The sequence below is a fragment of the Quercus robur genome, chromosome 11, assembly GCF_932294415.1.
Source record: "Quercus robur chromosome 11, dhQueRobu3.1, whole genome shotgun sequence".
In the NCBI taxonomy this organism is placed as follows: domain Eukaryota; kingdom Viridiplantae; phylum Streptophyta; class Magnoliopsida; order Fagales; family Fagaceae; genus Quercus; species Quercus robur.
Genome location: NC_065544.1, coordinates 27,620,509 through 27,764,687, shown reverse-complemented (window position 1 = coordinate 27,764,687; position 144,179 = coordinate 27,620,509). Strand labels below are relative to the sequence as shown.

General features: G+C 35.6%; 8 protein-coding genes, 2 long non-coding RNA genes and 1 other non-coding gene across 23 annotated transcripts; 3 read left to right on the top strand and 8 right to left on the bottom strand.

The window, feature by feature from the left end:
- Positions 1-54,256: 54,256 nt before the first annotated feature.
- Positions 54,257-57,759, bottom strand: LOC126706126 (alcohol dehydrogenase 1-like). Its single transcript, XM_050405428.1, has 10 exons — positions 57,592-57,759; positions 56,701-56,837; positions 56,535-56,581; positions 56,066-56,391; positions 55,903-55,985; positions 55,688-55,763; positions 55,514-55,575; positions 55,328-55,423; positions 55,074-55,235; positions 54,257-54,562 (listed from the first exon to the last, which is right to left on the bottom strand). The coding sequence occupies exons 1-10, from the start codon at positions 57,629-57,631 to the stop codon at positions 54,446-54,448; spliced, it is 1,146 nt and encodes a 381-aa protein (XP_050261385.1). The 5' UTR covers positions 57,632-57,759; the 3' UTR covers positions 54,257-54,445.
- A 9,798-nt stretch (positions 57,760-67,557) lies between these two features.
- LOC126704898 (uncharacterized) lies at positions 67,558-68,109 on the bottom strand. Its single transcript, XM_050403886.1, has one exon. It carries the CDS (start codon positions 68,107-68,109, stop codon positions 67,558-67,560), a length of 552 nt encoding a protein of 183 aa, XP_050259843.1.
- Positions 68,110-71,583: 3,474 nt separating this feature from the next.
- On the bottom strand, positions 71,584-75,132 carry LOC126706125 (alcohol dehydrogenase 1-like). The gene is made up of 10 exons (XM_050405427.1): positions 74,862-75,132; positions 73,931-74,067; positions 73,756-73,802; positions 73,321-73,646; positions 73,155-73,237; positions 72,953-73,028; positions 72,791-72,852; positions 72,602-72,697; positions 72,336-72,497; positions 71,584-71,894 (listed from the first exon to the last, which is right to left on the bottom strand). The coding sequence occupies exons 1-10, from the start codon at positions 74,902-74,904 to the stop codon at positions 71,778-71,780; spliced, it is 1,149 nt and encodes a 382-aa protein (XP_050261384.1). The 5' UTR covers positions 74,905-75,132; the 3' UTR covers positions 71,584-71,777.
- A 10,280-nt stretch (positions 75,133-85,412) lies between these two features.
- Positions 85,413-86,269, top strand: LOC126705850 (uncharacterized). Its single transcript, XR_007648441.1, has 2 exons — positions 85,413-85,781; positions 86,000-86,269. It is a non-coding gene; the product is annotated as an uncharacterized LOC126705850 (long non-coding RNA).
- A 1,745-nt stretch (positions 86,270-88,014) lies between these two features.
- Positions 88,015-92,254, top strand: LOC126705759 (malate dehydrogenase, glyoxysomal). Its single transcript, XM_050404951.1, has 9 exons — positions 88,015-88,185; positions 88,651-88,866; positions 89,171-89,485; positions 90,311-90,400; positions 90,522-90,605; positions 91,452-91,487; positions 91,585-91,674; positions 91,783-91,877; positions 91,985-92,254. Exons 1-9 carry the CDS (start codon positions 88,114-88,116, stop codon positions 92,055-92,057), a joined length of 1,071 nt encoding a protein of 356 aa, XP_050260908.1. The 5' UTR covers positions 88,015-88,113; the 3' UTR covers positions 92,058-92,254.
- Positions 92,255-93,172: 918 nt separating this feature from the next.
- On the bottom strand, positions 93,173-96,098 carry LOC126705715 (uncharacterized). Its single transcript, XM_050404878.1, has 3 exons — positions 95,894-96,098; positions 95,045-95,368; positions 93,173-94,196 (listed from the first exon to the last, which is right to left on the bottom strand). The coding sequence occupies exons 1-3, from the start codon at positions 96,035-96,037 to the stop codon at positions 93,387-93,389; spliced, it is 1,278 nt and encodes a 425-aa protein (XP_050260835.1). The 5' UTR covers positions 96,038-96,098; the 3' UTR covers positions 93,173-93,386.
- Positions 96,099-96,471: 373 nt separating this feature from the next.
- Positions 96,472-96,545, bottom strand: TRNAV-AAC (transfer RNA valine (anticodon AAC)). The gene has a single exon. It is a non-coding gene; the product is annotated as a tRNA-Val (tRNA).
- A 6,504-nt stretch (positions 96,546-103,049) lies between these two features.
- LOC126705619 (pentatricopeptide repeat-containing protein At5g61990, mitochondrial) lies at positions 103,050-110,927 on the bottom strand. 8 transcript variants are annotated; one of them, XM_050404710.1, is made up of 5 exons: positions 107,430-110,927; positions 106,941-107,151; positions 106,411-106,510; positions 105,597-105,728; positions 103,050-103,704 (listed from the first exon to the last, which is right to left on the bottom strand). In XM_050404710.1, exon 1 carries the CDS (start codon positions 110,777-110,779, stop codon positions 107,657-107,659), a length of 3,123 nt encoding a protein of 1,040 aa, XP_050260667.1. In that variant the 5' UTR covers positions 110,780-110,927; the 3' UTR covers positions 103,050-103,704; positions 105,597-105,728; positions 106,411-106,510; positions 106,941-107,151; positions 107,430-107,656. The 8 variants fall into 8 exon arrangements, with proteins under 8 accessions (XP_050260667.1, XP_050260672.1, XP_050260670.1 ...); XM_050404715.1 differs by lacking the exon at positions 105,597-105,728 and having other exon boundaries at positions 103,050-103,277; positions 103,396-103,704; XM_050404713.1 differs by having other exon boundaries at positions 106,411-106,498.
- Positions 110,928-111,522: 595 nt separating this feature from the next.
- LOC126706351 (uncharacterized) lies at positions 111,523-112,279 on the bottom strand. Its single transcript, XR_007648562.1, has 4 exons — positions 112,096-112,279; positions 111,872-111,959; positions 111,693-111,767; positions 111,523-111,598 (listed from the first exon to the last, which is right to left on the bottom strand). It is a non-coding gene; the product is annotated as an uncharacterized LOC126706351 (long non-coding RNA).
- Positions 112,280-115,647: 3,368 nt separating this feature from the next.
- LOC126707039 (uncharacterized) lies at positions 115,648-120,756 on the top strand. Of its 5 annotated transcripts, XR_007648789.1 has the most exons (5): positions 115,648-115,839; positions 117,201-117,277; positions 117,768-117,922; positions 118,027-118,189; positions 119,877-120,756. XR_007648789.1 is itself a non-coding variant. In XM_050406627.1 (4 exons), exons 1-4 carry the CDS (start codon positions 115,793-115,795, stop codon positions 120,241-120,243), a joined length of 342 nt encoding a protein of 113 aa, XP_050262584.1. In that variant the 5' UTR covers positions 115,648-115,792; the 3' UTR covers positions 120,244-120,756. The 5 variants fall into 5 exon arrangements, 3 of the variants coding, with proteins under 3 accessions (XP_050262584.1, XP_050262583.1, XP_050262582.1); XR_007648790.1 differs by lacking the exon at positions 117,768-117,922; XM_050406627.1 differs by lacking the exon at positions 117,768-117,922 and having other exon boundaries at positions 118,032-118,189; positions 120,184-120,756.
- An 8,196-nt stretch (positions 120,757-128,952) lies between these two features.
- LOC126706610 (transcription factor bHLH25-like) lies at positions 128,953-131,994 on the bottom strand. 2 transcript variants are annotated; one of them, XM_050406147.1, is made up of 5 exons: positions 131,869-131,994; positions 131,669-131,747; positions 130,657-131,223; positions 129,842-130,216; positions 128,953-129,592 (listed from the first exon to the last, which is right to left on the bottom strand). In XM_050406147.1, the coding sequence occupies exons 2-5, from the start codon at positions 131,702-131,704 to the stop codon at positions 129,518-129,520; spliced, it is 1,053 nt and encodes a 350-aa protein (XP_050262104.1). In that variant the 5' UTR covers positions 131,705-131,747; positions 131,869-131,994; the 3' UTR covers positions 128,953-129,517. The 2 variants fall into 2 exon arrangements, with proteins under 2 accessions (XP_050262104.1, XP_050262105.1); XM_050406148.1 differs by having other exon boundaries at positions 130,657-131,202.
- Between the last annotated feature and the right edge of the window lie 12,185 nt (positions 131,995-144,179).

The following is a 144,179-nucleotide window of genomic DNA, read 5'->3' as shown; positions in this document are numbered from 1 at the left end:
ATTTGAGAATTAGTTCTCCCGAAACTTTATGGTAAAAAGAGTAGAGAAAATCACGGCATGGCCAATTCGGCTTCCTTTAGAAGATTCATTTTGGAAATAGTTTGTGCAATGCATGTTTTTTACAGCCTAAGTTTGAGACCATCTCAACAAGCCATTTCTTTGGGACTCCACTCCAGATAAAAATGTAGTAAAAGATAAAAATCTATTGCACACATTGCCCAAAACATTGGTTGCATTCAATAAGCAATATCCGAAATAAAATTCACATAAAGTCACTAACCCAAACACTGATATGGTCTGGGCCTTTTGGAGGATAGGCCTTGAAATCTCTCCCTCCTATCATATCTATTCAATAATTTTATGGATATTCTCCTTTAAAGGCCCATCACTGACTCATTTTGCGGGCCATACCTTTAATCTCTTAATAAAAGAACAGCTTTACTCACAGACGGTGCATTCAACTCACCAACCCCATAAACCCAACTCTCGTAACACTTGGGAGTGGTTTTTGTGGGTTTGGGTTGGTTGGGTTCTAAACTTCTTTTGAAGCTTGGGTACACCATTAGGATAGCAGCCAGGCACGGGCCTTCATGATAGGCTCTAAATGGTAGCCGACAGAATTAACAATTTAATCATTTAACTTGATCCTTGATGTGTATCAGGCAGACATGAATCAGAAGAATCAGAAGTCAGAAAATAAGAAGAAAGGAATGAAGAACAGAACGACACAGCAGCTGGAGAATGTTAAATGAATAGCCAAAGCTACAAGCAGTTTAGGCATTGTTTTCAGTAGCAGATGAGTCACACGTGTTGTTACTAATCCTTGCACGTGCTGTAACTAATTTCCTCATAATTAGGATAGTTAGTTAATTAGTTATACTCTGTTATGGACGTTTAGGTCCAGAGGTTGGGGATTACTGTATATAACTCTGTTTTGTGTACAGATTCAATTATTCAATCAATTCAGAAATTTTTATACCTCTCTCTCTCATTTTCTCTGTGATAGCTTAGCTTCTTTTCCCTTTATTCTCTTATATGGTATCAGAGCTCGAGCCCTCATCAATGGCGCCGAATACTCAAGCTACACAGACCAGTTCATCTTCCTCATCTCAGCGAGAGCTGACTCCAATGGAAGATCCACGAAGCCCATTCTTCTTGCACCATGGTGAAACACCAGGTGCGATTTTGGTTACTCAGCCACTAACTGAGGATAACTACCCTATGTGGTCCAGAGCAATGAGAATGGCTTTGGATGCCAAGAGCAAACTTGGATTTGTTGATGGCACTGTCAATGCTTCCATGGCAGTCACGCCATTAGAGAAGCATGCTTGGTCCAAGTGCAATTCAATGATCTCATCCTGGATCTTGAATTTCGTTTCTCCTCACCTTACTGCTAGTGTGATTTACAGAGACACTGCATTTGAGGTATGGAATACTCTCAAGAAACGATTCTCTCAAGCAAATGGACCAAGGATCTCTCAGCTTCAGAAGCAAATCACAACTATGTTGCAAGGTGCTGCTACTGTAACAGGATTTTTCACTGATTTTCAAGCTGCATGGGATCAATTGTTGAATTTCAAGCCTTTACCGTGTTGCTCATGTGGAAAATGCACCTGTGGAGTAAATGATAAAATTGCATCTTTTCAACATCAAGATTCTCTAATGCAATTTCTGAATGGCTTGAATGATTCTTACTCTCAGGTCAGAACTCAAATCCTTATGATGGAGCCTAGTCCTTCCATTGATAAGGCTTTTTCCTTAGTGATTCAAGAAGAAAGGCAAAGGTGTTTGGGTTTTCCTGCTATTCCTTCTGTTGAATCAACTGCTCTTGCAGTCAAGAATCAAGGATTCAACCAAGGAAATTCGTTCCAAGGGAACAACAGTAAGAACTTCAAAGGAAGTAATGCAAAAGGAAGGCATGTGTGTAGTCACTGTGGGAGGCTCGGTCACATCATGGAGAAATGCTACAAACTGGTAGGATTTCCTCCTGGCTACAAGCAAAAAGGAAGAGTAGCTATGGCAAATCAAATCTTGGTTGAAGATGATCAAACCAATTCTGGTACTCAGCAGATTAATTCTTTCCCATTCACTTCAGAGTAGTATCAACAGCTGCTTTCAATGCTCAGCTCTCAGGCATCTACATCTGGTGGTGCCAATGATGCTTTACACTCAGCAAATTCTGCTCTTTCAGGTAATGTCTGTAATACTTGGTCTGATCATGTTTCCTTAGATTTGCATCATTCAGTTTTTGCTATTAACCCTGTCAACAAAAATGCTTATGGTAATGATGTATGGATTCTTGACACTGGAGCCACAGACCACATAGTCCATTCCCTATCCTTATTTACACATATCACTAGCTCAATTTCAACCTTTGTTCAACTACCTAATGGTGAAAAGGTCACTGTCACACATATAGGAACAATTCAAGTTACTTCAACCTTGAAGCTTGAAAATGTCCTATGTGTTCCTTCATTCAATTTTAATTTGATTTCTGTGAGTCAATTAACCAAAACCTTATCCTGTTGCCTTTCTCTCAAATTTATGCTTTATCCAGGACCTTACTTGTTGGAAAACGATTGGAATGGGTGAATTACATGACAATTTGTATCTGCTGCATACAACTTCATCTTGCAAGTCTGCTTCAGAAGCTTCCTCAATTCTTGAGTCTGTTTTTCATTCCTTTGTTAATTCTGTGTCAGAGTCTATGTCCATTCCTAGTGTTACTAAGCCATACCTGTGGCATATGAGATTAGGACATGTATCTGATAATAAGCTGCATGCTTTACACAGCTATATTCCTGATGTACATGCCTTTCACAGCAATAAAAATTGTATTCTTTGTCCAATTGCTAAACAGAAAAGATTACCTTTCCCTTCTTTTAATCATATTTCAGACAATGCCTTTGATTTAATTCACTGTGATGTCTGGAGTCCTTTTGCAAAATTTACTCATGATGGTTATAGATATTTTCTTACCATTGTAGATGATGCAACTAGGTCCACTTGGGTATATCTTATGAAATCAAAGACTGATACTAGACCTCTATTGATTTCATTCTATAACATGATTAAAACACAATTTCATGTAAGTATCAAGAGCATTAGAACTGACAATGCTCATGAATTTTTCTTAAAAGATTTTTATGCCAATCATGGCATTATCCACCAACATTCATGTGTTGCCACTCCACAACAAAATTCAGTTGTGGAGAGGAAACACCAACACATTTTGGGCATTGCAAGGGCATTAAAGTTTCAATCTAATGTTCCTATCTCTTATTGGGGTGAGTGTGTCTTAACTGCTGTCCATATCATCAATAGGCTGCCTTCCAAAATTCTGAAACAACAAACTCCTTTTGCAAAGCTTTATGGTAAACCTCCTTCCTATGCTCATTTGAGAGTCTTTGGTTCCCTATGTTTTGCATCTACTCTATCTCACAACAGATCAAAATTTGACCCGAGATCCTCCTCTTGTGTTTTCCTTGGTTATCCATTTGGTGTTAAAGGTTACAAGTTGCTTGATTTAACTACCAAAAGGATTTTTATATCTAGGGATGTTCACTTTCTTGAAACAGTGTTTCCTTTTGTCTCATCTTCTCATTCTTTCTCTCCTCACACTAACATACCTTTACCTCACCTTTTCCCATCAGTGGCTCAACCATCTGCCTCTTTGTTTGATTTTCCTCTCTCCAACCCTGCTTCTTCCCTGCCACAAGTTCCTCATTCTGATACTCCACCTAATCACATTCTTCCCTTAGATAATTCATCTTCCCCTATTGAAGCTTCTGCCAATTTACCTACTCATACTTCTGCAGATTCATCAGCCCTTATTCCTTCTCACTCTATTCAGTCTTCTGCAGATTTACCTACTTTCATTTCTGCTGACTTATCAACCCATAATCCACCTCCTTCTATTTCACCTATTCCTCATTCCACCATTGTTCCATCTGCTCCTTTGAGGAAGTCTTCTCGGGTACATAAAACACCTGCTTACTTGGATGATTTTAAGTGCAGCACAATTGTCAGTGATCCTCTCACTTCTTCTGCCAACAAGTCAAGTACACACTACCCCTTATCCACTTACCTTAACTCCTCCAAACTCTCCTCCAATTATGCCCATTTTTGTTCTCTCATTTCTGTCATCCATGAGCCTACATCTTACCAAGAAGCAGTCAAGGATCCTAATTGGCAGGTTGCTATGGCATCTGAAATTGCTGCTTTGGAAGCAAATCAGACCTGGGATATTACTCCATTACCTACTAAGAAAAGGGCTATTGGGTGTAAATGGGTTTATAGGGTTAAGTACAATGCTGATGGCTCCTTGGACAGATACAAAGCTAGGCTTGTTGCCAAGGGCTTCACCCAACAATCTGGTCTGGACTTCACTGACACCTTCTCTCCTGTTGCTAAGCTCACCACTGTCAAGACTTTGCTTGCTATTTCTGCTGTGAGAGGCTGGCATTTGGTTCAACTTGATGTGAACAATGCCTTTCTAAATGGTGATCTCCATGAAGAGGTTTATATGCAATTGCCTCAAGGCTTTCACAGCAAGGGGGTGAACTTAGTTTGCAAGCTTAACAAGTCTTTGTATGGTCTCAAACAGGCATCAAGGCAATGGTACTCCAAATTCTCTTCCACCATTTTGAAGTATGGATTCAAGCAGTCTAAATCCGATTACTCCTTGTTCACTAAGAAGTATGATCAGATTTTTATAGCATTGCTGGTGTATGTTGATGATATCCTAATTGCAAGTAACAATATTCAGGCAGTAGAAGATCTCAAAAGTTCTTTGAATCATGACTTCAAGTTGAAAGATCTTGGAACTTTGAAATACTTTCTTGGTCTTGAGGTGGCTAGATCAGAAAGGGGGATTTCATTATGCCAAAGAAAGTATGCTATAGAGGTTCTTGAAGATGCTGGCATGACTGGTTGTAAACCCAGCAAAGTGCCAATGGAACAAAACTTGAAATTGAGTAAGTTTCAAGGGGATTTGTTGCCTGATCCTGGTGTCTATAGAAAACTAGTTGGGAGGCTGCTCTATCTAACTATAACAAGACCAGACATCATGTATACTGTCCACAAACTTAGTCAATTCATGGCTAAGCCTAGAAAACCACATCTTGATGTTGCCTACAAAGTATTGCAGTACATTAAAGGATGCCCTGGTCAAGGCATTCTCTTATCATCAAAATCAGATTTGCACTTAAAAGCTTACACAGATGCGGATTGGGCTTCTTGTGTAGACACTAGAAGATCTACCACAGGTTTTTGTGTGTTCTTAGGAGATTCATTGGTCTCATGGAAATCTAAGAAACAATCTATAGTTTCTAGATCCTCAGCTGAAGCTGAGTACAGGGCGATGGCTTTAACAGTGTGTGAAATGACTTGGCTACTGTCATTATTGAAGGATTTAGAAGTTGAACATCCACAACCTGGCATGCTTTTCTGTGACAACCAGGCTGCAATTTACATTGGAGAGAACCCTGTCTTTCATGAGAGGACAAAACACATAGAGGTAGATTGCCATTTGGTTAGAGATAAAGTACAAGACAAGGTGATACGTTTGTTCTTCACTCCTACACATACATAGCTAGCTGACTTGTTTACTAAAGCTATTAGTAGTCAGCAGTTGAGATTCCTAATTTCCAAGATGAATGTGTTGAACATACACAGCAGCGAGTCTCATCTTGAGGGGGAATATCAGGCAGACATGAATCAGAAGAATCAGGAGTCAGAAAATAAGAAGAAAGGAATGAAGAACAGAACGACACAGCAGCTGGAGAATGTTAAATGAATAGCCAAAGCTACAAGTAGTTTAGGCATTGTTTTCAGTAGCAGATGAGTCACACGTGTTGTTACTAATCCTTGCACGTGCTGTAACTAATTTCCTCATAATTAGGATAGTTAGTTAATTAGTTATACTCTATTATGGACGTTTAGGTCCAGAGGTTGGGGATTACTGTATATAACTCTGTTTTGTGTACAGATTCAATTATTCAATCAATTCAGAAATTTCTATACCTCTCTCTCTCATTTTCTCTGTGATAGCTTAGCTTCTTTTCCCTTTATTCTCTTATAATGTGCGACAAGTGGCCTTTGACATTAACAAAAATCTTATTCTAAAGGACCTCAACAACCTGTGGATTAAATTAGTAGGTCCTTACTATAAGGCTTTTACAACCACATGTCAAGCATTGTTATTTACTTCATGCAGACCTTTTCTGAGTCATTGTTCTGTAGAACTAGTGCAATTTAGTTATCTTTTATAATATTTTTCTGATTCCCACCCCCCCCCCCACAAAAAAAAAAAAAATCTTAGTTGATCTCATTTATAGTCATATGAATAAAAAGACCATCTTGTTACTTGTGATTTTAACCATTAATTAAATCTAGGGTCCTATCATGTCGTACATTTGGTATAACTATTTGTATGACCATATTATATATCTGTATGACCATAAATTTCACATCATATTTTTTAAGCCAACAATTTTTATTTGCAATATGCTTGTGTGACCAGCTATGTTTAGTAAGAAATAAATAAGAGGTCTATGGTGGGTTGATTGAACCAATCTTGTTTGTCGAAGTGAAAGAAGTATACAATTGTGAGAACTGCAACCAAAAACATATAAATTCAAAGGTTCGATTACATATGAAGAAGGTGGTAGACATCCCAAAAATAATTGATTTAGCCTGATCATGAACACTTTTTTTCTTCCCAATACCATTAGAGAAGGAAAACCCGGTGAGTATGGGAGAGTGAGCAATGGAATAGACATCTCATTTTGAAAAGAATTGCTGAATATGTACCCTTTTTTTTTTTTAAATCGAAGGAGAATATTGTGCATATTGTAGACCAACCTCTACTTCATGGTTTTCGTGCTTGCTTGAGGCGCTTGAAGTTTTTATCAAAGCACCTGCGTCTTTTCCAAGACATCCCATTGAGGGTATCTAGTGTGCAGCCCTTAGATCTAGGTACCTTTTCGTAGCTAGAAATCCTTGTTCATGCTTTATTATCTGTTTAAAAGATTTGTTATTGATGATGCCAGAAATTGTTAGTAAGCCACACGATACTCACGTGCTCGAGATAATACTTGCGAGACCAAAAATAAAGAAAAACCCTAGGAGAGTATTGGTATGGTTCCGGCCAAAGACCCTCAGAAGGTTAAGCCAGAAAAACCTTTTCACAACTCTAGAGTACTAGAGCTGGAGTGAATTATGCGTATCTTGTTTTCTGAGGGCTTTAGGGTTTTTATAGTAGTGTAGAGCCGACTTCCGTTTCTTGCATAGGAAGGTATTTCCTTACAGGGAAGATTATCATTAATGGGCGTATATTACGGAATCCTTCTCATGCTAGGATTCTTTTCATATTGGGATTCTATTGATTAGGGTTAATCGTGGGACACAAGTTGTTTCTATTTAGGATTCCTTGGAAATCACTTAAACCATGTGGAGGCCACGCGGCCCTTGAGATCCGTCCACCTTGCGCCTGTGCATCTTGGATCCATCCACTACTGATTTAACACCGTCAAGGGATGAGGATTTGGAGACGGTTGGGTTAGAGGATGACTCTAGTGATGGTCTAGATGGTGCTGAACCTCCAGTCCAATCCGTCATAGGTCCTGATGGACTTAGAGAGTTCATAATGCTACCCATATGGATGGTTAATGATTTTGTTTCTACAATCAAAGAATCTCACTTCAAGACACTTAGGGCGAAATACCAGGTACCCATCAACATACCCATGCGTCTACCTTACATGTCAGAGAAATGTTACTATGAGGGTGTTGAGGGCATCGAGGTCTATGAGCAGATGCTAAAGGCAGGGCTCAGATTCCCTTTAAGTTCACTTCACTGTTGCCTCCTTCAATACCTGGGTCTGGTCGTCACCCAGATCTCCCCAAACGCCTGGAAGGTCTTTCTTGGCGCGATGGTCTTATATGTGGCCATGTCCAACGGAGCACGGAGGTTAACGGTGGAAGAATTCTTTAATTGTTACCGTCCAGTTGAGATTGCTCAGTCAAAGGGCATGTATAACTTTGTGCCTAGGAGCCTATTGTTGAGGCTCATGTATGAAACCCTCGACTCCAACAGAAACTGGAAAAGTCGGTATTTTTTCTTGGAAGGTGACAAGTGGATGTGTCGTCTTGCTGACCATGAATATATGCCTGTCGACATAACATGGGGCATAATGCCCCTGTCCAGTATGCACCCGTCTATATTCAAACTTTTAATTGTTTGTTAGATGTTACTCTAACCGTCTTCTTTCTCTTTATGTTATAGTTCAAGACCGTCCACAAGTCTCACTAGAGTAGTGGAGTTTTTTGGAGAAGATTTTCAACAAAACTAAGCTAGAGGAAAGCACGTGGGCTAAATTAGTCACCCTAGACACCCTCTTTTGGTATTGTGACGGACCAAAGCCCGCAACAGCCACCCGTTGCTACAATCTTTAAATTCGCCAACGTAAGCCCGTCACCCAATATATTCATATTTTTATTTATTTTTTCAAACTCTTAACCTCCGTCCCCTTTGTGCAAAAATGGACGCTATTAGGAGAAAGACCCATATTAAGCAGCAAGCTGCTTTAAAGAAACAACAGGAGGGTCAAACCCCTAAAGGGACGGGCTTGGCCAACCCGTCTACCAAGAGGAAACAGCCAGAGAAGACTGGGCGTCTTTCAAAGAAACCCAAAACTGTCCCTGAACCCATTGTGGGTTTGCAAGCCGAGGCCAAGAAGACGGTTACTCAGCCTAGTCCAAGAAAGGGCAAAGGACTTATGACAGGTTCTATCCCCGTCGCTGAAAAACCACCTGTCCTCCTCTGTGAGGACTCTAAGTATGCGTTGGAGCAGCTCTCGTCCATCATCACGACTGATGATTGGACTTGAGTAACCACGCAACTAAGGCCATGGGGGAGACGAGGCCTTTTAGCATTGCTCAGGTAACTACGTCAGTCCACCTTCTTTTTTCTTTTTTCTTTTCTTCAACTTGCCTTGCTACTAACCCTTCCGTCTTTAGGCAATGTTAATGATGAAGGGATTGATGGGGTGTTGCCTAAACCATGAGATGGCGTTGGACCGTATAAGGGCAAAGGCGAGGTCGATGGAGGACGAACTGAATGAGTTGAAGGCCTGGAAGACGGTCTAGGAGAAGAAGCTTGCTTTATCAGAGGAAGCTAGGGATGAGTTGGAGAAGCAGACGGAGCTGTTGAAGCAGGTCTTGGAGGACAAGGAAAAAGAAATTCGTGACACCAAGAACTAGCTCCATCAGGCGAAGGAGGAAGCGATACGTGAGTATCGTGACTCCGACGCCTTTCTGGCAAAGCTTGGAGGCTCCTTTGCTGAAGGCTTTGACGACACCCTCAGTCAAGTCAAGACTTCTTATCCTGACTTGGACGTATCTCATGTTACTATTGATTCCCATGCCCAAACCTCGGTTTAGCCCATCCATTCCGAGAGTATGGATGAATTATTTGCTGATGATGCCTTTGTAGACGACCCTCGTGGTGACGAAGGGTCTGCTATTGAAAGCCAAACCAAGAACATTGAGGATAGCACCCATCAACCTGAAGATCAAGTGTTGGAAGAAAGAGACGATGACGCTCCTGTTCAACAGTAGCTTTTTTTTTTTTTTTTTTAGAATGTAAAGGTTTTGAAAAATAGCTTATGTTTTAATTTATCCGTTGCTTGTATGTAGACATCTCCTTTTATGGGCTTTAAGTAATTTTCAATTATTTTAAACTATCCATCTACTTTTATTCCTGTAGATGAATTTTTTTAGTTTATGGTTACATCCGTCCACTTCCATGGATATTAACGTTCTTATCATCCTTTGGATGAACCCGTCCTCCTTACTGACTAGTAACTTTTAATTCACCGTGTTTGTTGAACCCGTCTTCACTATGGGCTTGTAATTTTAGTTCAACGTGCTTGTTGAACTCATCCATTCTGTGGACTTAATAATTTTTTTTGTTCATCCTGATGAGGCCGTCCACTTATGGACTTGTAATTCAACGTGTCTGCTGAACCCGTTTGGATTTGTATCTGTTTATGTTATGGACTTATATCCCGTCCACTTACGAACTAATATCCGTCCACATTATGGACTATAAACTCGTTTACTTTACGGATTGACGCGTCCTTGCATGGATTTGTATCTGTCCATGTTATGGACTATAAACCTGTTTAAATTACGGATTGACACATCCTTGCATGGATTTGTTTCCATCCATGTTATGGACTTATATCCTATCCACTTACAGACTTGTATCCATCTACGTTATGGACTAATTTTCTGTTCATCTTTTCGGGCGAACCTGTCCTCTTATGGACTTGTAACTTTGATTCAACACGTGGTTGAACCCGTCCATTTTATGGACTTTATAAGGTTCTGATCATCCTCCTGGATGAACCCGTCCTCTTATGGACTTTATCACGAATCTGTCCACTTGTGGACTTGATAATACCCCTATGGGATAAAATCTACTTATGGACGGACTTGTGAATCCGTCCACTTGTGGACTTTAATTAATCGGTCTGCTTGTAGACTTTTCATTTAAAACATCCTTGTAGTGGACTCGATCATGGATCCGTCCACTTGCGATATTAATTTATCCTCATGGGATGAACCCATCCATTTGTGGACCTGATCATGAATCCGTCCCCTTAAGGACTAATATTAACTCATCCTTATGAACTAGTCCATTTCTAGACTTAATCTTGAATCTGTCCACTTGTGGATGAGCTCGTCTACTTGTGGATTTTTTAATTAAAGCATCCATATAGGATGATGGACTCGTCCACTCGTGGACTTGATAATTTCAAAGCATTCTTATAAGATGAACTTGTCCACTTGTGGACTTGATAACGAAAGTAGTTTAGTAGAGAAAATATACACTGCTTGTATCTGAATAACTCCTCTTATTTTTGGTAAATGCATGCATAAGTAAAAGATTGTTCTTAAAAGGATAAAAAACTTGCCCTTTGGGCTTAAAAAGTACTGTAAGCAAAAATTTAACTAAAAGAAATAAACCGTAAGTGAAGACTGTCGCTCTTCATGCTATCTTCTACTTGTAGTACTTTTGGAGATGCTCGGTGTTCCATGGATGGCGCAACTTTTGTTCGTCCAACATCTCCAAGTGGTAGGTGTCTTTCCTCTGCCAAGAAGTAATTCTGTAGGGCCCTTCCCAGTTAGGTCCAAGCTTTCCTTGTGTGGAATCTCTGGTGGCACCCATTACCTTCCTTAAGACGAGGTCTCCAACCTTGAAGTCTCTGTGCGTAACTCGGGAGTTGTGATGCCTAGCCATGAGGTCCTGGTATTAAGCGAGCCTTTGTTTAGCTGTCGCCCTGACTTCATCTATTAGGTCAAGCTATAGACACATTGCCTCATCGTTCTTCCCATCATTGTGATTACCTACCCTATAGCTTGTGAGTCCGACCTTTGCTGGGATGACTGTCTTGCTTTCATATGCTAATTGAAACGGTGTCTCTCCTGTTGGTGTTCTGGCCGTTGTTCTATACGCCCATAGTATGCTTGGTAACTCTTTTGGCCATACACCCTTTGCCCCCTCCCCCCCCCCCCCCCCCCCCCCGAGCCGAGTCTTGATGATTTTAAGCAAGGATCGGTTCGTGACTTCGACCTGCCCGTTGGCTTGGGGGTGGGCGGGGGAGGAGTAGTGGTTCTTGATTCCTAGCTACGAGCAAAAATCTTTTAAGGAGTCGTTGTCAAACTGTTTCCCGTTATCTGATACCAAGACTCTGGGGATTCCATACTTATAGATGATGTTTCTCCAAATGAAGCTTCTCACATTCTTTTCCGTAATTGTGGCCAAGGCTTCTGCTTCTACCCATTTGGTAAAATAGTCTATACCTACTACAAGGAACTTTAGCTGTCATATTGCTATCAGGAACGGACCCATGATGTCGAGCCCCTATTGAGCGAATGGCCATGGGGCTGTCATCGAGGTCAATTCCTCCGTCGGCTGTCTGATGACATTACTAAACCTTTGACATTTGTCACATGCTTTGACATAAGTTAGGGCATCCTTTTGCATAGTAGGCTAGTAGTATCCGGCTCTAATCAGTTTATGAACCAGTGACCGCGATCCTGAATGGTTGTTGCAGATCCCTTCGTGTACTTCTCTCATGACATAATCCGCTTCTTCGAGACTTAAACATCTCAGGTACAGTCGGGAGAAGTCCCTCCTGTACAAGACGTCTTTTATCATGATAAATCATGCTGCCTGAACCTTCAGCTTTCTTGCGGCCCCCTTTCCGTTTGGTAGTGTGCTGTCTTTCAAATAGGAAACTATTAGCATAGTCCAATTGCTTTCCGAGTTCACTTCCTGCACGCCGGCGTCATCTATCAAGGGTAAAATTTGAACAAAGGAAAGTACTTTTCCGGGGAGAAGCATGTATTCAGCTAACGCAGCTTTGGCAAGGCGATCAGCTTGCTCGTTTTCCTCTCTTGGTATTTGGAAGAACTTGGCTTGCAATTTGTTGACACGTTTCCGCACTTGATCCAGATACTTCTTCATCCTTTCTCCTTTGCACTCGTAGTCGCCATTTACCTGACTGATGACTACCTGAGAGTCGCAGTATACGATCACACTTGTCGCTCTTGCAGCTTTGGCGAGGCCTAGTCCTACTACTAAGGCTTCATACTCTACCTCATTGTTTGTTATGGGAAAGTCAAGTCGAACCATGCATTCGATCTCATCTCCCTCTAGTGAGCGGAGCACTACACCGATTTCGCTAGCTTGCTTGTTAGATGACCCATTTGTGTGGACGCTCCAGTGAGGAGGTTCTTCTACCCCCTGTCCTTCCATATTGGTGAACTCCGCAACTACATAACTAATTAAATTATTCCATGAACAGTGTAAAGCCAAAAACCCAACTCTTCCATCGCTTTTATATCATAAGAAAGTACATGATATCTGTCTTAATTGATGTTAAACCTTCTAATTCGCAAAATAAAATATAGAACCCAGAATTCAAAATCATACTGTTGGTTTTTTGGGACAGTGAGAAACCAACCAGCAAGTGGAAAAATAAGATTAATAAGAAAGAAGCAAAATTAAGATGAAGCCACACCCTATGCGTTCAACTGGGTTTGGTTTACTGCAAATGCATATTATATAACAAAAATCAAATGAAAATAGTATTTAAAAAAATCAAAAAAGAGAAGAACGAACAATCTATGGAAGAGTATAAAAGAGAAGAAAAAGAATCTGTCCCATACCAGAACAATCTCATAGACAAAACATTTGACTCCATGCTTCATCCGGTTGTGTCAGATCAGCAATTGATGCAGCAATCTCTTCACCAGTATCAGAAGGGACTAGTCTAACAGTAGTGAAGGACCTCCCATAGATCTTTCTCTCCTACTCTCTTTGCACAACACATTCATTAAAGAAAAAAAGAAATCAAAATTAAATTGCTGAAAACTATAACAGAACAAAAGGGCTCGATACAAAATTGGAACAGAATATTAATAATTCTGTTGATCAGTGATTACCCAAAACTGTTGATAAGGCTTATTATACATTAAATTGAGTAGACAAACATTTCGAGAGAAAACCAAAAGCCCAAAATAGAACTGAATCTACACAAATACCTAAACTTAAACAAATCCATCAAAAATACCCAAAACTGAGTTGTACTTAATACCCAAGTATTAAAAAGTTTCTCTCTCTGTGTTTGCCTACGGTTCCAACAGTCTAAGGCTAGTGTTGTAGTGAAAACTGATGGTCATGGTGACCCTTCGATATTTCTTCCAAATTGTCTCTCAGTTTCTCTATTCACACCTTTCAAATTGTCTCTCAATCTCTCTCTTATCTAAATTCATTCGTGTGTTTTTTAAACCATATACATTTATTAAGAAACCTTTAAACGGCTTTGAAATTTAAAAAATGTATTAGCATTCCCAGAACCGATGTAGCCTTTCGCATTTAAAAAGTACATGTGTGTGATTGAAGAGTGTATAAAGAGAAAGAAACGGTGTAATATTTGTAACTACCGAATGAACCCTAAATCAAAATCAAGCCAATTGAAATACCAAAAGCCAAAATCATATTTAATTGGCAAGTAAAAAAAAAAAAAATTGGACACTTTACTGGTAAAGCTTCTGGAGAAAGACCGGTCTAATCACAGTAAACCTGTTCTTGACGTTGAATTGTAAGGTAGTGACTCTGAAAAGACGGTAGTAGGACGTTATACAATGAGAGGAAAGCTTTTTGTGAGAAGTTGGGCTGATTTTTAGGGACCTAAGAAGTTCTTCATCGTTGTAGAGAGAAGGATTTGGTAAATTAGAGAAAAGAGAGGGGGAAACAGCTTTGGTGAGGGTAGCAAATTGATGAATGGAGGCAGTGACAGGGGAGGGTTGGGGAAAACGATGGAGACTATATTGGGAGTCAGAGGTTGAGAAAAGGCAAAGAAATTGTTTTTGAAAAAGAGTAAAATAAGAGAGGCTTTTATAAAAAATATAAATAAATAAGTGAGGTTTTGGTGAGAAATTCATAATTACTAAGTGAATTGGTGCAACCAAACCCCAAACAGTAGCAACTAAAATGGTTTTCTTTAGCGGTCCTAACGACTAGACACATCTTTATGTGTTTTAAAATATATAGACGTGGCACAAATTTATGTAGCCATATGACGCAATAAGGAGTGGTCAACAAAGTCAAATGTTTCGACTATTAGTTATTATTGGTCGCTAACCCGTGCGATACACGGGAAAGTTCTTAGAAATGCTAAATATTTTTTTAATCAAATTAAATGCATTTTTAGTTGGGTTGAGAGTGAAAACTTTTGCGGAAGCAATATAAAACAAAAAAAATTATATTTTCATTTAAAGATCGTTGTACCACACAACCATGGATTCTAAATAGAACAAATTGCGTACCTCTCTTAGCAACCCAAGCGTGTTGCCTCCCAAGGTATTCACCTCTCTCTCTATATTTCTTTTTGAGTTTTCAGAAGACTGCAGTATCACACAGTAGTTCTGATGGCCAACCAATTAAATATGATATTATAAAATCTTATTTTATTTAAGACTTCTAAAACCCTAGAGAGAGATTGGACGTGGGATCCTTAGGGATCCTAATCTTCAACCGTAGGATTTATCAATAATTTTTTGAATGTTATTGACTTATCTTGAAACTCTTTCAAAATTATTTCTTAATTTTCTCAACCATATCAAGAAAATATCTGAACTTCTACAGATTGCAATAATGTCCATCAACACATTGCAATTGACCCCTGAAGATTAGAGAATTATAAATGAGGTCCCATTTCATACAATTTTATATCTATGTCCTTCCACCATACTATATTCCTACAAGCCACTAGGACTGGATAAATATCACTGTCATGTCCCTAGCTTATGTGACCCTTAATTTCTTGATTTCATAATTTCTATTGGACTCCAAAATATCTTTAAAAACTCTTTAAATATATATATATATATATATATACACAATATTATATATATGAAAAACATTTTTGAAAAATGTCACCGGCGGGTTTTGTTTTGAGTCCAACTTCAATATGAAAATCAATTGAATATACTATCTTCTTTAGAGACTGGTGGATTCATTGTTGAGCATTTATATATTTTACTCATTACACACATAACCCAACATGTCTGTATATAGCCTTTAAAATTGGCATCACCAGTTGGCATTGTCAAAGTTATGTGCATAATAAATAAAATATACACAAATCCCTCATGTTTGAGGACAATAGAAAAATTGTGATAGAACAACCTTTTAATTAACAATGATCACTCCATAAGGTGTCCTTGATCGGATCCAATTCAGTGTATGTACTTGTTACATTACACCCACTTGTTTGCTTAAAGTCACTACTTCAATGATGGAGTAAATCATCCTATCATATAGCAGCACAACAAGTGTAGGCTTCAGTGGTAATATTCAATTAATATCCACAACCTAGAACAATTTAATAATTTATGAAAAATCATTACTCCCTGTCTTTGGTTCCTTAACCATTAACATGATTTTTCCTACAAAGGTGACATCACATGCCACATTTAAACAATGAAATATACCTATAAAAGTTATGAATATGAAAATAAAATTTTATCATCAAATAAAAATGCATAGTATTGGTTTTGAGGGCACATAATTCTAACAATCTCCCACCTGCACTCAAAACCAATCATACATGTATTTAATACCCATTGGTTCCAAATGTTTCTCAAACACCTTTTGAGACAATGCCTTTGTGAGTGGATCTGCAACATTATTGGCAGAGGCAATCTTTGTTATTGCTACATCACCTCTTTGTATAATATCATGTATCAAGTGATATTTACGTGCAATATGTTTTGTCCTTTGATGAGCCCTTGGTTCTACTGCATTTGCAACAACCCCACTATTGTCACAATAGATAGTAATGGGTGACTCAATAGAAGGAACAACTTCAAGTTCTTGAATGAACTTGCGAATCCACACAGCTTCCTTTGCAGCTTCACTTGCAGCTATATACTCTGCTTCTGTAGTAGAGTTTGCAGTAGTATCTTGCTTGCAACTTTTCCAACTTATTGCTCCCTTGCCAAGAGTGAACACAAATCCAGAAATTGATTTTCTATCATCAATATCAGATTGAAAATCAGAATTTGTATACCCTTGGACAGTCAAATCCTCACCACCAAACACCAAGAAATAATGTTTGGTCCTTTTTAAATATTTGAGGATATGTTTCACTGCTGTCCAATGCTCAGAACCTGGATTGGATTGATATCTACTCACAATGCTCACTGCATAACAAATGTCTGGCTAGTGCAAAGCATTGCGTACATGAGACTTCCTACAGCCGAAGCATAAGGACAGTTTCTCATTGTCTCTCTCTCTTCTTGTGTTTTAGGACACATTTGATTAGAGAGATGAACTCCATGTCTAAAAGGTGAACCCTTTCTTGGAATCTTGCATGCTAAACCTAGCCAATATCTTGTCAATATAATTGACTTGTGAAAGTCCCAATAACCTTTTCTTTTGGTCTCTAAACAATTTGATTCCGAGCATATAGGACACTTCACCAAGATCTTTCATTGCAAAGTGACTAGATAACCATACTTTTATAGATGACATTGCTCCTACATCATTGCCAATGAGTAGTATGTCATCTACATAAAGAACTAAAAATGTAATAGTGCTCCCACTAACCTTTTTGTAAACACAAGGTTCATCCATATTTTGTGATAAACCAAACGATTTGATTGCCTCATCAAAACGGATGTTCCAACTGCGTGATGCTTGCTTTAGGCCGTATATAGATCTCATCAACTTGCACACTTTTGATTCTTGACCATGAGATATGAAACCTTTTGGCTGGTCCACAAAATTTCTTCTCGAATGTGTCCATTCAAGAAAGCTATTTAAACATCCATTTGCCATATCTCATAATCATAATGTGCAACAATTGACAATAGAATTCTTATGGACTTTAGCATGGCTACTGGCAAAAAAGTTTCCTCATAATCAATTCCAGCCTTTTGATTATACCATTTTGCCACTAGCCTAGCTTTATAGGTATCCACCTTACCATTAGGTCCTATCTTCCTTTTGTAGACCCACTTACAACCAATAGGCTTAATACCTTCTGGTTTGTCTACTAAGGTCCAGACCTGGTTGGTATACATTGAGTCCATCTCTGATTCCATGGCCCTTTTCCAATTCTCAACGTCCTTATCAGTCATTGCTTCTTGATAAGTAAAAGGATCATTATCATGCTCCTCTAACTCCATTAAATAAATCTCATTTAACAAAGTGAGTCTAACTGGAGGCCTAATAGTCTTTTTACTACGTCGAGTCTCTTGTATTTTGCTTGGTTCAGTAGGCACTATTACTTGCTCTTCATTATTCTCATTCAACTCAGCCATTGGGTTATCAGTTTGTTCATCAAGAGAAACTTTTGCTCTACTTTCATTTAAGCTATAATCTTCCTCAAGAAAAATAGCATTCCTGCTCACAAACACTTTTTGCTCACTAGGATTGTAAAAATAGAAACCAGTAGACATCTTGGGATAGCCAACAAATAAACATCTATCACTCCTAAGTCCTAGCTTATCCATATTAGACTTTCTAACATGTGCTGGACAACCCCATATCTTTAAGTGATTTAGACTTGGTTTCTTACCAGTCTATAACTCATATGGGGTATTAGGAACTGAGTTGGTAGGGACTCTATTTAATAAATAAACAAAAATCTCCAAAGCATAACCCCAAAATGAAATTGGCAACTCTGACACGCTCATCATAGAACAAACCATATATAATAAGGTTATATTTCTTCTTTCAGCTACACCATTATGTTGAGGTGTGGCAGGGGGAGTCAATTGAGAAATAATCCCATTTTCTTTTAGATATTCCTTAAATTGATCCAAGAGGTATTCTCCTCCTCTATCAGAGCGAAGAACTTTTATGCATTTTCCAACTTGTTTCTCAACCTCATTATGAAATTCTTTGAACTTTTCAAAGGATTCAGATTTATGTTTCATTAGGTACAAATAACCATACCTAGAATAATCATCAATAAAAGTAATGAAGTAATAGAAACCACCTCTTGCCATGTGATTCATAGGACCACAAACATCAGTGTGTATTAATCTACATCAGTGGCTCTAGCTCCCTTTTCTGTAAAGGGACTTTTGGTCATTTTCCCTTGTAAGCAAGGCTCACAAATTGGATAAGGCTCTACCTTCAAAAGATTCAATGGCCCATCCCTTACCAATCTATTGATTCAGTCAATATTGATATGACCAAGCCTTAAGTGCCACAAATAGGTAGGATTAACATCTCTTTTTCTTTTAAGAGATAACACACTAGCAGCAATATCATTCTCAACACAATTAATAGAATTATTAATAGAACTCAAAAAATAAAGACCATCTTGTAAAATGCTAGAAGTTACAAATTTATTATTAACTGTAAGGTTGAATTTAATCAACTATTTTGTTGGCTTTATTTCGTGCCAAATTTGCTTGTATTTCAGCATTTAGTAACCCTGTATTTAGGTGGGTTTGTTGTAGGGTAGTGAGTGAGATAGAGTGTTGAATGCTTAAGAGTGTGCAAGAAAACAAAGTCTCGCTGTTGGATCTCGCGGGTGACTCGCGGCTGCAAGCCGCCAGATGCAGCACACGTGCCAAGTATGTCAGAAGGTGAACAGTCATGCTAGCTGGAGTACTACAGGACAAAATAGGACAACTGGCCATTCGGTTATCTCACGACTGGATCTCGCAACTCAGTCGACTCAGTCAAGTCGCGAGGCCAAGTCGCAAGCCAGCCCTGTTTTGAAAAACCTGACGTTTCACATTCCTCTCTCACCCTAGTATATATACCTCTTATACCCACAAAAGAAAGAGAGCTTCCAGAGAGAATTTTGAGAGAGAAACCCTAGAGTAAAACAAGATTGATTAATCTACAATCTTTATATAAGAGTCTCTTCAAATTCCTCAACTCTCTTCCTCTCCACTGTCAAACCCTTGAGAGGCATTTTACCAAAACCTTGTTCTCACCGTATTCATTACTGTGAGAGGGCTGTTTGGTGTTCTGGGAAGCAGTTAGGAAGGAACCAATCTACATTGGTTGATGCTATGGTCAAGTAGCGGAATCCGAGAAGCTAGAAAAGAAAAATGTTCGGCGCAACCTCGATGGAGCAAGAAGCTTGGAGGCCTTAAGTGCACTGGGTAGATTAGGCTTGGAGGGTCTATTGCTGTCCATGTATCCCAACTACATTTTCTAGTGGATTGTTTACCGCTTGGAGGGCGGCGGAGAGGTTTTACGCCGAGGGCTTCAGTTTCCTCTTCGATAACACATCGCGTGTTGTCCTTGTGTTTGCATCTTCCTTCCCTTTTATCTTTGCCTTTTATTATCTGCTGTGGGTTGTGATTTTAATTTGGCTTAGATAGTTTTCCAATTCTATTTTATAGCTTTTGTTCATTTTCCGCACACTAGTTGTTTGACATAAAACTTGAATTGGTTAATTTGTAAATTGGGGGTCTAAACGTTCAATGGTGTTTTTACATTATTTGAACTTTCATAAACTTAACAACAAGTTTAGAAGTAAAAAGAAATGAATATCCTGAACAACCAAGTTTTGAAACTGAAACTAAATTTCTTCACACTTCTGGCACATATAAGCAATCTTCTAAGACAAGAGTTCTACTAGAAGATAATTCTAAATAAAAGGTTCCAATGGCAATGGCTGCAATAGTTGCACCAGTCCCCATCTTTAGGATCACCTCCCCTTCATTTAGCCTTTGGGTCTCCTTGAACCCCTGCAACACATTGCAAATGTGTGAGATTGTACCAGAATCTACACACCAAGAATCAAATGGACCATCCATTAAATTTGTTTCAATAACGAGCAAATTAGGCATACCTTCTGCAGGTTTGTCATTCTTCAGAGAAGCCAAATAATAGCGACAATTTCTCTTCCAATGACCAGGCTTACCACAATGGAAACAATTTCCTTTTGCTTTCTTTTTCTTAGTGTCCTTATTCACTTTGTTACCTTGAGCCTTATTGAATGACTAAGACCCTTTTCTCTTAAAGTTCTTACCCTTAGGCTTCAACTTAAGAGAAGTATCAGATTTTTCAGCCAACATTACAGTAGGCTTTTCTTTCTTGATGAGATCCTCAGCTACTTTCAACATATTGAGCAGCTTTGACAATGTCACTACCATCTTATTCATGTTATAGTTCGTGATAAACTGATTAAAAGAATCAGGTAAAGATGCTAGGATCGCATCAACTTGGGTCTCACTATCAATTTCTGCACCGAGCATATCCAGTTCATTGATGAAAGAAATCATCTTCAGGACATGTTCCCGAATTGGAGTTCCTTCCACCATTTTGGTGGACATGAGATTTTTCATAGCAGTTTGCTGTGCACTTCTGCTTTGTTCTCCAAACATCTCTTTGAGGTGCAGCATCATATCTTGTGCTGTAACTAGGCATTGGCATTGTTTTTGCAACACATTGGTCATAGAGGCCATTATGTAGCATTTAGCCATTTCATCAACCTCGTGCCACTTATTAAATGCATCTCTTTGCATCTTAGTGGCATCAGCTAAAGCAAGTTCTGGTGCCTCAGTATTAAGGACATGAGCTATCTTATCAGTAGTGAGAACAATGATTAGGTTCCTTTTCCAATCTACATAGTTTGGTTCAGACAATCGATTTTCATCCAAAATCTTAGCTAAGGGATTAAAATTGGTCATAATGAATCTGCAAAATAATATAAAATAATAATTTCACATACATATATCCATCATATTCAGGTTTTTGAATAAATAATGGTACCTCACACAAGAACAAAATATCATAGATTCCCAGAACAGAATATAACAATTATATTCATAAATAGTTTGAAGTGGGCATCGAGAACCCTTACCTTGCATGCTCCAATAATTTCTTTTGAAATATACTGTGCACACCATATAAAGGCAAATAGATACTATTCATCATAATTTCATCTCATGTTTCTAATATTATTTAATTTATCTATGACTCCCGATTTACTTTTGGCCTCCAAATCAAACATGTTTTACACTATTTTAGTGGTCATGTTTATTTGGATAAGTGCAAACCATTATCTGAGTGTGATATATGTACTAGTATGATTATGTTGCTATTTTAGCCACACTCCCACCAGTCATACACACACTTGTCTTCCTAAGAAGTAAACAAAAGGAACTACTAAACCAAAATCAAGTCTATCCTTTTGGCTTCGACATAATTTTAATTTAATAGAACCTATATTCACTGACAATGGAGGGCCATAGGAATTATTCTATAAAATAATCCTATTTAGCACTTAATATATATTACTACTGGGACTATCTAAATATTATTCTTTATGTATCTGATACAACTCCCACTAATTGAGATTCAACACCTCAATTCGGTAATACTCAAGATTTTATCAACATAAAAAGGAGAGTCAATGAACCAATATATATCAATATGGGTTACACAGATAAGCACATATACATGAAACCATAATAGACAATCTATAAAGCATTTATAGGCTTATAGCACTACGACGCACAACTCAAGATTAGATGCAAGAGACATGCCACTTCTCCGAATATCAATTATAGCACTATGAAAACGAATCAGAACCAAACAATCAACATATCATTATATATCAATCACAGCACAGATTTTTATTGTTCTCCACTTCTCCGAATAAATAAAAAAACAATTAACATATCACATATATCAATCACGACATATAGGAAATAAATCTCAACACACATACTGATATGAATAATGATTCAGAATCCATGATTAATTGTGGTTTGCTCTGATACCACTGAAAACTTTTGCGGAAGCAATATAAAACAAAAAAAAAATTATATTTTCATTTAAAGATCGTTGTACCACACAACTATGGATTCTAAATAGAACAAATTGCGTACCTCTCTTAGCAACCCAAGCGTGTTGCCTCCTAAGGTATTCATGTCTCTCTCTCTCTATTTCTTTTTGAGTTTTCAGAAGACTGCAGTATCACATAGTAGTTCTTATGGCCAACCACTAAAATATGATATTATAAAATCTTATTTTATTTAAGACTTCTAAAACCCTAGAGAGAGATTGGACGTGGGATCCTTAGGGATCCTAATCTTCAGCCATAGGATTTATCAATAACTTTTTGAACGTTATTGACTTATCTTGAAACTCTTTCAAAATTATTTCTTAATTTTCTCAACTATATCAAGAAAATATCTAAACTTCTACAGATTGCAATAATGTCCATCAAAACATTGCAATTGACCCCTGAAGATTAGAGAATTACAAAATGAGGTCCCATTTCATACAATTTTATATCTATGTCCTTCTACCATACTATATTCCCACAAGCCACTAGGACTGGATAAATATCACTGTCATGTCCCTAGCTTATGTGACCCTTAATTTCTTGATTTCATAATTTCTATTGGACTCCAAAATATCTTTAAAAAACTCTTTAAATATATATATACAATATTATATATATGAAAAACATTTTTGAAAAATGTCACCGGCCGGTTTTGTTTTGAGTCCAACTTCAATATGAAAATCAACTGAATATACTATCTTCTTTAGAGACTGGTGGATTCATTGTTGAGCATTTATATATTTTACTCATTACACACATAACCCAACGTGTCTGCATATAGCCTTTAAAATTGGCATCACCAGTTGGCATTGTCAAAGTTATGTGCATAATAAATAAATATACACAAACCCCTCATGTTTGAGGACAATAGAAAAATTGTGATAGAACAACCTTTTAATTAACAATGATCACTCCATAAGGTGTCCTTGATCGGATCCAATTCAGTGTATGTACTTGTTACATTACACCCACTTGTTTGCTTAAAGTCACTACTTCAATGATGGAGTAAATCATCCTATCATATAGCAGCACAACAAGTGTAGGCTTCAGTGGTAATATTCAATTAATATCCACAGCCTAGAACAATTTAATAATTTATGAAAAATCATTACTCCCTGTCTTTGGTTCCTTAACCATTAACATGATTTTTCCTACAGAAGTGACATCACATGCCACATTTAAACAATGAAATATACCTATAAAAGTTATGAATGTGAAAATAAAATTTTATCATCAAATAAAAATGTATAGTATTGTTTTTTAGGGTACATAATTCTAATAGAGAGAAATTTAGTTAACTTAAATGAACCTTTTCGCTTTGGATTGTAAGGAATAACTCACACAAAAAGGAATATACAAATTTCATTAGGATTTGAGCTGGTCAACCAAGGTATGTATGTGTGTGTCTATATATATATATATATATATATATATATATATATATATATATATATATTTCTTAATCTGCCAACAAAGCAAATTATTGCCCATTTCAAGCAATTTACAATGTTTATTCTAGACAGAAGCTTACATACTTTTTGTTGTTGTGATTTACAATTTGAGTAGATGAAAAATAATATGATGTTCTATCACTAGTTATTGCCTTCACAACAAAAAGGGTAAAATTTCAAATCAAAAGATTACATATCACATTTAAAAGAAACACTAACAGAAAGTAAAATATATGACATGCACTAATAACAAATGATCATAATATTCAAAAAGTTTTGTAAATCAACAACAAAATCTTATTAAATTTCTTGGAGCAGCTTCGCTAACTATATTTTATCAATAAAAATAACCTTCTTCATAAGACTTGTTTAAGTTATCATATTAAATATGAGAGAACAGGTGCAAGCATATTGTTGTTGACTCTACACTGTATCAGAAAGTGTCTCTCTTGGATTGCTTCATTCTTCTCTCTGCTTTACAACTAAAGCCCCCCCATCATAAGCTTCTTGCCTTGCAAAACTATCAACCATCAATAACACACCCAAAATGATAAAAATCTAAATAGATTAAAATGTTAGATTTAGAAAGAACTTAACTGTTTATTTATAACTGCCAAAAATGTTTAAGGATTTCCAAAACTACTGAAGTTTGTCAAGGTTAACAAATTTTATACACCTATGGGAATCTAATTCTTTTCAATCTAGTCAAAGAATTAGATAAACAAACAAAAAGAATAGAAAGATATAATACATGTTTTCAAAGTTTTCAATGGCTTTAACTAATTCCTCATACTTATATTCCTTTATCTCCACCTCTACCTCTACTTTCTCCACCATTCCTGCACCTTTTTAAAATGCCAAAATAACCCAACAACGTCGTTTAATGCAATATCTTTTAAATTAAAGCATGGACACAATAAAAATGAGTGAAAAAGATCATAAATTTATGTAAACATTCAAAAATTTGGGAATTTAGATTCAAATTCTGTAATAAGAACAAAATTGTCGGATATATTATCTTAAAGGTGCTGTCTAACATAGAACAGATTGGGTTGCCGAGCTATTTGGTTTTTCCTTTATAGATGATTGTTGATACCTATTTTCGCGACACATTTTCTATGAGCTCAATTCAACCAAACTACCTTGTGGGCTCAATTCATGTATTATATTTTATTTTATTATTCTAAGCATGGCCCAAGCCCATCGACTTGTTTGGGGAAATTGAGGAAGTGTGGTTTGGAGGGTATGGGTCAGTTCCTTTCGGACCTTTTGCATGAGCCCAGCCCATGCGTGCTACCAAGTGGGCAAGGGACATTGGTAGCACCTCAGGCTCATGGAGGAGGTCTTGTATCCAAAAATTTCACCCCAAAACAGCTTTTATGCTCTGGGTGACTGTAGCCTAACTTTTCTGCTTTACCTTTTTTTTTGCCTAAAACACATAGCTGGCCCTAAGTGGCTGGCCTGGTCTGCTGCAACAACCAAATGCAGACTCCAAGGGCTTGCCATGTCTAGGAAACATCAACCCATGAAATTAGGTCACTCCATTTCCCAAATTATGTAAAAAGCAAGCCAACTCTCTTACCCAATTAAAGCAAATCTGACCATAACCTCTTTGATTGAGACCTTGGGGTTCAAAGTCTCTTCTATTGACCAAAAACCAGTCACTTAAAGCACTCCAAACTTAGTACAAAAGGCGAGAATCAGATTCAAAAGGAACAAACCACGTTCTAGCTAGAGACCTGAAACTTCAAAGCAAAAGCCCATTCAGCCAGTCAACAATCTCACAATTCCGAAGCTTGGGGGTAGAAATATGGGTACAGGGAAACCTTCCCTCTCTTCCTCACGACCTCTCTCAATTTCCTCTTCTGTGTGACTGCGGCTTGAAGTTTCAGACCTGTTAAACCACGTTTTCCCTATAGAGCTGAAACTTGAGAGCAAAAACCCACTGAGCCAAGAGACATTCTCACAATTCTGAACCTTAGGGTTGGGAATGTGGGTACGGGGGAACCTTCCCTCTCTTCCTCACGACCTTCCTCAATTTCTTCTTCTGTGTGACTGTGGGTCGAAGTTTCAGACCTGTTATGTTTTTATATTTTTTTTGCACTTCTGTTGTTAGCATTTTGATTCTCTCTTGTCAAAGCACCATTAGCCTTTGTTTTTTTTTTTTATACATTGTGAATTTTGGGCTTGATTCTCCATAAACAAACACTTCTAAAGAACCCAAGGGGAGATTTGGGTCGTTTTCGCATTTTCGGCCCTTGTCGCAAAAAACATCCCCGACATTTTAGCGACTCCGCTGGGGAGTCAAGCAGCTGACACAAGAGAAATGGTGCCTCCAAAGGTGTGGAGCCAGCAAAGAGATGGTGTTTCTCACACCAACTTGTCGTTCTAAGAGAAATCGTATGATACTTTGCTGCACAAGAAGAGCATGGTGAAGTTGAGCTGAAATGAGTTCTATCCTTAACTCATTGAGCTGCTAGAGATGCTCCAAATCATGTGACGAAATCGCTCCAACCTACAGAAACCACCCAAGAAGTGAAGGATGGAGGGAGAATCAACTTTCTTATTCAAGGAAAAAAAAAAAAAAAATTCTTCCACTCATCTATATTATTTCTGTTTTAGCTATCATTCTTATGGATGAATCATCATATATCTCCTACTTTACATGATATTTGTGAAAATTTTTGTTGTAGCTTGAAAATGCAAAAATGGCAAGCCACAAATCCAACCTCGAAGGGAATGACGGTTCCAACTAATAATCAACAATGCAAAGCTCTAAATATCAATTTCAAAACCAAGAACCTCTTACACGCTGAGCATATGGGAGCTGCGGGTGATTGACTCATTTTGACGCAACAATAATTGCTGCTGTGTGCGACCCTTCGCAACTAAACATTTTTGGCGTCATCACTAAATGAAGCTTCACCAAATAGCTAAAGGCCGTAGCTAAATGGCTCACCGCAAGGCGCTAGATATTCCATACACCAAGCCTTGAGGTAAACATTTTTGGCGTCACCGCTAAATGAAGTCTTCACCAAAGAGCTAAATGCCATAGCTAAATGGCCCACCGCAAGGCGCTAGACGTTCCATGCACCAAGCCTTGAGCTAAACATTTTTTGGCGTCACCGCTAAATGGAGTCTTCACCAAAGAGCTAAAGGCCATAGCTAAATGGCCCACCACAAGGCGCTAGACGTTCCATGCACCAAGCCTTGAGCTAAACATTTTTTGGCGTCACCGCTAAATGGAGTCTTCACCAAAGAGCTAAAGGCCATGGCTAAATGGCCCACCGCAAGACACTAGACATTCCATGCACCAAGCATTGAGCTAAACATTTTTTGGCGTCATCGCTAAATGGAGTCTTCACCAAAAAGCTAAAGGCCATAGCTAAATGGCCTACTGCAAGGCGCTAGACGTTCCATGCACCAAACCTTGAGGTTACGACGCACCATACATCAAGTCTTTAAGAAGTGACATTTCTTAAGCCAAGTTTTGAAGTCATACGAGCGATATACTATCGTTTAAAGCATGCTTAAGCTAAGACTCTCGAGCACTCTCTTCACTAATTCATTTTCTTTTATACATATCGTTTAAACCATTTTAATCTTTCAAATTTTAATCAAAATATTTTCTATAAGTTGTTTATGCTACTTTGCTTGGCCATGACTATCGCTTACTAATATAAATCAAATTTGCACTTAGGGTGAAATGGAAACCTTCTCGTAGTACCCAACAACAAAGAAAATCCAAACTCAATTCCCTCTTACTGAAGCCATGACACGCTCATGAACGCTAAGCTATGACGAGCTCACACATCCAAAATCATGGTTGATCCGCACAAGCCAAGCCATGGCATGTTCATATATCTCAAGTCATGACAAGCACATGCATTCTAAGCCATGACAACGCCTTAATCCTTCTTGAATTTGAGATTATACATGAAGAGGGAAGTTAATGTCACCATCCTCAAGAAAATTGCTCTTGGCACGCAACTTTGAAGAATGCTTTTCTAGAGCTCGCTCTAAATATTGATGCCAAACAGCTTGAAAATCGCAAGCTAATTGCTGAAAATCCATTCCAAAAGATTTTCGAGTGAAATCTTAGTACAATGTGGAAACTTGGAATAAGCGGCATAGAGGCTAACGATAGAATTTTTTGTGATAGAGATGCTACATCCCTACACCTACGTCTCTAATGTTTAGCCTATCATTATCTTAAAGTTAGAAGTCAAGCAAACCAAGTATGGAGCTGTTGTTTGCGATACCATGTATCTTCAACAAAGAGGCTAACCAAAGCGTGAAAAAAAAATTGTTGTGTTGGGAATGAAGCAACCCTATATCGACATCTCCGATGCTTAGCCGATCAGCATCCCAACGATAGAAGCCAAGTTAGCAAAGTATGGAGACGCTGTCTGTGGCACAACAAATCTTCGACAAAGAGGAATTATATTATGCCCTCTATATAGCAAATGAGGAACCCCATTTTTGGAATTCATCTTGAAGAAATATGGTGAGTACTAAGGGAGGAATAAATCCTACCAACAACTCTTGGCGATGGGATACCATTGGTTTGGCATAACCAAATTCGCTAAAGTCACCACACTTTCAAGTGCATTCCAAGCTTATATGCACACACCATATAGGCCTTCAAGATGTGAGCGCTCCATAGCCTTTTATACTCGGGGGCTTGAACTCATCGGACCTATCCATGCACCCTTGAATGAGTATATTCGGGTCTTTACTGCCACTAAATAGTTCACTAAGTAGGCAGAAGCAATTTGACTCAAGAAAAGCAATGGGAATGGTTGTAGCCAAACTTATCAAGAAGCATATCATTTGTTGCTTTGACATCTCATTCACAAACGACAACAATACGTCTTGCTTATACCAATTTTCAGAGGCAAGCCCTATGAAGTACTAGGAAGCCAACGAACTATCATGTTATCCAAGCATAGTGAGATCCCTACATGCGAAGGTGCAATGCCTTCAATAAGGTAGGGAAAGCCAACACTTTCTTCTAATGAGAAACCTTGCAAAACGGCAAGAAAACCAACAAATTACTCATACGGCAAAGCCTCTACATGTGAGGGTAAAAAAATGCTCTCAATAAGGTAGGGAAAGCCAAACATATACTCTCTCAATGGTAAGCCCTATCAAATGGCTAGGAAGGCAATGAGATGTTTTATTATGGCGATACCCCTACTTGTGAGGGCACGACTAGCCCTCAACAAGGTAGGGAAGCCAATGTGTCCTCAAAGGAAATCCCTACCAAATGATTAGGAAGCCAATGAGATGTCATATCATTCATATATGGCAATACCCCTACTTGCGAGGATGCAATACCCTCGACAAAGTAGGGAAAGCAAAAAATTTCTTAACGGCAAGCCTTACAAAGCGGTAGGGAAGCCAACATAATATCTTAAAATTCAAGCACGGTGATCCACTACATGCGGGGACATAGCTAGCCCTCAAAAGGATGAGAAAGCCGATGCATAAACCTTATAAAGCAGCAAGGAAGTTAATGAACTATTACCCCATTGCCAAATGGTAATTCGCTATGTGCAAGGATAAAACTCCTCAAGAGAATGGCAAAATTGTGCATTCTATAAGGCGTTATATCCAAGAATGCGATATCTTCAAAAATTGATAGCAATACAAGCTTTATTCAAGCCGCTGACTGTGAGAACACAATCAGCCTCTATGAAACGGTAACAAACAAGTGCACCATGAGTCGCAGCATGCGCAAACGTAGCCCATATGTAGGGGCTTCTTGAAACTAACAAAATATCAACCTAATATATGTCGAGAATAAGTCGACTACCAAACGGCGAGCCAAGCTTCAATATATATGAGGTGCTATCTGTGAAACCAAATCTGCCTGTCAGAAGAGCGCTGAAAAATGGTGCACAGGCAGCGAGACTTGCGCTTAGCCAAAACCTTTTCGCAAAAGCGTGACAACCAAGCAACATGCCTACTAACTTGTCCTTGCGAAGGCAAAGCCATATTCACAAATTATCCAATCAACCACAAGTCATTTTCAAGAGACTAAGTGCATATAATCTATCAAAATTATGCCTACTTCATCGCAAGGTGCACTTGACCCTTCCAAGCAAGCTTTTCTCAATATATTCAAATGGTCACAGCCATACAAGAGTTGTTTTCGCAACAAAAACATGTTCATAGCTTATTGAAGAAAGGTAGAAACTCATTCTCAAGGTACAAAATACAAACAATTCACATCCTTGAGGTACAAATCATTCTTTTCATTCCAAAATTCAAATTACATGTTGAGACATCGTATATTTGTTTCTTTGTACAAAATACAAATTGTGTCTACTAACCATGATAGTAGAAACTCAAAGTGACACCAATATAACTAGACAGAAGCTGCTCTATACATAAGTGGGCTGTCCACAAGGGTGAAATACAAGAGAAAATGTTTCCAAGATAGCAACCCATATTACACACTTCAACTAATTTGAAATTTCAAAGCTTAGGGCTCAATACAAGACAATTAGATAAAAAAAGAAGAAGGGGGAAAGCAAGAAAGGAGGCAAAGGAAAAAGTTGAAGCAATGTCGTAGTCCATTCCAACATCACCATCTTCGGGGCATTGGCTTACAATCACTCTCTTCTTTACTTTAAAGCCGCAAGAGAGAAATAGACTAAAAATGGCCCAAAGTTATTAGCGGCAGCCATGGTACCATCTATTGCAGCTTTATGTTGTTGTTCGTAGCGGCTTTAACCTCAGAAAATGATGATTTGGCAATGGGATTGGCCTCGGGAATGAAAGTCTCAACGACAGCATCACAATTGTCTAAGCCAAAGTCATCCTACAAGAAATCATAGTACAACTCACTCAATATACTATTATATGCAATAAAAAAAAAATGAAGAAGATGTGTGACTTACCAAGTGAGTTCCAAAGTTCCCGCTCAATAATGTCTCATTTCCCAAAGTACACTTAGTCTATGCAAGATGGCAATGCAGCGCACTCAACAATCCCTATTGGAATGAAAAGGGGTTGGTAGCGAGTTTTGACTTGCCACAACAAATTTTAACTTGCCAGAGAAATTTCGGCTTCATCTTCAAAATGGAGCTGCTGTCTATGCAAAGTGTCGAGGCTGTCGACAATTACATTGAAGGAATAGTGGCTGCGACATGGAATCACCAACTTTGGCTCCACCAATTCATGTTAATAATCAAGCTATGCAACACATGGCTTACTCTCGATGGCATTGCTGGGGCTAAAGGCTTACTCAACCGCTATGCGCCCCTGCACTAGAAATTCAAGTTTCATTTCTACACTTTCATTTCAAGCTTGCTGAATCGAGAGGCGACTACCACTCGGTGACTATCACTCTCACTTGCGGTCATCGCAAGAATACGATACAGGGGGTTGCCAACCAATGTAGTAGCTATGTCACACCCTTATACTACGTTGCCAAGTGATATCTTCGCTCCATTCTATCTCAAATAAGCTATCCCAAGACAGTCAGTAGTATCGCTCATGGCTATGACTTCATCGAAATTAATCTTGGCAAACACGATCTCACCAAATTGGCCAACAATAAAGCTACTAAAAAATTGAATCATCCTCAATGTGTTGTTTCATCATCATCTCCTCACATGGACCCAATTCACTCATTCAAATTTACAACAAACAATGGGGACAATTTACTTCCAAGTCAAGCATAGCCACATTGCAAACTAATTTCCATGACTATTGGAATCAATGGGAATCAGCTTCGACATGAGTTTCGGTTTCAATGAGAACAATGGCTCAACCTCATGAATCGGCGCAATGAGACTATCATTTTTCCAAGGAAAAGACACCCTACAAATTGAATTGAACAGCACGTTTAACATATCAACAAGCACAACCAAGGCATAGCGAAAAAAAAAAAAAATCAACTCACCAAGGTGGGCATCATGCATTCGCATTTATTAAGTTTGCTCAAAGTACGAATTCAACACCTTGTCGTGATGTTTGGCATCATCCTCCAACAACAAAACTTTGTTCCTCACTGACGAGGGTACCTTTCTCTTCGTTGTTGACATTGCTTAGCCAAGATTGGTGCAAATGAATCCCACAGCCATTGGCAGCGAGTTGTTGCAAACTTCCATTGTCATCACTGACAGAACAACCTTGCTCCTTCACGATGGATTGCCCCTTTTCTTCGACGACAACACTTTGTCCCATCTAAATCTCAACTATATGGATGGTGGGTGGCACCAAGCTCTTTAAATTCTTTTATGTTGGAACTCCTTTGCTTCTCAACCATAAGGATCTCCACCATCGCAGTACCCTCCTTGAGTTTTGACGATATGGGTGGAGAATTGAAGATGGGTGTTGCAAGATTTGATCAAGGTTGAGGGTTTCAAAAAAAAAGAGGAGGAAGAATGAGAAACATGTTTGAGATCAAAGAAAGGAGTTTAAAGATCTTTACTACAAGTCTTGAATCCTTGCTCCCAAAAGACACTTGAAGCAAATCTAGAGAAAAAGGAGAGCAAAGTGGTGTGAAAGATATTGAGGCCAAAAAAAAAATGACAATGGCCAAAGAAGAGACTAAAGTGGCGTGTAATATGCTGAGAGGAATAAAGCTACAATTGTAAACTAAAAAGCAAGTTTTTGGAAGAAAAGTCAAAGCCAAAATATAGATTGCAAGGCAATTGACGTGGTGGCTTAAAGTCACATACCATCCAATTGAAAGGGATGCTAAAATCACCATGGTGGTCATGAAAGTCATCAAGGAAAAGATTCTAAAGTTACATGTGAGCATGGAAGTCAAGCCTTATGCCTTTCCTTGAGGTGTTTTGAATCATATTACACAGAAGGTGTTACATATATCGACCAATTGATGTTCGTTAGTGGAATCAATAACCATCAAGTGCCCATGTTTGTGATCACAAAATTTTTACAAGTGAGCTCCTTTGAATTGAGAGTTTTCTACAAGTGGTCTCCACGAGCCACAATATATCTACAAACAGGCTTCATCAACCTATATCTTCTCAACAAAAAATGAAGCATTTGGAAGGACTAATTCCCAAACCCGCAACCTATATAAGCAGTGGGAAACATCAACTACTCACATGCATGCCACAAGCGCCATGTGTGCTCGGGGGGCTAATGTTGATACCCATTTTCGCGACACATTTTCTATGAGATCGATTCAACCAAGCCTAACTACCTTGTGGGCTCAATTCATGTATTATATTTTATTTTATTATTCTAAGCATGGCCCAAGCCCATGTGACTTATTTGGGGAAATTGAGGAAGTGTGGTTTGGAGGGTATGGGTCGGTTCCTTTCGGACCTTTTGCATGAGCCCAGCCCATGCGTGCTACCAAGTGGGCAAGGGACACTGGTAGCACCTCAGGCTCATGGAGGAGGTCTTGTATCCAAAATTTTCACCCCAAAATAGCTTTTATGCTCTGGGTGACTGTAGCCTAACTTTTATGCTTTACCTTTTTTTTTGCCTAAAACACATAGCTGACCCTAAGTGGCTGGCCTGGTCTGCTGCAACAACCAAATGTAGACTCCAAGGGCTTGCCATGTCTAGAAAACATCAACCCATGAATTTAGGTCACTCCATTTCCCAAATTATGTAAAAAGCAAGCCAACTCTCTTACCCAATTAAAGCAAATCTAACCATAACCTCTTTGATTGAGACCTTGGGGTTCAAAGCCTCTTCTATTGACCAAAAACCAGTCACTTAAAGCACCCCAAACTTGGTACAAAAGGCGAGAATCAGATTCAAAAGGAACAAACCACGTTCTAGCTAGAGACCTGAAACTTCAAAGCAAAAGCCCATTCAACTAGTCAATAATCTCACAATTCCGAAGCTTGGGGGTGGAAATATGGGTACAGGGAAACCTTCCCTCTCTTCCTCATGACCTCTCTCAATTTTCTCTTCTGTGTGACTGCGGGTCGTAGTTTCAGACCTGTTAAACCACGTTTTCCCTATAGAGCTGAAATTTGAGAGCAAAAACCCACTGAGCCAAGAGACATTCTCACAATTCTGAACCTTAGGGTTGGGAATATGGGTATAGGGGAACCTTCCCTCTCTTCCTCACGACCTTCCTCAATTTCTTCTTCTGTGTGACTGTGGGTTGAAGTTTCAGACCTGTTATGTTTTTATGCTTTTTCTGCACTTCTGTTGTTAGCATTTTGATTCTCTCTTGTCAAAGCACCATTAGCCTTTGTTTTTTTTATACATTGTGAATTTTGGGCTTGATTCTCCATAAACAAACACTTCTAAAGAACCCAAGGGGAGATTTGGGTCGTTTTCGCATTTTCAGCCCTTGTCGCAAAAAACGTCCCCGACAATGATGTACGGTAGCTGTTTTTCCTTTCTTTCCCACTAACGAAAGTAATATTGTTTATGAGAAAAGTTTGAGTTGAAGCCAAGAGAAGAATTTTTATAGATACAAAATATTCAAGGGCAGGTTGTATGATTGAAAACAAATATTTTACCTTCCAACTATTTAAAAGAAATATTTTACCTTCTCACAATGAATTATTGGAAAAACAACTAAAAACAATTATAATGAGTATAACAATCGCAATAAACAATATGTTCCAACGTTTAAAAGAAATATTTCTTTTATTTTGTATAACAACTCAGCTGAGTTAACTAAACTTTTTTAAAAATTTTAAAATGAAAATAGTCTAAAAACAAAAGTCATTTTTTTCTTCTCTTTTTTCTTTTATTTAGCAAGTAAAAGAATAGTGAACAAATATAGATTCCATAAGCAAAACTATCTACATCAGACAAATAGTGCAATACGTGTATTAGTAGCAAAGCAGTAAATGATCTGATTAATGGTTTTATATTGACTATTTATATATAACTTTTATGCAACAGGAACTTTTTTTAAAATTTTTTTACAGAAATTGTTAACAAACCTTGAGTCGATGCAGTTAAGTATGCAAAATAAGTATTTTTTTAATTAAAATAATTTGTAAAAAACAGAATAACAAAGATCAATAATAGTGCAGTAAATGACCACCTAAATCAAGTTAATACCTACCCACAAAAATAACAGCGAGAGAATTAACTCCTACATCCTTTGCAACTCCAAGCACGCAAAAAAGAGAGTGACATAATATATATTTCTAAACCTAGACATGGATCAATGTTTATCTGTCGGTGTCTAGTACCAAAATGTTCAGTTTCTCAGAGAAAATGTGCAAGATCTGGAAGACAGCATCGAAAACAGGTCATTCTAAGCTTTAGTAGTTGGAAGTAAATTCACATGCTCAATAGCTAATATGATATTAGAACTAAAATCAAAAGTCATATCAATAGAGAAACAAAAAAGAAAAAAACAGTTCTTGACAATATCTGAGGATCTTAAACAATCATATATTATGAACATTCTCTATTAACAAAATGAATTTTTCTTTCAAAAAATCACGTGCCCAAACATAAGCCTAAATTTTTGATAAATCCAAACATAAGCCTAAATTAAAACAAATTCAAATAAAGAACGATATTAAAAACTCTAGCAACCCGAAACTGAAACAAACCCCAGCAGCAACGTAAAACTAAAACAAACCCCCAACAACCGCAGGAACCAAGCCCAACAAATAGACATGCTAACTATAAACTATTGACTCCTTGAGAAATATGCCAGAGTTCCAAAGATTGGTCATTTAGTTGCATCAATGATTCAGATTTAAAAATTAAAAAAAAAAAAGAAAAAAAAAAGAAAAGAGAAGAAAAAGAATCTGTCCAATACCAGAACAATCTCATAGACAAAACATTTGGCTCCATGCTTCATCCGGTTATGTCAGATTTGCAATTAATGCAACAATCTCTTCATCAATATCAAAGGGGACCGGTCTGACAGTAGTGAAGGGCCTCCCGTAGATCTCTCTCTCCAACTCTTTCTACACAATACATTCATTATAGGAAAAAATGAAATCAAGAGGTAAATAAATCAACCGTGCCTAAAATTATTATTAAACCCCATAACTCTCACTAACACACAGCCCATGCATATCACTGAATTAATTTTTCAGCCAAAATAAATTAATCATCAGGCTAACTCTTAGGCCTTTCAAAAAAACAGAAACAAAAAACCATTAAATTGATACTATCTCCACTATGAAACCCATCAATATTTATAATATTTTCTTACAAAACCCGCAGAATTTGAAATCCCTAAATCGATAGAAAACCTAATTGAAGACATATAATTAAAATATAACTTTGAGGCTCAATTCCATTTTAACCAATTTCAATCTGAATTTTAACCCATATCAATCAAATAAAATTGAAACTTGAAAAAGATCAAATTAGAATTCTTCATACTGAAAAATCGTCCAACATCCGAAATGAAAAAGGATCCAAATTCGTCCAACATCAAAAACGGAAAAGGATCCAAATTCTTCAAGTTAGTCCTGAAAATCAAATGCCCAGAAAGGGGGCCAAAAAAAAATCAATGCCCAGATGATAAAAACTCAAGAACAAAATAACCATGAATCAAAATTGACATCAGCCAGAGGAGTTATGGCTGAGAAAAGAAGGAGGGAGCTGCATTAAATGAGAGAGTTAAAGAAGAAGAAGGAGAAGGGAGTGAGTTTGAAATAGAGAGAGTTTGATCGAGGGTTTTGTTAGGGCTGAGTTTGCGTTTGAGAGATAGTTTTGAGATAGTTGCGGCTGATTTCTGCTTTTAGGCTCCTCTTGTAGTTGGGTTTTAATAAGAATCGGGTTTGTAATCTATATTTGATGGGAAAAAAAAGATTTATTATTATTTTGGGTTTGTAATTTGTATTTGATAGAAAAAAAATATTTATTATTATTTATATAAGTATTGTTGACGTGGAAAATTGTGGAAGCTCCAAAAGTTTCAGTTATATATATATACTAGTCGCTAACCCGTGCGATGCACGGGAAAACTATTAGAAAATAATAAAGCATGCATATATTAAAAGACAATTTAAGTTCATGTGTGCTTGCAAGGGATACATACCTAAATAGTTCTTGCGGTAGAAATAAAAGCCTTATCTTTAAGATAAAGAACTGATGTAAACAAACTAACCTTACATAAAACAAATTAAAAAAAAAAAAAAAAAAAAACATAAAACTGATGTCACGGGAAATTCAGCCACATAGTAGTAATATATAAATCTCTTAAAACCTAAACCTAAACATAAGGACTAAATATATAAACAAACTAACCTTACAAAAGCTGAACTTTATAAGCTAAAATCTATACCGTGCATTGTAGATCTTGAATGCTTTAGGGCTTCCTACGTCTGGAGAGAGAGAGTTTGCAGAAATCGTGGCTTTATATTTCTTAACTTGAGAGAGGGGTAAGGTTGCTAGGGTTTTGTAGATCTTGAATGCTTTAGGGCTTCCTACGTCTGGAGAAAGAGAGAGTTTGCAGAAACCGACATAAAACAAATTAAAAAAAAAAAAAAAACATAAAACTGATGTCACGGGAAATTCAGCCACATAGTAGTAATATATAAATCTCTTAAAAGCTAAACCTAAACATAAGGACTAAATATATAAACAAACTAACCTTACAAAAGCTGAACTTTATAAGCTAAAATCTATACCGTGCATTGTAGATCTTGAATGCTTTAGGGCTTCCTATGTCTGGAGAGAGAGAGTTTGCAGAAACTGTGGCTTTATATTTCTTAACTTGAGAGAGGGGTAAGGTTGCTAGGGTTTTGTAGATCTTGAATGCTTTAGGGCTTCCTACGTCTGGAGAAAGAGAGAGTTTGCAGAAACCGTGGCTTTATATTTCTTAATTTGAGAGAGGGGTAAGGTTGCTAGGGTTTTTAGGAGTTATAATTTTTATTTATTTTTTATTTTTTATGCTGACGTGGAAAATTGTGGTGCCAGCTTATTTATTTTTTATTTTTTATGCTGACGTGGAAAATTATGGTGCCAGCAAAGGCTTCGGTTTTATATATATATATATATATATATATATACTAGTCCTAAAATAATGTTATTTATTTATTTTTAAGAATGTTAAAAAATACATGAGTAATTATAGAAGTTCAAATCCCTATAAAAAGCTCAAATCGCTTAAAATAGTACACCAAAATGAGAAATTTGATTGCTTTGTTCTACCCACGTACAAAGTTAAAAACAACCTCTAACTTTGTATAACTTATTTGTACCTTTAGTTAATAATCTTGAACTACTGTGCAGGGAGGACTTCCTCTTGCATGCTTTTGTGAGAAGAGACCTTTGTTTCTTGAAAACCAAAAAAGAAAGAAAATTTTGAAATAAAGAAAACATGAAAAACATATTGGAAGCAAAAGTTACTACTCACAATACCACTTGAGAATACACTTTGATCGTATATATAATTATTTAAGACATACATTTAGAGAAAGATTATGAATCAACCTCATGCAACTCATCTAAAAGTAAAGAAAATTAATCATACAAGAATACATATCTGACATCAAGATTAGACTCAACTTCTACTTAAAATTGAAACTTAAAACAAATCCTAGTCTCAAAACTTTTGGAATCTCATAACGTAAGATCAAAAACCAATTAAAGAAACAAATGGATTGTAGAGAACCAAATTTAAGGTAAATAAACTATCCTACAGTTGTATTATGACTATTTGATAATCCTTTCTGATTTTTAATGAGGCTCCTAATTCTCTATTTTATCAAATATGGGAATGATAGATAAGTTGAACAAAAAATAAATTTTAGGTCATATGTTTGCTTAAGTTTCAAATTAATTTTTCAATCTCTCTATTAATTCACTTGTAGAAAGTTTTGTAGACGAACTTCGTAAACAAAACTGACAGAACATCATACAAAAATATAAAGGCAAGGCAAACAATGGTTTCTATGACTTTAATTAAATAAAACTGTATCTTACCAAAGTTCAATCTGTTTCTTGAAAGAAAAAAAAAAATACTCTTTTTAATAAGCAAACTTAAGTTGTCATTAAGACTCTTGCTACAACAATTTCTTTATATTTTTTTTTCATATAAATAAAAAATATGCCACCTCCTTATCTTATGCCACTTTGTTGATTACTAAAAATATTTGTTTTCTACGTTAAAGCATAAGAACCTATGCCATAACCATGTAAACAGAACCTATAAAAATAAATATGTTTAGATCCCACGAGGAAAAGATAAAATTATACCTTCCAGATGCAAGCCTTGTCTTAAGAAATCTTTAAAATTAACTTTTCTTGAAGCTTCAAGCAAAGCTGAAACAGCAACGTAGAAAACATAAATAACCATAACTTCCATGTGTCAAAAAATTTGTTCAAGCATTACAACACAACAATTGATTTAACAAAAAGGATTAAAGTTAATTACCTCAATTGTTTCGAAATGTAGCACAAGAGTGCCCTAATTGGAAAAGCCATTCCTAAACTGTCATAGGCATAAAACCATACATATTAATTCAATTGACATCTGTAAGGTACAATGTACGTCTTCTTAGATGAATTAATTAGTATCAATATGAGGAGCATATAGGTTCTGATCAATAAAATCTATAAACATTTCCCCAAACCCTTCTTTTTTCTTAAAGGGAACAAATATGACAAAGAAATTGGACCCAAATAAAACAGGACACATAATTTTTTAAAATCAATTAAATTTCTTAATCAATTTTGATGCTGCATTACATGTCACTAAAACTATCAAAGTTCATATTTTAATGCATTACTTAATGGGAGATTAGGAGAAAGAGAAACAATACCTGCAGTTGTGTTAAGACGTATATCATTAATTGAAGCCATCCTCATTTGCTTTGCTCCAGAATTCATAGTCTTAATAATTGGGAATTGACATGCAAAAGCAAAATCTCCTTTAAATCTAGCATTTCTTCAACTCAAATATTTGAAGGGGAGATAATACATGCCTCTGACTTCTGAAAAAGGAGATCGTTAAAAACTTAAAATAGGTAGAGATTTATAGGAAATTCACCCGAGAAGGGTTAGGGAGAAAAATTCAAAAGGTAAAAAAATAAAAAATAATAAAAAAGAAGGAAAATATGAAACGCAATAAACAACATAAATTCAAAGAACAAAGAAAGAACATAAGTTTAGAGAAAAGCGAGCGTACCTCGAAGAACAATAACAAACCCACCACATTGGCAAACAAAGAAGATCAATGGTTGAAGTTGTGACTACTGATTAATCTTATGATTCTTGCAAATGGGCAGTTGGATTTTATAGGTCGTTTGGGATAGAGACTGGAGTGAGAGAGAAAGGTCGCAATTGAAGAGCAAAGTTTTATGCGTGCAGCCGTGGGTTCGTAGGATTTTCAGTTTGGGGGGCTTTTCAAAAATGCTTGTATGGAGAAATTCTCCTCAAAGAGTGTACATACAGATTACAAAGTAATAAAAAAGAAGTGGTTTTTTTTTTTTTGAAAGAAATATATAAGCGTTCAAATTTCATAACTACCCCTGTTAGCAGGATGGTGCAATATGTTGCTAATCAGCAACATATATTGAGAGGGGTGCCCAGGGTGAAGAATCAGAAGTTTTTGATTTTTTTTTAAGAGATATAAACTGAAACTTATTAGGAAAGGTGTAAAATTTATAACAACCCTCTGGAACAGTGCAATTGAACACAACGGTAGCAAAAAATAGTACTGAAACGTTACTCTTATTTCACTAAATGAAAAGGCACAATATTTTGGTGTTTTTAAATGTAAATGTGGTAGTAATTTGTGTAACCACGTGGCGCAATGAGGTGTGGTCAACAAAAAGTCAAACATTTTGACTATTAGTTATTATATAGATATAGATTAGTTTTTGGCTAGCTAAACATCAGATTACCCAAGTTCTAGCCATGATTTTAACTCATGATTGACCACAATATTGAAGTTTATTTCTGTTTATGGTAGTCCAAAACTTATGGTCCAATTGAAAGCAAAAGAAAATATCCCAATTTAGGGGAGGACTGGTATGATATAGATGACAGAAGTAAACGAAACAATAATTCAATATTAAATAAAATATCCCAACACAGTAAATGCAGGCAAGGCAAGAACTTAGCAAATAAAATCAAATAAAATAACACTACAGCAACATTACATTAATAAACACAATATCATTTCTAAAATTATCAAATTTATCAAGAAGAATGTCATCAAACTTTCAAAATTTCTTAAAACTTTTCAATAATATGGATCCAATTAAACACTAAATCATCAACTTTAACAAACCCTAACATCAACAATTTAATTTAACAAAGATCCAGTTAACAAACCCTAACATCATCATTGTAGTACAATGGGTTTAGCCCTTTCCCAGCATAATGCATAGTTCAAGATAGAAATTTGAAATTTGCCTGATATCAACAATTCAACCCATGAACAAAAAAAAGCGCAAAAAAAGATTAGCATTTAAGAAACGGATTACCTAGCGTGGGTTTTAGTAAGGGTGACTCTGTGGAACAGGAATTTGGTGGAGGACTAGGATTTGACACAATGAGAGTGAGGAATTGAGAGTGTCTCTGTGTCTCTGAGGAATTGAGAGTGAGGAATTGACAGGATGAGAGTGGAGGTGCGTGAGAGTGGAGACCGAGTGAGAGTGGAAAGGGTGCGTGAGAGTGGAGATTGAGTGAGAGTGGAGAGGGTGAGTAAGAGTGGAGGTGTGTGAGAGTGGTTTGGTGTCTGTGACTTATGAATTTCAAATAAACCCTTTATGAAATTGAGTCTCTAAGGATCGCTTTCCAGGTGGCTTCCACATGGATAAACCACGTCATTCTCAGAACACAAAAATTGACGCTCAAAGGGTCGAGATATAACTCGAGTCTCTAATACTCGAGTTCCAGGTGGATGCCACATGGAAAAATGCCAAATCAGAACATAGAAACCGAGTCTTTAAGACTCAATTTTCAAGCCCTAAATCGAGTCTTTTAAACTCAAGATGTTAGTTAAAAATATAGTTTTGAAATGTTGCCTACTAACTATATAGATTGCCAATTGGAGTTAATTGCCAATTTTGCTTGTTTTTATTTCTATTTTTTTTCCATTTTTTTATTTAGTTAAAATTGATAAATTAATTTTTTATATTTAAAAGATGACGTGGCATTTTTAAAATGCTAAATAAAAAATTTTATTATTATTTTAATGTTGATGTCAGCATTTAGTGTGTCAGTGTTGCACTCCGTTTGCCACGTAGACTATTTTTGTTAGTGAGATAATTATAGGGATCAAAATGAGATTGCTTTTTGATTTTAGGGACAAAATGCGGTAAAATTAAAAATTAGGAACCAAAGTGGGAATGAAGTGAAAATGTAGGGAAGAAAATAGTATTTTGGCCCAAAAAAAAAATAAGGAAAAAAAATGAATTGGACATGGGTATTTTTATCCAATAAGCAACCTCATTTTCTCCCTTCAGTTTTCTCTCCATTTTAAGGAAAAAACTTTTTGCTGGGCCTGGGGAGAAAACACCTAGGCCCTACTATTTATTTACCTTCCTCCCCACACAACCAAACACACTAAAAAAAAATTTTCTTCCCAGTTTCTCTCCAAAGTTTCTCGTCCACTCTATTTCACCTCCAAACAAACACACCCTAAATGTTCATCTTGGGCAGTTTTAATTTTTCATATAATTTTACCTTTACATATTCATCTATTTTAATTATATTTTTTCTATAAAAGAAATTTTAATTTAAATATTTATAAGTAAACAATAAAATAATGATTCGTGAATAATCAAAAAAAAAAAAAAAATTATCTATACATATTTATCTTGTGCGGTTGTAACTTTACATATAATTTTGTATTTATTAACTCATCTACATTAATTTAGATGTTTATAACTAAATAATGAAATCTATAAACAAGGTAATTAAAACAATCATATTTCTACACTTCAAAAAGTCACCATTTCTTTTTTCAAAAAACGACATTTTACATTTCCTTGGAATTGTTTTTTTTTATACCACTAACCTAACCATTTCTTACATTAAAAAAAAAAAAAAAAAATTAAGGCGACTAAGACCAAACTAGAGAAATACCTTTCATATTTCTTTGAAAATTCATTAGGTAAAAAAAAAAAAAAAAAACCTTTAACATGCCACTAACGTGACTACATCTATAACTATTTAAGTCATCCATGATATCTATTTCTTACTGATAACCATAAAAATTACAATTAGCGAAGGAACATACAAAGTAATAAATAATAAATGAAGGAAGAAAAAAAAGAAATGAAATCGAACGCCAATTAGTAACCGTTATTTGGAAAATAAAAAAGTGGTCAAGGGGAGTAAGAAATAAAATATAGATGACTATACAAAGGACATTGAAAACTTTATAGTGCAATAAAATCAACCATTACATTCACTTAATTAAATCAATAATCAACAATAAAATATAATAATATAATTTTAAACTTAAAACTAATCAAACTCTAACTAAGGAAATTATATTTCCTATCATAACTAAAAATGAGATGTTCTTCAGTAATTTAGAAATTATATTAGAAATAAAGTTGGAAAATTTTATAACTAACCTTTTATATATATATATATATATATATATATATATATATATATATATATATAATCTTCATATACCATGACTTGAAAAAATCTAATGAACAACTCTACCTCTTATTTAATGTCTGTGTTATGCAAATCATCAATCAGTAAATATATTATAATGGTAAGAAACGTTATAGACAAGATTATGAAAAATATGATAAAACTTTTTTTTTAAACTCTTTATAAAGTTTAGGGACTAAAATAGTATTTTACCTAAAAAATTATCACGCGCACGGGCATTGAATGCTACAAAAATCACTCATGTTAAAGCGACCATCTATCTCAAGATATAAACTACAAGAAACTTTCCTATTCAAAGCAAAATAAGTACCGCACATTCCTTTTGAAGGATATTTGAAACTCTAGATGCCAATTACCAAATGTTGAAACTCTGGTGACCTCTACTCTTGGTGAAATAGCAGGTTGAGAGGGACCAAAGAAACCAAAGCTGTAAAGATATAATCATAAAACTAAGAGAAGTGTTATTTTCATAACATTTTCACAACAAATCATATGTGGTAAGTTATTATTGGTCCTAATTTAAATACACAACTTAAATTACTTTTTTGCCCACCATTAATAACGAATAACAACCTATCACTTAAGATTTATTGTGAAAGTATTCTAAAAATGTTATGGACATAGCATTTTTCTAAAAGTAATTATACAACAAAAATAGTATTGTTGAGGACAAATTCAAGTCTAAAGAGGCAATATTGTAATAAATTTATTATCTATTCATATAGTCAAGTGCCTTATATATCAATTGGTTAACATCTTATCATGTTTTTAATGGAGATTTCCAGAGTTCAAATCCCTCCACCTCAACTATCAAAAAAAAAAAAAAAAAACACCTATCTATTCATATGATGATTGCAACGCCATTCACCAAAAGCACAATCAAATAGCATATTACTAGCAGGTTTTAACTTTTGAAGAGAAGGAACCATGTCAATAAGCATAGATGATAGTTTTAACTCCAAGGTTGAATTAAGTTAGAAGTACTATAACGCAAAGGACACACAGTCTAGCAGAAGGCAACCCTAAGCTTAGCCATCTGTGTTCAACATGTAAATTTGCGTATAAGAAATGCACACTTAAAACAGAGAAAAAAAAAACAAAAGAAAAAAAAATATATATTTATATATATATATATATATATATATATATATATATCAATAAGATTCACTACATTTTAAGCCTTCAACTATCAATCATCAAATGTAATTTAGTTAACTTCACTGATTCACATTGAGAAATTTCTCAAACTCAAGGATGGAAACAATTAAAACCTTTTTCACCATCAAAACTATTTAGTTTCCAAAATAAATCAAATCAATATATATATATATATATATATATATATAACCAAATACCTCATGCAGGAAAGCATGAGGTTCTGTCATATGACACACTATATGAAAAGAATTAAAATATTCTTAAGTCATATTAAAGATAAGAATAAATTTAAAAATAGAGACTCTTTTTGCTATGTCTGCAGCACACGTGGAAGAGGGAACAAGTGATGCAACTGAAGTTGGACTCTAGAAGTGGCCAAAGATAAAGCAGAGCAGCTGAAGATAAATGCCTCAAGTGTCGTATTTGAATTAATTGATAGTTTCGTATTTGAATTAGGATGTTGTCATTAGTTGTTGTTATCAATAAACTTCCTGGAGATAGGACTCATCCTATTATCTTGGATAGACTTAGCTATTAGGTTGGTTGTTATCTTTTTAATTGTGGTTATCCTTTTATTTGAGTTAGTCCTGGTTGATGTATTTAAACTAAGAGTTATGGAATAAGAGGCAAGCTGATAATATTTACAGAATTCCTTTCTTTTCTATTTGTTCTTGGAGGGTTGTCGCCTCGAATACGACTAGTTATTTCTATTCATTCAATCGGGTCACAGCATTTGGTATCAGAGCTAGATGACTTCCAACCCACCACCATCCACACGATCAACTACCAATGATGATCAATTGTCTGCTCTAGAAGTCAGTAGCCATTCACTTCGAAGGCAAGTCGATGGCCATAAGGAAGAGTTGACAGCAATACGTGAAGGTATAGATGCCCTCTCCAATGCTGTAGCAAAGATGGGACGACAACTCGAAGCAAGGGGGGATCGGAGTAATGAAACCAGCCAGAATGACAATCATGGGGATGGCTCCATCAATCGAAATTGTGGAAAAGGAAATGGAGGACCTACGGGAGGCATACAAACTTGAATCTCTTGGTTAGACTTTCCTCACTTCAACAGGGAAGACCCAACCGAGTGGATTTACAAGGCTGAACAATTTTTTCATTATCAGAGGACAGCAAGGGAGGAGAGAGTGGTGCTAGCTTCATTCCACTTACAAGATGATGCCCTGCAATGGTATCAATGGTATGAGAAGACGCAGCCTAATGTGTAGTGGGAGGAATTTACGCAAGCTTTATGTGTCCGTTTTGGGCCTTCCTACTACGAAGATTTTGATGAAGCACTTGCCAAAGTGCGACAAACAAGAACTGTACTTGAATATCAAACGTTGTTTGAACGATTAGCTGCAAGGGTACAAGATTGGCCTTAACGGGCTTTGGTTGGAAGTTACATCGACGGCCTTAAGGAGGAAATTTGTTCAGAAGTCAATCTTTTCCGACTGACCACCCTTCTCCACGCCACCAATTTAGCCCGTTTGCAGGAAGACAAGTTACAAAGGCTTAAACGTGTGTCATTCCCTTCCAAATCTGCACCACTACCGACAACCCAGCCAGCTCTTTTACCGAGTCCCCCATCTAGATGGAGCAAGGCAGGGACATCATCGTCCTCTAGTTCACGAACTTAAAGCAGCCCTTCATTCAAAAAGCTTTCTTGGACAAAGATGCAAGCACGAAGGGATAAGGGATTATGTTACAACTGTGATGAAAAGTTTGGACCGGGACATAGGTGCAAGACACAACAAATGTTTATTTTGGAGACAGTAGCAGATGCAGAGGAATTCGCTGAAGTGGAGGAAGCAAGTAACGGGGAAGAAGAATCAGCTACTACTTTGGAGATCTCGCTTCATGCTCTGTCTGGTATAGCCACTCCCCAAACTATGCAAGTGACAGGTTTAATAAAAGGGAGGCGCTTGCACATTCTCATTGATAGCGGAAGCACTCACAACTTTGTTGGACGGAAGTTTGCCAAACGAATGGAATGTTGCAAGGCACCGGCAGAAACTTTTCAAGTGATGGTAGCCAATGGAGAAAGGCTACAATGTGAAGAAGTCTATCAAGCAGTACCTGTGGAAATTCAAGGCTTCCAATTTTCAACCAACATGTACCCGTTGGATTTGCAAGGATCAAATCTTGTCTTGGGAATGCAATGGTTACAAGGCCTTGGAAAAGTTTTGCATGATTAGAGTAATCTCACTATGTAGTTTTGGAGTAAAGACAAGAAGTATGTTTTACAAGGGGAGAAAACAGGTAAAGTGACACATGGCTCTATTCAATCTATCCAAAAGCTTCTAGCCAATGGGGTGGAGAGCTATGTCCTGACTATCAACAAATCCACTAAAAACACTGAGGTTGAATCGGCCCAAGTGCAAACAAGGGAACTAACGGAGTTGCTGCAAAAGTACCAGCCCATATTTCATATTCCCAACACATTGCCTCCCTCACGAGCTCATGACCATAGAATTATTTTGGAGCATAATAGTGGGCCTGCCAATGTTCGGCCATACCGTTATCCCCACATTCAAAAGAATGAGATTGAAAGGGCCATCAAGGAGATGCTTTCCACTGGAATAATACAGCCCAGTTCTAGCCCATTTTCTTCTCCGGTTCTACTAGTAAAGAAGAAGGATGGTTCCTGGCGTTTTTGTGTCGACTATAGAGCTTTGAATCGTGTGACTATGAAAGATCGATACCCAATTCCTACCATAGATGAGTTGCTAGATGAATTGCATGGCGCATCATATTTCACCAAATTGGATCTCAAATCCGGATATCATCATATTCGAGTACAACCAGAGGATGTTCATAAGACTGCATTTCGCACTCATGATGATCACTACGAATTTTTGGTCATGCCATTTGGGCTCACCAATGCCCCTACCACGTTCCAATCATTGATGAACGACATATTTCGAACCTTACTACGGAGGCATGTGTCAGTATTCTATGATGACATCTTAGTTTATAGTAGAACTTGGATAGAACATTTATCTCATCTTGAGAAAGTTTTTTCAATCTTGTTGAGCAACCAATTGTATGTCAATCAATCTAAGTGCCTAATCGGAAAAGGAGAAGTGGAGTATCTAGGCCATATCATTAGTGAAGCAAGGGTCTCAGCAGATCCTAAGAAAATTTGTAGTATGGAAGCTTGGCCTGTTCCGACCAACGCCACTGCTCTTTGCGGATTCCTTGGGTTAGCCGGTTATTACCGGAAATTTATTCAAGGATACGGTGCCATTGTAGCCCCTCTTACCAAGCTCTTGAAGAAAAATGGTTTCTAATGGTCGAAACAAGCAGAAGAATCTTGTCATAATCTCAAGCGAGCCATGACACAAGCACCGGTACTCTCATTGCCAGATTTCTCTAAACAATTTGTTGTGGAAGTAGATGCGTCAGGGAATGGTTTAGGCGCTGTCCTCATGCAAGAAGCCAAACCTCTGGCTTACTACAGCAAGGCCATCACGGGTAGGGCCTTGGGCCGATCTACGTATGAAAAGGAACTCATGGCAATTGTTCATTTAGTTCATCAATGGCGTAACTATTTGTTGGGGCGCCGCTTTCGTATTCGAACTAATCATAGCAGCCTGAAATATCTCTTGGAGCAGCGAATTACAACCATGGACCAGCAGAGATGGATTGTAAAACTTATGGGGTATGATTATGAGATCGAATATCGACTGGGGCGAGAAAATAAGGCAATAGATGCTCTCTCCAGGTTATATGGGGAGCTAAGTGCGGTCACCTATCAACAACCAGCGTGGTTAGAGGAGATCCGCAATGAAGCACGCCACGACCCCAAATTATCAAGCATTAAGGAAGCTTTAAAAAATGGATCTCACAATACCCACGGGTTGGTGGAAAGAGATGGGTTATTATGGAACAAAGACCGTTTGGTTTTACCACCTAACTCTCCTCACAAAGAAGCAGTGATACATGAGTTCCATAACACACCTATGGGAGGACACTCTGGTATGTTCAGAACTTACAAGAGAATTGCCTCTAGTTTTTATTGGGTCGGCATGAAAAAAGATATTCAGGATTATATTCGGCATTGACACTTGTCAACGGAATAAGAGTGACACACTAACCCCTGCTGGGTTGTTGCAGCCATTGCCAATACCTAACCGTGTTTGGGAAGATGTTTCGATGGACTTCCGATGTCCAATGGGTTCTCTATTATTCTTGTGGTGGTGGACAGGTTGTCTAAATATGGGTACTTCATCGCCTTGAAGCATCCTTACTTGGCAAAAACAATAGCTGAAGTCTTTGTGAAGGAGGTAGTGCGCCTTCATGGCATGCCATGATTAATCGTGTCAGATAGAGACCCGGTCTTTACAAGTCAATTTTGGTCGGAGTATTTTCGGTTACAGGGATCTAAATTGAGCATGAGTTCTGCATACCATCCCCAAACCAATGGGCAAACAGAGGTACTTAACCGCTACCTTGAAACTTATCTGCATTGTTTTGCAGGTTCTAAGCAGAAACAGTGGCTAAAATGGCTTCCATGGGCTGAGTATTGGTACAATACCTCCTATCACACTACCACTCGCATAACTCCATTTGAAGTAGTTTATGGTCGAGCACCTACCACAGTACACAATTATGAACACGGGGCCATTGCAGTAGTGTAGGTTGAACAATCCTTGAAGGAGCGAGATGAGATGTTGAAGCTTCTGAAGGAAAACTTGGTGACAGCACAAAATCGGATGAAGATTAGTAAGGATCGACACCGATGTGAGCTGGAGTTTGAACCAGGTGATTTTGTCTATCTCAAATTGCAACCATTTCGGCAGCTCACTATTCGTACCAGAGGCAACATGAAGCCTTCATCTCGTTTCTATAGGCCTTATTTGGTGTTGGAGCGTCTTAGGAAGGTAGCTTATCGACTGGAATTGCCACAGCAGTCGAAGATACATCCTGTTTTTCATGTATCACAGCTGAAGAAGAAATTGGGCAGTCTTGATCACGTTGCGCCAGAGTTACCTCCAGTTAAGGAAGATGGTATGGTGCTGCTTGAACCTAAAAGAATTGTGAATTTTCGTTGGACTAAGTTAGGCAAGAAGGTTTTTGCAAGAAGCACTGGTACAATGGACTGGTCTTGCAGAAGAGGATGCCACCTGGGAACCTTTCGAGGATTTGCAACGTCAATTCTCTTATCTGAATCTTGAGGACAAGATTCATCTTCTAGGGGAAGGGAATGCTATGTCTGCAGCATACGTGGAAGAGGGAACAAGTGATGCAACTGAAGTTGGACTCTAGAAGTGGCCGAAGAAAAAGCAGAGCAGCTGAAGATAAATGCCTCAAGTGTCGTATTTGAATTTATTGATAGTTTCGTATTTGAATTAGGATGTTGTCATTAGTTGTTGTTATCAATAAACTTCCTGGAGATAGGACTCATCCTATTATCTTGGATAGACTTAGCTATTAGGTTGGCTGTTATCTTTTTAATTGTGGTTATCCTTTTATTTGAGTTAGTCGTGGTTGATGTATTTAAACTAAGAGTTATGGAATAAAAGGAAAGCTGATAATATTTACAGAATTCCTTTCTTTTCTATTTGTTCTTGGAGGGTTGTCGCCTAGAATACAACTAGTTATTTCTATTCATTCAATCGGGTCACAGCACTTTATTTCCTTTGGTTCAATGTTTCAAAACTACTTTTTGTTACATTTTTTATTCAATGTTTAAAGACTACTATTTGTTTCATTTGGTTCAATGTTTCAAGACTTTTCTTTTCTCTCACACACAAAAAACTCTTTGCATTTCCAATTACCATTTCCACTTTTACTCTTTTATATACACATGCCTATAACCCTTCATGCTATCCCATCTTAAATACACTCAAACAAAAAACGATATCATTTACTTTCAACCTTTCAATAACACCTATGTAACTCCGACATTGTGGTACCATTTAATTCTAACCCGTATGAGTAGGCTGTGACAAAGGAAGGGAGCTTGCATTTTTTATTCAGTGATGATAGCTTACGATTTGATGTTGAAGTCAGACATTTTGGGTGTCTGGGATTTTGGTTTGGGAAAGTCATAAATGTATTTTATTTTGGAATTAAAGAAAAAGAAACATTCTAATTGATTATTTATAAAGTTTGCTATTAAAAAAAAAAAATGTATTAGAACTCATAATTTGTAGGTTTCTTTGTAGGTTTTTTTTTTACTGCTATTTTATGCAATATGAGCCATAGTGATAAAAATAAAAATTGATGATGATTTCAAATTATTCTCAGTTTTTTTAAAGGGTACGGAAGCCCAAATAAAAACTATTAAATTTTGATAAATGGATGTGTTTTTAGCCAATTTTTCTTTCTTTAATCATTTTTTTTTTTTTTTATGTTAATACATACAAATAATTTCTTTAATTTCATTGAGACAATGAGTTGGGTGTTTGCGATTGGGGTCTCCATATTTGGTTGTGAGAATAGAGTGGTTGAAAAAGTGTTTGGGAGGTTGTGTAAATTTGTGCAATTTTAGAATATAAAAGTATTTTATGCTCTAAATTATTATTTATAGATTTCAAAATTATTTAATTGGTTTAAACAATAAATCTACTTTTAACGGTAAATATTATAGTATGTTATAGTCTTATAGTGTTATATAATTTTTTAAAATAAAATATGAATTAAGAAAATATAATTTTAAAGTATTCAAAAATATTGTGGCCAAACATAAATATTATACAACAAAATAAGTATTATATGATGGTCTTAATATACATAAAAATGATTTCAAGTGAAATTGTAAAATAAGTAGTTTATTCCTAACAATATGAAGAAAGGAGTGAGGAAGCTACTTTAGCTCTTGAATTAACAACAATAAGCCTATAAAAACAAGAGCAAATTACACTTTTTCACACTAAACTATTATCTTGATTACACTTAACCCATTGAACTATTAGAAATTGAGTTTTATCAATGATTTCTTTGTTTTCTTTGGTCTCTTTCTGTTTAGAATGACAAAGATTGACAGATACTTCAAATTGAATTGATTTCATAAATTTGATACTTTAATTGACAAAATTAAAAACTCATATTTAATTTCTCCAAAGAATTTTGTTTCCTTCTCAAGGAACGTGTTACATGACAGAACCATAGGCTACCATAACTGAATGAATGTAAATAAAAGTGTGTGGATCATTATGAAAATCCTACTTTCTTCCATAAATAAAGGTACAGTTTTCATCCTGTGGTCCAAAATTGGATACTAATAAATATACATTTGGATTTGGGAAACCATGTTCTATACTACAGTAATTTTGAGAGGGTCACCATAAAAATTTCAAGAATTAACCTATTGACAAAGGCCAAATACCAAATTTTGTCATTTCTTTTGAAGCACAATCTAGTTGTGTCATTAGGTACATAGACAGAGGAAGGTCTATAAGAGATTGGAGGTTGGAAAGCTGAGACTTAAGGATTGGTATGAGAAAGTTTTTGGGAATCTGTTGCAGTAAGTTGAGAATGCTGGAGGAAAAGTAGAGGTTGTTCAAAACAAGGTGCTGAGTTTCAATTTTATCTGGCATGACAGCAAATGCTGCTAAGAGTGAAGTTTCCACTTTTGGGTGGATCAACAAACAAAATAACAGATTCAAGATCTTTTAAAGTTCAATCATTTAAATAACTGGTACCTAGCTGCCTTATAAATATTATAAGCCTTTGATTGAGAAAATCACAACTCGTATAAACTCATGAACTACCAAGAATCTCTCTATTGTTGGGAGACTCCGACTTATTCAATCTATTCTATTCAGGGTTCAAGGGTACAAGCCTGGGATTTTTATTCTCCCTAAAAAAGTTATTAGGAGCTTGGACAGTAAGTTTAACAGTTTCATAGGAAGGGAAAGAAGGGGGCTTGAGGTTAAAAAACTTGAGGATTGATATAAAGTTGTCATAATGAAGCATATTTGAAATCTTTTTTTCCTGACCGGATAAATTTGGGTGGCTTGGGTTAAAAGCTTTTGGGTTGTTAAAACTTAAAGCTCCAGAGAAAATTAATCTTGGGGTTGGAGGAAGATTTCAAAGCAAAGGGAAGATTAGGGACTACATTTTCTTTGATTGCTCCATAACTAGAAGGATTTGGCATCAAGTCAGAGTTTAGAGTTTGATGGAGGACTCTAGTTATGACTGGGGTTAGGTGCTTCAATGGAGTAACATCACTTGAAGAATAAAAGATTTTAAAGTGCTCTGTCAGCAGGCTTGTGTTATCTGCTGCAGTGTACCACATCTGGTTACGGAGAAACACTATATATTTTTAGGTAAATTATAAAATTGGTGCCTAATCTCAATTTGGTCCTTAATCTTTTTGTTGTGTCGGTTTGGTTTCTAATCTTTTGATTTTGTGTTAAAATGGTCTCTGTTGTTAAGTGATAGATTGAAAATGTTATATGTCTAACTGGTAAAAATAAAATATTATTTTCATTTACATAAATGGTCATGTGTACTGCCACGTCAACAATAAAATGAAATTAAAAAAAAAAAAAAAAAAAATCATCAATGCCCTCTGTGCTCACAGTAACCCATCACCCACACTTCCAAAATCCATGAGATTAAACGCCACAAGTCTCAGCTTGTCATATCCTTTCCTTGATTAACACAATGACCAAACACGAAAAACCCATCAAAGATATTCCTTTGCCAAACGAAAACCGAAGCGCACACAATGAACCACAATAAAATGCGTTGAAAACAATGCTACCAATATCCCTTAGTAATGCAACAGGTGTGAATATTTCTTTGATTTTGATTGTATGATCATGGCTACTGCTCAGTGCCCAGTATAATGGTGGGCTCAGTTTAGTTTTGAGGGAAACAATGAGAACGGGAGAGTCAGAGACAATACAATTATACATCTAGAGGAATAGCTCTTCGTTGGTCTAACATTTTCTCTTTTTATTTTTTTCTTTGTATAATCATTCCAATTTTTTAAGATCTTTGTTTTTACTTGTTTCCTTTCGGGTTTTAATCTTGTTTACATTGTTTGCTAATTTGGGCTTTTTAGTTTTACAGTATTGATTTTTTTTTAAGAATCTATAACAGTATTGATCTCAAGTGGGTATTTGATTTCGGGGTGCATTTGTATTTGTCTTCTTGGCTTCATTTCTTCTTAAAATAATCTTACAAAAAACTTGTGCTTTACTCCATTTTGTAACATTAAATTTAGAGTTAGGTTCCGCATGACAGCGAAGAATTCTATAATCAACAGGGTGATTTGCGTAATTGGAGTGTTGTAGTCTAGCTGCCGTTCGGCTTAGTTTTTTCTTTTGGCTTGTTAGTAACCTTGGCTGCTTTGTGTAGTGTCTGTACCAGGCTTTCTTTTATTGTGCAGTTCTTTTGGACTGCTGGAGCTGTAGAATTTCTGTACTTTTTTGCTTATAACAAAATCTCTCACATTTATCTAAAACAGAGAATTTGAGGTTGCATGAAACATTGATGAGAATACTGAATGAGAGAGGGTGATAAGAATTGTTTTGCTTTAGTGGAGAATTGTTTTGGTGAGTAGCAACCATAAGCACTGCGCTGCTTAGGGGATATATATAATCTTCAGCCCGCCAAGAATCTTAAAATCAATCATTTCATATATTTTGTAACTATAAATTAACCTATGTCTGCACTCTGCACTAAATGTATCATTTTATTAGATGAATAATAAGTGTATCATTTGGTAACTCGAAGAGACAAGAAAACATGCTAAAATACTCACCGAGTATTTTGATTTAAATGATCTGGAAAATAGAAATTTCAATTCTTTTACAGCAAACTAAAGCGAGACACAAGACTTCGCTCCAAACTATCCTACCAGAAGCTAATTTCATTTGTGAGTAAAAGTTCATTTTCTTCAATTACACTCAGAAATAATCATCATTTCAATCCTGCTCTATGCATCCATGCGGATAATGCATCTAAGGCCTTCACCTCTAAGCATGTACTCAAAGGCCTTGTTGATTTCCGAGAAAGAGACTTCATGGGTGATGAACTTCTCTAGCTCAAGCTCCTGCCACAATATAGAACAATTAGGCTGACAAAACTAACCAAAAAAACAAAGAAAAGAGGGTGAAGCGGAATAAATTACTTGGATTTCTAAATAGCAAATACAAGCCATGTAAAGGTAATTCTTGATAAATAATGAAAGAGAAGACCTTGAAAGCAAGAACAATCAGACAAGAAGGAAGAATTAAAGGGAAAAAAATATATGGTCTTATTCCCTTTTGGAGTTTAAGCATAATTTCTCAGGACTTTTTGGATTTATATTTTTATCATTTGTTTATTCCTCAACTCTTGTCAGATCTTGAGGAAGGATTAAAGCATTCAAATGAGTACTTAATTAAGTTATACCATGGAGGCCACTAAAGTCTTCTAGTGGCCATTAGATCATTTTCTTGATTAAAATTGCTGTCAGTCACGTGTACAGAAACTAGCATTCTAAGTAAAAGAAGTAATCCTATATGCGGATTGCAAAGTGATCTAATCTATACATTCTATTTTCAATAAGAAATACAGCTTACCTTATTCATGTACTTTTCAACCACCGAAGGCAAGTCAGACCGTGGTTTGTAGTTGCCAAAGAAGGTACCCTTGATAGTCCTCTCATTCAAGATATTCATTGGGTGGGTTTTAAATGCATCATCTTTGTTTGGGACACCAACGAGTACAGCAACACCCCATCCCTGCAAAGAAACATACCATATGACAGATTTTAGAACAATGGATTCGAGATAAAATTTATCCATTACATGAGCAGGAGCTTGTGGGAAATTACATCATGAACACATTCAAATGCAGAAATCATGGCATTGATACTTCCAGTGCACTCGATACTTCGATCAACTCCACCATTGGTCATTTCAGCAAGCACCTAAAGAAGTCAAAGAAAGTTAGAAAAGCTGTGAAAGATGTTTGCTCCTTCACCATGGAAAAAATTTATAGCATTCTAAAGTAAACCAACCTCATGAACAGGCTTGTCATGGTCTTTTGGGTTCACAAACTCGGTGACACCAAATTTCTTGGCTGTTGACAAGAACAAGGAAAATGAACATAAAAGACTAATAAATGAAAATCCAGCAACTCAAGCATTCCATACTATATCATCAGATTTTGATAGCACCAAGTATCACAATACCTTCATCAAATCTCTTTGCATTTAGATCAACACCGATAATCCTTGAAGCACCCGCAATTCTAGCCCCTTCAGCAGCCTAATCACATAAAACCATAAAATCATGTGTGTGTGTATATATATATCTTTACTAGAAACAGTAATAATGCTGCAGTAGTAATTCCAAAAAAGAGATATATCAAATAAGCCATCTGCATTAGAAGATAGGAGAGACTCACAGCTAGTCCAACAGCCCCGAGTCCAAAAACAGCCACTGTCGATCCTTTTTTGGGTTTTGCAACATTCAAGGTAGCACCAAGGCCTACAGAACTCAATTCTCAACAATAAGATAAATGAACAAATAACTATCATGCAAATAAATTCAAACGGTTTTTAACGGACCTGTTGAGATTCCACAGCTGAGAACACACACTTTGTCCAGAGGAGCAGCAGGATTAATTTTGGCAACACTACCAACATGTAGCACAGTGTATTCACTAAATGTAGAAGTCCCAACAAAATGGTAAATGGGTTGTCCATTAATAGAAAATCTTGACTTGCCGTCATTGAGCATCACGCCTCGGTCAGTGTTTATCCTCAGGAGGTCACACATGTTGCTCTCCTCTGACTTGCAATGCCGACACTCCTTGCACTCCCCAGTGAAGACAGGAAGAGCATGGTCACCAGGTTTGAGGTCTGTCACACCCTCACCAACGCTCTCAACAATCCTAAAATACCATAATGACCAGAAAGACAACTATATATTTAGATAAATGTATTCAATTGTATATGAAAGGAAATGAAACACAATTAAAACTATTTGATTGTAACTAGTATGTTCTAAATCTTTCATTTCTTGAAATGTCCATACCCGCCAGCTTCATGACCAAATATGCGAGGAAACAATGGGGTCTGTCCCTGCATTTTCAAAAATCAATCGGTTTAAGAATATCTAGCACAGAAAAAAAGTATTCACCAGAATAATGCATTTCTATACACGCATAAATCATAAATATATATGATTAAAATGTGATTACCTTGGCTTCCCAGAAGTAAACATCTGTGTGGCAGAGGGAGGTGAAGAGGATCTTGAGACGAACCTCCATGGCCTGTGGTGGTGCCACTTCCACTTCTTCTATCACTAGTGGCTTTCCAGCTTCCCATGCCACAGCAGCTGCAATGCACATTCATCAAATAATTAATTGGCAAAGAAAAAAACAACATAAACATAAATAGGATGCAGCTTTAACACTGCTAAAACATAAAACTGCCTGCTTGGGGAAAGCTAAAAAGTATGACTACTGTTAAGAACAAAGAAGGAATGCCCTCAAATTTATACTAAAACATTGGACAAACCTGGCTTGTTTGGACTTCATACTGAAATTGCAATGTAAATCCTAAACTTAGAGAAACTTTATTTACAAACTACAAATGTACCATCCTAAACAAGACGTAAATAGAAAATGGATGTTCACATTCAGTCAATTCCGGTACCTGCTTCAAACTTCTTAAGTAGCCCTGTTCCTAAAGGCAACTGTTTTTCCTTGTTATTATCTTGTGTCAAACACACAGGAGTTCAATTTGTATGCGACAATCAAAAGCAAAACATGTTGCTGTATTGATTATTATTTTTGGTACACAAATAGTATTATCCTATTTCAAACAATTCTAGTTTTTGGGAATGACAAAAGATCATGGCGCATCCTAAAACTAGAAACAGCTCAAGATTTAGCAATTAAACAGAGCCCTTAAAACAAAGAAAAAGTGACAACCCAACAAGGGACAAAGAGTTGAGATCATCATAACAAATGGTATATTAAAACAACAAAGAAATGGAAAGAAACCCATTGAACAATCACATGACTGAAACAAGGAAACAACAACAAGATCAACAACAAAGAATGTCAGAAAAAATGAAAAGGAAGTACCTTTGCAACGTATGACTTGACCAGCAGTGGTTGAAGACATGTTTTTTTACTTTTCTTCACTCTTTCTTGACTTTGATTTTTTTTATCACAGATTGCTTTGAATTCGTTGTGGAGAGATGGGTATGCTCTATGAGGGTATATATAGCGTTTAGAACACAGAGGGTTCCCATATTTGCCTTCCAGTAAGGTTCCAAATCTGGGATTCAAAACCATGATGTGGTACCGCTGGTTTTCAAAAGCCAGCAACCAACAGCTCCTTTCTTTGTTTACTTTTCTTTATAAACTTGTTTATTACTTTCTAGCATCCGGTTTTTCTTGATTCCCAGCATCTGCCGCATCTGGTTTTCTAAAACACATGGCAAAACGGGTCAGAGAATTTTCTGACGCGATACGATCCAACTCAATCCGAAAAATAACTGACTTGAATCCAATTTTTTTGATCCGAAGTAAAAACAGGTTGACCAATGACCCGACCCGACCCGATTCGAACCATTTTTTAAAACGTTTGTAAAAAAAAAAAAAAACAATATTAGTTTAATTGTTTGTTGTGAGTTTTAAGGAAATAATTGAGACATTTATATAACTATATGCAAATTAATTGAAAGATGAATGATTGAGCATTCTGTAATAAGTAAAGATTTTTAGATATCAAATAGCAAAGTACATACCAACATAATCTGGTGACAGTATAGTTAAAATCATAGATTTAAAATTGTAAACATGTATGAAAAACAGTCACAAATGTGTAAATAGTAAAGCCAAAGTTTCAAATTAACATAAATTATGAATGCTTAGACCTATTTTTTAACAATTTATGTCCAAAATAAGCGGCTTTTCAAAATAAATTATGATATTTCCTAAAATTTGTGTTGCTTAACAATAATATGGTATTCATAAAAGAGACCATGTATAAATAAGTAAACAATCAAACTTTAATATATATCTCAAATTGAAATAAAGTGCCAACCACAATTAACAATAGATTATAAAATTAATTTTCAAGATTGTAAATTTCGTATATGTTTTTATTCTTTGTCAAATGAATTATCCAATAAGTCATTTCTAATTTTGTTTTATATTTTTAGATGTTGATATTGTGTAGAAATAAAACTTGTGTATTTTTTTTACTTATCTTTGTGTTATTTTGTTTTAGATAGCAATGTTAGGATTTGTATAATTTTAAAATTATTGAATAAGTATTAATAAGTGTAATTCATTCTTAATATAAGTGGTGAATTCAAAGTAATGCATTTTACATCAAGTAATCTGTTGCATGACTTTCTAAATGACAAATACATGTTGTTTTCTTAAAAAAAAAAATTAAAAATTTAAAAAAATAAAATAAAATAAAATTCATGTGAGAAATACAGGTCAACCTGACCCGACCTACAACCCGATTGACCCGAACCCCTTTTTAACTCGCTTAAAATGACCTGATTGACCTGCAACCCGTTTGACTTACAACCCGACCCACCCGTTTTGTCATGTCTAGTTTTCACTACAACATGCACTGATTGGTACTTCTCTTGAGTCAAAGAGTCTAGACAAATAAATAGTACTAAAGAATTATGTATAAACCAGAGATAGATGCAGGATTTTAAGCTAGTGGGTGGCAGAGTATAAAAGAAAAAAAAATTCAAATAAGTCCATATAGTATTAAAAAATTATAAATTGTTTCTAAATAAATTAAAATACAATTATTTACCAATAAAAACAAAAACAATTTTTTTTTTTAAATACTAGGCTGGCTAGGATTTTTTTTTTGGTTGTTGTTGAAGTTAGAGCATTCATAGTGGTATTGCTAAAAATTCACCTTAAAAAGCTACTTTATTTATTTTACTACCTTATTTTACAATAGAATCAATATCAAATGTTCTATTTTTTTTTTTTATCACTTCATTTAAAATAATATAAACAACTCATTAAAATAATAAAAGAAGAGAGAGAATTTGAGTTTTTTAATTGAAGGAAGAGATATAATCTTAATAAAATATTGTATTTTATTTTTAACAACTTACTATAGTCAATTGGTATTTATACAAAATTACTATAGTTGCAAAAAAATTAGCTTTAGCTTGTCCAATAATACATGAATTTTTGGTTCTTTGTGGTAAAATAGCTGTTTTTTTGCTAAAATACAATCACCATTGTGAATGCTTTTATAGTTTTTGTTAAGTTTTTGGGTTGGATAATTGTTATTTGAGTAAGACTAGCTAGACTTATTGAGAAGAAAATGGGCCTAAAGTTTTGTAAGAGGGTTCAACTACGAAATAAAATATATAGTAACTATAAAAATTTGGACCCACGAGGGCCGGGCCCCACCTAATTTCGTCCTTGGTATAAACCCCATTGTTTAAAAGTGTTACAGATTAAATAATATCATTTTAAAGTAGGTCTATCTATCATCTTATCTACGTGGATTATTCAGCCCAAAAATAAATAAAGAAAATTTGCAAGTCTATATGGATTACAAACTATTTTGAAAGTTTAGGATTAAATCAAAGGACAAAATTTAGCTACAAAACCAGTTGTAGCTTAAGGTTACAAACTATTCTAATAAAGTGAAATGTGTAAAAAATAACATGTGCACTGCACATGATTAATTAACTAAACTTAACCCAATAAACCCTAGTTAACCACACCACCTATTAAAAAAAAAAAAAAAACCTATAGCGTATATCTCTCTCTCATTGAGATCTCAGTAACCCAACCCCACCAATCACCCAAGCTCTCTTCTCCCTCCACCGGTCACCCCAAAACTCCCCTCTGTCTCCACCACCACCACCAACAGTTGTAGCTTAAGGCTACAAACTATTCTAATAAAGTGACACGTGTAAAAAATAGCATGTGCACTACACAAGATTAATTAACTAAACTTAACCCAATAAACCCTAGTTAACCACACCACCTATTAAAAAAATTAAAATTAAAAATAAACCTATAGCGTATATCTCTCTCTCATTGAGATCTCAATAACCTAACCTTACCAATGACCGAAGCTTTCTTCTCCCTCCATCGATCACCCCAAAACTCTCTTCTGTCTCCACCACCAGTCACCCTCAAAGGCTTAAACCCTCCTCTATCTCCATCGCCTGCACCCTCAAACCCTCCTCTGTCTACACTTTAGGTTGAATTTATTTGAGCTATTGTGAGTGATAAAGTTTGTGGTTCAAAATGCTACCACTTGTTCTGCAGTTGTTGTGTACCATATCACTAAAATTTGTTTAGCAAGCTTTGGGCCTAACGATGTCAAACTAGCTAGTTTACATTTGACGAAGATAGAAATTTATTTTACGAAAACCAAACCAATGGTACAAGAAAAAACACTAAGACCTGGGTAAAACATCCAGGTAATTAAGACCTCAAAGGCTAGAGCCACCCATGAAGCTCAAGCTAGTACATGACAAAACAAACTAGAAGGAACAAAAGGACAAAACCAAAGTCTAATCAAGAGTTTCTTTGAGATAGAGGAGGGTTTGAGGGTGGGCTAGCGGTGCAGATAGATGAGGGTTTGAGGGTGACTGATGGTGGAGACAAAGGAGAGTTTGAGGGTGACCGGTGGAGCTGAATTACAAACTTGCAATCTTACAGAGATGTCGATGAGAGAAAGAGAGAGAGAGAGAGAGAGAATATGTATTCGTATAGGTTTTATTTATTTATTTATTTATTTATTATTATTATTATTTTTTAATAGGTGGTGTGGTTAACTAGGGTTTGTTGGGTTAAATTTAGTTAAGTAATCATGTGCAGCGCACATACTATTTTTTACACCTATCAGTTTATTAGAGTAGTTTGTAACCTTAGGCTATAACCAATTTTGTAGCTAAACTTTGTTCATTGCGTTACTGATTATTTTATACTTTGGGATGAACAAAGTTTAGTTACAAAATTGATTGTAATTTAAGACTACAACCTTACTCAATATTTTTTTTTTTATTAGAGGTGAATTTTGAAAAACCCACCATTAGATTACATCTTCTTATATTCTCCATACTTGCAAAATTTTTAGAAAATTAGAGATTAATAGATATGTCATCACTCATCAGTGAATTGTTTAAATTGTAACTTTTTGTAGTTTAAAATTATGCATAAAATATAAACTTATAGATCATATAGTAAATAATATTTGATTGGCACAAAATTTGATGTATATTAAGAGAGTAAAAAATATTCAATTCAACGATTAGATTCTCAAAATAAGTAGTAATATTTATTTTATTGAGTAAGGTTGTAGCCTTAGGCTACAACCAATTTTATAGTTAAACTTTGTCCTAACTTAGGAGAGCATACATTCATTGGTTGTGTAAAAGACATAAGCTGAAAATTAGTTCTCCCAAAAATCAATATTATATATATATATATATATATATATATATATATATATATATAAATATAACCAAAGACCTGGAAAAGCAAGAAGTTTTGCCAAGTAGCATGTTCTATGTGAAGAGAATTGAAATATTCTCAAGTGCCACATCAGAGTTAAGAACAAATTAAATATTGACTTTTTGTTTCATTTGATTCAATATTTCAAGACTTTTCTAATTTAAAAATAAATATTTTTTGTATTCTTTGGTTCAATGTTTCAAGACTTTTCATCCCTCATATATACACACAAAACTCTTTGCTTTTTTATTCACCATTTTCACATCTTGCACTTTTACCCCTTTATATGTACCTACCCATAGCTCTTCATGTCATTCCATGTCAAATACACAGACAAAAAATGATGTTATTTACGTTCAATTTTTTGACGACACCTATTTAGCTCTAACATTATTGTTTCATCTAATTCTAACCCGTATGAGTTTGGCTACAACCAAGAAAGAGGGACTTGCATTTTATATTGAGTGACAATGGCAATTACGATTTTGATATTAAGGTTGGACATTGTGGATTTGTGGGTTTTATAAATAATGTAATTGATTGTGGGTGTTTGGGATATGTATTTTGTTTTAGAATTAAGGAGAAAGAGAAAGCCACATTCAATATCAACTTTTATTCTATAATATTCCGCCAAAGTTTTTTTTTTTTCTTCACATTACTTCAATTCAATAATTATATTGGATATGTATGTGTAATTTATAATTGTTGTTTTTACGATGAACTCATTACTAATAAAATTCTATACCAATTATGCTATAATACATATACAATATTCTCTCAAACCATCTTACATAAAATATTACAACATTATCCATGTATCGCACAAGTAACTTACTAGTTTATGGTAAAAAGAGTAGAAAAAAAACCACGGCATGGCCAATTTGGCTTCAGGCTTTTAGAAGATTTATTTTGGAAATAGTTTGTGACCTGTCAGTATGATTGGCCCTTTTTTGGCCTTGGCAAAGCCACCCTCATCCAGTTTCCATCCATTATATATGGAATGCATGTTTTATACAGCCTAAGTTCAAGACCACCTCAACAAGCCATTTCTTTGGGCTCAACTCCAAATAAAAATAAAAAGAGAAAAATCTATTGCACACATTGCCCAAAACATTGGTCTCGTGTATTTACACACAATGTATGAAATAAACACGCCCAAAGTAAAATTCACATAAAGTCACCAACCCAAATAATGATGTTGCTTAGGCCTTTTGGGAGATAGGTCTTGAAAACTCTCCCCTCTTATCTATTCAATAATTATATTGGCCCACATCGTGATTCCCTATTAAAGGCTCATCACAGCTCTGACTCCACTGTTTTGTAGGCCAGGTCTTTAATCTCTTAATAAAAAATGGCATTACTCACGGATTGTGCATTAAACTCACCAACCCAATAAACCCAACTCTCCTAACACTTAGGAGTGGTTTTTGTGGGTTGATGTAACTGGGTTGGGTTCTAAAATTCTTTTAGAACTTGGGTATACCATTAGGATAGCAGTTGGGCACGAACCTTCATGATAGGCTCTAAATGGTTGCCTACCTTAGAATTAACAATTTAATCGTTTAACTTAATCCTTGATGTGCAACAAGTACCCTTTGACATTAAGACTTTGCTTGGGAGGAGAGAATGGAATGAAATGGAAAGGAATGAAAAGAATCATTTTAGAATATTCTTCCATTCCCTTATTTGGGAGTTTTAATGGAGGGAATGGAAAGTCCATTCTCTTGTTTGGGAGTTTAAGTAGGAGGGAATGGAATGGATAGGAGAGAACACTCATTCCTCTCTATTCCCTTAAAATCTCAAATTTTCATTCCCCCCGAAATTGGGAGGAACTGGAGGGAATGGAATTAGATTTAATGATTTTTTTACTAAAACTCCCAAAATACCCCTGTATATTTAACTCTTTATTTTAAAATAGGGGTCTAATAGTAATATTGTCATAAAATGATTCTGCTCCATTCCCTCCATGTTGTTCTTAAACAAGATTACTTACTTTTTTTCTTTTTCTTTTTTGGTAAATGGGATTAAAAACAAAGAAACTACAAAAGCAACAGATCAGTAGGACAACGCCTACTTACATACAACCCAGACTGGTCATGGTTAAAAGCAGGGAGTAACTCCATTGGAGGAACATCAAAAGTGCAGAAATCTTCATTTTGTTTCACACCTTTTCTGGCAAGGTAGTCAGCGCATCTATTAGTTTCACGATAGCAGTGGCTGAAACGAATGCGAGGAATCTGAGCTGCTAACTGCTTGCAGTCATCCAGAAAGGGAGAAAAGATGGGATTTGTCCAATTGGGATTACATCTATTATAGCTTTTGCATCCAACTCTCCTTCAACAGATTGGAAGTTCTTGTTCACACAGATGGTTAGGCCATCCCTTAACGCCCATAACTCCGCATCAAAACTCGAAGTAACACCAATCTTTCTTGAAAAGCCTACCACCCAATTACCAGCCTCTTCTATAATCACACCTCCTCCAACAACTAATCCCGGGTTGCCCAAAGAGAAGCCATCCATGTTTAGCTTCCTCCAACCACTACTTGGCCTCTCCCAACTAATATTCTTCATAGTGAAAATGTTGGCTTTCTTCCACTCTGTAGCACACCAGTAAAAATCACTTGACTGATAATATGAGCAGCCAAATTTGGGTTGGGATCTCTATTCTGAAAAATTACACTATTCCTTTGCTTCCGTAGCATCCAAATGGCAAAAAGGAACACAATATGCCAGGGGGGTTTGTTGTGACAATTAAGTTGCTCTTTCCTAGCATTCACGGTCAGCCATGTATGAAGATCACATGTAAAAAAGTTCCTGTCCATCTCAAAGATGCCTAATTGCTTCCAAAGATCTTTGCCATCCCCACAATCCCGCAACAAGTGGATAATAGTTTCCAGTTCGTCTCTGCACCGAGGGCAAAAAGGGTCAGAATTGATTCCTCTTGAAGCTAGGCAACCTTTTACACCAATACTATTGTGAAAACATTTCCAAACAAAGAATTGGATTCTTGGAAGGATTTTAATTTTCCAAATCCAATACCCCTCAAACTCAAGGTTGTCACTTCTTGAAGTTGCCAATTTATACACACTATTTAGATCAAAATTCCCATGGGAGTTGGCTGCCCACGACAACCTATCCTCACTTCTAGCTGCTATAGCGTAGGGAGTAGCCTGAATTTCCAGCTTTATATTCAAGGGAAGCTCAAACGAAATTGTTGACCAATTCCACCCATTTGCTGATACCACTTCCCTGACTTCCATATTACTTTCGCGCCTAATAGGACCTTGAGAAGACCAATTATCCACCCAAAACCGAAGATTGCTGTCTCTCCCAATGACCCATTTTGTGCCAGCAACAAAAACATCCTGACCTTTTTTCATACCTTTCCATACTCTGGAACAAGGAAGTTTGTCGCTGTTGGCCAAGCTTGTTCTCCGACGAGTGCAGTATTTGTTCCTAAGAACTCTGGCCCATAAAGAATCTTTTTCTGAATGAAACCTCCAATTAAGCTTTGCCAACAAGGAAGTATTCCTTCCTTTTGCAGATTGTAATCCCAGGCCACCCTCCTTCCTAGGCCTTGTCACCTTATGCCAACCCACCCAATGCATCTTTTTTGAGGTATACGTAGAGCCCCACAAAAAATTCTTACTGATCCTATCTATACCATCTAGTACTTTGCTCGGGAGGTAAGCACACTGCATGTTGTAATTAGGAGTAGTAGACAAGGAAGATTGGATAAGCACTATTCTGCCCGCCATAGACAAGAGGTTTACCTTCCACCCTGAGAGTTTTTGCTTTATTCTATCCAAAATAAAATCAAAATCATGATTCGATTACCCTCGATGCTTAATAGGGATTCCCAAATATTTCCCAATAGAGGAAGTAGATTTGAACTCGAGCAGACTACACATTTCCTCCCTACTCTCAATATCAACATTAGGCGAAAAAAACACCCTTGACTTGGACTGACTAACACTTTGGCCAGATTTTTCACAGAAGATATCAATCACCTCTTTGATGGCAATGCATTTTGCTTGATTAGCTTTAGCAAAAAGCACCAGGTCATCTGCAAAGAAAAGATAAGTGAAGCTCGGACCACTTTTGGAAGCTCTAACTAGATTCCATAATTTTTCACTGCACTTCTTATCAATAAGCTGACCTAGGAACTCCATACACAAAATGAAAATGTAAGGGGACAGTGGATCTCCTTGTTTGATACCTCTAGAGGGTTTAATAGGCTCCAACATACCACCGTTGAACAAAATAGAGGTTGAGACTATGGAAATACAGCTCATGATGATCTCCACCATATCCATAGGGAAGTTGAAGCTAAGAAGCCTTTCCCTAATGAAGTCCCACTCTAACTTATCATAAGCTTTTTCGAGATCGATCTTTATAGCCATGAATCCCTCATTGCCTTTGGCTTTACTAATGGAGTGAATAAGTTCTTGGATGACAATTGCATTATCAATACCCTTTCTTCTTGGCACAAAAGCGGTTTGAAGAAGGGAAACGAGCTTTTCCAAAAATGGTCTAATCCGAGCCACTATAATCTTCGTGATGACTTTATAGACAATATTACATAAGCTGATAGGGCGGTAGTTGCCTAAAGTTTCAGGACCTTGAATCTTAGGAATAAGAGCAATGAGGGTTCTGTTGAGATAATCTGGAATTTTCTTCCTTGTAAAAATTTCCTTGATTTCATTAACCATGGATTTCCCAACCACAGCCCAGAAGCGCTGATAAAACCCTGCATGAAGCCCATCAGGACTAGGCGCTTTAAAAGGCTTCATCGACCAAAGAGCAGCTTTTATTTCCTCTTCCGTGACTTCAATACTAAGGGATTCACCTTCTTCCTCTGAGAGATAGGCTTGCCCCTGAGACAAAAGCAGGGGATTTCTCTCTGATAAGATTAGGGAAGAGCAGAAAAGACCCTCAAAACCCCTTCTAATATGCTCCATAATATCTCTCTCCACAAAGAGCCACTCCCCAACACTGTTCTTAATAGCTGAAATCCGATTCCTACTTCTTCTAACTAGAGTGGACATGTGATAGAAAGCAGTGTTCCTATCTCCTAGAATCATCCAGTTCACTCTTGATTTAATAGCCCAAATGTCTCTTTCCTGATCTAAAATAGTTTCTAGCTTTCTTTGAAGGTGCTTCTCTAACTCCAAGAGATTAGATGAAGGTCTTGAAGAAATAGCCTTCTGAATACCACTGAGATGGGCCATAATCCTTTTTTTCTTACTGAAAATATTCATAAAATGATCCTTATTCCAACGCTTCACTTCAATTACAAAGTTATTTGTGGCTCCTTGAAAAGAGCGGGCCTGGTTCAAGGTAGTCGAGACCACTGAGGGAAAAGACGGGTCAGACCACCAGCAACTTTGGAACCTAAAAGGTCTAGGAAGTTGAAGCTGGTTGTGAGGAGTGGATTCTAGAAGTACAGGGCAGTGATCAGAGTGACAGCGTGTGAGATGGGTGACTCTTGCCTTTGAAAATTTCGAGTACCAACCAGGATTCTCGAAAAATCTATCGATTCTCTCTTGAATTAAAGCCGACAATTCTCTACCATTAGACTAGGTGAACCTCGGCCCCGAGAACCCCAAATCAACCATGTTGCATTTATCAAGAACTTCTTTGAATTGCAGTGATCTGTTCACACTAACAACTCTGCTACCAAATTTATCATTGTCCACCAAAGGTTCATTAAAATCCCCAGCAATAACCCAAGCCATACCATGAAGCTCAGCCAAAGCAGAGAGATTATTCCAAAGAATGGACCTTTCTTCAAACCTAGGACTAGCATACACAGCAAAAAATAACCAAGAGAGATCAGAGTTACATACCTTAACTGTGGCATGAATTTCCTGCTCAGTCTTCGAAATCAACGACACCTCCACCCTATCTGAATTCCAAAGCAACCACAAGCCCCTAGAATAGCCAATGGTCTCAGAATGAATCGCCCTATCAAATGGCAATCTATCAATAATCTCTTTTGCTCGATCACCACTTATTTTTGTTTCCATTACCACCAAAATCGCAGGATTGTGGTTGTGAGCAAGTTCACCAACATAACTTTGAAAATTGGGTTTCAGAGAACCCCTACTATTCCAAATAATGATATTCATAACTAACAAACTGAGTTGGGAAGAGTCACGAATCAAATCGCAGAGGCAGCTTCACCCCATCCATCAAAATCCATCCTATCTTCCTCCATCACTACCTTATTGTGTCCTTTCCTGGTAGTGTGGTCCCCAACTTGGACTGAAGCACCCACAAAATCTTGTGCTGAGCCCCCATCACCCTTCTCACTCACTATATCTTCCATGGGTTCTGGGCTAACGGAATTTCGGACAGTGACTCCCAATTTCTTGATTACTCCTTTACCAACCTCAGAAGAGAGATTTGAGCTAACCCCCATGGAATCGGACTCATCTGCCTTGTTGGAGCTACCCAAGCTCGATGGCCCAATCTTGCACACATTTCTGTCCATTGAAGGTTGGTGCTCCAAAATTATTTTAGGCCCATATTAAAAGGGCTCGCTTCTTGTTGATTCAAACTTAGAGAGTTAATATTCCTCTTCCCGTCGACCTTATCCCACTGAGGCCCAATGCTTGTTTGAGACATTAAGCTCTTCCTTTTAATTTACTTTCATGCATGTGCTCCTTGTTGTCATTCCTATTAAAGGTGGCACCAGGAGGTCCTTGTCCTTCCTCAAGGTAACGGCTTGTACGTGGAATGTTGCTATTTCTGCTAGATTTGTACCCACTTTTTCTATGTGTCACAACCATCCAAGGACCGTAGAGATTGTCCTCATTCGTACTAGCGCCTAATTGGTGGTCCTCAGCTAACTCAGCAGCATGCCTTTCGCATGGACTCCCCTTAGCCTTATCCACTTCCTCTGCTTCCTCCCTAGACGGCAGATGAACTGGTCAGATAGTATGAGGACAAACTTCCCTTCGGTGTCCAATCTGACCACATGAAAAACACATTTTCTGAATTCCTTCATAGATAACAGGCTGTTCAAAATTCCCAATAAGAAGCGTAGTGATCAGAGGCTTCTCCACATCAATTTGCACACATATTCGGGCATACCGACCCCTAGCTTCCAATGCAGTATAAGTGTCAATCCTCAGGACCTTATCAATGGTGCTGCCAATCTCCTTTAAGGCTTCCACATGGTAATACTCAATGAGAAGTTCATTGAGCCTTACCCAAACTACTATGGACAAAACATCAGCAAATTTTGGTCTAAAATTAGGAACCCAAGGTCTTATAGAGAGGAAATGCTCTCCGATGAACTAGGGGCCTTTATCTAGAACTAAATCAAAATCCGCCAAAAATCTGACTAAGGAAAAGTCTCTACTTAGGTCCACACAATCAAGTCTTCCCTTTGGTTTCCAAAGCACAGCAATTTTTTGTTGTAGAAAGTTTAATCCCACTGTTCTCCCATAAACCTTCACAATCAGTGCTCTTGACCATAGGGCCCTTATTTTTTGCTTTAATTCATCGAATAATCTTACTGCAATGAGACCTTTTCCCAGGGAGGAGCTTTCCGGTTCAATCCTAGAGGATGTTTCCATTTGATCCAAAAGATCAAAAGCTTGTCGATATGCCCCTAGTATCTTACCAACGAGTTTATCCTTAAAGGATGTTTGATGACTACCATGGCCCTTCCTCCACAGATGCTCTTTCTCTACATTGACAGTGTCTTCCATAAAGTTTGCATGATTTATATCTTTAACTTTCTTGTTACTTCTGGTCAGTTCAGCTTCTTCCTCAGTGGAGAGGCCCCTAGATGTTCCCCTAGAGCTCATTCTACGCAAGTTGCTTATTCTTACTTACATTCCATTCATTTTCATTCCTTTCCATTCCTTTATTTTAAAACATCCAATCAAGGTTACTTAATTCCATTCCATTCCATTCTTTTCCATTCCTTTCCCCTACTTAAATACATTTCATTCCACTTCATTCCTTTCCATTCCCTTATTATTATTCCATTCCATTCCATTCTCTTCCCTTAAATTAGCAGGTCATTACTGCAGGGGTTTTAAAATCACATGTCAAGTATTGTTACAAAGAAGCTAATGGGTGTGCTATTAGCACACATGCAAAGAGACCAACCCCTACTCTCCCTCCCCCCCCCCCCCCCCTTTTTTTTTTTTCTTTTGACAGTAGATGAATGTGTTAGTTTACTTCATGCATACCTTTTATGAGTCATTATACTATAAAATTAGTGCAATTTAGTTATGTTTTATAATATTTTATGATACCCCCCACCCCAACAAAAAAAAAAAAAAAAAAAAAACATTAGTCAATCTCATTTATAAATTTAATCATATGAATAAAAAGACCATCTTGTTACATGTTGTGATTTTAAGCATTAATTAAATCTAGGGTCCTATCATGTCGTACATTATGTAACTATTTGTTAATTTCACATCATATTTTTTTAGCCAACATTTTTTTTTATTTGACCAGCTATGTTTAGTAAATAAGAGGACTATGGTGGGTTGATTGAACCAAACTTGTTTGCTGGAGAAGTGAAAAAAGTATACAATTGTGAGAACTGCAACAAAAACACATAAATTCAAAGGTTCAATTACATATGAAGAAGGTGGTAGACATCCCAGAACACTAATTTTCTTTTTCCCAATACCATTGGAGGAGGAAAACCAGGTGAGTATGGGAAAGTGAGCAATGGACTAGACATCTCTCATTTTGAATAGAATTGCTGAATATGTACTTTTGCGGCATCTTTTTTTATTATCAAAGGAGAATATTGTGCATATTGGAGATCAACTTGATTTCTCTCTACTTATGGTTTTCGTGCTTGCTTGAGGCACTTGAAGTTTTTATCAAAGCACCTGCATCTTTTCCAAGACATCCCAATGAGGGTATCTAGTGTGCAGCCCTTAGATCCACCTACCTTTTCATTGCTGGAAATCCTTGTTCATGCTTTATTATCTTTGTTTAAAAGATTTGTTTTTTGTTTTGTTTTGTTTTTTTTTTTTTTGAGGAAAAAGAGATTTGTTATTTGATTAAAGAAGTTATAATTTTCGCTTGGCTCATAAAATTCTATCAAGCTTTATGAACACTTACCCCATGATATCGTGCATGCATTAAGTGAGATGCTATTAGTGGTTTTAATTTTTTAGGATTAAGGGAAAACAAAATGTGATCCGTATTTAAAAAACGGAGAGTTTGACAGTAATTACCCTTTTATTTTATTAACTATCATTAGATCACATTGCCTAGTTTTTTTTTTTTTTGGCTGAGTAGATCACATTGCCCAGTTCTTTTTTTTTTTAGAAATAATTACAACATGTTGCTGACCTAGCAGCTCGAACCCTTACCCCCTTAAACCCCAAAGCACTATGTGCATGGGGAGGTGTCAATTCAGCTACAAGGTTTTTGGCACATTGCCTAGTTCAGAGCAATGTAGTTTGTCCTCTAATGATGGCCGGGTCCATTTGAAACAAGTGTACATGGTTATGTAATCTTCATCTATCCAGACCAGAGGTACATAAACCAAACAAATTCATATTCACAAAATTAAGTCATCTTGCATTTTAATGAAAACATGAATGAAGTCATGAAGAGACAACAACAGAAAATTTGCTGAAATTCATTACAGAATTGTGAAATTACATTATTATACAAGTTAATGGGGATTTTGATTCTTTTAAACAAAAAGCAAATGAGAGGACATAAGAATTAACCAATTTTCCTACAAGAAGCACTAAGGTTATTTTTTTTAGATACACTCAAAAGTGCTTATCATCTCAATTATTTTCTATGCATCCATGCGGATGATACATCGGAGACCATCACCTTTTAGCATGAACTCAAAGGCCTTGTTGATCTCTGAGAAAGGGACTTCATGCGTAATGAACTTCTCCAGCTCAAGCTCCTGTTTAAATTAGAAATTGTAAGAGTTACAGCGTCGACAAAATACTGGGTCCTTTTGAGCAGAACCCAAAAAAAGGATTTTTTGAATTTGACTTTACATACTGACTTCAAAAATCAAGTCATGTAGTCTGCATGTGACTCTTAGATGAATTGAGTAAATAAAAAAATCTAAAGACTAGAACAAAAATAAATATGCTGGTGTTTTTTAAGAGTGTAAACAGATCCACTTCAAAGCACAGATAGATTGGAATAAACAAAGCATAGTTGAAAGTTACATATCATTCTACTGGTCATTATAATGTCCTTTTCCAATTTAATATTGTGCGCAGTGATGCTTATTGGAATCATACTTATCACTCCAAAATGAATTTCTACATGTATTAATTAGTATGAAGAATGATCCAATAAATCACTCAATCCTTTAATAGGAAGATCAGCTTACCTTGTTCATGTACCTTTCAACCACAGAAGGTAGGTCAGATCTTGGTTTGTAATTGCCAAAAAAGGCACCCTTCAGAGTCCTCTCATTTAAGATATTCATTGGATGCGTTTTGAATGCATCATCTTTGTTTGGGACGCCAACAAGTACAGCAATACCCCATCCCTGCAAAGAAACAAGAATTATGTCATAACTTAGAAGCATTAAATTATACCATAATTACCATAAATTTCATCAAATAACTAGAAAAAAAGTTCATAGGGAATTACATCATGAACACATTCGAATGCAGATATCATAGCATTGATACTACCAGTACACTCAACACTTCGGTCAACTCCCCCACCAGTCATTTCAGCAATCACCTAAAGACAAGAAGAAATGTTATCAAAATAGTGAAATTTATATTTGTTTACTCATTACAGAACCAACTTTGAAAATATATAAGGAAAACAAACCTCTTGAACAGGCTTGTCATGGTCTTTTGGGTTCACAAACTCAGTGACACCGAATTTCTTGGCTGTAGTGTTGACAAGAACAAGTAAAATGAGCATATAACAAGAAACAGCAAACAACATTCCATACTAACACATTGCATGTTAATCTTGGGTCTCACTAACCTTCATCAAAACGCTTAGCATTCAGATCAACCCCAATAATCCTTGAAGCACCAGCGATTCTAGCCCCTTCAGCAGCCTAATCATGTAAAACAACAAAAGCAGCCTCCTCATTAGCACAAGCAAAAGAGAATTCCAAAAAAGGTACACCAAAAGAGCTTTAATCCAAAAATTGATAACGTTGTACAAGAGAGGAGAGACTCACAGCTAGACCAACAGCCCCCAATCCAAAAATTGCTACTGTTGACCCTTTTTTTGGTTTTGCAACATTCAAGGTAGCTCCAAGACCTACAGAACTCAATTTGATCTAATAAGAAAATGAAATGCATAAAAATGTTACATAAAGTAGTTGCAATGCTTCTTTTGCTGACCTGTTGAGATTCCACAGCTGAGAACACAAACTTTATCCAGAGGAGCAGCTGGATTAATTTTGGCAACACAACCAACATGTAGCACAGTGTATTCACTAAAGGTAGAAGTCCCAACAAAATGGTAAATGGGTTGTCCATTAATAGAAAATCTCGACTTGCCATCATTGAGCATTACGCCTCGGTCAGTATTTATCCTCAGGAGGTCACACATGTTGCTCTCCTCTGACTTGCAATGCCGACACTCCTTGCATTCCCCAGTGAAGACAGGAAGCACATGGTCACCAGGTTTGAGGTCTGTCACACCCTCACCGACGCTCTCAACAATCCTAAAATACCAAAATGACCAGAAAGACGACTACATAGTAAGATAAATGTACCCAATTGTACATGAAAGGAACTAAAACACAATTAAAACTAATGGCTATTTGTCCATACCCGCCAGCTTCATGACCAAATATGCGAGGAAACAATGGGGTCTGTCCCTGCATATTCAAAAACCAACTGGTTTAGTTTCTCAAAAAAGAAAAAGCACATAAAATAAGTCTTCACAAGAATAATGCATTTCTATACACACATGCTTAAGTTATAGATATGATTGAAATGTGGTTACCTTGGCTTCCCAAAAGTAAACATCTGTGTGGCAGAGGGAGGTGAAGAGGATCTTGAGACGAACCTCCATCGTCTTTGGTGGTGCCACTTCCACTTCTTCTATCACCAGTGGCTTTCCGGCTTCCCATGCCACCGCAGCTGCAATGCATTTCCATCCATCAATTAATTGACCCCCGAAAAAAAAAACCATAAACATAAATACGACATAGCTCTAAAGCAGCTAAAAACATAATACTGTTTGCTTAGGGAATGCTTAAAGGTATGAATACTCTTTATACAATGAGACAAGGGAGATTTGAATCATGGCTCTCCTCTTATAGGAGAGTAGACAATACTCTTCTAAGAACAAAGAAATAATACCCTCAAATTTCCTACTAAAGATTCGACAAAGTAGGCTTGTTTAAATTTCATACAGAAATTGCAATGTAAAGCCTAAATCTAAGGAAACACTATTCACAAACTCTAAATGTATCATCCTAAACAAGTAAGAAAAAAAATTAGAAAAACGGTCAGATTCAGTCAACTCTGGTTACTACTTCAAACTTCTTAACTAGCCCTGTTCCTATGGCAAGTGTATTTCCTCATTACAATGTGTAAAACACACAAGTCACAAAAGTTCAATTTGTATGAGACAGTCAAAAGAAAATCATCTCTTTGCATTGATTAACACTTTTGGTGCACAAATAGTTCATCCCCGTCCAAAATTTTATATATATATATATATATATATATTTTTTTTTTTTAAGTGACAACAAAACAAGGGAACGCGTTGAGAATTGAAATCATCAAAACAAATATAGTATTAAACAATGACACAAAAAAAATGGAAAGAAACCCATCAAACAATCATCTGACTAAAACCCAGAAGCCATAACAAAGAATGTAAGAAGAAAAATCAAAAGAGTGGAGTGGTATTGTATTGTGTTGTGTACCTTTGCAACGTATGACTTGACCAGCAGTGTTTGAAGAAGACATCTTTTTGGCTTTTTGTCTACTGTTACTTGACTTTGACGTTTGAAGAACACAGATTGCTTGAAATCGTTGTGGAGAGATGGGTATGCTCTGAGAGGGTATTTATGGCGTTTGGAACACGGGGCTCTCATATTTGCCATCATCAGTAAGGTTGTACCTACGGGAGGCAAAACCATTTGGTACCGCTGGTTTTCAAGAGGCTGCAACCAACCAACAGCGCATTTGTTTGTTTTCCTAATTCCCAGCATCTGGTTTTCTTAGCAACTTGTATGTTTTTTTAATTCCCACCATTTTGTTTCCTATAAACTTTAGTTTTGGTTTTGACTTCCTGCACATTGGGACTCGTGAGAAAAACTAACTGAATGAAAATGACCTCTCAAATATTACCTCACTTCCAAGAAGAAATCATTATTATTTTTAAAAAAATCCTATATCCCCTATTCAAGTGTTACAATTTTTTTTTTTCAATTTTAAGAAATTCAATGATGTTAAAAAAATGACAAAGTTTCTCTCCAAACTAGTTTAGAAAGAAACTATTTAAACTTCTCATATATTTCTTTTTTGGATAAGAATTTTGAAAATCTAACCGTTAAATTTCATGTTCTTTATGTTCTTAAAATGCATATCAAATTTCGTTCAAATGGGATATTATTTACTATTTGACCAATTAACTTATTTTTTATATAAAAACTTTAGATACAATAACTTGAAATTATAATATTTATTTGATGACATAGCAATTGATCTTTAATTTTCTTGAAATTTTGTAAGCATTAAGAATATAATAAGAATATGCAATCTAATGGTTATATTTTCAAAATTCACACTCAAATATAAATATATATGATAAGTTTGTAGGATTTCTCTTCAAACTAGTTTGGAGAGAAACTTTGTTCTTAAAAAAATTAGTGTAAATCACATACATGCTTGGAGGTATTTTTCTCAAACTTATTATGTGTTGATTAAATAGGCCATTGATGTAAGACTGGATTTTTTTTGGATAGAGTGAGTGTCTAACACCATCTCACTATGTAACTTAGTACTCTAATCTAGAATTTTTGTTCAAAGATCATTGTTTTATCTTTTTTTATTATTATTTAATTTTGGTAGAATGTATTTAGGACCAAAACTTTATATTTTCATTAGAATGTATTTAGGACCAAAGCAATATAAATCTTTTATCAATTATAAAAATTTTTATGCAATATAAAATATTCAATGAATTCCAAAATAACCCACATTAGAAAAATAGTGTGAGTTAAAGAGGTTTAAAGTCTGTGTTGTGTATCAAAGAGTTAGGCCCTTTTGGATATACACTACTGTAAGTTTCTTTAAAAAATCTTCTCCCCTCTCCCCGTGTGTGTGTTAAAAATACTTAGTATTCTAAAAAAAAAAAAGAATTTCAAAATAACCCACAAAATAAAATTTTAATTTAATTTTTCTTAATTTTTTGAAATTAAAAAAATAAGTGACTACTCCACAAAATAACCTAACCCAAAGAGATTCCACGAATCCTCTTTTGATAGTAATTCCGGTTCCAATCTCTCACAAGTAATTCACATTTATATAGTTGGAGTATGTCCCAACTCCACTATATTCTAAGTCCTCAAATGACAAACAAACAAAGTCTACGTAAAACATTTACTTCAATTTCACTACTCTCGAAGAATGGTCAAATATCATTTCTATACAATAAGCAGCGTACAATATTTTTTTATACCTTTGAGTTCTAAAAAAAAAATCTAAAAATTTATAGTTTGATTATCACTAAATGAATGTTAAAAGAATGAAGTGAATTAATTGTTACAAAAATATCTTCCAAAAAATACATTGATACTTTTACATTCCAAACACTTTATTTTTTCTTGGGCATGAGAATCACATATCAAGTGACTTGGAGACACATTGCATGGAAAAATTCCAAAATGAATTATTTCAATCCAAGTAACCCATAATTCCAATCTCATTCCATAAAATAATTCCAAACCTTTAATTTCCCTATGAATGAAATGTGATCAAAATGAAAAGAATCCATTAACATAAAGAGACCAAACAATCAAAATAGCAATCTGGATACTTTTGATTTGGTAATCTATATCTATATCTATATATGATATCTAAAAGTTTAAACGTAATATTTATTGTTGCTACACTCCAGTTGAACTACATCAGTATCCATACTATTATCTTTTTCTTTCCAATTTTCTTATAATTATTTTTAACATTTACTCTTTTTATTATTATTTAATATTTACACTTTCTCCCTCCTTTACATTTTCATCTCCCCACTACTCTCTACATTAATAGCATTCTTTCTCTTTCCCTTCATCTTTCTTTATTTTGTCTCTTCTTATTCATAATCTCTTACTATAAATTTGTCACTATCTTTTCCATTATATGCGCGCATAGTTTTCCCTCACAAAAAAAATGTTATTTCTCTCTCTCTCTCTCTCTCTCTCTCTCAATTTTTTGGTGGATTTTTTTTTCTTGCATTTTTACTTTAGGTTGACAAATTTTTGTGTTTTTTAGAACTCTACTTTGGATTAATGCAATTAATTTTTGTGTTTTGAGTTGTTGTTGTTGTTTTTTTTATTTATTTATTTAATTTTGTGTTCTTTTTTATTGTTAAATGTTATTCTATTACGTTATAAAAATATAATATTATTCTATTACATAATATGATTTAGAGAATTTGGTATTTATTGTTATATCTTTTATTTTTACTTTTTTTTTTCCTTCTCATTTTATGTTGTTCAACATTGAAATTTTAGTTACATTTTTCATATCATTAAATTACTTATATTTTCTCTTCTTTAAAAAAAAAAAAAAACATAGAATATTTTATTTAAAGTAAATTAAAATGTCTTAAAAAAATAGTACTCATTTTTTTACATTTACAATTTGTCCAACCTTTCTCATTCTCTTTATCTTTTCATCTCCCCACTACCCTCTACCTTAATATCACCCTTTCTTTTTCCCTTTATCTTCCTTTATTTTGTTTCTTTTTAATCTTGTCATCTTAATATAAATTTGTCATTCTCTATTCCATTCTATATATAATTTTATCTCACAAAAAAAAGTTATTTCTCTCTCAATTTTTTGGTGGATTTTTTTTTCTTGCATCTTTGCTTTAGGGTGATAAATTTGTGTGTTCTTTAGAACTCTATTTTGGGTTGATGCTATTTAGTTTTGTGTTTTTAATTTTTTTTCTTTGATTGTTAAATGTTATCCTATTGTATTATAAAGAATTAAAGATATTATATAATAATATAATAATATTCTATTACATAGCATGATATGGATAAATTTGTGTTTATTGTTATATCTTCTATTTTCACCTTTTCTTCTTCTCATCTTCTTTTATTCAACATTTAAATTCAGCCACATCTTTCATATCATTAAACTATTTATATTTTTCTCTACTTTTTATTTTAAAAAAAAATTAAATTTTAATATTTTACTTAAATTCAATAAATATAATTGTCCTCATAAAGTGGAGTAATGCTAGAGACACATTCATTCTCAAAACCAATACATCGAAGGAAAAATGTAATACAAAACAAATGTCAATTGAGAAACACTAAATTAAAAATAATAATAATAATATTGAGGATATCAACATTGAAATATAACATAAAGAAACTAATAGTTCTGAATATACTAACTTAAGGGTAGCAAAATTAAAGGAAAAAAAATTGCTACAATGCATATTTAATGCAATAAAATCATCATCAAATTTTGGAAAATAATAGGTTGCTAATGGAGAGGGGGGGAGGGGGAAGAAAGGGAAAAATAAAAATCACATCAAAGTCAAACTACTTCTTCCGAATATGTAAAACATTTTAAACGTGATGTGATTAAGCCAAATATCCAATGCATAATCAAATTCATAAATCTTAATAAGGTTTTGATGTGAAGCAATAGAAATATGTCACTATTCCCAAGAAAAAAAGTGTTGGTTATAACTTTATATATAATGATTGTAACCAAGAGTACAAAGGGGAGAATTTTAGAGAATTTTTTTTGAAAAAATAAGAAGTATTGTGTTAATACTATCATAATCTAATCTAACACATCTAATCCAACATATGGAAAATGAATAGAAAAATTAATAATTTAAACACAAAATTGAATTTGTTTTCTTAATAATATCAAAGAATACACAAATGAGATGAGGAATATGAGTAATTCAAAAAATTTGTAAATGCTTAAAACAATTACTCGAGCATCTAAAAATATCATATAATAAAGACATAACAATTTACTGCTAAAACTATATTAAAACTATTAAGGAAATATATAAAAATGAAGACAGAACAACAGTATAAAGAAGTTTTCCAATAATGAAATATATAAAAAATGAACTGCGTAATCGAATGAAAGATCAGTGAATAAATGATTGTTTGGCTATGTACATTGAAAAAGAAATATAGCTTGCAACGTTGATAAAGAGACTATCATATAACAATTTCAAAATATGAAAACTCTTAAAAGAAAACTATAAAAATTTATGTATTTGCATTTTTTTTTGGGGTTAATGTAAGTCTTTTTATTAGATTTTTTTTTAATTAAAATTTTTTTAAGGACCACCTAGAAAAATATTCCTAAAACTGTAATTGGTTTCGAGTGACTATGAACAATTAGATCTTAGCTTCTGAGATCATAGTTATAATTAGTGAAAGTTGTACCATTTGATTATATTATTTAGAATTAGTAAATAACAGTCTCCACTAAATAAAACCCTATTCTTTTTTCTTTTTTTTCTTTTTCTTTTTTTGGCTAAGTAATGAAACCCTGCTAGCCTATTCTAGTTGTATACAAAGTACAAAAACTTCTTAAATAAGCAAATCCAAATTTTAACAGTGGTTTATATGCAGGCTTCCCCCCCCCCCCCCCTCTCCCCCTAGTTGTACACAAGAAAAGCTTCTTCTAAACAATCAATGACATTTCCAAATTCACTTTTTTTTTTTTTTTTTTTTTTTTCAAGTTGGATCTTGATATATATATATATATATATATATATATATATAAATTGGGTCTTGATATTTGGAATTGAAAGACAAAGATTGTTACTTTTTAATTTTATTTTTATTTTTATAAACAACAAAGATTATTACTTAATGAAGATAACATAAATTGTTATTGAATACATGTCAAGGAAGGGCACATCTGAGAAATAAATGTAAAATATAGGGGTAAAATGGGGAAAAAAACTATGTAACAGAGAGTTGTTAGTTTTGAATGATACTTAAAAAAATCCATCTGCTCTGTTTTGGTCTCTCCAACTCAGAGATGGACAATGCAGCCCCAACTCTCAACTAGCCTTTGCATTTACAATTTGTGATTTAATTTCCTCTCCTCTCCACTCAAGAACCCTATACATTACATTAAAATGTTTTTTTAATTAACATAAATACACTCATATTTGGGGTTGGGCTATAGCAACGTTTTACAAACGCCACTATAGTCCCTTGCAAGAAAAAGGGCCTATAGTGGCATTTATTAAACGCTGCTATGGGTCCCTCAATTCTTTTTTTTTTTTTTTTTTCTTTTTTTGGGATGGACTATAGCAGAAAAGGCTTATGGTGGCGTTTATTAAACACTGCTATAAGTCCCTTTTTAAATATTTTGTTTTTCTCGATTGGCTTTTAAAAAAAAAAAATTAAATGGACCTATAATGGTGTTTTTAAAACGCTGCTATAGGCCCCTTGAAATGCTACTATAGGTTCAAAGTTTAAAAACCTCACTATAGAGCCCCTGAATGTGGCTATAGATATGCCTATAGCAGCATTTTTTGAAAACGCCACTATAGGGTACCTATAGTGGCGTTTTTTGTGAATGCCACTAAAAAAACATTGCCATCGGCAACTTTCTTTTTTTGTAGTTCTTCCCAAATACAAACTAGCTATTAGTTTTGAGAGTTTGGCTTTTGAATGCTTTGCTCCCTATTTTTGTTATCTCCGACTTATAGACAAAGAGACTTGACTGACTAAAACCCAACGCAAACCCAACTTTCTCAAATCAACTAGCCGTTACTTTTAGTGTTTGGGTTTTGAATTATGAATCACTCTCAGACTTGGAGATGGAGAGACCGACTCTCTATAGGTCCCTCACTTTTTTTTTTTAAATGTTGGGCTATAGCAGCGTTTTACAAACGCCACTATAGGCCCTTGTAAGGCAAAGGGCCTATAGTGGCATTTATTAAACGTTTCTATAGGTCCCTCAATTTTTTTGGGGAGTTGAGCTATAGTAGTGTTTAACAAATGCCATTGTAGGTCCTAAGACAAGGACCTATAGTAGGCCTCTTATTTTATTTTATTTTTTGGGTTCGGCTATAGTATCGTTTTACAAACGCCACTATAGGCCCTAGTAAGACAAGGGGCCTATAGTGGTGTTTATTAAACACTGCTATAGGTCCTTTTTAAATATTTTGTTTTTCTCGGTTGGCTTTTAAATTTTTTTTTTTTTAAATGGACCTATAGTGGCATTTTTAAAACGTTGTTATAGGACCTTTGAAATGCTGCTAAAGGCTTAGTATTTTAAAACGCCACTTTAGGGCCCTCTGAACATGGCTATAGATATGCCTATCAAAGCGTTTTTTCAAACGCCACTATAGGGTACCTATAATGGCATTTTTTTTTTTGTGAATGCCACTAAAAAAACACTGCTATAGGCAACTTTTTTTTTTGTAGTGCTTCCCAAATACAAACTAGCCATTGGTTTTGAGGGTTTGGGTTTTGAATGCTCTACTCTCTATTTTTGTTATCTCCGACTCAGAGATATAGAGACTTGATTGACTTAAACCCAATGCAACCCCAACTCTCTTAAATCAACTAGCCGTTACTTTTAGTGTTTGGGTTTTGAATTATGAATCACTCTCAGACTCAGAGACGGAGAGACCGACTCTCTTTTTGTTCTCAAACTCAAAGACAAAGAGGCTTACTTGAACCCAAAGCAACCCCAACTCTCTCAACAATTTGTGATTTACTCTAACTCTACTCCACCCCACAATCTTATACATTACATTACAACGTTTTTAATTAAAATAAAATAACTACATAAATTTATCACTATCACACTCATATTTCCATAACCAACAATAAACCTTCTCTTTCTCTGTGTCTAGTTTTATCTCTTAAACTCACAGAGAATTCATCAAACCAAAAACCCACTTTGTAGCCCACAATTGCTTTCTGTTTCTGAGTGGAGAAACATAAATTAAGAAATCTTAGAGGCCAATTCAACTTAATCCAATGACAAGAATTGAATATTTTGGGTCTCTCTCGTCTCTACTTTTTGTTTGATGTTTTATCTATGTAACTCACAGAGAAGTGATCAAGAAAGAAGATCAAAATGACAGTGACTAGTCCCGGTTCGCGTCCTTCTACCCCTTGTGAGTGTGAATCATTCAATGCATTGAAAAAAGAGTGCACCAAAGATTTAGTAGAGAATGGAAAACAAGTGGTGGACTTGGACTTGCTCACTCTATGTGTCTTGAAGGACTTGAATCAATTCCTCGCTAAAAAACCTTCTCTGCCACTGCCTTCAGAAGAGAAGAACCTCCATTATTGTTTCAAACCCCTTGGGGCTCCTCCTATAGAAAAAGATTGAATCTTGGCTCGTCTAAGTCTCATTCCCATTCCCAATTGCCAAATTTCAACGTCAAAAGGAAGAGGTTTTCTCAACCCATTGGCACTGTGGATTCAGAATTGAATGCTTTGCCACTACAAGAACCAAAACCAGAGGGTTGTACTACACCAAAGATCATACTAAGCCTCAAAATAATCCCACCCAAGAAATCCCATTTGGGAATCTCTGCTACTTCATCCATTGTTGTTCCCAACCACTCTGAATCTACACTTCTATCTATGGAAAAGTCTCCTAAACCCACACCTAGAGTAATTGATGGCCTCAATTGTCAAGATTTTGTTGGTAAACATGGTTTTGCATCTCATACAAAAATACGCAGTGGAAATAAATGGATCTACTTCATTCATGTGAGATAACATGGAACATCTATATTTTAGAAACAAGAATAGGAAGACGTACCTTGATGCAGTGAAATTCAAAACAAACAAAGATTGAACTTGGGAAGAATTTCAGTCTTCACCCCAATTCCACATGTGCCTAAGATGTATGGTCTCTCAATCAGTTCTATATGTACTTGTTCAAGAGAATAAGAGAGTATCTTGAGAAATCTTTATGTTTCTCTTTTAATCATACGTATATCTCTTTAAATAAATAACTGATTATCTAATTGGGTTAGCCTTTTGGGCTAGCCCAATTAGGCTTTAGTGTGTGGCTCAAAGTGAGACTAAAAGGGACAAATAAAGCTCTAACTCCAATGTGCTTTAGGCTTATCTGTCAACTCTTGACAAGCCTAAAGTTACCATTAATTATATTTAATACCACTATATAATTATAATTTCACTCTATGCTTAATTAATAAATTATATCCTAAGATTTTATTATCTAAACATTTAACCCCTTCATGAAAATATTTAAAGTAATAAAAAATCATAATATATAACTGTTACTTTAAATGTTACTACCTCTTGATCCTTGAGTATCCAGTTTAATCCTTTAAGTTATTCATATATGTTTATGAAAAGCAAGGTCATAAAATATAAACTTTAGTAACTCTTTACTAAAGTTGTTAGGCCTAACACTCTAAATAACCAAACTCATTAAACTTATCTCAAGAGAATATTTTATATCTCTATAAAGAGATTATGAATTCCATCTTGGGAATAATGTGTTCCTTCAGCACTATGTGTGGTTACCCAACATACTGAGATTTTGACCGTTAGATTAGATCACACTCCTAATATATCAAAGTAACCTACATTTCATGATCGGTTTATCTATTCTCTTAGGATTGAGAGTTTATGTAAATAAAAGTCATGAGATTTATTATTCATTGGACAATCATTAATAGAATAATAAATCTCACAGTGGTCCAGTTCAATATGTCTTATACACTTAAAACATATTAACATATTAACTAGAAGCCTTCACTTCCATGATCGAGACAAATCATCTTAGTTGACATGTTATATAGTCTTTGCAAATGAAATGCCCAATTTCATCACCGACTACAAACTAAGATTCCGAGTTTACAAAGAACTTGTGATTTACATCTTCTATGACAAAATCACATATTATGCATCTCAAGGACTATATGATAATGTTCAAATATTCATGTCGCTATCATTTTAGATGATAAAACAACTTTATTACTTATAACATAATGTCATACATAGCATTATACAATAGGATTTTAGGGCACCAATCCTAATAGGTTTGAAGCTTGTTAGCCAGAAGCAAAGAAAAGCCACCAATGAAGCCCAAATTGAACCCAACCCATCCACTCTCAAACCCATCACCAAAACTACATCAAAATCTCCAAAATATCATTGACATAATGGGTGTAACCCAACTGGTTTTGGTCATACAAAAACCTCTCACTAAGACTGACCTAAACTGACATAACAGTCAGTTGTCCATGCCTTTAAGCCAAATCAATGGTAGTTTCTTGAGAGAGGCAGAAAGAGAATATCTGGATCAACAACAAGCAATGGAAGTCCCCTTCATGGAACCCTCCAGTAAGGTAAATTAGATCGTTTTAAGGAAATGGGACATGCCCAAGGAGTCAAGAAAGAAATGCTCGTGCTATATGCTAATAAAATCTTGGAATAAGGTGGTGAAAAAAAATAATCTTGGCAAAAAGCTTAACCAAGTGATCCAAATTTGGTCTTTTAAAGTAGGTAATGAAGATCAACTCTGGCTAGCTCTTGTTGTGGTCAACAAAGGAGGTAATAAATGTAGTAGCAGTGGCAATGATAGAGCAAGTAGCAGTAGCCAAGGAAGAGAAGGGGTATATAGTATTGTTAGTAGCAGAGTTAGAGATGCTAAAAATATAGATATGAAATCAACTCCTTAGAGTCCCATCAAAATGACACTAATTTTTGCCTTTTCATTTGATCATTTTACTTTAAATTAGATATTTTGTTTAGAATTTATTAGAGAGCATGTCAATATGTTATTTCTCATGACCTATTGTTTATTTTTTAAATTTTTGGATGGGGATCTATTGTCAATTAATGTAAAAGTCTATTCATTGAAATTTTGGTTAATGAAGTTCCTAGAATGAAACTGAACCACATTTTGATACACAATTAATGAGAGTTGAAAGCTGAAGAATACGACTGATTGACAAAAGACATATATTAAAAACTATAGTTGTGCCAAACCCACAATAGTTTTAACAATTTGGGGTTTAGTTTGTCATCATATATTTTAAGAGAAATTACACTTTGCTACTCTAAACTATACACCAAATTATACTTTGCACCCTAAACTATTCGAATGCACACTTTGCATCCTAAACTATCACACCCATCACACTTTGCACCTTGGTGTTATTTTTGCCATGATGATTAATGGACTCTTACTGCATGCGACAAACACATGCTTCGAGCTTAGGTGGAACAAACTTAAAAGACCGAACACCCTTCCTCAAAATCAATTAAAACAAAAGCCAATTTTTTTCACATCTCTCTCCCTATCTCTTGTGTGTGCAGCCTCTCCCACAAATCTAGATTTTTATAAACCCTAAATCCCTAATTCGAAAATTGCTTTGGCTCCACCATCCCTCCACCACCGCATGGAAACTGATGAGATATCACTTTATGGGGAAGGTAACATCATCTACACATCTCCTCTTCCAATCAAAGCTCCTCTGTTTCTTTGTTTTACATCTTCACCACTCTCTTTCTCGCTCTCTACACCTCTCTTTTCTTACCCTTCTTTCTATGGAGAACACAAGTATGCCCTCCCAACCCATCGTTCCACTTGCTCTTCCTATGTCTTCTTCACAGGTATGTACTACCCTACCCTCCATTTTTTCCTTGAATTTTTGCATTCAATGATTGTAGTTTTTGTTTTGGGGTAATGAGTTTTGTTTTGATTTTTTTTTTTTCCTATCAGTTGAATCTGTTTGAATTGTGCTCAATTCATGGAACACAATTCATAGAAAAAAATCTATTTTTTCTTGATATAACTGATACAAGTCTGTTTGAATTGTGTTCAAATTCAGATCAAGTTGAGATGGAAAACTGTAATGGAGTAGTTGTAGTCTCAACAATCTTCAATCACCAAGACAAAAGAGGGTACTTTTTGAAGAAGGCTGAAAGTGCTACTTGTTTTTGTTTTATTTTATTTGTCCCATATATGGGTGTTATGTGCAAATGAAGGACTTGATGATATTGTTGGAAGTGCATACTATGTTGCACCTGAAGTCCTATATACGTTGTATAGTCTACAAGCAAGAAAATAGAGATATGGAATCAACTCCTTATTAGAGTCTCATCAACATGACACTAATTTTGGCCTTTTTATTTGACCATTTTTCTTTTAATTAGATATATTGTTTAGAGTTTATTAGAGAACATGTCAATATGTTATAACTCATGACCTATAGTTTATTATTAATTTTTTTTTTGGATAGGGATCTATTGTCAATTAATGTTAAGAGTATGTTCATTGAAATTTTGATTAATGAGACTGGGCCACTTTTTTTTTTTTTTTTCGATAACTTGAGCCACATTTTGATACACAATGAATGAGTGTTGTATGTTAAAAACTATAGTTTTAACAATTAGGGATTCAACAATTATCAAGTAAATTGTTGCCTTCGAGTAAATACTAATCTGAGGTATGTGTGTAAGTGGGTTTGCAATTGGACCAAGTACTGGACTTGGAATTCTAAAGAAATTTCAACAAATTGGCTTTTAATTTTCGTAAGAGAAAATTTATATGCCCAGACCAATAATGAGTTGTACTAGCTGACCTTGTTTTTTGTTTCTCAAAAAAAAGAAAAGGTGACCTGATTTGTCAAAAAATATTTAAAATTTAAAATTTCGGCTCAGCTTGGCTAAGACCAGCCCATTTAATTAAAGAGAACATCAATTTTCACTCCCAGCCCATCAGTTTGTTATCATATATTTTAAACAATTACCAAATCAATTGTTGCCTTGGAGTAAATACTATACATAGGATTCAGCTAAATTTTTGCAGTACTAATTTGAGGTATATGTGTAAGTGGGTTTGCAATTGAACCAATTACTGGGTTTGGAATGCTAAAGAAATTTCAACAAATTGGGCTTGTAATTTTTGTAAGAGAAAATTTATAGGCCCAGCCCAGATCATTGTGGTGTGGTACTGTGCAAGAAAAGGCCTAATATATTATTTTTATAAGAAAAACTGAAAAGGCCTACTTTTTTTTTATAAGAAAAAAAAAAGGCCTAATTAATTGGCCACAGTGTCGATTGTTGTTGAGCCCCTACTTATTTAACATTTTTAATCTTGACATTCTTGTTCGTAAGTTCTAAATGTTAAAAATTCAAAATCACTCAAGTTGGGTTTTGGATACTTGAATTTGGATTTTGAATCAATGAATTTGAAATGTCTTGATTCCAAATCTTTATATTTGAAAATTCCTTATTTGAATGCAATTTATACTAATGAGGATTTTTATTTATTTAATTTTTTTTTTTATAATTTGATAATAGTGGTCAGGAGATTTAAACTTTGAATGTCTTTATTAAAAATACACAAGATGTCAATTAAAATACATGATTCTTGGCTATACATAGAAGGATTTGAAGTTATAAAATTTAAAATCTATTGAAATATAATTTCAGATCCTTTATTAGGCATCTAATTTTCTAAAATCTAAGTCCTTTGATTCTTTAAACTATCCAAACAAAGTATTTAGATTTTAATCACCTAAATCCAAATTTATAAGATCAAACAAATAAGAAATGACTGGGAATGTGTCCCTTTCTCCACCTTGACACATACAATGTCACTGTCTCACTGACATAACTAAGAGACATATTGGTTAACAATCAACATAGGAAAGAAACAAAGATGAGATGTAGATGAGTTCTTTGTAAAAAATTTCTGTGAGCCACAAGCATTTGAGGTCTTGGATAAGATAAGGAACCCGAAAATTAGTTTCCACTCAAAAAACTGAATTTTAAAAAGTTTTGGACATATATGTCAAGTTCTTGCCTCCCACTCTCCATTTACCATTTTTTCTCATTTATCTCTTTCTTTTCTTTTATAATTAAATTTATTTATACCTTTCACGTATTTTGTCATACTAATACACTTCAACACACACACACTCTCAAAAAGAGCATACAGATGGAGGCAAGTGCAGAGGTTAATCAGCGCATTGCTAGGATCACAGCTCATCTCCACCCTTCTAATCTTCAGGTCTGTCTTGGTGGTGTTACACTTAAAGAAGTCTTACTTGTGTAACTAAGCCATGGTGATCATCAAAGTTGCATGAGATTATTCTTTTCATCCACCATGTTATTATGATTTTGGCTAATGCCAAGGTTGCATCAAGTACTTGATAATAAACGAGAAGCCTCTATTGATTAAATTATATCTAAATAGAAATGCTCTCAATCTAATGAGCCCTTCAATTCAAATAATTGCTCTTCCTTACTATTGTGTATACTGATAGCCACCAAGGCTCATAACGAAAATCATCTCTGATAATTTTCTTCTTGCTGACCTCATTTGTTGTGCATTCATTTCTACGTACTTTCTGTATCAAAATCTAGTTATCTATATGATACATAATCTTCAACAAATTGAAATTGTGTCTCCTTTCATGCCTTCTGATGTTTGGAAATGAAATTGATGTGTTATGTGGATTATATGTAACAAAAGATGGAGGAAAATTCTAGTTTGAGGGCAGCAAATTGCCGAGCAAAAGGTGGGGCACCTGGGTTCAAAGTTGCAATCTTGGGTGCTGCTGGGGGCATTGGCCAACCTCTTGCTATGTTGATGAAGATAAATCCTCTAGTCTCGGTTCTTCATCTCTATGATGTTGTCAACTCGCCTGGTGTCACAGCTGATATTAGTCACATGGACACTGGTGCTGTGGTAATATTTCTTTATCATTGCTATTAAATATTCTTCTTCTTTTATATTGTTTCCCCTCCCTCTTATGCTGCAACTTTTTGTTACAATCAATAGTAAAATTGATTATTTTCTTGAAACTTTGATATTTACCTGATATTAAAACAATGAAATTTAGATTTCAACCATTTTTTTAAACTCTATTTCTAAGTTGGGGTTTTCAATCAAGGATCAATCGCATGAAAAATCTGGTGCTTATTTAAAATGCAGAACTAGAAAGTGTTGATCTATATGGACTTGGAAAGTAAATGTTATCTCTGGGTTCTAGGTGCGTGGTTTCTTAGGACAGCCACAGCTTGAGAGTGCTCTTACTGGCATGGACCTTGTAATCGTACCTGCTGGTGTGCCAAGGAAGCCTGGAATGACAAGGGATGACCTTTTCAACATCAATGCTGGAATTGTCAAGACCCTCTGTGAAGGCATTGCAAAGTGCTGCCCCAATGCTATTGTCAACTTGATCAGCAATCCAGTGAATTCCACTGTTCCAATTGCAGCTGAGGTTTTCAAGAAATCTGGCACTTACGACCCAAAGCGACTTCTGGGAGTTACAACGCTCGATGTTGTGCGAGCAAATACTTTTGTGGTATGTAACAATAGCTAGATATTTTTTATTTGTGCTCTACACAGTAAGGATTCTGTTAATTCTCATTTGACTTTAATATCTCGATTTGTTGTTCGTTAATAAAAATGACAATTGTCCAACAATAAATATCCTTCAATTGCAAATATTAGGCAAACATCAGGTAGTTTTATGAAGTAGTCAAATAAAAGACTGCTCCAAATGTGCAACACATATGCATAAAGTAATATATAAGTTAAGTATATCATGGATCCAATATGCAATGCTATTGAATATTGATTCTCTCTTCTTCGTCCCCTCTAGTGACAAGATGATCCATAGCATTACCTCTGCATTCCCATGCAAGATAATTGTCCATATTATTGTGGTGCTTGTTTTGAAATGTTGAGTAAATTCTAATTGTGGATCCTCCAATACGTTGCTCATGATTTTCTATTCTTAAATATCAAGTACAGAATCTCTTCTTAAATGATCAGTCATAAATAATCATATCAGAGTTCTCAGTCTTTCTTGTGATTCACTCTCATAGTTTTATTTTCATATTGATAACATAAGAATACATTTCCTTAGTAATCATTTGCAATTGATTGTATGACATAAGAAAATCCCTACATCATTTAATGCACATCTTCAACAATGGATTGCGAGATTTAAATATATAAAAAAAAAAAAAGAAAAAAAAAAGGATGAATTCTGCCAGAGCATGATAAATAATGGTAGTGCACTAGTGCTTACAGAGTGCCAAGTAAAAGCATATATGTTTAATTGATTTATGCTTTATTTTTGGATAATAAGCAGTATTTTATGCCATCCAATGATCTTTTACAGGCAGAGGTGCTGGGGCTTGATCCTAGGGAAGTTGATGTTCCAGTTGTTGGAGGTCATTCAGGAGTGACAATTTTGCCCCTTCTGTCACAGGTCTTATAGAAATGAATTTTCAACTTCATCAATTTCAGATTTGTTAATCCAGCCATCTAAGTAATGCATGTTATAATGTAATCAAAATTGTGAAATTAAAAAAGTAAACAAAAATTTTCAGGTTAAGCCTCCCTGCACTTTAACCAAAGAAGAATCTGAATACCTTACAAATCGCATTCAAAATGGTGGGACAGAAGTTGTTGAGGTAATGTCACTCAGTGCCTTTCATATAATGCGAATCAAATTGGAAAATGAAATATGATCAGATTATCATTGTAGATTCAAATGTTTTCTTGTATTCCTTGCTCACGTATCCATTGGCTAATGTCTTCTTTAATGCAACTGGAAAGGCAAAGTTTTGGCATACAATTTCATGCAAGCATGTACCTCTATCAACTTGGTTATTTATCAGGCCCAAGCAATACATATGCAAAATCATCACTCACATTTTAATAGGATGTTTTGAAATGTTGGTGGAAGCTTATTGCTCTCAAGTGAATTAAGTTCAGAGAGGAAGAGGAAATAGGTAATACTTATAACTGGGGCTTGGGGGGAAGAGCAAATGGTGATGAATTCATAGAGCTACCTATTGCAGACTGTCTTTTATACTTTATTGATGAAATCTTTGACTTTAACCCAGACAGAGTTAGAAGCTTCAAAACTTCTGTACCATAAAATATCTTTATGGGTTATGGTTACAAGATTTTGGACAATTTCCTACAAAATAATTAATATTTCTTCATTTGGCTAGCAATGAGACTGTAATCTTGACGTATGTTTTTATCTAATTCCTTCTCTAGTTAGCTGGTATGGTTGCTTCAGTCATCTGATACACTGATACACCTATTGACCAGAGGCAAGATGCCTAGACAAATTGCAACATAGGACCAAAAACCAACCTAGTTTGCACTTTTCTGATACCAGATTTTCTCAAGAAAATTGTACTCTCTCTCTCTAGGTTAATTATGCTTTAAACTATTTTCACTACTTCTGCATTTGCTAATATCAATTAATTAAATCATAGTTTTTATGGTTTTTTCATGTTACTTAGGCGAAAGCTGGGGCTGGTTCTGCAACGCTGTCAATGGTAATATTTTGTTCATTTTGTGACCTTCTAGACATAGAGCTTCAAATATTTATTCAAGCAAATAAGGAAAACTAATATCAGCAAGTACATTGTATAGGCATATGCGGCCGTTAAATTTGCAGATGCATGCCTTCGAGGTTTGAGAGGAGATGCAGGTGTCGTGGAATGTGCCTTTGTAGCTTCTCAGGTGCCTTGTTCAAGCTGATTTTTTCTTTATTAAGGATCTTGGATTTTTATTTGAATTCCAAAACTCATTTATAAAGCATGCCTTTTTTTGCCAAAATGTTGATAATAGGTGACAGAACTTCCTTTCTTTGCATCCAAGGTACGACTTGGTCGTATTGGAGCTGAAGAGATTTACCAACTGGGACCTCTAAATGAGTATGAGAGGTATGATGATATGCATTTATTACCACTACATGATTATTTTCTCTATTGGAAACTAAGTATAAAGCAAGACAAAATATAATCTACTTTCCTCATGATTCTTTTGACAGAGTTGGATTGGAGAAAGCAAAGAAAGAGTTAGCCGGAAGCATCCAAAAGGGCATTTCCTTTATTTGGAAATAACTGCTGAGAAGATGCTAATCACAATCTTATCATCTCCTTAAAGGCTCTGTATATTTTTGTTTACTATCTTAAATTCCCTCAGTCTTAGTAATCTCCTATTGTATCCCGAACCAGTTGGAAATTTCCCTCAAACTATCTTTCGATCCCCAATCTCTTGGGTTGAGTTGCAGCAATTTAACAAAGGGATGTTCAGGGCATTTAATGGACTCTGCATAGATTTGGTTGCCTTAACATGCAAACAATGCAATTCCATCTGATAATCTTTCTTGCGGAACTAGAATGTGCTTACTTTAGAAAAGTATAGAAAACAAATAATGTGTAGTCATCCAAAAGACATTACGGGTGTGGTTCCCAGAACACCCTCAAACAAATAAGGTATGAGAGCAAGAGCAATATCATTTGTCAAAAATATGAAGACATTACAATACAAGGTATTGTTCTGTTAGTGAGGACAACTCTTTATTTTCAATAATATGGAAAGGATTCTATTATAGAGCGTACGTTTTTGGTATATTATACGGAGTAATAGTTATTAAAATGTAATAAGAATTGTTTTCAAAAAAAAAAAAAAAATGTAATAAGAATTAGTATTACAAGTGATACAAAGAGCTAGAATGACAACTATTTCTATTCATTCTTTTGGTAATAACTAATAACACAGGAATAGAAAACTGAATCAATGTTAAGATAGTGGAATCACATCATATTTTAGTCAAATTTCTTAAAATACCGTTTTAAAATAAAAAATAGATTTACACTTTTATAGTGAGTTTTGCTTAAAATATCAAGTACAAATTGAAAAAAAAAATTATATAACTAGTATTATTTTTATAACTAAACAACTCCTAAGAAATAACTATTCCATAACAAGGTTCATTACTGTCATTATTGCGTATTAAACCTGCTTTTTTTTTCTTTTTTTTTGGGTCCTCCCTCTACTCCTAAGTCGTGTTGTCAAATGCTACCGTGCGTCTTATTGTTGCATTAATTTCATGAATTGACAGAAGTGTTATTAGGACCATAACAAAATGAAGATTGCAACAATATATAATTCTCAAGAAAAAAGAGCCGATGTTCTGCCATCCTGAAAAGGATATGGAAAAGTCACACAATCATAAGGCAAGTAGATAGTCTTTATTACGAGAATTTGTACAGTTAATAATAGCACCGCTTTTTAACTCATCAAATATAACCCAAAAAAAAAAAAAAAATGCAAAAGAAAACGAGGATTTCTTCTGTACACTTTGCGCTGGTAACCTTTTTTTTTTTTTTTTTGATAGGTACACTTTGCTCTGGTAACTTTAATCAAAATTAAATCCCTTCAACAATTTACAAGGTGAGGGGGTTGGAGGGAGGGTGAATAATAGGGGCCTTAGACATTGTCACATTCCCCGCAGCCACATTTGGTGCCACCGTGTCCTCCACAATAACAGGGTTAACTTGCATGACTCTCTCTGGCACAATCTTCTCACCATCGACCTTTGCCAAAACTTCAAAATGCATTCTCACATTCTCTGGCTTTGTCCTCCACGCAGGAAAACCCTCAAAATCAATCCCATCTCCTTCTTTCAACTTCTTCTCAACCCCAAAACCTATCTTTAGAAATGTCTGAGCTGACACGTCTGCCTTCAACAACTTGAAGGAACCTTTCTTGTTAGCCTTAGGACCCAGCACCGAAGAGAGCAGTGTCTCAAAACCAAGCAAGTTTGAGTTTGAGCCATTGACTGAAGGAAGAGGCCACATTGTGGTGAACTGACTTGGCGTCAAGAGTGTGGTGGCATCTTCTTGAAGATCAATAGTGGAGAGGGCCTTTGATGTTGAGGATAACTCCACAAGCCCTGGTGCAAGGCGCTTAAGCTTCAGCCTGTTGGTGGAAGAGGGTGAAGATGAGGTGGGGGCTGTGAGGGAGGTAGGACCAACAATGCGAAGTGAGAGGAGTGAAGCACCTTGAGTACGGGAAGCATGGCGGAGCTGTTCAGCCAGGGTTAATAGACCAGATGCAAATCCATTTTGGGATCGGTTTAAGGGGAGTGGGAATTCAAGTGGGTGGCGTAGGCTAACTGATCTGGCACCCTTGACAGTAACAACGGCACCATCTGCTAACATCACTTTCTTCAAGACACCAGCATCCACATCATGCTGCACAATCAAGATAACAACAAAATGAATGACGAAATTTCAAAGATCACAGCAGTGGCCCTCTTATCAGATCCTAAAATGAACACGCAGTGGGTTTGTTACCCTATGACCATGGTGTTAAAGGAAAACCACATATAAACAACTGGATGTCAACCTAAAGAAACCAACTCAAAACCAGTATGTTTTCCCTTTGATAATCGTTTTTCCATTCTTTTTTTTTTTCATCTGAAAATTGTAATATCGTGTGTAAACAGTATATACAGTTTCCCAAGTATTAGAAGATTTCAAAGGTTTTGCTCCGTGAAATCATTAATATCCAAAATCTCAAACAATAGACATTACAATCCCCTAGACAATATACATGCCAGCAACTCAGAAAATCTTGGATGGAAATTAGATTCATATAGCAAATACTCACAACTGGTATGAATTTCTACACACCAACACACAACACTGTTTCAAATCCATCTTCTTGGGTATATCAAACCCACTTGCAAGACTCAAAATATGAACTGAACAAGTTTGAGCAAACGTTCGATTTACATTTGTGGACACAAAATCTCTACATTATCCACAAACTCTAAACAAAGATAAAGCTTATTAGTTACTAGTTACTACTATCCCATTCCACCCACATGTTTATATAATCCATTGGATTGCCTCAAGGCCATAAATATCGAATCCTTTAACACCAAATTTTCATATAGATTCAAAAAATTCACCAAATTCCACGCCCAAAAAACCTACAAACCATCCCAAATATGATTCATCTAATTCTAGCAAACAACAAATGCACAGATTGAGACAAAATATAATAGGAAATAAAAAAATAAAAATAAAAAACTCACTGGAAGAGAGATGCGCATATCTTTGGCATCCTGAATCCAAAGCTCCATGGGTCCAGCCAACTGAAACGGAGCTAGAACCGGCAAGCTGGGATCCGATTTGCCCTTCTCAACCAACCCATTGTCCACTCGGAAAATAGGCAAATCCACATATTCCCAGCGGTTAACATCCTCCAAAAGCTTGAAGGGAAGGACCTTATTGTCGATTTCCACATCGAATTCATACGCCACTGAATGCCCCACTTGGGCATCCCTCAGATCAAACCCTGATACCTTGAAATCATCCGCTTGAAACCCTAATCCTTTCACTATCGCTTCCTTCAGATCCTATACATTAAAAATTTACAATAATCAATCTTCCCTGTTGGTTAGCTGAGTTTTTTTTTTTTTTTTTGGGGGGGGGGGGGTTTTCAATCGAGTTCTTCACAGTTAACAGCGTTTGGTTAACGAGAAAACGAAGAAAAATAAATTTTAAATGTAACAATTGAAACCAGATCATTCCCTAGAAACCCCAAATCATGAACCAGAAATTTTTATTCCCAAAATTTCTTCTGCTAACAAAAATACAATAATCAATATCTTATTTCATTAAAATTGTCAAACTCAGGATTTTGAAGCTTCCCTGATTGCTAGATGAAGGTTTTGAATCGAATGCTGACCGCGTTTAGTTAACGAGAAAAAAAAAATAAAAATAAAAAAAACTAATCATGAATCAGAAAAAAATATAATTTTCCCAAATTTGATTTTCCTCTTAATTTTCTGAGCAACCAAACAGGAAAACCAAAACCCTAAGGAAAAAAAAAAAAAAAAAAAAAAAAACTGAATTTGCAATAGAATAAGTAAGAAACTTACAGAGATGGCTTTGGGGTAGGGAGGATTGAAATCTGAGGAAGAAGAAGAGGAAAACAGAGGCGTAGACGACGACGTTTGGATCGCGATGAGGAAAAATAATAAGAACACGGATTTGCATTGCAGAGAGACAGGTTTCAGAGCCATTGGGTTGATTTTGATTTTGATTTTGGATTATGGATTTTGATTTGTACAATACAGAATAAAAGAGGTTGTTTTTAATGTGTGGGCTGTTATAAAAAGAGCGGTTGGGGTTAATTTGGGAAAGTTTGGTATAAAAAAAAAAAAAAATGAGTGGTGGAGGAAAATTCTGGGAGTGGTGACTTGGAGGGTTTGGACCAATGGGAGAGGAGAAAGTGATCTGGAGAGGAATTTGATTGGTTGGGATTTGTTGGCGTTAACAGATTTGTGACGTGGAAGCAAGTCAATGCGGTCTCGGTGCTTGAATATAGGGAAGAAGATAAAATAGGATATAAATAATAATTTTTAAAAATAAAAAATAAAAACGTCGCCGTTTGGAGTTTTGATTTTTGTAAGGGAAATTTTAAAAAACTTTTTGTTTTGGATTGAAATAAAATCAATGGCGTCGCCCGGGTTCGAACCGGAGACCTTCAGTGTGTTAGACTGACGTGATAACCAACTACACCACGACACCACTTTTGTTTCTTTGGCTGAAATAAAATAATTTCTTCGTGTTATTTCCACACAATTAGGAATGTATATTATCATCATGTTATCGGCTTTGCTAAAAAAAAAGTTTATATTATGTTATCTCAAAAAGAGATAAGTGTATATTATGCTTTTTTTTTTTTTTTTTCACCATCAATTATGCATTTCTCTCTTCAATCAATAGAAACTCAATAAGGCTTTCCTACATAGATCGGGTGAAAATATTATTTTTTTGAAAAAGTAGTACAAATCATTTTCACTGGACAATCTGGACCAAATGGACTGGATCGAAAGAATAACTAGCATAATTGCTTTCCTATTGAGTCTCTAAACACCAGAGAAAGTAAACATTCATTTTATTATTATTATTATTATTATTATTATTATTAATAACTTTGTAGAAATTTGTGTTTCTATAGTCATTGTAATGCTTTTCTCATGATAATCCAACTGATGGACATCATGCAACACATCCAACCCCTTTCCCACACAATGAGCAGAACACTAAATCCTCTGATCCAACCACACCCTATGTGCCACTCCCAAATAGCCAACCTCTCATCCCACCTCCTGATTCTACTCTGCAACCAGAATTGGATCATACAAATTTGAACTCAGCTATCCACTCCCTCTCTTTAGGGAACAATCCAACCCCACCCATGCTCGTTAACTCCCCTACCTCATCCACTGAGTAACCCCAAAACAGAGGTACATGACCTATTTTGACTGTAGAGTAGAATTTGCATGCTTCGCAAATACATCCTCAGGAGCATGAGGATACCTCCACTTTCACCATGCAACCCCCGGGGCAGCGGCAGACAATTCTTCACTTCAATGGACATGGCTTGACGGACATGGACCTTTTCTTACGATAGGTGAATTGAGAAATAGTACAAGGCCTGATATGGACACAGAAAGTGATTCTAAAACAGCGCCATCATGTTCAATCTGGATAAGTTAAATCAGGATCGACCTGAGTGGGTATGTAGCATTACATGGCATGGAAGACAAATCCTAGACTCTACAGCCTCAATGGGAGATTCTGTGGTCCACGGTTTTGATAAAGATGGAATGAGGTTTGAATTGGGCAGCTCTAGTTCTGGGCCTAGGTTCCAAAGATCACAAGATGTGGACCAAGGTCAGTCAAAGGCTTTGCATGTCACAGATTTGTTGGTGATAGAAGCCTAAAGTCATACTGTTAACCTAGACACTGGTTTGGATAATTTTATCACCTTGGACCTGTGGGCCCAGGCCCAGGCCCACCATCCTCAATCTTAGCAAGTTCAGACCCAGGGTATATGCCTAGCTTATATTGCAATGAGTGGTTAGAGACTAAATGCAGTACATCAAGGAAGAGGCTTGGATCAGAATTAGGAAGGCTAGGCAGGAACATACGACAAAGGCTACTCTGTGGATTTTGTCCAAAGGAAGGTAACAATATATTCTCCCTTTACTATTGCATACAGGATGAGAATTTTTATCATAACAATCTCCTGGAAAATCCAATTGGGTGTTGGGAAGCTGGCCCTATTTAGCTTCCCTAACAGTCATGAGGATCCTAAGTTGGAACTGTAGAGGTTTGGGCAAGTCCTCTGTAGTTCTGCAATGTAAAAAAAAAAAGCCCAAGAACTCAAACCAGATATTATGTTCCTGATGGAAACTAAGTTAGCTGTAAATAAAGGGGAAAATGTGGGGGTAAAATGTGGTTTTTCTGATGGATGGGAAGTCCCAAGGGTAGGCTTGAGTGGTGGTCTTATTTTGGCATGGATGCCCAAGCAAAATCTTAGGGTGATCCATAGTTCTGAGCACCTCATTCACACTGATCTTTTAGATAATAAAGGTTGTCCCTTGTCTGTTACTTTTGTATATGGCCATCCTGAACATTCAAAGGGAGAAGCAGTTTGGCATCAACTAAAATCTCTTAAGTGTTGTGCTTATCCGAATTGGCTTTGTATTGGGGACTTTAACCAAGTCCTTAAGCAGGTTGAAAAATTTTCTTTTCATCAAGGTAGTCTTGTTGGTGATCCCCTTTCCAGTAGGTGATAGATGAATTAAAATTATGTGATCTTGCAGCTACTGGACAAAGGTTCACATGGATGAATAATAAGGAGGATGGGGATTTTGTCATGGAAAGACTTGACAGGGCTTTTGCTAGTGTATACTGGGTTAATAGTTACCCTTTATATTCTCTTAGAAATCTTCCTATAATTCGCTCTGATCATGGTCCAATCATTCTAGATTTGGAAGTTCAAGGCCCATTCAGGAAAAGACCCTTTAGATTTGAACAAATGTGGCTTACACATCCTAGGTGCAGAGAAATGGTTCAACAGGCTTGGGATGTGCAATCTCATGGCCCTAGGGCTATTAGGTTGAGAAACAATATTCTAAATGTGAAAAGGATAGCTTTGTAGTGGAATAGGGAGGTGTTTGGAAAGGTAGAGAATGGCATCAGGTTGAAACAAACTATCTTACAACAAATTCAAAATTCAATCAAATCTATGGATGATGTTCAGAAGGAGAAAAATCTTAGAGAGGAAATTAAGGTGTTGCTTGACAGGGAAGAATTTATGTGGGCTCAAAAGGCAAGGACCAAGTGGATTCTACAAAGGGATAGGAATACTAGATTTTTTCAAATTGTGGTCAAACAAAGAAGGGCTAGGAGTAGAATCTTTCAAATTAAGAATGATCAAGGCCTTCTTACTGACATACTAGAGGAGATTGAAAACATCCTCACTTCTCATTTTAGGAAAAGCTATGAGAACTATAACAATACCAGTGTAGATGATATCATCCATGAGCTTGAAAATCTACCTATTCTTCCCTTATCTGAGCAACAATGCAGCATGCTCAATAGGCCAATTTCTAATATAGAAATTGAGGAGACAGTTTTCTAATTAGGGCCTCATAAGGCCCCTGGACCTGATGGCATTCCTGCTTTTTTCTATCAGGAATTCTGGAGGTCAAGATTGATGTCATTAACACTGTTCAATCCTTCTTCCATTCAAGTTCTCTTTTTAAACCCCTTAACCATACTTTTATCACCCTTATTCCCAAAGTTGCATACCCTGATGAGGTTACACATTTCAGGCCTATTAGTCTTTGCAATGTGATTTATAAAGCCATATCTAAACTTCTAGTCAATAGATTCCCAAAGTTGCATACCCTGATGAGGTTACACATTTCAGGCCTATTAGTCTTTGCAATGTGATTTATAAAGCCATATCAAAACTTCTAGTCAATAGACTAAAGCCTATCATGGATGGCCTAATAACACCCTATCAAAATGCTTTCATTCAAGGAAGAAATATTTCAGATAATATTCTCTTAGCTCATGAAATTTTGAATGTCCTTAGGGAAAAAAAAGGAAGAAAATTCAGTTTTGATGCTTTAAAGATAGACATGAGTAAAGCCTATGATAGGGTAAATTGGAATTTTCTAAAAGCAGTGCTATCTGTGATGAAGTTTGAGTCAAAATGGATTAATTGGATTATGAAATGTGTGTCCTCTGTGTCATATACTTTACTTGTAAATGGGAACCTAACAACCCCTTTCATACCTGCACAAGGATTGAGGCAGGGGGACCCTTTATCCCCTTATCTTTTTCTTATGTGTGCAAACATCCTTTCCATTTTCTTTCTCCAAGCAGAAAGTTTAAATAGGATAAAAGGGGTAAAATTAGGGAGGAATGGGGTGTCTTTTACTCACTTGTTGTTTGTTGATGATTTCTTTTTATTCTTTAGGAAGGACAAGCACTCCTTAGAAAATATAATGAAAATCCTTGATTGGTATTGTAAGCTGTTGGGTCAGAAAATTAACTTGTCTAAATCTGACCTACATTGTTCTCCCAATATGCATGAGTTTGATCAGAATTCCTTAGCTAGAGTGCTACAAGTGAATCTTATCCAAAATCCTAGCAAATATCTTGGATTGGATTTCAAGCTAAGAGGGAATAGAGTTGCTGATTTCTAGTTTCTTATTCATAAACTCAACTCTAAATTGCAAGGATGGAAAGCAAAACTTCTATCTCAAGCAGGCAGAACAACCCTCATTTCATCAGTTTTACAATCCCTCCCTCTTTATACTTTCTCTTGTTTTAGGGTGCTTGAAAGTATATGCAACAAAATGGATTCCATTGTTAGGGCTTTTTGGTGGGGGCATGAGCCTGGAGAACATAAATTTCATCTTATCAAATGAGATCAACTCTGTCAGCCAAAGAGAAATGGTGGCTTAGGACTTAAGAAGTTTAGTCTAATGAATCGAGCTATGTTAGCCAAACAATATTGGAGAATCACTCAAAACTCTAATTCTCTTATAGCTAGAACTTTCAAAGCTAAGTATTTTCCTAGAGGGTCAGTGCAAGAGTGCAGTCCTAAGCCTCACCACTCCTAAATTTGGAAGAACATCATCAAATCTAACAACCCAAAGTTGAGGGAAGGGAAATGGAGGGTTGGAAGAGGATTTGATATTCCCCTCAACCATCAAAACTGGTTTGCCCAACAAAACACACAGTTAAACCATCCAGGCTTAGCTACATGAACTATTGGTGATTTAATTGATCATAGTTCACATTCTTGGAAGTGTGATTTAGTAAGATCCTTATATACCCTTGCTCAAGCTTCAAAAATTTTGCAAATTCCCTTATCCAGAATTGATGCTGTCCAAGACAAGCTTTGTTGGAAATACTCAAATGAAGGGCATTATGAGGTCAAATCTGCTTATCAGATTTTGGTTAAGGACTGCCCTGTCACACAAGGACCAACCTTGCAGCAAAAAGGGGTGTGGAATCTAATTTGGGGTGTGAAAGTCCCGCTGAAAATTAGTACTTTTGTGTGGAAGCTTATGCTTGACAGATTGCCAACCATGCTGAGCTTATTTAGTAGAGGGATTTCATCCCTAAATTTATGTCCTTTCTGCAATGAAGAGAGTGAGTCCACCACACACCTTTTTCTTTTATGTCCTCTCACAAGAGCTTGCTGGCATGGTTCAAGTTTGGCTGTTCATTCCTCTGACTTCACTAGCATAACTGTTCAACAATGGCTAACCTCCCTTCTGCTCAGACATAAAAAGAAGGAAGCACACTCAACGGAATATTTGCAAGCTGTTTTTACATATCTGTGGTCAATCTGGACTTATAGAAACAGGGTGGTTCATGAAGGAACAGATCCTAATCCTATGGATGTGATACTAACAGCACAAGCTTTATCTTGCAGGTACAAAGAGGCTTTCAATGACCAATCTCTCTACAACAGGAACTCAGGAAGACTAAAACCAGTGCAACAACCCGTAGCAAGTCCATGGCAGATCATTTTGAAAATAACAAGAGCAAGATGTAATAGGACTAAAAGATGCTCTTTTGCCTGTGAAGTAGTAAATATGCAGGGAGTTAGTGTGTTTTTCGGAGTTGCTTGTAGTGCAACCAAATCAAAAGGTGGGGCTATGTTTGAAGCAATGGTGGATACTGCCATCAGAGCAAAGCACCACGGATTTCAGTATATTTTGTTTTTGGGTGATGATAGGAAGGTTGTCCAAGCTTTTAAAGAGAAAAGATCAACTGATTGGTTAGACAATACTAGATTAGCTGATCTTAATACCCTTGCTCAATCTAGGCTCTTTTGTAACATGCTTTTTGTGCCCCCACTTTATAGTCAAACATGTCTGGTCTGTAGCAAAGATAGCAACTCAGGTGCCTTTGAACTATTGCTGGTACAACCCAGCACTTGTATAACTTTTGTGTATATCTCCCTTTTGAATGGTATCCAAAAAGAAAGTCATTGTAATAGATATACCAATTATATGTACGGTGGTCCGTCTGCTTTACCAGCCAGAGTGATTTTGATTGTGATCAAAATAAATCCCCTATAATAATCATTTACGTGAATCTAGAGGTTTGCAACAATACAAGGGCAGTATGAGAAAAGAGAACCCAATTGATTTGCTCAAAAGGATTTGTAAGTGCCAATTGTGGTGCACCTGAACTTAGAAAAATTATGCAATCCTAATAGTGGATCATGTTACTTATCCATCATTCTACTAAAAGACTTTCCCCTGTTTAAAATTGAGTCGGTTGTTGATAATAATAAAAATTTCTTGAACCTCAGTATTCTTATGTGCATTTAATGCTCTGGTGTTCATCATAAACTTGGTGTACAAATATCAAAGGTAAGCTGTCCAGGCTTGTATTGAGCATTATCTCATTCAATGTTGCGAAAATATTTATTCATGTTCACAGTAGTTGGTTCTAAATTAAAGCCTGAGGCTAGGCATTAGGAACTTTGATGCGTGTGGCTCAAAATCTCATTCAGAGTCTCCATGTAAAATAATATTTTATTAAAGACACCGAAGGACCCTGCAACTTACAGTATTTTGATGTGTAAAATGACAGGACTGAAAACAATAGGTTAGCAAATAAAATGAAAGGAGAATAGATTTAAAGAGGAAAATTAGAATAATAATGAGAGTGAGATAGAGACATAACAGAACCAGTGAAGACGAGAGAATATCAAGCAATCTGAATATAACTATAAGCTATGAATTCCGAATAATCTCATTACCCTTTAAAAATCCTAGACGAGAGAATTGTTGTCAAAACCTTGAACAAGATCAAAAATAAGGCCTATGATATAATAGAATCATAGGCCTTTGATTCTATTATAAGAAATTTCACTGAAATGTCTAACAAGTCCATAGTTGCAGCAGCTTCATATATATGTTTGTATGTCTGTATGAATAAAAACGCAAGTAATCAACCATCCTTTGAAGTTTCGAGTAGGTGAGACATATTCCCTTCAAATTTAGCAAGTAAAAGATACCTAAGAAAACCCCTGACTGAGCATTACCTCTTTCTGACTTTTAGCTAGTTCCATCTCCAGGATTGCAATTGCTTTTTCTGATGCCTGGTAACACTGCACTTCCTCAGCAATTCTTTGGCGGATGCTATTCAATTTTTCAACCATTAGAGACAGTTCCTTCTCAGCATTTGCTACAGCTTCTCCCGACACACTGGCAACTGGAATAGATGTTCCCATTTTGCCACCATGAGGCTTACTTCCTCCACCACTCATTGTACCAGATGTTTCAAAAAGAGCACCATCAAGTGTTACCACACGTCGAAATTCTTTGTTTCCACTGTATGCAATACGTGTTGCCTGAAAATGAAAAATAGAAGCTATTTAAAAATTTGCCAGACCCAAGATCTACTTGCACCAATATGGCAATATTGGTTATTTTACTCTCAATAAGATGGAAACCACCCACAGACTGAACTTGAGGATTTAACCTCATCATGAGACCAATGCAAATTAGGCATTAATGATAATTCCTTTTGGTATAAACAGATTTACGTTTCTGATAAAATGTATGGCAGGGCTAAGATGCCCAAGGCCTTAAAAAATGATTTCTTATCTCTTAGAATATGTTTGCTTACATTGTGACATATTCCACTTAAGATTCTATCAGCAGTAAAACATCTAAAATTTCCTTCTCATTTGTCTTTGATTCCAGTTGAAAAGGATCTGTCACAAGGTAGATTGCGCAAAATTTTCTTTAGGAAAGTGCGCACGAGGTAATAAGAAATTAAAAAGTTATAAGCTGACAACTTTAGTTACTCCAATGCAACTAATCCAGATCAACCAAGCACAAGCAGCTAAAACCAACTTATTAGCCACAATGCCAAATTATCAAAACACCAGCTTGCTTTTAGAAACAAGTGAGCAAACTTAACACTGCATTTTTTTTTTACAATTTTGAATCAGAAGAATAATCCAATGATTTAGAAAGAAACTGGAAACTGCCCAATCAAGATCCTTAACTACAACAGTGTTTCCCAGTGCTGCAAAGAAAGCAAGTTTCATTCTTTCATCCTGAACTTTAATTAAATCAAAAGATGTGGAACTCCCTCTAGAGTGCTTATCTTCTCCTTCAACTTGGGTAAAAATTAAACTTGCTTCTCTTGCAAGGGGAATTTAAAATTATAAAATAAAAAATAAAGTAGTCATAGTTTTATGAGTCCTCTTCAATTAATGGGAGTCTACCATATATGAAGGAAAGAGATTTATACACACACACACTACTGTATGGCATTAAATATCAAGGTGGCCACCAAATCTGAATTATCGTTTTCTAAATTTATTGACTCCTCCATCCTGTTAAGTAAGTTGTGATATTAAATGCTTAATTCAGATTTTACCTATCATTAAAAAAATAATAATAATAATAATTAAAAATTAAAAAAAAAAAAAGAAAAAAAGAAAAAAAAAAGAGTTGTGATATTAACATTTCAAAACCACTTTGACTGCTGCAAGTTTTGGTTGCACATGACCAAAATGTTGACCAAATACTTTTGCAACCCAAACCCAAATGAGCAACCCCATAAATCCTACAATATGTAAAGATTTTCTTTGTTATCTACATTGTCTCTCCTTACTATTTCAAACCAGCTAGTAGATTCAATGGGAACAATCTATACTATCATAATTTTAAACTAGAGGATCTACAAACTGGAGATATCAAACCTGCTCTCTTTAAGATATTATAGCCTTAGACACAAGGAAAAGAACATTAACAGGTGTCAAAAATTTGACAAAATGCTATTTTGGGGAATGAACAAAAAATATTTATTTCAATAAAGTGAAGCACAAAGTGACAACATATTTGATGGTAGCAGGGAGTATCAAAGATGTAGCAATAGGAAAGCAAGTTTTTTGGCAAGTAACAGGAAAGTAAATTCATATAATAAAAATAAAAATAAAAGCCCCAGATTGGTAATGACAGCATCAGCTGGAAGGATACATGTTCTCATCTTAATGAAGGACACTGAGCTATTTTAGAGGCCGGCTCCCCATAAATAGCCCATTTGCAAGTTATACCTTCCATCCTTAACTTTCAATTTTTCAGCTAACTAACAAGAATTATGCCTCCAATCAGCATTAGCACTAACACAAGTAATAGACAAAGTGCATCATTAAAAATAGGATATTGATGTAGCAAGCAGGAATAAGAGGGTAAACTTTCACTAAGATAAGACGCAAACTGTACTCACTGCTTAGATGCTTCATCAAATTTTTCGACATATTTGTTGGTGCCAATTATATCCTCAAGAAAACCTTCATCATGGGGTCCCTGAGCTTTTGGCTTCATAAGTAAAATCTGCTCAACTTAATGTGTCTTTCCCCTTCACAAGTGTATATTTAGTTCAGTTTTCTGGTTGAGGGCTAAATAGAAGAAATTACTGTATCTGCCCAGTGGAGTTTGCTGGGCTCAATAATTTCTCCCAATATAGGCTATACTAGTCAGGAAGTTTGGATATTATAGCAGTAAATTATATTATTTTGTATATAGTTCAGGTTTTATATATTTGCAAGGATAGAGAGATTCATCTCAATCATGGTAGCTTGAAAATGTGCAAGGTGGTACTTTGAGTCATAACATCATAAGATAAAACTTTTCTTTTGTTTGGGAGCCACTAAAACTTCATCATGAATCATGACCAATGATGTTGATTGGTTACAGTAGTTGTAGATTAATATGGTGTAAAGATGACTAAAAGTTCTTACTGTATACCACTGTGCAAAGACTCAAGAATCAAGAGGAATATTCTTCAAACTTAGAATGTACACACACATTAACACAAGAAAAAAAAAACTATTAACCAAAATATAAAAAAAGAGTTTCTCCAATAGTTTGGATCATTTCACTAACAAAGTATGAACTAGGAGCATTGTATTGTGCCTAATATTTTTAGTGATTCCAATTCATTCAACACAGAAAGACATAGTTTATCCAGCCAAAGAAGAAGGCAAGGATTAGAAGAAATGGACACCATGAGAGTGCTGAGCTGGAACAAAAAAATATACCACTAGCCTTGAATGTAGAGAAAATCAACTCCTGCCCTAAAGGGCTGTTGCATGCACTGGTTAAATTAGATACCACCACTCCTGCAGACTGTCAGATTCACTACATAAAATGAAAGAGAACGACAGTATGCCACTTCATAGCAGCAATAGTTACAAGAAGAAACTTCATATTAAAGAAAAATCAATAGCAATTTCAGTTCTCTCTCATGGTTAAAATGATCAGCATGCATGTTCAATAAGGTTTTTTCGCTAAAAGGAAGGAAAAACCAGCTCAATCCAGTACATAAAATGAAAGAGAATGAAAGTATGCCACTTCACAGCAGCAATAGTTACAAGAAAAAACTACATAACGAAGAATAATCGATAGTAATTTCAGTTCTCTCACTGTTAAAATGACCAGCATAAAAACCAGCTGAATTCAGTACATTTAATGAAAGAGAACAGTATGCCACTTCATAGCAGCCGTAGTTACTAGAAAAAACTACATAACAAAGAATAATCAATGGTAATTTCAGTTGTCTTTCATTTACCTATAAAAAAAATTTTCAGTTGTCTCTCATGGTTAAACTGGCCAGCAGGCATGTCCAATAAGGTTTTCTTACTAAAAGGAAGGAAAATCAGCCCTTGATTTTTGCTGGTACTCTTGCAACTTCTTCAGCCACATATTATTCAGCCCTTGATTTTGGCTGGCACCAGCCTACTGCGCCATTTTTTCATTTTTCATCTTTTAGTCTGTCCCAACTACAACAGCCATTTCAACAAATTAGCAATATATACAAGTTGTCAGGAGAAGTGGACCAGAAATTTCAAATATAGATGACATACATAGTAACATAGTAAACAAGCAAAGTGAGGGGGGAAAAAAACATAGGGATGGTTGGTTCTAGTGAACAACATTGACCACCTAGTTGCTTTCGCAAACATATAGAATGGTACATCAACCTTGCCCTATTCTATAAAAGAAATTGTTATCACAGGAAGGATTTCATCTAACAAAAGAGGATGCAAAATAGTGTTACCTTTCCAAGTGTTGATTCCAAAAATTTGGTTGGAAGAATCCACAATAACTGGTTAAGAAAAAAGAAGTTGCACATTGTTGCTACCGAGAGCTGTCACCTCAAACTACTATACCCAATTTAGGGTTAATTCACTTTAGCACCCTGCTAAGGCCAGAACCTGAATTTGCAACCATGAAGCCATAGACAGGAAGCACTGGGAGCAGAAGTTCCAGTTCTCTGCTGAGTAATTAAGGTTCTGCCTGACAAGCAACTCCAGATATTTCTTGCTTTGAGATATTAACAGATTTCTCAGAGTTTGCAACACTTTGGCCTTCATTGATTAAGCCACTTATATTGGATGCTGGAACCCATCCAAATCTAATCATACTTTCCAGAGCCTTTGCTGCATTGTCCATATTTCCCACCTTGGAAAAACCACGGATTAGAGCTCTACATGTAGGAAGATTTAGTGTAAGTCCTTGCTCTCCAGCTCCATCAAGTAACTTCAACACTTTAGAAAAATTTTCCTTTTTGCATAGGGAATCTATTAGTGCATCATATATTTCACTGTCCAAGATCATACCCTTGACTAATACATCATCTACCAACTTTAAGGTTTTCATCAAATCACCTTCCTTGCAGTAAGCATCACCTATCAAGCCATATGTCATTTCATTGGGCTCAATTCCCCTTGCCACCATCTCCTCAAAAAGAGCAAACATCTTATTTCTTTTCCCCATGTTGTTGTAACCACAGAAAAGTGAAGTGTAAGTCACAATATTTGGCATGATATTCTTTTTCTGCATCTCCAGAAAGTGCTGCTCAGCTTCCTTCACTAATCCTGCCTTGCAGTAAGAATCAATCAGAATTGTGTAGGTCACATGATCTGGGGTCACATCCTTATCGATCATGTATTCAAACAACTGGTTAGCTTCCACCAATTTCCCAGACTTGCAGAAGCTATCAATCAAAGCATTGAAAGAAGACGTGGAAGCAAAGCCCTTCTGCACCATCTCATGAGATAAGGAAAGGGCCTTCTCCATGTCTCCTGCTTTGCAGCACCCATTAACAAGGGCAGAATAGATGAAACAATCAGGTGGAACCCCCTTTGATGGCATATCATCCAATAATCGAAACGCCTCCATTAAATTTCCAGATTTGCAGTACCCATCTATAATTGTAGCATAGGTCACACCATTAGGAGCCAAACCCTTTCCTGAGATTCCATCAAACAGTTCCCTAGCTCTCTCAATAGCACCCAACTTGCAAAGTCCGTTAATCAAGGTATTATAAGTAACAATGTTTGGAGTAATGCCTTTCTGGCACATCTCTTCATGGACTTTAAAAGCTCTGTCTAAATCACCTTGCTTACAGAAGCTGGAAATGAGAGAGCTGTAAGTAAAAACATCAGGCACCAGAGACTTGTCAAGGAGTTCAGAGAAAACCTCCATTGCTTCCTGAGTTTTTCCGTTCTTACAGAGACCATGGATGAGGACACTATAACTTTGGACATCAGGAATGACCCCTTGTTCAAGCATACATCTAAATGCTGAAAAGGCTTCTGTTATGTTACCCTCTTTACAGTGCCCATCAATCAGGGCTGTATAGATTACATCATTAGGCACTATTCCACAATCTAGCATTTCCCTGAAATACCTGTCTGCTAATTGCATTTCCCCTGCCTTACAATATCCATTGATGAAAGCCCCATAAGTATATTCATTAGGCTTCAATCCCCTCTCAATCATTTCGACTAAGAAAGTCTTTGCATCTTCCATCCTTTTGGCCTTGCAAAGCCCAATTATAAGAGAATTATAGCAAAAAGCATCAGGCAGAACTCCATTTTCCCTCATTCCTTTCAATATCCATATTGCCTCATCAAATCTACTTTCTTGGACGTGACCTTTAATTAGAGTTGAGTACAAAACCGCATTTGGTTTCAAACCCCCAGCAATCATTTGCTCCAGAACACTATTAGCCCGTTGCAGATCACCACAACGGCATAGACCATTTATTATAACACCATAAGTGGATATAGTGGGTTCCAATTTCCTCTTCTTCATCTCAAGAAGTAGGTCATAAACCTGTACCAATTTTTTCTCTTGATAATACCTATCAATTAGAGGGGTAAAAGTCTGGGTATCAGGTGTTATCCCAATTGCAATCATCTCCTTCAAGATAGTTCTGGCCTTCTCCACGTCACCAACCTTACAGAACCCACTAACAAGCACATTATATGTCACCAAGTTTAACTTTATTCCATGGGCAACCATCTCGTCCTTGATTCTCAAAGCCTCTTCTACTTTACCTTCTTTCATGAAACCATTAACCAAAGCAGTGTAGGTAAAAAGATCAGGACGTAGACCCACATTGAACATCTCTTCCAATACCAACTTTGCTTCCTCCAACCTTTTCTGTCTGCATAACCCATCAACAAGTGTGGAGTAAGTATACTTATCCGGGAACAACCCCTTTCCTGCCATCGACTTCTTCAGCTCAAAAGCTTCGTCAACAGCCCCACTTCTGCACAAACCTCCAATCACTACATTGTAGGTAACCACATTAGGACGACAACCCTTCTCCTCCATCTCAAAAAGCACCCTTTTAGCCCCCTCCACATTCCTAACTTTAAAAAGCGCATTGATCACATTAGAGTAAGTATAAACGTCAGGACTTATCTTAGCTTCTAACATCCCATCATAAACCTTCCAAAACAACTCCATCCCATTACACTTAACTAAATCCTTCAACAAAGAATTACAACACAACAAACGAGGCAGAAAGCCACCATTTTTAGCTTCCAAAAACACAGTAACAGCCTCATTCAAAAAACCCATCTTCCTATAAACATCAACCAAAATCTCAATCACCATAACATCACAATTAGACCCGCCACAGTCTACACGACACCTAAGAATAGAATCAAGAATTTCCAAAACTGGCTTCTGGGTCATCACCATTCGCTCTAAAACGCCACTAGCATGTGCATAAAGCCTCAAATTACACAGAGAAACAGCCAGAATCGAAAAAGAATACAAATTCTGAGGACCACCACCCATTTGAGAAGTGGACCAATCAAAGAAATGAAGGAGGCGTTTGGGGTTAGATACCTTGTTCTGAAGAAGAACGGAGCGAACAACTTCTGGGTTCAGCTTCTTTGGTATGTCCGAGGATTCGATGAGGCACTGCCAGTTCATTTGCTTGAGCATGGCCGAGATTTCGTTGACGGTGTCTTCGTTTTGTTTTGTTGAGGTCTGTGACTGTGAGTGTGAGAAAGTGCAGAAGTTTAAGGATTTTGGATAAAAAACATGATGTTTTCGTTTTGCTTTTGCGAGAACATGTCGATTTCGGAGTGCGAATGTTAAACCCATTGTTTTTCGTTTCCGATCAGAGAGAGACAGAGAGACAAGAGTGTGAAACAAACACAGCTATAACTTATATAGCGTAGAGTGTGGACGTATATTAAAGAGCTTCACTTCTAAAGGGGTATTTTTCTTTTCTTTTTTTTTGAGAAGAAGGTACTCATTTGGTCAGCCAAAATGTCAAATGCAAAATTATTTCTTGATAACTAGAATTTTTTTTTTTTTAATGAAATACTTAAATTTGTAGTTGCAAGTTGCAATCATGGTTGTCAAGTGTAAATGTTTTCAATTTTTGGGAAATTAAAAAAAAAAAAAAAAAAACACTAATGTTATTAGTGTAAAGTGTCAAGCTCCCATACTATCTACATTTTAAATAACTATATCTTCTTTTACTTTTTTTTTCTTTTATAATTGAGATAATATTATAGAGGCAAGTTGCAATCATGGTTGTCATGTGTAAATGTTTTCAATTTTCGGGAAATTAAAAAAAAAAAAAAAAAAAACACTAATGTTATTTAGTGTAAAGTGTCAAGCTCCCATACTATCTACATTTTAAATAACTATATCTTCTTCTACTTTTTTTTTTTTTTTTTTTAATCGAGATAACATTATAGAGCATCACAGCAGATGTTCTATAAAAAATGTTATTTTGACACATTAAAAGCCTACTTTATTATTTTACCACATCATTTTACAACATCTCATTTATCATATGTTTTTTCACAGATTGCAAAACTACCTAAATTAATTGTAATGCTCTTAGTGCAATTATCAGTTTTGTAGATCCCAACAAGTCAATCGGCCAATTCAAACACGTTGTTTCGAAGACTGCAGGTGGCATAAAAGATAAGAACACCAAGATCAGTATAAGTAAATATATCAGTAACTAGCAATAAACCCGAGGGAGCATTAATCAACCTACCTTATGATTATAAACTGGGCATCCTTTGTTCGGTCCTTCACATAATGCCCCCCACAATCGAAACATTTTTGAAGTCTGCACACCATATGGACTAATGTAAGTGAATGAAGATCAAAAGAAAAAGATGACGAAACAATTTAAGAGGGGTGGGGATTATAATCGAGGATTCAGGTAAGTACCCAGTGCAGCATCAATTTCATCCATTACATAAAGGGAGGTTGGCTTGTAGTGATGAAGTGCGAAAACAAGAGCTAAAGAACTCAAGGTCTGAAAGCAGTAAAAGGAACAACATTATAGGTTACACAACTGTCAACATAATTCAGGGATTCTATAGACAGGCATGCTTATTGTTCAGATAATGGATTCTATAGAAGGGTTAAAGTCAGCAATGTTCAAAGATAACCTTTTCACCACCCGATAAATTTGCAATATTCTTCCAGCTCTTCTTTGGTGGTCGGACACTGAAAACAACACCTTCAGAGAAAGGATCCAAACAGTCCACTAGCTCAAGTTCTGCATCACCTCCAAGTGTGATCATCTATGGCAAGTCCATTAGAAGGGCAAAAGTACAATCATTACTTGTAAATGCATATAATACAAGAAAAAAAGGAAAGAAGCATGAAAGATGAAAAAAGAAGCATCAAATATGGAAAGCCCCAACTAATTGCAAATGAAGGAGCATAGAAAAGAATTTTGCTAATCGAAAGTGGAGTTCTTCAATGGCAGATCCGTGACTCTTCTCAATATCCAAAATAGACTTAAGTTCTTCAACCTTCTGTCTTGCAGCTTGTTCAATAGGAACAGTGCATCTTGTTCTTTGATGCATTCCTGCAATAAGGGTCAAGTACTATCATCATATTTCCTAATGGCAAAGCAACAAGTGAACTTGAAATTCAAATTAATTACAATGAAAACACAAACTTGTTCCACTTTACGAGCTCTCAATACTTCAAGCTTCTTCTTATCTATGTCAATTTGAATATCTGCAATGCTTGCAGTTTTTGTTTTTAATTTTCCCAATATAACATCCACTTGTTTTTGTGCATCTTTAAACGCTGCATGACCAGCTTCATGCTGAAAGAGCAACCATTACTTTCAGCCAACTATATTTTAATCTCTGCTACACAATTCATATTATAGGACCTTTTACTACTCACAATGTCAATCAACACAAGAAATGAATTGCTTAACAAATAATGTAGTGCTTAAAACAAATTTTTCCATTTATATGTGAGAAAGCAAAATAAGTGGACACTAACAAGTAGCTAATGCTCTCATCCCTTAGAATTAATTAAAAAGATACTATCAAAGTACCAAAACCCACTTTTCACTCAAAAGCTTGCTTTCAGTACATGTAACTTCAAGTTTTCCCTTATGTTCAATCAGTTGCTTTCCCCAAGGTTCTAGTTTAGCACGAATTTTGCAAGCTCAGCACGATATCTCAGTGTCAACTGCTTATTGACCAATCAAGGGTAAGTAACATTTCCAAAAATTAGCTACACATGCCCATGTCTGCTAGAGGTGAGACAGTATTACACTAATTATTTTGAAAGGGGATTACCTCTTCAACAAAATGGTATCAATTTCCCAACCAACAAAAAGATTACATACAATACCAAGAATAAACAAAATAAACATAAGCATGCATCCACACCAATGTCACAAAAGAAACTTCTTGGTTTCTCATTGGTTCTCCCCATGGAATTGGGTGATTTTTCTTTACAGTGTTTTTTTTTTTAAACCACAACAACATGAACCCAAAAACACAAAACAAAACAAACAAACCCAATGCAGTTTCGATCATAGCTCTAAAGTATCCATGTCACAGTCAAAAGCCAAAATCTTACATAATTTTCATTAACAAAAGCAGGAGCTTTATTTACTCACCTCTCTGCGCATTTAAACCACTACAACAGAAACCCCCAAACACAAAACAAATAAACCCAATGCACTGCCTATCATAGCTATACAAGTATCCCATCCATGTCACAATTTATAGCCAAAATGTTACATAATTATCATTAACAAAAGCATCAAAAACTCATGAAAATGTGGCTCAGTCTCATTAATCAAAAAATTTCTAGGAACTTCATTAATCAAAAATTTCAATGAACAGACTCTTTACATTAATTGACAATAGATCCCTATCTATAAAAAAAAAAAATACTAATAAACAATATGTCATGAGTCATAACATATTCTCTCTAATAAACTCTAAACAAAATAACTAATTACAAGAAAATTGCTCAATTGAATACGCCAAAATTAGTATCAATCCATATCTCTTCCTTGCCTGCTGCTACTTGCTCCTTCATCGTTCTCCCCTGTGTTGACCACAACAAAAGCCAGGCAGAGTTGATCTTCATTACCAAGTCTAAAAGACCAAATTTGGATCACTTGGTTAAGCTTTCTGCCAAGATCATTTTTTTCCACCACCTCATTCCAAGATTTTATCAGCATATAGCATGAGCTTTTCTTCCCTGACTCCTTAGGCATGTCCCATTGCCTCAAAACAATTTGTTTTACCTTACCGGAGGCCTCCATGAATGGGACTTCCATTGCTTGTTGTTGATCCAGACATTCTCTTTCTGCCTCCCTCAAGAAACTGCCATTGATTTGGCTTAAAGGCATGGACAGCCGAGCGTTATGTCGGTTTAGGTCAGTCTTAGTGAGAGGTTTCTGTATGACCAAAACCAGTTGGGTTCCACCCATTGTGTCAATGATATTCTGGAAAGTTTGAGGCAGTTTTGGTGATGGGTTTGACAGTGGAAGGGTTGGGTTCAATTTGGGCTTCTTTGGTGGCTTTTCTTCAATCTGGTCTTCCTTGGTGGCTTTTCTTCGCTTCTGGGTAACAAGCTTCAAACCCTGACAGTTGAGGCCATCAAATACTCTGGGTGGCGTGGGTTTGGGAGATTCAGAGTAGTTGGGAACAACAATGGATGAAGCAGCAGAGATTCCCAAATGGGGTTTCTTGGGTGGGATTATTTTGAGGCGTGTGATGATCTTGGGGGAAGCACAAGCAAAACCCTCTGGTGGTAGCGAAGCTTTCCATTCCGGATCTGCAATGCCAGTGGGTTGAGAAAACCTCTTCCTTTTGACGTTCAAATTTTGCAATTGGTAAAGGGTATGAGGCTTGGAAGAACCAAGATTCGATCTTTTTCTTTGGAAGGAGCCCCAGGTGGGTTTGAAACGATATTGTAGTCTCTTCTCTTCTGAAGTCAGTGGCAGAGACGGTTTTTTAGGGTGGAATAGAATCAAGTCCTCCAAAACCCTAAGAGTGAGCAAGTCCAAGTCCAGTTGTTCATCTCTGGTGCACTCTCTTTTGAGTTCATTAAATGACTCACACTCACAAAGTGAACCGGGAGTCACCATGGTTTTGATGATCAATTCTCTGTGAGTTACAGAGAGATAGAACAACAAGCAAAAAACAGAGACGAGAAAGAGACTCCAAATTCAATTCCTAAGTAGAATTGGCCTCCAAGAATCTTAATTTCTGTTTCTACACTCAGAAAAGGGAAGCAATTGTGGGTTACAAAGTGGGTTTTCTCTGTGAGTTTCAGAGATAAAACCAGAAACAGAGAGAGAGGGTTTGTTCTTGGGTATGGAAATATGAGTGTATTTTTTTATTTTATTTTTTTGTTGAGCAATGAGTGCATTTATATTAATTAAAAACATTGTAATATATCCTTCTCTGAGTGGGAGAATAAAAGCAGAGTCGGTCTCTCCGTCTCAGTCTCCGACTCTGAGTCGGAGAGACCAAAACAGAGGAGGGGTTTGTATTTGTATCATTCAAAAATAACGGCTAGTTGGGATTTCTTTGTTCCCTATTTTACCCCTATCTTTTTACATTTATTTCTCATACCTACCCCTCCCTGGTCAACCAAAAAAAGCCACGCAATTCAACCTACCAACACAAAGCAAATGACAAGTTTGCCCTCAAACCCCCGCACCGCCAGCCACTTTCTACCACTACGGAATATTTATTTTATTTTGTAAGATGGAAGATCATTTTTTTTCCTTTCCTGTTAGTTACTATCTTTGATTAAATATTCATATTTTGGAATGTGTTTTGCTTGCAATTTTACTTACTCGGCAATGGCATGGGGAGACTGGAGAGTAAGGATTGGGGGTTACACACTGCATTGAGGTATATATTTGTATTAGTGGGTTGATAATCTTTTTATTATTAGCTTTAATGTTCTCTAAAAATTTGCAAGTCCATGAGTAAATTTCCACACTTCATATTTTGAAAATGAAAGCTTTTGGAATCGTGTCTTCCATCTTGGACAACCTTAAATTTTTTCAGGTTTTTTTAATTTTCATCTGTTCACACTTCGCACTGATGTGAAATTCTTAGTAGCTGTACTACAAATATTGTTTTTTTTTTTTTTTTCAAAAAGTTTTCATAAATGCTAGAAAAACAGGTCAGAACTACTTGAACATGCAAGAAAACCGGAGATTGATGATATTGCTATAGTGGGACCAGCAGGTTCTGCAGAAAATTTTTCTTCATGGAAAAATTGATTACAAGGATTAAGTTTGGTATCTTTTTTTTTTTTTTTTAATGCTAGCTCTCCCACTAGGAACTACTTGGACACAAACCCATCTCGTAGCAATTTTGAGATTGTACATGAATTTGCTGAAATCTGTCTTTTGGCTACCAAAAAGCCTTTTTTGCACAGTACAATTTCCAGAGGTTTGAAATCTAGCCTGTCTTTGATACTGAGAACTTCTCAAGAACATAAATTTGGTTAATGAATGGAAAGATGATAAAAAGTAGAGTGAAATTCATTGGTGCAATTAATTGGTTGGGTTTGGATGATTTCATGGTAATGAATATATATATATATATATATATATATATATATATATATATGTGTGTGTGGGTGTGTGTATAAACTGTTAGTGACAATAATGGCACCTCAGAAAAACACATCAATCCATAGTTTAAAAAAAAAAAAAAATTCAATGGGCTTGTAAAAACTGTTAATTGCATAAAATTTTATTTATCAAGAAAAAATAATGATTGTCTTAGGGTTGATTCTTATTTGGCAAATGCTACTCATAAATGCATAAAAAACTCAAGGTCATATTGGTCAGCTGCTTGCTCAGAACCCAGAAAGTCGTATGACATGCTTCTTATTCAATGTTTCAGGTGAATATTGAGTATAGAATTGTTACAATGGCTTGACATTGCCAATGGTTACGTTACTTGTTTTGTTTAACCCTAAATTCAATTTAAATTATATATACTTCCATTCATGTGTACCTTCTCTTCTTCTGTCATCTGATTAGTTATTTGGCTTTTTGCCCATCATAACTGCTACCCCTGTCCATCTAAATCTATGTTTCATTTTATTTTATGCTGAGATGTGTTTATTTGATTTTGATCCACTCAGTCGTCTAAGTTATGTAATATAATTTTGTTGTGAACTTGGTTCTTCAAAAACAATTAGTTTTATATCTCAAATGTGACTTACCCGTCTATACTGTAACTTCTTTGTGTAGTGATGCCAGAGAAATTTATGCAAAAAAAACTTACCAACTTCATTGGAAAGCGACTCAAGTCAGAAAGGGCTGCTTCTGTAAGCTTCAACCATATGCACAATTGTAATGTTTACAAATTTTGGTTTTTACTCTGAAGCAATACTTGTATGTTGATTCTTTGTTTATAGAACCATAGAGGATCTTACCCACTTTTCCTTCCCTTTGCTCAATAAACCTCCAAATAATCTACTTTCATCTCTAACTCCTAACAGCTGATAAATTTAGGAATGTAAGTATGATTTGGTTAGCATTTTGGAATAGTTTTCTTGCTTTAAGAAACAAATTGGTAATTATTGTTCCAAGATATTAACCACGCAGTAATATAACTGTTGAGGCCTTGGGGAAGCTTTATTCGTACACTTTTGGCTTCAATGTCTATGATAGGTGACAATATCTGGACCATATAGTCTCGGGTTTGAATGAGTAAATGTATTAAACTATTACTTAAAAAATGAAATATGTCTATTAATTTTTTACTATTTATACTTAACTAAGTGCTAGTTTCTTTTTGGCTTTGTTGTGGTTTAGATTTGGACAAGCATATTGCAACGAACTATTGAAATGGCCAGAAATTTAGAAATAGTTTGTTAAGTGATGTTGTAGAGACTTATGGCTTGAAATGGCTAAAAGATTTAGGTCCTACATATTTTGGAATAAACGTAACAAAAGTATGATTTAACTTAGTAAGCACTCTCTACCTCTACGGAATATTTATTTATTTTATTTTGTTGCACATAATTAATTCCCTCCTTGTTGATAATCTTAATCTCCCATTCTGACAAAAAAGGACAGGGAAGCCATTTAGACCTGGAACCCTGAGGGTTTGCATGGACTTGATGTTATCGACCACCTTTTCTGCAATAGAAAGTAGTCAGCTCAACATTCTCAATCTCATCATTGCACTGCTGAAAGAAACCTTCAAATCCTCTAGCCAAGAAGGATTGGATGAGGTAAATAGCTCTCTAAAATTGGCTAAGAAGTATTCCTCAATCTCTTTGGATCATTTATCCACTAGTTATCCAAGTTTATTGTATCAATGTTGTCGGACTTTCTTTGAATAATTGTGAATAAATGTAATTTTTTTTTGTATTTCTGTCACCTTCTTGAAGCCAAAGTTCTCTAGATTTTTGTGTTGATTCTCAATCATAACTTCATTCTCTGGAGTAGAATCATTAGCTTGGTAGAGTTCTAGAAGCCGGAGCAATTCTTGTTTTTTAGATTGACACCACCCAAAGCAACTTTGTTCCACTTCCTATGAATTTACACTTAACTAGTCCAACTTTCTCATAAATTGAAAATATATTGATCCATTGACACTCACATCCCACAAACTTCTAATTACATCATCACTCCTTTCATCTCTCAACCAAGTAGCCTGGTCTTGATCTTCTCCCTAATTTTATATTAGAATTTAGTATAATTGGGTTGTGGTCATTTTGTGGTTGACAAGAGCATCATCCTCCCTGGTAACACACTGCCTTATATAGCCTCTATCTTATGCTGGAAATTTCTCCCTTTTATTACACCAAGTATGCCTAATTCCAATAAAACCCAAATTTATTCTTACATGAACTCTCTGAGACCTCTTCTTGAGAAAGAGCCAGCCTTGCATCCAAACTTTTTCTTCTCTTACAAGACAGTTGAAATCCCCACAGCAAACTCAAGGGCCTTAAATGCATTCACTGAGCTTGAAACGATCTTCCAGAATCTCTATTTCTTGGCAAAATAGGAAGCCCATAGCTGCGTACAAACAACCAATCCCTACAACCTGATTAAGAGATTACACCACTTACTTGCTAGGCAGATGCATCCACAACTTTTAAATCAACTTCCTTTTTCCATAAAAAGCTAGACCACCATCTCCACACCAGCTCTACCACTGGTACACAATGAGAATCCACATAATCTAAGGTCATCGATTTTATTAATCTTATCCTTTTCCACCATAGTCTCAAATAAGAAAATAATTTATGGGTCATGGTCCCTCATGAAGACTCTAACCATCACCATCTAGGCATTACCAATTCTTTAACAACTCCACATGAATGCTTGCATTGCACATACTCTAAAACACTAAGAAAAAACTAGGAGGAAAATAAAGAGTCACCTGCTGACTCTGATCAATCAAATCCCCACTAAGAATGAAATCTTGTAGCTATCATACCTTAGTTTAGATTGAAACAAAAGCATGAGCTGGTAAGGTAGTTGGGCAGTGATCAAGCAATGCCAGGTGGAGAATGACAATAGAAACATACTAATGACCAGTTCTAGGAGAACAAGCTTGAGTCGCATCTAGACACATGAGGCAGAGGAGGAATCCAAATAACTGGGTGGGGATCAAAGCATTTTGCAGAGTGGAGCTTGTGATCAGCTTGGGAAAAGCTCAGTGCACTATAGCAGGAGGAAGTTATCATGTGTCTTAAGGGAATGACATGGGAAAGCTGCCCCCTTTCGTTAGTTGCTTTGGTTTACAACTTTAAGTTTCCTTGAAGGCTTGAAGCACTTTTTTGTACATTCAACTGTTTGAAAGAAATCTATTCGTTATAGTTTTAATTTTTTTTTGTTTTATATATTCATTTTACAATTGTATGAAGATTTGCAAATTTTAGTAGAATCTGTAGACAACTTCATATGCAGGTATTTGGTGCATGCCAATGGAATCTATGCCAGCTATTCCCTTCTTTCAACCATCATTGTAGCCATGCCTCACCCCACTCCACGATTGTTTTCAAAACCTTAACTAATTGTACTTAGAATCATCATAAAAGCAAGAATTAAATCTTTAATTCTGGCTGCTGGAGACACAACCATTACTTGAAGTGCAGCTTGTGGGTCTTTAGGTGCATTTTGTCACGAGGCCATAACATTTTATAGCCCCGAAATTTGTTGTAGTGGCTTGCTATGCAGTGCTGTGAATCATTTCCTTATATGAACTTTTCAGCAGATATGTTCACCTGTGGCTAACTCCAGCAAGGACATTGACAATTCTGCCTTCCAAGGCTGACCACAATTGTGTTCTTACAGTATATGTATCTAACGTGACGTCCTGCTCATACCATATATACATATATATGCTTGATGGCCATTAGTGGTGCTGTTTGTAATCTTGCTAGTTTTGTGTATGATTTATGTTACTTGTTTTTGCTACTCATATGTAAGAAGTTTTCATTTTCAGGTTCCAGATATTTATAGTTTTGATAATTATCATTGCTATAGAATTCACTCTTTTGAAGAGAAAGCAATGGTCAAATATTGTACTTTAGGACCTGCATTAGCATTACCAAACCGGTGCAAGTTCATCTAGTCCTGAGTGATTTTTAGTACAGGTTAATCAGAAGCCACTATTACATTTTACCGTCATTGGTTCCCTGAAAGCATGAGACAAGCCCAATCACGAGAGTATTTCTGTCATGGTGATGCAAGTGTAATGTAATATAATGAACAGGTAAAGTTGGCCAACCAATAACCATATTTGATTATCATATGAAATGGACAGCTACCAGTGAACCTTAAGTTACTTACGAAAGTTTTAGCCAAATTGTAGTGTATCTTTGCTGTTGGTCATCAACAAATTATTGATCATCCAAAAAATTAAAAAAAGTTTATTGTGAGAACATAAATAAAAAAACATTAAGACTTCAACACTTTGTTTGGAAGTTTATAAAGGAATGAAAATATTGTGTTTGGAAGAAAGGACACAAATAGTTTACTTCTAAATTAAAAAATAACAAGACAAATACAATTAGTATGTGTTTGGTAAAGATTAAAAAGTCAGCTTATTTTACTATTTAGCTTATTTTTGCTACTATTTATGGGCTCCACCACACTTTTTGGTACTATTCATAGATTTCACTGTATTATTTTAGCTAATTTTTACCTTTATCTATAGTACTTTCAATAAATAAAAAATTTCAATTTTAGCAAAATAAATAGACTCTTAATCTTTCTCTTTTTTCCTTTGTTTTTTTGGAAGATGAACCCAACAGTTTCCTTAAATACAGACATGAATATTTAACATATTTCCAGCCTTCCTCCACTTATAATCACTGGCTTTTATTTGATATTCATCCAATAGATGATAAAGAAATACTTTGTTGTCAACTAATTAGACCTTGATTAAGGTTCACTCTACATGTCAAATTTCCACTCCATGAAAACTGGAAAGGTCGGTAGCTAGTAATTGAAGATTCTGAACCTGACAACACACTTTGCTTTCTTAAAGTCTTAATCAATTAAAACTAAAAAATCTACATCACCGACCACAACTATGGCCAGATAATTAAGTTCAAGCAGCCAAATAAAGTCAAAAAAAATAGGTGAGTGGTGGAATTTTATTTCAAGCTTATTTGCGATTGAATGCAAGACTGAAGGAGTGAGACAGACTTTTCTTTTCTTTTTTTCCTTTTTTTGAGAAAATGAGACAGACTTGGGATTGATGTTTATGTCTATTACTCCTTATTTTTTTAGATCCAAATTTTAGAATATGGTTTCACATAATTAAATCACTGGAGTTCTACAGACTATTTGGTGTGAGAAGATTACTCCACAACCTTTTGATTTAAGTCTCCTACAATTCTTCGTTGTGCAGTAATATTGGTTTTATAGTACTAATTGGAGGTAAATTTTTTTACTAATCCCTCTTTCAAATTAATTTGTGCATTGGTTTTGGGTAGAAACTACAATTTAACAAAACTGGACTTAAACCCAATACATTTAAATTTTTGGATTAAGTCAAATATAAAAAAAAAAAAAAAAAAAAAAAAAAAAAAAATGGTAGAAGGGCGACTTGAGTTGGCGTCTTCCACCTGAGCGTGACTATAGTGACACTCTACTTGCTAAACCTGAGCCTATACTTTCCTAATTTAACATTAAGAGTGCGTTTGGGAAGCGCGTTTTGCGCTTCCCAGATGCACGTTTACGTTTCAGAAATTTTTTTTTTTTTTTTTTTGTCAAGCCGTAACTTTTTGACTTTTCTTTTGTGAATAGTGTTTTTATGTACTGTTTATGGGTCCCACAAAATACATTTTTCAGCAACTTTTTCATTAAAAATAGGTCCCACAATACTATTCACATATTTAAAAATTATTTTGCTACAGTGTTTTTCAGTTTTCAGTTTCAACTTTCAGTTTTCAGCTGTATCTAAACAGACCCTAAGTAATGTTCCTATATATTATTTTAACCTCTCAATAATATTCTTCCTAAGGTTTTATTTCCCCAATAAATTATAATAGCAAGTGTTCATTAGTGGATTCGAATATTAACGTGTGAAAGATATGATTAGTTTTCCCACATTGGATAATGACTACAAAAGTAATGAAAATAAAAAATGACCTAAATAGAAATACGTAAGGTTATATTAGGAGTTATAATAAAAATTATAGGATTAAAACAGTGATTAATGTGTGTCTATATATATATATATATTTTTTTTTTTTTTTCTTTTTTTTAATCATTATTATTATTTGGAATCATACACCATCATAATAAAATTTCATTAGATATTGTCAAAATCCAACCAGTATAATGTTACAAATAAATAACCGATATAAGATATTAACTAAGTAATTTCATATATTGATTCTTAAAAAAAGTAATTTCTTCAATGTTTTGTTTGTATTTAAAGCATGGATAAACAAAATACAAGATATATATATATATATATATATTCTAATATTATTATAATATGAATTTGGTTAATTTTTTCTTTCTATTTAAAATATTTTATATACACAAAACAGTCATATTTTTTCTTTGCAACACATTTACTTGACATGGAGACCTAATCATCTGGTTCATGGTAAAATGTTTAAAAGTCAGAAAAAAAAAATACAAGAATTTATGTATATTAGACTTTAGAATTGTGGGCTAATTTTATGCCATGTGTCCACTTAATTTTTTAATCTTTGAGTTAAGTGAGTTAATGAGTGCAAAATACTAAGAGTCTAATATTAATAAACTATAAAATAAAAATAAAAAACCAATCATATCCACTCAATAAAAATCACCAAAAAAACAAATATCACTACACGTTCTATTTTATTAAAATTAGAAGAAAAAAAGAAGAAGAAGATCATAAGTAGTATTAAATTTAGACAAGAATTTTAACATGTGACTAATTACATTTAATTTTTTAAAATTTATGATTTGATTAATTATTTATATTTTTATGATAAAAAATATGTTTAATTTTAAATGCATCTATGCATATGCATGAGTTACGTGCTAGTATAATATGTATAATTGTGATCAATATTGGATTAGCCCACTATCCACCCTCATCCCTCTACTATAAAAATTTGTTTAGTACTTCCAAAGTATAATAACGTGTTATGCAATCCTCTCCTGTGAATGGTAGATTAAACTAAGAAGTTAATATATAAATAGAACCCTCAATTATGTGAAAGAGATTAAGAGTGTACCACGTCACTGTAATTCACTCCTCTATTATTTCACTCCTCTATTATGTGAAAGAGATTAAGAGTGTAGGTACGGACTAATTAAGCCACAATACGATTTCACATCTATGATTGCAAAGCTTTATACGGTACAGCCACATTTTATTGAATGCTTGTTTGATTTTTTTGGCCTTGTGGACGGAGACCCTAAAGAGCATAATTTAAATGAGAGGATCCAAACTTTTTGTCCCAGCTTCTAGATGGCCGCCCTACAATATTACAGTCGGTGCTAGCATCCATGCCAATGTTTCTCTCTTTCTTCTTTGTTAGTTGAATGTATTATCCAGTATTATTATTGTATTTCTACTTTACTTGAGCCTCTCTAATTGTCCTCTACATGCTTGTTAATAATTTTCAAATAATTTGGCACCCATTTCTTTTGTTTTGAAAATAACAATTTTTTTGGCGCCACCTGAAAGGGATGCCTCCATGTAATAATTTGGTGTGTGTGGGATGGAAGGTGATGCAGGACAACCAGAATAAAACTGAAACAACAATAAAATAAAGGGATATGACCTAGGAGTCACCACCAAGTGGGAAAACCACTAGGAGTCAGTATCTAGGATAAACCTGGAGACAGCACCAAACCAAGAAAGACCAAACGGCCATTTTTTTTATTCATCAAAATATCATCTCTTCAAAGAGTACAATGGGTTGCTTATAAAAGATTACTAAACCCTAGTTCTAATTGGCTAGGAAACCCTAATTGCCTCATTACAAAAATAACCTTACTTCCCAAATTAAAATATTAATAGCCCAATAAACTACTAGGACCTAAAACATAAAAATACAATTGACTTGCAAACATAAATAATATTAAATAATAATCTTCTTACATCTCCTGCATCATTCTTCTCTGGTTGGAAGAAATTTGACCTTGAGTTTTAAAGCATTGAAAGATTAGGATGCTGACAAAAAACACTTGCTTCAAGTTTGAAATCATCTTAGGGAGCACAGGGAAAAGAAGAACCTTGAATTCGATCACATCAAACTCATTTGGAATAACAAAATCAATGTGTGAAATTAATATAATCTCTTCTTGAACCTTATGAACCACAGGAAGCACTGTGGTTTTAACCTCTTCGACTTCACCAAGATGTAGATCTTCAAGGACTGTGGAGGGTTGATCAGAAGTATGTTCAACAACTTCAACTTTCACATCATGTGCACCCTCTAACATAATACTCTCTTTAGGCACCATCTCTTCACCTTGTTGCTTTTCAATAGATTCATTTCCTTGCACGTATGCTAAAGCAACACTTGTCGAAGCATGTACGTCTATGTCAACATTAGGCTTTGATGTTGCTGGAGAATTCTCCACGACCAAGATATCATCATCAATGTTGTCTTCTATTGGGGCAACAATAAGTTCATTATGATCTTGTATCCTTAGTTTCCCAATTGAATCGGTTTAAGTCTTTTTTTGCTTCATCTGAGCAATCCTGTCTTGAACATTTTTCATGAGCTTTACAGATATTTCCTTTAATTCTTTGGTAGATAATTCATTGGTAGATTGTTCAAAAGTGCACTGAGGACATCAAATGGGATGACATCTTGAAAAGTACCACACTGAGATTAGGGTAGATACTTAGATCGATAGTATGGTGACAAATACTCATCACAAAAATTTTCTTTCATATCTTCCCATACACTGATGGCAAGTTTATACCTTATATAGTAGAAATATTCAAGATTCTCCCAAAACCTTTGTGCTTTATCTCTTAACTGCAACTTGGCATATCTAACCTTTTTGTTATCTGCAAAATTTGCTTGCTCAAAGAATTGCTCTATCCCATTCATCCAGTTGACAAAATCTCGTGGATAAGTATTACAACCATCAAAATAAGGTGCTTCTAATATTACCATAGCTCACTGGGCAAAAAGATTTTTGCCAACTTGACTTATTAATTACAGCCTACTAAAGAAGGTATTGCCATGACACTAATCAACACCAAGCAGGGAAATTTTTAGGAGTTAGCACCTAGGGTAGACCTGGAGTCAACGCCAGACCAGGAAAGACCAAATGACCATTTTTTTCATTCATCAAAATATCAACCATCTCCTCAAGGAGTACAATAGGTTGCTTATAAAGGATTGCTAAACACTAGTTCTAATTGGCTAGGAAACCCTAATTGCCTTATTACAAAAATAACCTTGCTTCCCAAATTAAAATACTAATAGCCCAATAAACTACTAGGACCTAAAACATAAAAATACAATTGACTTGCAAATATAAATAATATTAAATAATAATCTTCTTGCATCTCCCACATCAGAAGGACTACACACATTCGAGGGAATAGTCAAATTCGAGAAAAAATTTGGACATCCTCGTTTGTTAAAAAAATAAAATAACCGTTTTGTAAATTTTTAGTCCTCCTGAGTCTTGAGACCACTTGCGAAGCTAAATATTTTAATTCCCCTCTACAAGTGGAGGAATTTGGAGAGAAATGAAATATGAGGGTTGGAGAATCTTTCCAATTTCCAGCTTTGTATTTAAAGAGATTGTGTAGTATATTACTTTATTCTTATAAGATTTGGCAGGTATAGAATACATAAAATAAAAAATAATAAGTGTGTACCATAAAATGACCCATAGTATTATAAGTACCAAAACCCAATTGGCTAGGAAACCCTAATTGCTAAACCCTAATTATAATTGGCTAGGAAACCCTAATTGCCTTATTACAAAAATAACCTTGCTTCCCAAATTAAAATACTAATAGCCCAATAAACTACTAGGACGTAAAACATAAAAATACAATTGACTTGCAAATACAAATAATATTAAATAATAATCTTCTTGCATCTCCCGCATCAGAAGGACTACACACATTCGGGGGAATAGTCAAATTCGAGAAAAAATTTGGACATCCTCGTTTGTTAAAAAAATAAAATAACCGTTTTGTAAATTTTTAGTCCTCCTAAGTCTTGAGACCACTTGTGAAGCTAAATATTTTAATTCCCCTCTACAAGTGGAGGAATTTGGAGAGAAATGAAATATGAGGGTTGGAGAATCTTTCCAATTTCCAGCTTTGTATTTAAAGAGATTGTGTAGTATATTACTTTAGTCTTATAAGATTTGGCAGGTATAGAATACATAAAATAAAAAATAATAAGTGTGTGCCATAAAATGACCCATAGTATTATAAATACCAAAACCCAATTTCTTAACTGTTATTTCCCACCCAAAAGTAAAAGAAGATATAAGAAATTTTTTTATTTTTTTTGGGTGAAAAAGATATAAGAAAGTTTAATCACTTGAACAGACAGATATTTTATACTATATTATCTCTTAAATACTTCTATTTTTGTCACTTATCTAATTGGTTTTGTCCTCATGTTATGACAGCTTTTGCTGCTTACCCTATACAGTATTAGTCAAACAAAGAAAATGATCTTGAGAACCAATGACATGTAATTTAGGTGTAACATCGAATTTCATATTTTCAATGCTAAAGTCTCTTACTTGGATATCAATTTAGAAAGCACCAATGCACTTACAAAATTGAATTAATTCTTAAAACAATCCAGTCCACTTGTGTTTTAATATTTGATAGAAATTAAAATGACCATTATCCTTAGTATTTTAATAAAGAAGATATCTATTAGTGCAACAAGCCGGCCAAGATTGTAGAATTAAAAAGAAAAAAAGTATCCTAGGAAGATGATAAATATAAAAATGAACACAGTAAAAACATAGCAGCTTACTGCTTATGTGCATTATTAAGAAGCTAGCAAATCCCCATTGGTCAAAGTTTTATTTTATTTTATTTATGGGAGAAGTTAACCAATGACATTGGTTTATGATATATTTTTATAAAACTTTTATAAAAAAAGAAAAAAGTAATTGATTTTTTTGATAGTATTTTATATTTTCTTTGAAAGTGGTATTAGAAATTTTCTAAAATAATCTATTAACGAATGTCTTTAAAACACAGATTAACTTTCTAGGTAACTAATGAACACCTCCATATCAAATCAACTAGTTAAGGAATCTATATCATTGTACGTCCTAGTGTTTCCCTATATGTCCAAAAACAAATTCTCACTCATAGGGAACAAGCTAGCAACATCAAGTTTTTCCAACTTGATTATCTGTAATGTTTTGTTTTATGTTTTTTGTTTTTGTATTTATTTTCGAGAGAATCTCAATGTTGTCCAACTAAGGAGGAGAATTCCACTTATATCAAAGTCATTGCAAAGATTGTTATCTTTAGGTGGGGACTCTAAGATGATATGAAATGCCTTTCTTAATGCAATTGATACTGCTTAAACATTGTATATTAAATAAGAACTCTAATGACACCAAATTCTCTCATTGTCATACCCTTATGATATTACATCTTTTCAAGACTATCAAGTATTTTAGTCATGATCAAATACCAACTCAATTATATTTTTGCTCAACACGGTTGTGACCCTAGTTCTCAATTTAATGTAGTTGATTATTAGTGGTATTAGCATTGGTCTATAAGGTAGGGTGCAACTGTTGCCTCTGTGAGTATTAGAATATTAATCATTTGTTTAGAGTTAGCCAGAGTAACGTACACACTACGACAGCCATATTAGAAAAACAAGTGAAAAATTAAATAATTGCATAGACATTTTGGCACGAAGGCATCTTTTAGCATATCGGACAAGAATGTCAATTACTTGATTTCAAGGGCTAACTTATTTTAATTCTTAAATGTCCTAGGTTATGTTGTAGGCACTTTGACTAAACTCAAAATTGTTCTAAAATTTTTATTTTGTCCTTATGCTACAGTGGAGCAAAAAAAACCTTACTCTCATTTCATTACTTCCCAAATATACAATACGGTGTGGCTGATACCAAATTAATTGAATTAATTGCTTTTTATTTTTTCAAGTTTTTTAGTAACCAATACTCTTGTACCTCTCAATTGTGAAATGGGCTTTCTCCTAATTACTTCACATTATTTTCCTTAGTTACTCCTAATCTAAAAGTAGTTAGATGTCAGAAATTCCCTTGTCACAATTTGTCACTGGTCACACATATCAGCTTCATGAACCATCATCATCAATGAGTGCTGAGATTTAAATGCTCCCCAAAACTATACAACAATTTGAAGGAGGAGGAGGTGGAGAATGCAGTTGCCTGTGAATTATAGTTCAGATTTGACCATTAAAAACCTAGGTAGCAGTGAAATCTTGAAACCAGATTCAGGTACATTTTGATTCCATAATGGCTATTGCATACTTAATGCAAGTTTGTGTGTGACATGAGTGAGTGCATATTTCAAAAATACATGTAGAATATGGAAAAGTTACAATTATTGTCAAGCAAACTGTTGCAAAGTTTAATAGTAATACATTGGGAAAGAGGCACCAGAATTTTCAAGATGCCTCTAAAACAGGACAAAGAAACTACTAAAACAAGGTCTGTTGTCTACACACCTAAAAAAGCATATTCCCTCTTCAAATACTTCAGGAAAGAAAGGGTCATAACACTGGTTCAGTTGAATGCTTCAACATCCATCACTCAAAAAAAGCTCAAGCAAGCTGTCAGATCACTATTTTGAAACAGGTTGGGAATCAAACATGGCCAAGAAGTTAACCATGCAAAAATTGGACTAAAAAAACCCACCTGTAAAATGGACCTCACAGCAAACAAGCTTAATATGATGATCTAAGATGGTAGAGCATAACAGGCCTTGTAAGCAGTAACTTTTGAAAAAAGATAGACTTGGACTGATTGTATATTGAAGGTTTATTCCTAGTATTCTGAAGCTTCCAGCAGCAGCATAGAACTTGGAAAGATATTCTTCTATATATAGAGAGAGCTGAAATTGCAACTTCTTTTCACATGAACAATTTGAAAGCTGAGCGTAGATTCCTCACAAGATCCTTCACTGTCATGCAAAATTCTTCATCCATCTGACAATATGAAGAAGGCTTTAATAGGAAGAACTTCAAATATACATTCCGCAAGAAGAAAATATTGTGCATGTGTGTCAGTTGGGCTTCTTTTATTAAAATTATTTCATAGAAAACACATAAGGAGACAAGTCACACACATAAAAATAGTATTGAATTTACATTTTAGAGAAGTTGATATACTTTCTAGATTCTCAATCAAGGTTCAAAAGTCCTAGATTTATTTCATAAAGGAAATAAAGAAACAACCTGAGCGATAATAGTGATATCAAGAGCAGAACTCCCAAATGTCATGACACTGCTATTGATGACTGTTAGGTGGAGCTTTTCAATTTCAGTGACTGATTTCTCTAGCAGTCCTTTCCTTTTCTCACAGTGAATTCTTATAAGGACATTTTTGTCACAGAATCTTGCTTCAATTTCTGGCAGTGGCTCATCAAGGGGGTCACTGGAGGAGTTTTTATCTGAAGTAGAGTTGTCACCATCAGTGAAGAGTTGGGATTTCTTTACGAAGACCACTGATTCCATGTTTTTCTTTTTAGTCTGTTCCTCGAGTGTCTTCACTCTCTCTTGCAGTTGTTTCAAGTACTTAATAGCATCTCCAAGAACAGAAGCCTTGTCCATCTGTCAATGGCATAAAGTATGATTGCAGATTGAAAATTATTTAACGGAAAACACATGCTTGAATAATGTACCAGTCTTTCACCTTTCTTGATACTCTATAAACTATGAATTGCTTGAACACAAATACAATTAAAACTGAGACCAGCGAAAAATAGGATTAGTAAGATTTAACAAAAATATAAGAATGTGTGAGAGAGGTTAGTACAAAGAAATATTAAAGATAATACAAGTGTTTCAAAAAGGACCACAAATAATTTAGTGAATAAAGATAATGAGGAGGGTGCAATTTAAGAGATAGTATACTAGTATAGTTCATTTTCAGCTTAGTAGAGCACTCATATTTTTTATAGAAAGCTAAGGCAAAAACAAAATAACGGATCATAAACAAAAAGCCTTATGATCCTGTAATAAGAAAATGTGATTGCAATATAATTTGATACCTTCTTAAGGCCAGGAACTATAGCAGACAAAGCTATGAACCGCTGGCTGAGCTTCTCTCGCCTCTTCCTTTCTGCTATAATGTGATCTTGTGTTTGAGAAAGTCTAGTGCTTGTGCTTAACCTCTTAGCTCCCTGGCAGGCCTTATAGACATAATTTTGGTTCCCAAAGGAACCTTGAGCAGTCAAAATTTCAGTAGGAATGGTATCCATGCTTTGGGGACATGCTGCCTCCTCTTTAGGCCTTAAAATATTCATTTGATTCATGTAGTTTGCATTGGCAAAGGATAGAAAGTTTGGAGAAGAAGCAACTTGCAGAGTTGAAGCATGATCAAGTTTGGATGGTGAACTCCAGCTGTTGGCTTTGTGCTGTTTCATGGGTCTATCAATTTCACTATGTGAAGTTTCCATGGCATTTTTATAGTTGAAGTTTGGGTGTGCGAAAGAGCGTTGTAAATTCTCTCCAAATGTGGCTGCTATTGGCAGCATGCCGAGCTCATCAAGAGAGTTCATTTGCCATTGATTGATGAGCCTAGGATCCTCCACACTCTGCAATTTTGATAGTTTCATCTGTCAATGTCTTATGTAAGCAAATGCTCAAATCACAAACCATACATTTCATAAATCAAGAAGAACAATGATATTGTTCCAAATAAAATCTAGTAACAACATCCTTCTTCACAGCATAAAGCTCTCATCAGTTTCAGTTGTCCTAATATTTCATCATGCTCTTATCAATTATCACCATGTGTGAAATTCAAAAATTATGTGCTAGTGATTTTATACAGTTTTAGATTATCACCATCCAAAGCCAGTGAACTCTATCTCAATTTGCATCTCTCCTCTCTTGTAAGTGTTTGGTGGAGGGTGAGGTTGTGTGTTCAAGGCCCACTGGGTGCATGTGTAACTTACCAAGAAAAATAAATCACTATCTGAGATAATACCACAAAATATATATACTAATCTTTGTCTTGAGGACAATCATGGTTGCTGAAGTATATTAATTACCACCTACCAGTTCAGATAACCCTCTTATGGATGAAATCTCCATCAGAACTCCTTTATTGATCAAAAGAGCTCAAGGGAGGAGGATCCTGCATGAAAGGTCAACAAAACAGATTAGTTGGGTGTTCAATTTAGACAAAGATGATATAGTTTTCATAAAATTTTTCATGCAAAAGTGTGGCAAAGTACATAGCAAATAAGAAAGCTCACCCTTTAGTAATGACCAAAAGTTTCCTTTTTCCAAGTTCTCACTAGAGGATAGAGATTGTCTACTTCCTCAACATTTATAGCTCTCACTTGTTACAGTTGCACTTTCTCTCTCACGGGTTGTTAATGTGAATTGGTCCCCATCTTTAATAATAAAACTAATAATGAATGATTGAATGTAAAACGGCTATAGCGTATTAGACATTCTAAATTTCTAATACTACATTACTTATTGTTAATTGAGATTATAGAAAGGAAAAAAAATCACTTATTGTATCCTAGTGGGTCACTTGAAGGTGACAAAATTAGTACTCGTAAGCAAGTCACTTTTGTTGTTTTGTGGACTTTTTGGAGGGAGCTTCACCAACTTGCCGTTGAAATTTCATTCAAGGCTTTTGCTTATGATTCACAATAATCTTAAACATGTGGCCCCTCAAAAAGTCTCAATCACCAACCCAACTCCAACCCTTCAAAAAAAAAAAAAAAAAAAATTATCCTCTTACTTTTATAATCAAAGCCAAAAGATTACAATAATCCAACACAGAGTTGTGACTAATGACCAAAACAGTTTAAGCCCATGTGAATTTAAGACATGTCATTGAAGTATGATTAATATATGTGGACTTATAAAAGAAGCTTAAATCACATTCATAATTGGTTTTACTCCAAACTTTTCTTTGACTTTCCAATTGTTTTGAGCCAATATACTAGTGACATGTGCCCAATTTAAGAACCGCCAAACCGACCCATAAAGTGGTCGGCTCATGATTAAACCGGATGATCCGTGATACAATAGAGTCATGAAAAGTTGGACATAGTTACTACCATATGATAAAAAAAATAAAAAAAATAAAAAATTTAAAAGGGAACAGTGGCATATATTCTTTTGAAACCAATCCTAGAAACTTGGAATCAATGGTCAATGACAAAAGTAGTTACTACTATATGCTAAAAGTTGTTGAGGTTGCTGATTCCAGAATATCAATGGTCGAGGCCAGGTTTGAAAATGCTGGTTACAAATTGTTGCTATGTTATAGGTGTGTGTCGGTGCCAATACCAATTGTACATTACCCACTTGACTAGAGAAGGGTTGGCAATAGACACAGTCGGCAGTGTGAAATGGCTTACATTTTCATTTCCAATTCTAAGATAGATGAGTATCGAATTTTTTTAGACATCAAACAACAGAGCATGTATTATAGAACCAGAAATACTTGGATTTATTAATTTGGGCACCATTGGTGAAGAATACTAGTAAAAAAAAGTCAGTTTAATTTGTCTATAATCTACAAGTCTACAATTGAAACTATTTGCATACCTGCATAGCTAGATTATTGATTATTGAGAGTTAAAGAGGTCTGGCTAGCAAGCTTGGAAGCCATTCTTTCATGCAAAATAGGTACCAGACCAGACAACCCAGTTCAACAGTATTAGTTTTGTGGAGCACAGTGTACATCTTGTAAATTGTATAATGATCAGCACGTTTAGGCCTTGGATTAATTGCTGGCATCAAGTTGTAATAACTCATTATTGGTTAGCTACTAGGGAAATACTTGTCCTGCTTTTGAGGATATAAATATGGCATTTGTTTTTAAACATAAGACTGGGAAAGTACTCGCAAACTGCATACTAAGTGATGGGTAACTAGACCCCCCTCTCAGCAACCGTGTGTGTTGTTTTTTAGAGGTGTATGAAAGTATGGAAAATGTAGTTGACTTGATTCATTTGTATAAAGGAAAAAACCTGTTCGAAACAGTTTGCGCAAATACACACTGCTCAAAACAACTGAAAACATGAATCGTGACTTAGGTGCGGTTTGGATACAGATGAAATGGTATTTGCATTTTTTTTTTTTTTTGGATGCATGTCTGGCACTGTTCATTGTCCATGAATAGTGATTTTTAGGCTTATAAACAGTGCCAAACGCATGAATAGTAATTTTTCACACATTAAAAAAATTATTGTGCTATAGTGTTTTCAGTTTTCAATTTTCAGCAAAATAAGTTATATCCAAACAGAAATGTAAGTCACGTTTTTAGTTGTTTTTGGTCAATAGTTTGCACACAATGTGTTTAATAAACAGGGTCTTTTTTATAATCACTTTTAATAACCAGCCATTTAGAACTAGAATATTGCTTGGGACAATGATATGTTTAAAGCTTATATACACTATTTATGTAAAGTGTACACATTTGCATGAATAGTATAATGTTACAATGTTGTATACATTTGTTTAGTTTACAATGTAAAGTGTATACTTGTACACATTTGTTTAGTCTACAATGTAATGTGAACATAAAAACATAATTTTCCTATTGTTTTAACTTTTAAATCCATCAACGCCTTATCTGTTTAGACAATCTCCCCTCGGTCTGGGAAGATGAGAAGTGTTTAGACAATTTCTCCTCAGTCCTGGAATATGTGAAGCCCAAAGGAGTTGTTTGTACTTTTTAGTAGTGCTCAGCCCTTCAAGACAACTACCTTGCTCAAGGGTACATAATTATTTTTGGCTAGCTTTTTTTAGTGCAGTAAATGAATCAACCTGTTTATAAACAACTCAAACTCGGCTTAGAAAAAAAAAAAAAAAAAAAAACTTATTTATGTTCATTTGTTTAACAAAGAATCCAAGCTCAAACCCAAGTTTAGGCTTATTTATTAAACGAACCCAGCTCAAACCTAATCCACCAAGGCTATCTTAGAATTCTTCTAATAGAAATTCATTTTTAGGATTAATACTTAACTCAAATAGAATTTTTTTTTTTTCATTTTTAGGATTAATACTTAACTCAAATAGAATTTTAGTTGGAAAAAGAAAAGTTAATATCAACAATAAAGTTGTTGTGCTTATCTAAAAAGTTGATAAGAAGTGATAAAGTAACAGAGAAGAAGTTAATAAGAACAAACAAATTGTTGTTTTTATCTAAAAACTTACTGAAATTTGGTGAAACTACTTGGCACAACAAAACCTATTGAAATTTGGTAGAGTCACTTGGCATAACCACAACTTCTAGCCCAACTTTTATTATATAGTTAGTATATGATATAATTTAGCAATTGTTTTTACATACAATGTTCTTATCGTGTACAGTAATATAAATGAGAACTATGAAACAATTATTTTAATGTAAAATAAGTACTTATAACTCTAATATGTGTACTATAAAAAAATATATTTATAGTTTTTTAAAAATGTATATTTATAGTATTTGATATATTTCAAATCCTTGTTGATGTATTCCATCTTTCTTTTCTTCAATAAATCTTTTTAGTTTGAACTTTTTGACCTATTAGTTTAAAATATACGTAAGTCGTAAAACCAAGATCTAAAGGGGTAACTTTCAAAATTAAATGAATAAGCCTGACCTCTTAATACTTGACTCATTTATAACCCTTGATTCTTTAAGATTAATCAATTATTCCTGAATAGAACATTCACAATAAACTATTCAAACCTCACTTTTCCAAAATTAGCGAGTAATACTCATTTTTTTTAGGATTCCATGAGCTCGCCACCCAATCATAAAAAAATTTCTTATTATATATCATTAACCGGAATTCTATTTGTTGGATTCAAGCCAATTGTGGTCGATTGACCAAGTAAGTGGCCATTTGTGGCAGCGAGTGACGTCAGATTCATTGGATTTACGTTGGAATTGTGGCCATTATGGCAGTGAAGGGTGTTGGGTTTGAGGATTTATGCCCATTTTTCTGCGGGTTTGGAGAATTTGCTGGATTTGATAATAAAAAATATAGAAATAGTTAAATAATATATATATATATATATATTTATATATATAATAACAAAAGCCGAGAGAAAGTTGATTCATACAAGTAAGACTATTTTGCCATGTAGATGAAAAAGCTCAATTACACTTTTAACACATATAAAGTTTAATGATTCAGAAGCTTGCACGTTACATTGTTTAAGGATTATTAAAAAATAGGTACGCGTCAAAAAACAAAATCTGAAACACCGCAATCCAAAGAAACTATTAATGTCTTCCGCTATATCCCATTCAGTCAAAGTTTAATAAATTCAATCATAACTGTTCGTGCCCATATATATATATATAAAAGTAGAAACTTTGTGCGAAAAAACATGAGATTCTACTATGTGGCGCATTCTTTGAAAATAGAATTGAATTACACTTAAGCTACAAGGTAAGAACAAAAAAATAGGAACTTTCTGTTTTTTTAGTTCAATGTTTCAAAACTTTTCCTATTAAAGAATAAGGATTGTTTGTAAGACTCTTTCTTTCTTTAGTTTAATGTTTCAAGATAAACCAGCCTCTTGCACTTCTACTCTTTTTTATATAGCTCGCAACCCTTCATGTTATCTTCTCTTGAATTCATTCTGACTAAGAATGATGTCATTTATCTTCAACCTTTCAATGACATCTACCTAACTCTAACTTTGTCAGCATTTCTAATCCTAACCTATATGAGTTAGCTATAACGAAGGAAGAAGGCTTTTTTTTTTTTTTTTTTTTTTTTTTGGAGCGATGGCAGATTATGGTTTTGAGGTTGAGGTCAGATGTGGACTATGTGATTGCTTTGGGTTTTGGTGTGGGTGTTGCTAAAGGGAGGCTGGGGCTGGGGCCAGCGCCCCTGAGTTTTCAAGTTTTCTATTAAGAGCACTGAAAAAATCATATAATATCTGTAAATATGTTGTAAATATACCCACCAGGCCCCCTAGGATTTTGAGGAAAAAAAACAGAAGATTACAACTAGTTTTGTTAATCTCTCTTTTGAAATTTATTTGGGTCTCCCTCAAATTTTAGTACTGGCCCATTCATTAGCCCAAAACTCCTCCAAATTCTATAGCAGAACCATCTAAACAAGTTCCCAAATTAACAATATCCCAATTTTTTACCAAACAAAAAACCCAAATTGATTGGGGAAACAAAAGCAAAAACACCCTCCTCCATTCTCCAAGGAATCCCTTGACAACTCTCCACAGCTCTCCCATGCTCCACTCCATCATTGGTGTCACCTTATCAGAATGAAGTGGTACTGCTATCTCCTTTCAGCTCTATGCCTCTTATCTATTCATGTTTGAGATTACTAATTTCTTTTGCAAGTTGTCTCCAGGTATGGCCGAATGTGTATGTCAATGACAAACCAAAGCAAAAGAAAGACTAAAAATACTATGTAACATTTTGATAATCATATATGTAAAGTGTTGTACAACTTGCATATTAAGTCTTTTGACAAACTTATCAAAAAAAAAAAAAAAAAAAAAGTCTTTTGACAATTTTTTTTTTTTTTTTCATTATCAGAATCTCTTTTTCTATTATTTTATATGTGTCAGGAGACTTAAGAGTGTGTTGTTATTGTTATCTTTTTTGTTTTTGTTTTATTTTTTTATGAGCTATTCCATAACCGTGTAATAAAATAAAAATTGTCTTAAAATTACAGCCAAATCTTTACTAAATAAAATCCTATCACGTGCCTTAAAAATACAACTATTTAATTTCTAAATCCACATATGAATATCTTCTTGAAAGAATTTAGCCTTTTGGACTTTGTAGACTATATATTAGTACATTGGGACCTGTGAGTAATTGCAATGAAATAGAAGCATATAGTCCCATAGATGCAAAAATAGATAGATAGGGACACAACACTACAATGCAAGTCACTTTTTTTTTTTTTCATCAAAAAACACTACAATGCAAGTCACTTTTTCCCCCTTCTTTCAGGTTTTAAACTCTAGAAAATTACCAAAATTGTCTCATTTCAGACCAGTCTAGGTACTACTACTTTTTTGGGTTATTAGTCAAACTGGTCGAGCCAGCCCATATACGCTCTAAAGCATAACCAAGTATAAATGTTTTTGATAATCTTTAATTTCTATTTAGGAAAAGATTAAACATACTATAAATTTTACTATAAAAGGTTTATAAACTGGTGTGGGGGTAATTTAAGTGATTCGTGAACTTCAATAACATAAAAAACTAATATTAGAATTCCTTTTTTTAATTCGCGACACATTAATTTGTAAGAGTTATGTTATACAATTTATAAAATCTCTAGCACTACTGTTTTACTTATGTGTGCATCAAAAAATCCCGTCTCATTCAAGTAACCAACCATATCCTTTAGTCTTATATCAACTGGAATCCACCTATTTTGTACTAATTTTTCCTTTTATAGGTAACAAATATCAGTGACAAAAGAATGCTTGAGTACAAATCTTTTTCCTTTTTTTTTTGGGATAAAATTCAATTTAGTCTATTTATTTTTTATATTAATGACCAAATCATATACTATATAATAAAAGTTTGGCTTAGAAGTCATGGTTGTGCCAAGTGGCTACTTTCACCAATTAGTAAATTAATTTTTTTTAAAACCCCACATTTTGACTAAAAGATAAGATTTAACAATAATTTATAAAAAAATTAAGTTCTAATCAAACTAAAAAGTCTATCATTAAAAATTTCTAAACTTAAATCCACACAACTCATGTTTTTGTTTTTGTTCTTTTTCCTGAAATATAATTAAATTTGAGCCTAGAAGTCGTGGTTGGGCTAAGTGGCTACTCTTACTAATTAATAAATTAATTTTATTAAAAAATCCCACATTTTGACTAAAGGATAAGATTTAAAAATAATTTAAAAAAAGATTTAACAATAATTTAAAACAAATTTAAATTCTATTCAAACTAAAAGTCTATTAGCAAAAATTTCTAAACTTAAATCCTACAAAACCTACGTTTTTTGTTTTTGTTTTTTTTTTCCTCAAGTATAATCAAAGTTAGGCTTAGAAGCCGTAGTTGGGTCAAATGGCTACTCTCACTAATTAGTAAATTAGTTTTATTTAAAAAAAATAAAAATTTTCCACGTTTTGACTAAGGGATAAGATTTAACAATTAAAAAATAAATAAATTCTATTCAAACTAAAAGTCTATTATCAAAATTTTCTAAACTTAAATCCTACACAACCCTTATTTTTACTTTTTTTCACCTCAAGTTGCATGATTTAATAATTTTAAACAAATTTATATTCTATTCAAACTAAAGACCTATTATAAAAAAAATAAAAATAAAAATTCTAAATTTAAATCCCAAACAACTCACACTTTTTTTTCCATCAAGTTGCATCTTATTAAATTAATATTTTATTAGTATATTAAGCTACAAAGTTCTTGACTAAGGATAAGACTTAATAATAATTTAATATAGATAAAGATTTATCATCTAAGTTTTAGAAATTTAAATTCTATCAAATTAAAAGTCTATTATCAAAATTTTCAAAACTTATATATTTTTAGCAATGGCTTTTCATGGTTGCGCCAAATGGTTACTGTAGGGACACGATTTGCGTTGGACCACGGTAGGGTTGGGTTCGCACGTAAATGGACCCGTGCAATATCATTTGTAGAGAGTGGGGTCGAAAGGCTAAGTCATGTTTACTTGGCTGTGGATTTGTTAAGTTTTTCCTGCATGATTTAGAGGTGTTCACCCCTTTTTTCCTCTCCTTTCTGGAAGGCCCCCCTTTTTAGGTTGCAAATTTTCCTTTTATATTAGCATGCATTCAATTTCCTTCGTCCACGTGTAGGGTCGAACTTTCTTAGCCTGACACTTGTCCCATCAGTTTAAGACCTGAGTTGTTGGGAGTGGTTGAGTAGGCTAAAGAGACACGACTCTGTGAGAGGCAAAGCTCCGTCTAGGGCAGGTAGTTTGGGCAGCCTTTCCTAGATATTTTAGATTTCTTACAAGATTATCCCTATGCCGCTTTTACCCCTTTCCTTAGTGTAGCTCTGGGCTAGCCGAGGGCTGTACCCTCCTCGGCGGTTTCTATGGCCCATTGGTGCTTTGCGTTTATTGGGCTGGGACTATTATCCTCTTCGGCCTGGGCCTTAAGTATTCCTGTGAATAGGTGGATCTGGCCCATCTGTTGTCGGGCCCCACAATAGCCCCTCAAAACCCTGCTATCCAACTCCTCGGTTGGAAAGGTGGGTTTTGATGATACCGAGACTCTATTGCGGCTCATTAAGTTCGGCCCTTAATCAACGTCTGCGACTTTTCACCTCCCCAAGGAATGCGCCGGTCTACGAGGTATTTCCCTTGACTTACGCGTGATGCGTTTATTCCGTTTGGTTAGCCGTAGTGCGCTTTTAATGTCTTCCTTTTACGAGGCCTCTTAAATCTAGCGGTTATGGATAGCTTGGAGAAGCGAAACGGTTTTGCATTTACTAGCAGATTTCTTAGAAGATCGGAGCGTGTCACGTACCCTCGTCTTTTTCCCTATATAAAGAGAGAAGATAAGAAGGTGATTCTCTCATATGCGAATCCCTTAGACCCTTCTCAGAATCCACTTCTTCCCTCTGGTTATTCCTCAGTCGATAATACGTCCCCCATAGTGATCAACCATGAATGAATCCCTCCTTTCCCAGAAACACCATACCTTAACGAAACTTGAGATGGCTCGGTCGGGGCAAGGGTGGTGGAGACTCAAGGTTTGTCTCCCCATTCTTTTAGCCAAAATCTGAAGCAGGGGCTCGTCACATCCTATTTTCGGTGTGGCCGAGTCAAAAACCTCCCTTGTCATCTCCATCTGCTCTCTCATGAGCATACCTAATATGGCTCCCCTTTTCCCTCTTTTGCTCCTTTTACTTTCTTTTCATTGCTTCCCTCTTCTTCTCCTCCTTCCCGCTCATGTCTTCCATCTTCTTTTTCCCTTACTTTTTTCAGCAACAAGAGCTTGCTGCAGTGCTTCCATGTGTTCCAATTCTTCTTCCTTGTCCTTCATTATTTTTGTATAGGGATCTTCTCCTGATGTGAACAGTACTGAGGCATAGATTTCAGTAAGACTTTGAAGGCGAATTCAGAAGACACCTGATGGTTTAATTATTTGTGTTACGGATGTTGTTACTGTTTTAGCAGTTAATTTTTTGTATTGGCTCATTTAAACCCTTCCTTGTAGGTTGTAACAATTTTTCATATTAATAAAAGTGATTGTTACTCTATTTCGTATGTCTTGTTTATATACTTTGACAAATGTGAATGCGCTGCTCGGCATAATAGTATAGCATTTCAATTAATAATAAATAAGGCCAAAGTAGTCGTTGATAAAAAGATGCCACGATGACTTTAATAAAATAATCATTCAACGTAGCAATCCGACCAGTGTGGAATGAGACTTATCTTAAAATTAGCCGTGATGGGTATTAAATGCTCCGATTAGATATAAGAAGTAGCTATCCGAGGACGTGTTACCCACCGGATGAATGGCCTCTTTAAGTTGACGATCATTAGGTTGTTCTGCCATCTCGAGGATACGCGAGCCTTAACCTTTTCCAGTATTTAAGCCGAGAAGTTTCTTCATTTGGGCAGTTGATTTCGCGGGCAGCCTGAGTCCGAGGACTTTACAAAACCTGGGTTTTGTTCAGGACTTATGCGTTTTATCTTATGTATTTGATTTTTCCTTTTAGTTTGAGCCCGAGGACCATGCAAGAATTAAGTTCTGTCCGAGACCAATATCCGCACTAGTACTTGGTTTTCCCTTTTAGCTTGAGTCCGAGGACCATGCAAGCCTTAGGTTCTGTCCGAGACCAATGTCCGCATTAGCACTTGGCTTTCCCTTTTAGCTTGAGTCCGAGGACCATGCAAGCCTTAGGTTCTGTCCGAGACCTTGAGTTCAAATTTTCCCTTCCTTTGAGCATTTCTCGAAGTGCTTAACAGTGGTTGTTCTCGGCCACGGTCATTGCTCGGCGTCGGCCAAAGTACCTGGGCCCTTACCCAAAGCGGGCCCGGGGCCACGAATCCACCTAGCCCCTGATTTAAGAGATATTTCTACAACTTCTGGCCACGTGGTACTCTCTGATGTCACGGGGACTGAGGTGCACCTTTACGAGGCTCTTTAATCTTGTGGTTGCAGTTGATGTTGGAAGTTGAGCCAAGACTGTTTTGTCTGTAGCATTTCTTGGGAAGCCACATGAGTTGACTGCCATCACCTTGTCTTTTCCAATAAATGGGAAGGAGAGAAAGTTGCTTTATATACGCACAAATCCTTCAGATTTTCTCCCACATCACAGCTTCCATATTCGGAGTTCTCCCTTCTTGGCATTACATGTTGAAAGTGAGGGTTGGGAAGAAAGAAATGTCTCCGCCGCAGAAGCGCCGTGTCTTCATGAGGCTTATAACGGTAAGGTATGGACACAGGAAGCACAAGTTCAGGAGAGTTTTCCATCTCCACCGAGGGAGAACGGCGTCTCTCCCTCTTTTAGCCAAAATCCGAAGCAGTCTCTGTTCATGCCAACACTTTGGTATGGCAGAAGAAGGGTTTTCCTCCCTCAGCGCCTCTGCTTTGCGGCAGGTGTATATTTAGAGAAAGCCCCATCACCTTCAACTCCCTGCACCTTTTCTTCAACGGTGTCAGGTTCAAGTTGGGTCTTTTTGGCTGCCTGAGTTATGGGCAGGTAAGGGTGCGGGGGAAGAATAAGGTCTCGGAGCTGTAGCCAACCTTTCCTCCGACATACCTCCTCGGCTTTCTACAGCTTTCTTGTATTTTTCTTTTTCTTGCTTATGTAGTACTCATGTAGTAAGCTTTGACGTAGGCTGATTCCAGCTTTTCGTTGCACGATGTACTATTTCTTCATCGTAATAAAAATAGCAGTTTATATACTTGTTTTTGGGTATGGTTCTTTTGGCACATCACCTCGTGAATGAGTGTACTCCCCGTATGTGCTTTCTCTCAACGCTACTTAGGGCAGGAGCCCCTTGAAACACGATTCAACTCGTTCTAATTCGTTCTAACTTACCTATACTACCAGGCATAATAATAATAATTGACAATAAGTTAAATTCAGGAAACTAACCTAGGTATCGGTTGAACGTCCCGTGATATGTGCGGGAATGCTGTCCGAGAAACGATGAACTCCAAATAATTCATTGAAGGGGGTGACTGAGCATCGAGCGACTTTGATTATGTTTTTAGAAACATGTTACTCCATTTCATATCGGCCCTTTTGGTGTTGAGGGTCCGAGACTTGTATGCTTCCCTTTAAGTAGTTGGTTTCCCCAGAGGCTTGGGTCCGAGGACCATGCAAGGCCTTGGTTCTGTCCAAAACTTGTATTCTTCTTTTTAAGTAGTTGGTTTCCCCAGAGGCTTGGGTCCGAGGACCATGCAAGGCCTTGGTTCTGTCCAAAACTTGTATTCTTCTTTTTAAGTAGTTGGTTTCCCCAGAGGCTTGGGTCCGAGGACCATGCAAGGCCTTGGTTCTGTCCAAAACTTGTATTCTTCTTTTTAAGTAGTTGGTTTCCCCAGAGGCTTGGGTCCGAGGACCATGCAAGGCCTTGGTTCTGTCCAAAACTTGTATTTTTCTTTTTAAGTAGTTGGTTTCCCCAGAGGCTTGGGTCCGAGGACCATGCAAGGCCTTAGTTCTGTCCAAAACTTGTATTCTTTTTTTTAAGTAGTTGGTTTCCCCAGAGGCTTGGGTCCGAGGACCATGCAAGGCCTTGGTTCTGTCCAAAACTTGTATTCTTCTTTTTAAGTAGTTGGTTTCCCCAGAGGCTTGGGTCCGAGGACCATGCAAGGCCTTGGTTCTGTCCAAAACTTGTATTCTTCTTTTTAAGTAGTTGGTTTCCCCAGAGGCTTGGGTCCGAGGACCATGCAAGGCCTTGGTTCTGTCCAAAACTTGTATTCTTCTTTTTAAGTAGTTGGTTTCCTGAAGGTTTAGCTCCTCAAATAAGGTGGGGGGAGCTGGCTTGGTGTTTGAAGCCCCTAGGCTTGTCCATGTCGTTGACAACGTGGAATGTAGCCCCTAGCAAGAGCTTATGTTGGAGTATCAGCAATATGTCGCCAGTGATATAGGCACCTTCATAGCCCCTTGTTCGAGAGAAGCTCAACTTCGCCACCGCTCGAGCTAACATGCAAGCCTTCCCACAGACGGCGCCAATTGTAGGGACACGATTTGCGTTGGACCACGGTAGGGTTGGGTTCGCACGTAAATGGACCCGTGCAATATCATTTGTAGAGAGTGGGGTCGAAAGGCTAAGTCATGTTTACTCGGCTGTGGATTTGTTAAGTTTTTCCTCTCCTTTCTGGAAGGCCCCCCTTTTTAGGTTGCAAATTTTCCTTTTATATTAGCATGCATTCAATTTCCTTCGTCCACGTGTAGGGTCGAACTTTCCTAGCCTGACACTTGTCCCATCAGTTTAAGACCTGAGTTGTTGGGAGTGGTTGAGTAGGCTAAAGAGACACGACTCTGTGAGAGGCAAAGCTTCGTCTAGGGCAGGTAGTTTGGGCAGCCTTTCCTAGATATTTTAGATTTCTTACAAGATTATCCCTATGCCGCTTTTACCCCTTTC

Bases quoted from the DNA above. Each gene is read 5' to 3' on its own strand.
- LOC126706610 (XM_050406147.1), bottom strand. From the start codon at position 131,704: ATGGAGATTTCATCCATAAGAGGGTTATCTGAACTG. The intron at 131,224-131,668 runs GTAGGTGGTAAT...AGACATTGACAG, and splicing joins TAAGAGGGTTATCTGAACTG to ATGAAACTATCAAAATTGCA. The intron at 130,217-130,656 runs GTATCAAATTAT...TGCCATTGACAG, and splicing joins TAGTTCCTGGCCTTAAGAAG to ATGGACAAGGCTTCTGTTCT.
- LOC126705619 (XM_050404710.1), bottom strand. From the start codon at position 110,779: ATGGGTTTAACATTCGCACTCCGAAATCGACATGTTCTCGCAAAAGCA.
- LOC126706126 (XM_050405428.1), bottom strand. From the start codon at position 57,631: ATGTCTTCAACCACTGCTGGTCAAGTCATACGTTGCAAAG. The intron at 55,576-55,687 runs GTATTGTGATAC...TCTTGTCAACAG, and splicing joins TGCAAAGAGATTTGATGAAG to CCAAGAAATTTGGTGTCACC. The intron at 55,424-55,513 runs GTTGGTTTACTT...TGACTTCTTTAG, and splicing joins ATGACAAGCCTGTTCATGAG to GTGCTTGCTGAAATGACCAA.
- LOC126704898 (XM_050403886.1), bottom strand. From the start codon at position 68,109: ATGAATATCATTATTTGGAATAGTAGGGGTTCTCTGAAACCCAATTTT.
- LOC126707039 (XM_050406625.1), top strand. From the start codon at position 115,793: ATGGGGAGACTGGAGAGTAAGGATTGGGGGTTACACACTGCATTGAG. The intron at 115,840-117,200 runs GTATATATTTGT...TTCTTTGTGTAG, and splicing joins GGGTTACACACTGCATTGAG to TGATGCCAGAGAAATTTATG. The intron at 117,278-118,031 runs GTAAGCTTCAAC...AAAAAAGGACAG, and splicing joins AGTCAGAAAGGGCTGCTTCT to GGAAGCCATTTAGACCTGGA.
- LOC126706125 (XM_050405427.1), bottom strand. From the start codon at position 74,904: ATGTCTTCTTCAAACACTGCTGGTCAAGTCATACGTTGCAAAG. The intron at 73,029-73,154 runs GTGAGTCTCTCC...TTACATGATTAG, and splicing joins TGGGGGCTGTTGGTCTAGCT to GCTGCTGAAGGGGCTAGAAT. The intron at 72,498-72,601 runs GTAATTCCCTAT...GTTTCTTTGCAG, and splicing joins CATTCGAATGTGTTCATGAT to GGATGGGGTATTGCTGTACT.
- LOC126705759 (XM_050404951.1), top strand. From the start codon at position 88,114: ATGGAGGCAAGTGCAGAGGTTAATCAGCGCATTGCTAGGATCACAGCT. The intron at 89,486-90,310 runs GTATGTAACAAT...GATCTTTTACAG, and splicing joins TGCGAGCAAATACTTTTGTG to GCAGAGGTGCTGGGGCTTGA. The intron at 90,606-91,451 runs GTAATGTCACTC...CATGTTACTTAG, and splicing joins GTGGGACAGAAGTTGTTGAG to GCGAAAGCTGGGGCTGGTTC.
- LOC126705715 (XM_050404878.1), bottom strand. From the start codon at position 96,037: ATGGCTCTGAAACCTGTCTCTCTGCAATGCAAATCCGTGTTCTTATTA. The intron at 95,369-95,893 runs GTAAGTTTCTTA...TTTAATGTATAG, and splicing joins CCTACCCCAAAGCCATCTCT to GATCTGAAGGAAGCGATAGT. The intron at 94,197-95,044 runs GTGAGTTTTTTA...TTGATTGTGCAG, and splicing joins ATATGCGCATCTCTCTTCCA to CATGATGTGGATGCTGGTGT.